Here is a 121,896-nt window from a genome sequence, read left to right as displayed (position 1 = left end):
ACATTCATAGCAAAAGGTCTGCTAACCCAAACCCACTCCAACTCAGCCAGGACAGCTGACATTGACACCAACATAAGAATCTCAAGTTTATGCTTTTTTCCTAATAAGCTGCTGTATTTGTAATAAGTGTTGTTAGCATATTTTAACATTTAACCTGAGGAGTTAACAATCTCTCCCTTGTGTGTAAAAGTGAACAAGCAACATCGGCTGCAAAGTTTGACTTCTTTAAAAAAAAACAATCACTAGAAAAGGTTAACTCTGATTTAAAGAATTTTATTTTGTGCATTTCAGAAATGAATAATGACATTTTCTAAAATCAGTTGTTGCTGTGATAGACAGACATGTAAAGCTCGTGTTTCCATTTTACATTACAACATGCAGTGTGAGAATGATACATTAGTTTACTTGAATTCTCAAGTTAATAATCTTTGAATAAATCAAGAGCTATTAACTGCGTGAACATTGGTAACAGTTAAAATTATTTCAATTGGGAGGAAAACCAATTCTTAATATAACATAGATCAAGAAGCACCAACTGGAACACAATGGATGCACAGTTCTTGCTGAGTTATTTAGTTTATTTCTATTTTACCAATTATAAGTTTGCATTACTACAAGTCCTTGAGTGTAAAATATAAATGCTATTTATACAGCTCAGGATCAGTCAATATAAGTCAGCTATTTTTAGGGGATAATGAATTGATCTATATGGATATCAGCTCATTTTATGTTAGAGTTAACATTGCTTTCTTCCCTCTTCATTTTTAAACTGTCTGGGCTTGACAAAGTGTTGAGTAGCTTTTTGAGAAAAAAAAAAAAAAGATAAACCAATAAACCACCACCCCCCAAGAAAGTTAATAACCTTAAATCTTACTTTTGTTGCTACTTAACAGCAAAGTCAACCAATACATATTTTTTTCCTATTTTAAATATTTGTCTCTAAAACTATGCTCAACTAATCAGTGCAGAAGCAACATTATAAATGGGCATGTTTAGAAGTTTCATAACATATGTATTTTTGTGTACACAGTGGTGATTTATCTTTAAAAATTTACTATTAAATTAGGAAAAAACCCTAGCAGTGACAAATATGCAGACTCTATCAGCAGTGCAGGTTGCAAAACTGGAAAGCAATCCGTACATAGCATGGGAAGGTTTTGATGAAAAATTTCTCATGTTTTTTTTCCCAACACTTAAAGAGTGTTATTGCCAATTAATGTAATTTTGACACCTGGTGAAAATCCTCAACAGTTATAGCTCTTAAGCTTCACTTCCAATTTTAAAACATTTTCATGAAGTAAGAACAAATTTCTTTCTGCCATTTTGTTCCTGCTTTCTAAGCCACAGGAGCCATAAAACATACCTTGAAATAATACACAAGAAATAGGTATCCAGGAAAACAGTAAAGCTAGTGAAACAGTAGGACAGAAACCTCAATATAATTATCAAGAATTTTGGAAAGTTCAGTGCAGTATGAAAAATACTTTCTATGCCTCTTGCACATTAAAAAAATAATCTGTAGCTGACATTTCAGTAACATTTTTGATCAAATGACATTTCTTATGCATTGTGTTGAGAAAATAAAAAATTCCCAACGCATGTACTCAGGCAGCTCGAAAGTTCAGGTTTAATACAGACATTACCTATTCCTAACTTCTAAGGACTGAACACTTGAGCAAGGGAGTTAAAATCCTTATTAACCTTTCAAACAAATAGTATATGAGTACAGCCACTTCTTACAAGTCATCTCTTGAACCGGTTAACTTGCCCTTACGGTATCTACCTGAAATACATCTCCCTGAACAAGACAGCATGTGCACTGTACTTTAGACAGAATACAGAAACTTTAAAATACAGACATGATAAAATCTTGATCTGTGTTTTAGTGCATTATAATTACATCCCGTATTTATTTTTTTCAGCATATGTTGTCTAACATTCAGAAATAGTGCTTTTGCTTTTCTGCCTTGTGGTGTGGGAAGTGTTGCCAACCTCACTCTGCCTGTTTATTGCACTAAGATGAAAAAATTGTACGAAGAGTTTGAGAATTACCAACTGCTCTCCTCTCAGTTTGTGTACCCTGAACTTAATAAGGACATGCAGGCATCCAAATATGAAAAAACACATTTTGCATCACGTTCACTGGATTGTTCAGAAAGGACACCACACAGCCTGCTTATTGTTATTGGTGCAATTTCACGAGGCCCAGAAGCCTCATATTCTCCTCTCTGATAGTAGGCTACTATGTCTTTCCATTGTGTTAAGTGTTTCCCCCTGATAGTAGAGCTAGGATTTTCCCAAGAAAGAAGGCTCAGGTGACCCTATCTCTTCAATAAATTAATTTAATAAGCAGTCAAGCACTTTGGCCTTCCCTAACATATAGGCTGTGCATTGTATGCACAATTCTTTTGATTTACCCATGGTGAAAACCAGATATTAATGAAAAAACAGGTTTGCTATATGGCTCATGGTATTTAAATAAATCTAAAGACAGATTAACATAGGATGTTACCTCATTATTGCTTGAGTTAACTCTCAAAGTAAAGTTTTCAAAATTTTATATATAACTTCAAAAGTTGATTTATTCAGTATTCATACACTTTATTTCTATGGTTGCTTAGTGGAGTGTTCAATTGAACACATACAGAAACATCCCCATTATACAGTTTAATGGAGAGATAACATATTATGCCTTCATTAATGCATGGTGCTAGAGCACAAAGCATACCAAACTTAGAAAGCTAGAGGTTAGTCTACTCCCCCTTAAGCATGCATTTGCAAAAACATCCATTTACTCTTTAAGAGACGGAGAAAAAAAAACATAAGAGCTGTGCTACTTATTTTTAGCTCAGGAAGGAGAAAATTTACTTTGTTACATTAAGATTTTGTTTTGAAAAGGCTAAAAAACCAAAGCTACTTAAAATTAAGTTTGTGCATATTTTTAAAATTGCTCCTTACTAAAAGTTGCTGCATCAAGTGTGCACTGCAGTTTTATTTTATTGTCACGCCCTGATTTTCAAAACACCTAAGCCCCACACAGTTATAGGGCACAGAAGCTGCTGGCATTCAGCATCTCTGAAAGTCAGGACACAACTTAAGTGATTGTGCAAAACAGTTAATTTCCCTTGCAGTGTAAGCCAAGTGTTCATTTATGCCCAATAGTAAGACCACAGAAGTTTCACCAAATCAATCAAAATAAACTTTTACAAGTCATAAAGGATTTCAAGGATAACACCAATTGACCAGGCCTGAGTTTCACAGCTAAAAGGACAATACTGCCCATTCTCATTGGTTAGTTCTGGAAGTCCTTTCCAGGATGATCTGATAAAGAAAACAGAAACGAGTACTGTTAGATTACAGATTGAAAAAAAAGGTGAACATTTCATTTTAAAGCCCTTTGGAAGATAAACTCAGGAGGAAACTGAAAAGCTTTGCTAAAGGTCTGCTCTTCTACAAGCATAGCATACCATTTAATAATCGAGATCTAATATTTTTTTCACCTACAGTTGTTAATTGTAGTGGAAGTGTCTCTTCTTCAAAGCAGACTCTCTGCTACTAATAAAAACTGAACTTACACAACTGGTGTGCTGCTCCTGTTTCTCATTCTGCTAGTTTTGCATTTGGAGGACGAGATAACAATGGTATTCAAACTATTGTTATTTTATTATTGTTGTTGTTGATTATGGTGCTAAAAAGTGACAAGGGCTGGAAGACAGCATGATTATATAAACCCTCTTTTCCTCCTTAGGAACAACCCCCCCCAACAAACTAGCACACTTACAAAAATACAAATAAACCAAATTGCTACAATAATTATTCTGTACAGAAACAAAGTATCAAACAAGAGTCTTAAAAAAAAATTACATTACTTTAATAATACAAAAAAAGCAAAGACTGCTACCAAACTGCGAATTATTTCTGATACTACCAAACAAGAGACTCGGTCAAGACACTACATAAGGCAAAATATTGCTTCACAAATCCTTTTTTCTTCCTTGTATGGTCAGACAAACTCTTTTGTCATGAGTCCTGAATTACTCTTTTGGGTACAAATAAATACATGTTTCATGTGCTGCAGAACAGATTATATGGAAGAGATATCAAGGGCAAGGTGTTTTGTTTAGATTAGTTTGTCTAAAATCCTTATTAATTAAAATAAACAGCAAAAGAGGAAAAACAGCGTGTGAGTTTGATTTGAGGGAAAACTCAAAATACAAGTTCCTCTGTCTCCTTAGAAAATCAAGGTTATTAGTATGACAGCTTCAGAATCCTAATTTTCTCACTTAGAATACAATAAATCTAACAATATTTTGCATCATTTTATCTGCTGCAATTTTAATCTTTCACTACTTACCCTTTAACTATTACATTTTACAAAGTTTGTTTTTAAATACTTTGATTTTTAAAAAAAATAACTCACGGACATTTTTTTTCTGAAACTGACTTCTTGTATGAAATAAGATGCTAATTTTTGCGTATGATTTATTTCACCCAGTCTTCGCATGGGTAAGTATTAGGAATTCTGCAATCTGTGAAAGGCACTAGATCTCACCTGCATTTGAAATCTGACTTGAGACCTGCAATTACACATAGAGCAGTCAACTTCCTATCTAGAAAAGAGATCCTGTTTATACAGTAGGTCTGTACTCTTACGTGCATTTGGATGGTGGATACCACTAGCTTGGTATTTTGAATACTTTGTATTTGTGTTTGTTGTTACCTTACCTTTCAAGATGAACATAGTGGCGAGAAAGAACATTCTTAATCATAACTACAGTTTTTGCATACATCTCTGGACCAATCAACCTAGAGAAATACAGTTTGGCACGAAGAAAATATCCAATTGGCCACAGCCATTCCTAACAAAGAACGAAAGAGATGATTATCAAAGCAGTTGGTTTGAGAAGATGACTACACTTTCTCTAAAATTGAAGGAAGTAGTTCTTACAGGTCCTTGGTGATAATTAAACCCTCTGGCTACATGGTAGTTGTCATTGTCAAGAGCATTATCATAGACTCCACAGTACACCATATCACTGCAAGAAAAAAAAAGTATTATGCAAACAAAGTCTTAATTAAAAATTATATACAGAAAATGAAAACAAATTAACCACAAAAGTTGTCATTTACATTTATTAATAGTTAAGTTAGGGAGGTCTCCAATAGGTTCTGTACTTTACATGACAGTGAAATTCCAAATAAAGTCTAAATTTGTAGGAAAACGGTCAACATCTTGAAAGGACTTAAGTGTCATAATTTTACCCTTTTACTCAAACTGTAGTGCTGTACACTGTATCAAACACTATGTGCCAAGATACAAGTTCAACATCGTTGGTGTGATACCAAATTTGACTTGCTTACTGTGAGGCATCCAAAACCCAGCCATTGCCTATATAAAGAAATCAATTACATGGACTTCTAGAATGGCAAAACAATTGTTCTGGAATTACTTCCTGCAGCCTTATTTCATTGGTATAAATGAAGATTTCACACCATCACCACCACCCCTGGCCTACATCAAATAATTCCTACTGTTCTGTTTATTGTCTTTAGGAATTACTGCTTGATCTTATCTCTATTGTACTTACTCTGGGTCTAAGGTTTTCATGCCTAATGGCCCAAGAAGCTTTTCCTCTGCTATCTGCAGAGCCTTCCAAGCTCTCTCAGGTGTAAACAACTCAGGGGCCTAATAAAATAATAAAGATTTAATGAATAATGCCTGTGCATATACATACATAAGGCTGTGTATACAAATGCAGAGGACAACAAAAAGCCTGAGTTTTGCATTACTGAATCAACCTCTGGAACCTGAGAGTGAGAGTAAGCAAGAAAACAGAAAGTATCCAGCGCTTTTTTCAATTTTGATTTTATTTTATTTACCCTCGACAAATATTATTACTGAAGCTCTTTACAATCCAAAGAAGACAAAAAATCCTTCATTTTTAGCCAATTTGAGGGGTAAAGCAGCCTCCCAGACCTAGCCATAAAAGATACTCTGAATACAGTGAACACAGCAATTGGCAAGTCCTGTCTTGATATATTTTTAGGAGATAGTTCAAGATGGACCAATATTAAAAGCATGGAAAAAAAGCTGCTTTCAAAAAGTTATTCCAAGCAATGTATGTTCCTGATAGAATGCCATGCAGATGGACCTTAAAATTCTCTTTATAACTGAACTAAGCCTGCATTTAAGTGCAAAGTCCTCCTCCCACTCCACCACACTTACCACAACCATTGCTATTGGAAAATTTGGCCTGAGTTGGTAATCACACCATGGACTCGAAGCTCCATAGCTGTCCTTATAAATTCCACGTTTGTGTACAAGATCTGGGTGTTTTTCATTAGGATCTGATGGATTCTCAGAGACAAAGAACAGCTTTTCAAAGTGTCCTTGAATCTTCCTGTCCCACTCATCATATGTGATAATCTCCTCCTTTCCTGCAAGACATTATACACGGTTTTCATTTTCTGCAATCAGCCACAGTGACAACAGCAGAAGTATGCTTCTTGAATTCCTGACACTTAATATAACAGGGGCAGACCAAGAGCACCTCTCACAGTTTGTGATTCCCTACATTTAGGCCAATTGTACAGATCACAGGAGCAACAGCTCACTGAAATTTCTAGTGAGACTAACGCAACATCAGTCTCCACAGGGTACATATGCACTTAGGCTGGCTAAGCTTAAAGTAACTTTGTGGTTAGAGGATTAGTCCCTCTACAAGATAAGGGACTCCTATGATATTTATGTAAATATTCCCAGCAGGGGATTTTCTGTGTTATGAATAGTGGGGAAGGGACAGAAAGAGAAAATTAAGTGTCTTGCATCATTTTACTTTGCATTCTTGTAATGAATGATGCAATCATCATAATACACAGTAACCTTATCACTTATACGCACTTTGAGAAAAGGTATTGAGGCTCTGAAGTTCCTTTGTAATCCACAGAATAAACTATTTGAAATATTGAGAAGACAATATAAGCTTCTAATAACTTTTTATACTAACAAAATGATTTTGATCATACAAGATACTTTCTCAAGTTTTTGCCCTTTTATCCCTAAACCTTCTTCTGAGGTTATATGGTCACTATTTCATTGTTTTAGTTATTTTTATACCCCTGTAATACAATTATGAGATGTGCCTGTTTTTACCATGTCTTTTTACAGTGACTCCACGAAATGGAAATATGTTTTTCGCAGATAAATCCATCAACCAGCGAACAGTTGACTTGCACAGACCAACAATTTCCACAGCAGAGCCATCTCTAAAATAATAATGATAAAAAAACCCTTGTTATTTACTTTAAGAAGGCTATTAAAATTCAATGAGTAACTGAAAAATTTAAATTCATAAGTCTCTTATTTAGACAATTTATTTTTTTTCTTATTTTTCTACTATTCCTCTATTTCTCAGTCAGGGAATGAACTGGATTGTAAACTGAGTAGCAAATATCTTTTTCTGTCCAACAGCCTTATTTAAAGTGGCATTATCATACCCAGATAATTAGGACAAATGGAAGGTAATTTTACACCAGTGATTAAGAACATGAAAAAAGGATCAACCCCAAATGTGGTCCTCTGATGTTAAAACTGTGTTCAATACAAAGCTTCTCAACTACACACACACTTCTGTAACTTAGGCAATAATTCTGCCATAAGAGACTACTCAAGTAAAAAGTGAGGGATTAAAATTAGCCCTAAATGCACTTCCTGGACTTGCTTCCTTTTTTCAGGTAATATTAATGTAATCAATATATGCAAATATTTCATATTGCATCACACTCAGCTTTACTGTCTACTTGATGGAGTTTTCTCTCTCATATCACCAACTCAGCCTCTTTTGGAAATTACCTCAACTGCTCTTGGCTCCCAATTAAAATGCTCGACTTGTCAAGCAAGATAACATTTTCCTCAACTCTTACCCATGGATGGCAATTAATTTGAAACTGGTACTGTACTAAATTCAAACAAGGATGTCTGCAGCAGTTTGCTAGCACATAATAAAGAGCCTATTTCAAAATGCTTAATCTCAACTCTAAAAATGTAGATGCTGTAAATATTTTTGAATTCAAACTTAGAAGTACTCAACACAATTATCAATATATAACTCATACGAGAAGTTTGAATAACAAAGTACTGCTAGTACAGCAAGTATACAGTATTTCCTAAATTAAATTTTACTACCTGAATTCAGAAGTCAACTCTTGGCATGGAGCTAAGATTGTGACAGAAGCCATGGGCTTCACCTGCCCAAGAACACAGCTTTTGACTTCAAATCAGCACAAAGAAAAAAAATTCCATAATCATTTTAGTAGGTAGAAACATTTAGAACATTTGAGAGATAACCTCTCAGATGTGTCAATAGAACTCAAAGTGGTTCTGCAGAAGCATTTAAGTTAAAAAAAGAAAAAAAAAACCTGCCTTAAGCCCAGCTTTCATACCTTGGTGTAGCTGGAATTCCTGTGTTGCGAGCTTTGTCGCTCTCTCCCATTTTATCCATCCAAGTGCCACAATTGAAGCGGTTCCCTCCAAAGACAAAGCCAGTTTCATGGTCAACGCCTGCAGTTACATTAAAACCTGGCAAGAAAGAATATCAGGTGTTAAGTTCATTTTTTAGGCAAAACAAAACCCCAACTACCCACACCCCCAACCCAAACTTCTTAATAAAAAATAAGACCTTCCAACAAGAGACCTGAGGTAGGTTTCTGAAGGCATCTGTACTTTAAGTGAAATTTTACAGGTAACTTGCGCCATAACACATGACCAGTTGCTAACAATAAACTATTAATCAGGCACTTTAAAAATATTACTTATATATATAAAGTAATACTGTTTTAGTTACAATAAATATATATTTCAAAAATATGCTCAATAGAAAGAGGAAATAAAGAGGAAAAGGAAATACAAAATATACTCATCAACTTCTATTTTGCACAGCAAGTGTTCTGTGTATGTTACCTTCATCTCTCATCTTTTGGTCAATCTGAGGACCAGCATTCCTTTCTCGGAAATGTATACCTTCCATATGTCGTTGCATTGCTTCCTGTATTACTTCATAAAGTGGCTGATCCTAGATTCATTACATGTTTGGATGACGAGATGAAAAATGAGTAGAAAGCATTTCTTAAACCTTTAGTTTATATGATTTTACAAAACAACTCCCACACCATCAAATATTTTCAAGTAGCATTTTTGGCAATGGCAATACCACTGTATACAACTTTTCATATAAACATTTTTTCAAGGCAAAAAGCAACAGAAATATTCAGAAGCAGATGGAATTTTTTTTCCTCCTTGCACTTGATCTAATCAGGTGATGCAAGAAGTGCCTAAAATGTGGAATTCTTTTGCTATAATCGAATTTCACCATAAACAACAGAGAGCAACAGGTTCTTGTAGCTAGGAAAAAATAGATCCTTTCATTAAAACATAATAGTTTTGTTAAATAGTTCAATTGAAGAATTTTTTACCACAGTGCCTGCAGGCTGAGGAGAAGAGTCATCTCTTGGGTACATCCTAGAAACAGGACACCTGAGAATGTCTAATCCATTTGGAACAATTTTACAGTACTCCTGGATACACTGAAGCCACCACCACACAGCATCACGACAGTTGTATCTGGCATGTGTCCCCCCACCGAGCAGATTGGGAATGAGGCCATGTCTTAAAGTCCCAGCAAATGCTAAAATGATGTTTCTAGAACAAAAGAAAATCACAATCTTGACTAAGTTGCCTTCAAGGCCATTGTTAGATCAAGTATCAAGTACAAAGCATACAGGGTTACGATACTAGCAAGAAGACAAACAGCATTTTAAAGACAGATTCCAAAAGTTTGCTGTTGAAAGCTACAAATTACTCAATTTAGCATGAACTTCTTTTACAATAAAAAACCCCCCTAACAAATTCCTCAACATGAATACATTTAAATCAGTTCGTACAAAACACGCATCATCTATTTGTATGGAAAAAATAATTTGCTTTTTAATAGGTAGTGATATAGATCCTAAATCCAAATCCCACTGAGGTCACAGGGAAGGTTTTTATTGACCTTGTATATGATTACCCTGGTATCCACTCTGATGGGTGGGGTGGAATGGGGACGAAGGGCAGGAGTAGATGGGAAATTCCTATTAAAATACAGAGAGGTGACAGCAACTGAGGTTATGAGAAGTTTCATTTGAGAACTGTTGCGCATACCCTGCAGAAAACATGGATTCCAGCTAGCTTTAAAAGGCAAAATAAACATCCTAGTTGACTGCAGATCTCTCTGCATGAGAAAGCTAACAGCTGGCCAAATGTACAGCAGCATAAATACATGCTGATCTACACCAACTAATTTTTATGTTTCTATTACGTGCCAAACTCCATTCAAACTAATATTAATCAAAATACCAATTTCATCTGGCTTATGTATGGCTCATTTGTCAGGTTAAATATTTATAGCTACCAGATTGCAACAATGCACGATTAGCTGATTTCTAGTATCAACAGACAAATACTAGCAGTTACCAAAAAATCATGACCAACCTGCATTCATGTCTTTCTGTTTAGAACAGTACTCTCTTTTGCTACTTCAAGTTTTTATATAAACAATTCTAAAATTATTGCTCAGCAACAATGATGTAAGTACTAGTGAAACAATCACTTTGCTCAAGGACAAATAGTAGCACTGCTGGGGTTAAAACGACCTTATCTCTACAGAACATCAACTTTGTATCAGTGCTAAGAAGGTAAAAGACTATTTGAATAGTATTTTTAATCCCACTTACAGGGAGCTCCCAAAGACATCTAGTGCCATTAAAGTTTTATACTGCACATCAACTGTTTCAAACACCTTGTGCATCAGCTCACGTGTTGAGAGCATTGTTTTTTTTTCTAACTGCTTACAAAGCCAACAAGAACCAAGGCTAGGCCAGTCTTACCTTGCTTCTAGATAGCGCCCAGTAACTAACAGTAGACCTCTTAGTGCAATGAAAGTATCCCTTCCCCATGAACGAAAAATTCCAGAAGCAAAGTGAGGTAAACCTGAAAAGAAACGTAATTATTCATCTAATTAATTGATATAGCAGAAATCTCTAAGCACACAGGTATAAAATAACCAGAAGTAAAAAAAAAAAATAAAAAATCCTCCTTCATAGCTTTTTCCTAGATTAAGATATTTCAAATAAACAATCTCCTAGACCAAGTTCTTGACAGAATTAAACGCACCCTATCCTAGAATAATGTGTTCTAGAATTTCAAGATCACACAAAAGCATTTCTCATACCATTAATAGAGCATTTTACTTTTTATTAAATCACCTGGCAATTTAACCAAAAGTTAATGAAAAGAAACAGAAAGAAAACTAACCAAAAAAAAATCAGAACTATGATGGGAACATTTTGTCAGAAAGAGTTTATGCATGAGAGCTGTGGCATCTCAGCAGCATAAAGGGGATAAGACTGTTCTCAGACACCCTGAAAGACATCCTGCTTCTCTTTTCCAGAAGCTTAGAGATCTACATTTTACTACTGACATTATAACATGTAGCTTTAGGAATGATTCTAACTGATAAGGCATAATAATTACAACAGTAACATCTATACTTGTCTTGTCTTGCCATTTCTTTCCTTTTATGATCTATTAAACAGAAATTCCACATGGTAAAGTTTCAAACCAGAAGTCTCTTGTGCGTGCTTGGTCACTTTAACAAAGTATTTGCTAATTCTCAAATATGGCCTCCACATCTCTGCAAATTTATAGCACATGGCAGCAGCACTTGAGAATGATAATCTGTGTACAATTTAAAAATCACAGGCACAACTACCAGTGAGTATGTGAAAGGAATACTTTAAACCAAACCCTTCAGTATAATTAATCTTTATGACCAGTTATAGGGAACACTGTGCCTCTATGCTTCTAGGTAACACTAAAGCAGGCAGATGGAATGTTATTAAAATCCAGAAACTAAAAGCAATAAAGCTACACAAGAGTGATGGCAAAAAGAAGAAAAGCACTCCACTGAGAGAGATGCCCTGCATCTGTGGATGCTTAAAAGTTTCCATGGCTTCAGAAAAGGAATGAGCCAACTCAGAACCAAAATAAACTCATTCTAAGCCACAGAAGATAATACTTTGGACATAGGCAAATGCCCACAGGAAGACTGCCAGATGCTGGCAGAACATTTGGAGGTATAAACACTACTTGCTGACTGCTTTTATGCTCTTTCCTTTTGGAGACAGAACCATTAGCAGATGAGAAGAACTCCTTATCTAAAACTTTCTGAGAAGGTGTAAACTATAAATTCACTCTTGTTTCTCCATTACAATTCCCTTTTTAAATTCACATTTACAAAAGACAGACTAAAACCCCCTATGGTAAGCATACTCATCTCAGTCTTCTGGAAAGGAAAACAACATTTTTTAGATCTCTGTATATGGTAACAATAAATATAGCAAGAAAAGTCTCTAAATAAAGCATTTATATATAAAGCTCTCCCTCCCAACCCCCGTGAGTACTACTAGAGAAAATTCCCATACTTTCAACATGAGCAAATCTTTACTTTAAACACAAGGCAAAGTGAGTGAAATTGCTACATTTTATACACAGTTTCTGACATATGGCTCTCAAACATGATGCAGAAGATTTTAATAGAGTTACTAAAAGAAATTTAACTGTTTTGGAAGACTTCTTTTTTTTTTTTTTAAGGGTTGTTCTCACTTACCAGCTGCCAAGGAAACACAACATTGTTCTTTCTGATTTGTAATCTCATTCAGCCTATAGGGAACATCATGTAAGGAAGGAGACAGGTCTGGCAGACAAGGGTATTTTCCTATCCCACATAACTGGATTGAACCCAAGGCAAGGTGTTTAACAAATGTTGATCCATTCTGCACAAAGCTGTAATTCAACAGAATTACATTAAAATAACTTTACATTCAACAATAGCAGGCTATAAAATGTACCCTACTGTGCAATCCCAACAGTAGTTATAAATTGAAACCCTGGACAGATGCCTGAACTCTCAGTCTTCCAAACCACCACTGTTAGAAAACGGATTTGATCATTCTCTACCAATTCTACCCTTCTACGTTAGAGGACTATGACAGTATTCAAATTACATTCTCCAGCAGATAAAATTTAAAAGGTTTTGCCTTTATAATTCTGACAAAAAGGCCAAGCATACCTCGACATCTGATGCCATCCCACATCCAGAAGCGTTGTGTATGCTCCCACTAATATGGCATCAAAGTAACATGGGATGAGGTAACGTGGAATTCTCTTTAGGTAGACAAACATGGCCTTCAACCATTTACCAACCTAGTGAAATACAATAGAATTAGAACTTGATCCATCAAAGTTCAAAAGCCAGTGCTTTCAGGATCCCTATTGTTACAGTTTTTTTACATGTATTTTACATGTATTACACGTATTTAAATGTATTTTACATGTATTACACCCCAGCTGTGCCGTGCCCTACTGCTCCCAACTTTCTTAATGTCTTTTAGCTGAAGAGCAGTGGAGAAAAATGTGTATTGCACCTATACTAAATGGGCCAAAATGTGAACTATAGGAAACTATATTTTGCTAGTAAAAATGAACTATCATGAAGTTGTTATTAAAATTAAGTAGCAAAGAGAAGTGACAACTCAAAAGGCATCACTATAATCCAAACATGGGAAGGAGTTTTGCATGGCTACAAAGACAGCACTGAAGAGAAGAAGCTTAAGACCAGGAATAAAAAGCTATCAGAGCTAACTTATGTAGAGCCACTAGTGAATACAACTGCAGTTCTGTGTCTTGGACTCAGGATTCTAGAGCTTCACATCCTTGTATCACTGCAAAACATCTGACATCTGGAAAGTATTTTTATTTCCTTCTCGTCCTGCTAAGTGACATTATGACAACTTTCTAGTACGTCACTTAAGATTTAAGCCTTGCAGATAAAGAATGCACCTGTGAAAATATCACATGATGAGACCATCCTAAAAGCGAAACTGTAAAGCTTCATTTCACATTGACTTAAGTCTTTGAAACAAAATGAGACATTACAAATTAAGAACTCAAAAGTACACAGAAAAAAGCAATAGTCTTTGAAGAGCAGTAAATGTGGCAAGTATCAGACTAACTTGTTTTCTAGAAAAGCTCTGTTTCTCAGGTCAAATTTAGCATTCGCTTCAGTACATTAGACTGTTTTATCCATTCTTCTGCTTTGTATTAGTAGACTTGACTTCAGGAATAAAATGAAGTAAGAATGTTAGAGCCTTTATTATTGTATTTGTTAGGCAAGTGACAAAAATCAGGTCTTGTGAAATAAATAAAGCAGTTTCCATGTAGGAAAATAAACTATGACAAAGAAAAGGACTGCACTGTAATGCAGCTATAAAGCAACCCTGAACCTCAGAAATTCTTGTCTTAGTGCTTGGCAGTAGTATTTAGGCACTCTCTTGAAAGTACTTTCTTAAACAAACAAAAAAACCCACAAAAACAACCCAAAACCTAGAGGAAAAAAAAAATCAGTAATTTAATTTATTTGACAAGTTAAAGAGGGAGGGACCCCTGCAAGCCTTAATGCAAGAGCTAACAATACCTTCATGCCCTATATATTTTTCATTTCCCTTTTGCAGTCTGTTCTTAAATAGGATTGAGGGGAGGGAAGAAAAACATATTAATGGTTTAATCTACTAGAGGAAATTGCCTAGGCAAGAAATATGTTATAGACAGTCAGAATTAAAAAAAAAATTACCAGTAATTGGAAATGAAATTAACTAGCAATTTAAGACCCTGAGGTTACCAAATAAGTATTTATACTCACTTCTGCACAGGCTCCAGCACGTGAAATCAGACGGTTACTGACATAATCAATCATCCAGTCTCCAGATCTTAAATTATCACAGAATGGATGACCCAAATCATTCTTCGGTCTAATGTCTGCCATCACTGACATTAACCCTGAAGATACAAACCCAACTCTGTATTAAAAGACACACCATTATCACGAACAGCAGTTACAATGTAGGAGCAAAAGGTACATAGCAACAGATGCTTTAACTGGATGGCTTCTCTCCATCTGCATAACAAGCTACAACCCAATTCTAGTTTCCTCAGCAAAAATCCTAGAAACATATGAACATCATTGCCAATAACTAGAATGATGGAATTTGTATGTTGGATAAATGACAGACACTCCTCAGTAATCTAGTAACACTGCAGGTTAGATTAATGTAACCTTTCACAGGAAGTATATTTATTTTCCTTTTACTTTAAAAGTCAAGGCACTGGTGTTAAAACACATCCTGGGCTGCAGTGTTAAGTTTCAAAGCATTGAGAGAGAGGGGTTTTGTTCTAGGATGAGATTTCCTAGGTACAACATCAATTAGTAGCAAGGTCAAGCAGAAAAAAATCTACCTTTTTTACCAAACAATGGCAGCAGCAACACAACAGCATTGTGTGATGTGATCTAGACTGAGCAGTTCTCATTTACTTTTCTTACGTGACAGAAAAAATAATGCTGAAGGTATTACCTTGGAGGCCTGCATACTTTAGGGGTGACCAGTTTGGTATATTGTAACAGCCTCCACCATCTTCCTGTTCTTCTGCCTCACATCTATACAGCACTTGATTTAGTTCAGCCAAAGTTAGTTTAGATGCAATTCTAAAAAAAGGGAGAAAAAAAAGAATAAAACCCAAAATAACATCAGTAAGGAAAGAGGGAAAGGATTTCACAAAAAATTCTCATTTCAGATTTAAATTAAAATACTAAAATATATACAGTTCTCTCAATACTTTATCTTGGAAATTAGGACCCTGATTTTTCAGGTGTTCAAGATGCTCTCAGATGTTTCAGGGTTTATTTAGAAACACAGTATTATGTTCAAAATCACACCCAAACAATCACACCCTAACACTGAGAAGCAGACCATGTTAGAAAGTCGACTTTATGCAGCAATTAGACAAACTGGGAAGTTCTTCAGTATTAGCCCCACTTAGTATTATACACGTAAGAAGATATCGCAGAGTTTTCATTGCACTCTGAGAATTCAAACCCCATCTGTATCACCACCACCAAAACTCAACAACCCTCAGTAGGTATACATAGTACTCTCTGCTCCCCTAGTAGCTCTCTCAGTTCTAAGTCAGAAACTTAAAGAATACTTACGAAGAAAATGGTGTTTTTAATATTGGTGCTGAGTGATCATCAGGAAGACTTCCAGATTTAAAATGAGAGCTGAACTGGATCAAATGATTGCGGAGTATCCCCACAGCCTCTTGTGCCTTTGGGTCCAGACTAACTCTGTAAATAAAAATGCATACCTTGTAGAAATACTGCACTTACAAGAACTATTCTCCAGTCTCCTATCACACTTTTCAAACCCACACAGCCATACGGCAACTGCAACAACATACCTGAATACTATTACACTTCCTGGTGTTAATCTTTCAAATTCTATTTCTTGAACAAATTCATTTGGCCCTTTTATAGCAGTTCCAGCTTGCTTTATGATTTTACTGTCTTTTATCTTAAAAAAGAAAACAAATTTGCAACTGAAATCCACTGTCTTTTTTTCTAATATAAAATATGACAAATTAAAAAATATTGTATCAGAACACGGGTGAAGGAGGCTAATTACCTGGATATGCTCCCTGAGTTCCATTGTGAAATTAGGCAATCCATTTATAAAATGTAGATCTTTTTTGTAAGGACTAGCACTTCTCTCAATAGTCCTTGCCTCAAGTACTACTTCGTCTATTTTTCCTAGAAAAAGTTAAACCATGTTGCAGCTCTTAGGATATTTGAAATTAAAATAAAATTCTTATTTTGAAATTATCAAACAAAAGCTAAAATGAAAAAGCCAAATATTCAATATATAAGTCACTGTTGTAAAGCAGAAGAACAGAAACATATGGCAAGTATTTTAAATACTTATAAATATTCATTACTCAGTCATTTGCTGTACTGTATTTAAAATGGCAATTTTTGTTATTTTATAATAAATTAATCATAAAATCAGATGACAAGAGAATAACCTGTCTTCTACTGGTCATCAGCTTTCTTAATTTGCCTATTGTCTTTTAGGAGACTCTGCTAGACTGATCTCCAAACTGCAGCTTCAGATGGTTTATCTTCAAAGGGTAACAATTTATTATTAATATACAAATTCTAATTTTCTGTATCCTTTAAGTAATTCACAGACATAAGGTATGCAAGTCTTGTAAATAACTTAAAATATAATGTGACTGATTTTAAAACAAGCACACAGGTGCACCCAAAGAACTAAGTATATTTAAAAAGCCAGTTTGGAAAGCTTCTCATCAGAAACATTTCCAGGTAATGTACAGAAGTCATTATACTTTGCTTCTTTTAAGTACAGTAAATACTCCACATAAGTAATAATGTATTGCATACATATACTATGTATTAATATATGTACTGCATACATATTGTCTTTCCATTAACTTATTCAACACAGAGTTCTTATCAAGATGTATTTTCAAGCTACAAAATCGCTACATATATTTGAAAGCTGAACAGCAATGAAATCAACAAATAGGATAAAATTTTAGCTTTTTTCCCCAGTATAACAAAATAAACAGTAACCCCCTCCAACTCTGTAAATTAACCATCTGACTATTAACTATTACTAGTTCACAAACAAGACCATAACCACCCCCCGCTCCTTCAAGGGGAACTTGCAGCAGGATTATACTCAATATGAATGTTTCTGAAAATCCTAAGCATTGCAAGTCTGTTATTGGTTCTTTAACCACTTTTGGGACATAGATGTTAGTACATAGAAAAGGAGCATTATATACTGAAAGTTCTCATACAGATTTCATGAGCATGTGCTTGAAGTTAAAAAGCATGAATAAGTTGAAATTTTTGTACATGATAACAGCTTTTGGAAAGAAGTCTGTTTACCTGGGATACACATTTCAGGTACTTCTTTACTGTAGAAAGAAGTTTTAGGATCCCTGAAGGCAGTTCGACACACAGCCACAACAGACTGGTGTGTGTTAGGGCAGTGTCTTGTCACCGCAACTATATCTTCATCAACTTGATCTACATACACCTAGAAAAGACATAACATTGCAACCGTGCTCCCTCAGAGCACACATACGAAGAAATCGCAGTGTTACCCTCACTTCTTGCCTGATTAAAGCCTTTAGCCCCCAGCTCCTGATGCAGCCTGTTTATGGCCAGCCTTCCTGCTAGAATTCCTGTTTGGAAATTAACTTCACCAGAGGTCAGATGTGCTGCTGAATTCCATTTTGAATAAAACCTCTCTTCAGATACTACAGAGATCTGTAAAAAAACAGATTTAAGCAAATATGAACTACTCTGGAAAACAGCCACACCTTGAGATCTGAACTGTATAATAAATTCAAATTTCATATGGAGCTGGAGAATCTGAAATAATGCTAGACAGCAAACTGCTTGGAATTTCAAACAAACAACATTAAAATATGTGTTCTAGGATGAGAATAAAAGGTATTTTTAAAGGTAGCTTAGGAGTGGAACCGGGGACACGTACCTGGTGTGGTACTAGTTCATCATAGCCTTTGGTACTTCCTGTAGCACAGCATGCCATGGAAACAATCATTGCACTAGGAAGAGCATCATATGCAGATCGGTGCTACATCAAAAATATATAGGTAATGAATAGTGAAACCAAGAAAATTCAATCCTCCCAACTGAGTATATAGAAGATGCACTCAATCTAACAAAGGAAGTGCTAGTCCCATGGTCATAATGTCCTCAATTATAATACAATTATTGGAGAAAATTTCTACAAATTAACTAAGAAAAGCAACTTAGAAGAATCATCAAAATAAGCACTCCCTGCCCATCACTTTCTCTCATTCCTGCCTGTAAACAAGCTCAGGAGAACAGGTCAATAAGCTGCTTACAGCAGCTGGATGAAAGACTCAAACCAGTTTATTTAGTAACTATATACACTTCTCCCTTGAAAGACAAAATCTTGAATGTCAGAAGGTATTGTTACAAAATTTTTTTCTCTGCATGAAAGCTTGAGCTGAACTGCTTTTGTTCTAAATATTGTTCAGGATATCCAGATTGCATCAAGCCCTCCCACAGTTTGGAAATATCACTCCCGAAAACATTAAAGGTATTTTTTTTTTTAATTGTTGTTTACATGCTCACCTGAATTGGACATTCGTTATCATGTGTAATATCCATAAACAGTGCATGAGCAATAGCTGGCATCAAAGGCCTCAAACGTGGCTGAACGAAAGATCCGACAGGCTCACCTCCAAAGCGATAGACCAGCCTCCCCTCTTCATGGCTATTGTAGGCGGTCATGGCCTCTGCAGAACAGAACACCTAAGTGTTTGCATAACAATAACTACCACACAGGACAGCACGCACAAAGATGTTAATGTGGCATGTAGAAGTTGTTATTTTGGTGTGTTCAATCATTAAAAAAAAAAAACCAAACACAAATAGCTATATTCTCCAGTGTGGAAACACAGCCTTAGAATATTCAGTTTACTATAATATATAAAGGAAGAGAAAGCTAATGGGGAAAAAGGATAAAAAAAAGCAGAGATCAAACTATTTCTCACAGGCTTTAAAAAAACTCATGCAACAAAAATCACACATGATGCAGGACTTACATAGCAGAACTGTGCTACAACTCCTTTTTCCTTCACTACATCAAGAATTAAATATTTAACCTTCTGTAAACTAACAAAGGAGGTCTTCTCTTATTTTTATGGCTAGTAGTTTATTTTCTGCCAATTATCAAAAGAGTCACAATACAGAACCTGTACTTCTGATTACACGGAGTATGAAATTTAAAGCACATAATCCAGTAGAAAACTTTTTCTTGAAAAAAGTATGTCATCTATAATCTCTCGTTGGAAAGAGACCACACACACAGCAAGCCTACCTCTTATTAAGGAGGTAATGCCCAGCCTATTCACAAAGATATTGTCCAGCTCCTCATTTCCTGTGAACAGTTCAGCCACTACATACAAATCGGCTCGCAATTTTCTAGCTGTGTCCAGCATGTACTGCAAAAAGCACAGCCAAAAAAGCCACAGAAAGGGGAAAGGTAGATACAAAAAAGGACAAGTTTCAAAGCTAGGCAGGGATTGGACAATAGGAAAATGCCATGCAGCAAAGATAAACAGAAAGGCAAAATTAAGGAACAAAACAAGTTGTTACACAGAAGAGGACACACAAACATAAGCAAAACCAAGAATTAGCATACAACACAGGAGAAGTTAACCAGAACATGAAGAAAAGGTAATTGCATAAGCAAAGAGCATGAATATGTAAGAAAAATAAAAAAGCATACCAATGTTAGTTTCACATTTAAAACTCCAAACCATACGTGACAATCCTACATAATTTTCAACTGCTTATTGTACCTCTAATCAGGCTGGTAATTCCCAGGCGGTTGACAAAAACATTGTCAATGTACTCACTGCCCGTGAAGAGTTCAGCTATCACATAAAGATTAGGTCTGACTGATCTGGCTGTTGCTAGCATCTCCTATAGATCACAATACATTTTTAATGCAAGACATCCATTGTCAGCTAGGTATACACAAACATTAACATGAATGTTAACAGAACATAAATGATCATTCAATATATGCTGCATATTAAAAATATTGATAACATGAACGTTTCAGAAAACCCTGGTTATAATTTACAGATATTACTTATGGATTGAGTAATTCTAGGGAATTTTCCGTAGACATTAAGCTCAGTACTACTTTGTTTTAAAACAAAATCTTAGCTCAAAACACAAGAGCAAAGGTTGGATAAAAGAGATACCTATTGAACAAAGAAATCTGAGCAGCACTTCAGTTTAAGCCTTTGCAGTTACTGTTCCAAAAATAGTAACACTAAACAAAAGAATGGCAGAAGTTTTGAAAAGGTAGCATTTAGGAGCTACTTAAAAGTTGTATGGGCAAATCAACTTGTTTTAGAGAGCTCTTCATAGGTTTCGGTAAGCTCTGCTACAAAGTTAAGACTAAGCACTAACAAGATGCACTACTCCAAACCTATTTAAAGCTAATTTGCTAGCCAAGTACAACTTTGGGATGTAGTCAGCTCCCTGGGAAACAAGAAGCACTAGTGTTAGCAATACGCCTGCCAGAAGAAACTTGTTGCAGGAGTTCATTACCAGCTTTTAAATTCTATGAAGTGAACCACTTGTTTAATTTAGCAATAGCAAAATATATATGGCAAAAAAAACCCCCAAAAAACCATCAGACCAATCAAGTCTTGGCAATGACTCCAGCTCAAACTGACATACTGGATACTGGCGGTCATTATAGTATGTCCACAGCTCAGTGAGGGGAAAAGCTAGCCAGGCCCATCCACATCCACAGTTTTTCAGCTAAAGTAGAGAATTAAAAGATACAATAATTGTACCTCTCTACTGTTTAAGGTAGCTGAAAGCATTTCTGAACATCATCACAGAAGAAACCTTGATTCTATGCAATGAGAAAGATTCATTCCCACTTAAACTCTGCCACGTAAGTCCTGCCCTGTTGCTGTGAGATCGGCAGGATCTATTTCACAGACAGGAAGCTGCTTTCTAACAAACATGTTAAATTTTGCGTACCTCAGCTACATGAATAGGTGTTGAGTGACAGTTGTCCAGACGAACACCATGGAAATACTTGGCAGTGATTTCAGTGTATTTTTTCATGTGTGCCCACAGGTATGGGCAGTCTTCAGGTTTATTACCATAACGCAGTTTCACACTGTCTCCCCAACAAATGAGCTCTCTTCTCAAGTACACGTTTGAACCTGTAAAGGAAATAAATTCACTCTAGTGTGCATACATAAATATATATATATAGAGAGAGAGAGAGAGAATAGAATGCACACCAAAATGAAAATGTGGCATTTTCTACTGCTGAAGAACAGAAAAACACTGTAATGAACAGTAAAAATTCTAACAAAAACCATATCAACTAAAAAAATCTATATACACTAGACTGAGGTAAAATTTCACACTCTTCTTCTAAATGGGAACATTTAGCTTTTATAGTGATACTGTAACAATTCTTCAGATTTAAATAAAATTTCTTTTTAATTCTTCAAAGTAGTATAAAAACCCGTACTTCAGAAAAAGAAAAAGACATCAAACAAATGAACAAAATTAGTAGTTTTGTTTTTCACACTGGTCAAATTCAAAAAAGAATCTCACTGTGTTACCATAATCTGTCACAGCCACAATTAACAATTTTATCTTCTATTAACAGCAGACTGTGATGAATTTCTAAAGCTAATAAGTAAAAAAAAGGAACCGTAAATTACCACAAATTCCCAAAACATTCACGTAAGCACAGCCAACCCTTTTCTTCACTAATAGCAGCACAGCCAGACAGAGAGAAAAACTGTGTTTCTTTGGATGTAGACTGTGATTTTTTCAAAGGATCATTTAGAGAACTGGCTGCATTTGTTTTGCAATTCCTTTATGGTGCCTTTGTGTACCACATTTCCACATTGTGTTCTCAGTTGAAATAATGTGTGGCATAAAACAAAGACAAACACAAATATAAAGCACTCACAACCCTGTAGCTGAGTTACAAGAGAAACCTCAGTAATGGAAATTAGGAATGCTAACTAAAGCAAGTGACTGAGAGGAAAAAAAACTACAAAAGTCTGCCTAGAAGAAAGGGGAATAATCTGAAGGCAACCAAACAAAAACATTCTTGAAACACGTATTATCTCAATCCTCGAGGAGAATAAAAGTAAATAAAATTTAGTGAAAGGGGTGTAGATTACTTTGCAGAAATTAAATGTTTGCTAACTGCAGGTCACTCTGGAGTATCATCAGGTTAGCTTGTAAAGCAGACTCAAACTTTCAGACAGGTTTTAACTACAATTAAACTGGCCTTTGTTTCATTTACTTTACAAAATGAATGGCTACTGCAAAAACAAGCCCTTTTTTGCATTTATTGGATATCAACAGTGTCCCCAAAGGGATTTAGAATGCAATATTTCAATGCATGATGATTTCATGCCCTATTTTACCTTCACAAGTAATCTGCATACTTAATTTGGATTAACTGGGTCATCTCTTGACTGCCTGACTGCCACTCAGCGGACTTTTCAAGGATCCAGTTTTTGCTCACTAATGCAGTAAAACACTATTCACCTTTTCATTGCATTAGTTTTTCTGCCACACTGTCATTGTCTCATGGAAATGCCAACAAGCACTGGTGTTGGAACAAAGTACAAAGTAAGCAACAAAGACAATGACAAAAGTGGGGAGGCAGGACATCCCCATTCCAGTGGCAGAAAGCTGGTAATTTCCCTCTCAAATCTTGCAAAACTGTACCTCAAATTCCAGTTCTTACAGTTCATCTGTATGCTGAATGGGAAATTAAAGTGCTATAAGCTTAATATCTGCTATTCTGCAGCTTCATAGGAATACATCTGGAAAAAAGACACATTAAATAAAATCCTTATTGCTTTGGCTAGAGTATCAAATGGTTCATAAGAATTCAAATTTCTTTTACAAACCTGGTTCTGCAAAGTTTCTAAGAGGATCATCTCCCATAACCCAGCCATTATGAGCCATGAAATAACAAGCTTTATCTGGCTGATGTATCATAGTTTCTTCTTCCTCCACAGTCAGCTCTTTGAAAGGATATGTAAAATACCTATGGAATAGACAGGCAATTAAAAGAGAAATCAAAGAGACGAGCATCAAACACATACGGTAACCTAAGCTGCAAGTCATTGTCTTTGAAATGGAAGTATCTGCTATGAACTGGTTTGTACATAATACAGATAAAAAAAAAGAAACTTGCATAAATGATGGAGAGTTTTCTATTTTGAAGGAAGCTTTGAAGGAGCAAGAACAGATGTTCCCACTATCTTGGTGTCAGCTGGTAATGTAAGAGTAAAGCTGTAGCTCTTTAGATATGAGTGGCATCAAGTACATAAAACATGAAAGGTGTAAACTTTCCTAGCTCCACTTACAACAGCAATTTGCACTATGTAAGGTTTTGATGTGCTCTGAGTATTGTCTCATGCTTTCCGATCACATTTATTTCTGAAATAGTTATTGCTGTTGCTTAAAAAAACCCCTGTCAATTTACTGAGTAGCATTTGTCCATGTCAAAGAAACATATTTCCACATATAAATGCATACTTTTATTGAACTTTGAACTTGATTTCCCTCTATAGATTCTAATAGTTTCCAAACAAACAAGAAAACATGTATATACCTGGTAACCAAGGGATGTTTTCTAGTAATAGGTCCCAGCTTAGGACCATTACAAGCAATTCGTTCATAAACCACAGTCCCCACAAGGCAATTGACAGCCTGGAAATAATCAAATTATGCATTATTGAAATGCCTGCATTTATTTGCAATTTTAAACAATTCAGTATTAAAACAATAATTTCAACACCTGTTCTTGATGGTGACTAGTTTGTCTGTATTGCTCAGCATTCAGTTCCTCAATCCTCTTGCGAAACCAGTTACAACATTCTTCTATTGCAGCTGGTCCATTGCTTATCAGGAGGACATTAAAAGCAGAGAAAAATTAGAAAAAAAATTAAAACCATGCAGCATTAATTACTAAAAGGAATCAAAAACTAATTTTTCCTCATGTATAAAAAGAATGTCTTTTTTTGGCTTTGTAAGTTTAGCTTCACATAGATTTTAACTTGTAATCAGTATTGCGGTACCTGTGTGGTATAAAGGTTGCCAGTGCTATGTTCATATCTACAGTACAGCCAAGTCGTCTATAATCAGGGTCCTGAAGTATTTGAAGATGTTGATTTGGATCAGATTTAGTGCCCATTTTGCCTGAGAACAAAATAGAAATGAGTACTCAAAGTAAAAACAGGAATTACATTTAACAGACACACAACTTTTATAATTCTAGCATAACCAAGATGCAGGTGGATGAAGGTATTAAAGGTCTTTAAAGATTTTCCTAGCTCTCAAAGCATTCTTGTATGCCTAAATCAGCACAGCGTATGCCTCACATAGCAAAAAATAGCATTATCTTGTTTTCTGTTTAACTGTTAAGCTTACCTAAGTCTCTTGAACTATAAACATATAATTCACATACTTCAGCAACATAATCTTCCTTTACCTTGAGTTAGAAGAGTTTTAAATTGCTGCACAGCTTTGTTAACATCCACTTGGAAAAACTCCCATAGTCTCAGTTTTGGATATATATCTTCATAAATTATTTTACGTAAACACTGTAGAAAGAAAAATTGCATTAGTTACTAAAGTTGTTCATTAATATAATTAAGAAAAGTTAAAAGAAAGGGGGAATAAGGGCTTATTTCACTAAATCTATCTGCAAAGCATACACCATTTTTTTGTGTATTTACACAACCCTAGAAATAGTAAAGGTTTATTCAGCTATTTATGCAGTTCATTAGCTTATACTTAGTCCTCATTCACTTACATTCAAGTGCTGATCATTTTCAATCAAGGGAGGGACCCCTTTGGCAATACACTTTCCATCAGCCACCATACCAGTCAAATGCCACAGAGCTCTGTCCAGGACCCAAGCTGGCTTCAGGTGAGGAGAATTTACAAGGTTATAGCCACATTCCGGATGCATCCTGAGCCATTCACTGTTAGTAGCTTAGTGAAGAAAGGGAGGGGGGTAAAAAACCAAACAAAAATGTAAATACATAAGCTGAACCCTTCGTTGTATTTTGTAAACATCCTAACACCAAGAAGCTGAGGTACTATAGCACATAGAGTTCATTCACATTTAAACTAAAGTTTCTCATGTCAATAGAAAATCATATTTTGTGCAGAAATGTTATTACTGATTGACTATTATTACTCATTTTTTGGTCAAAAATACAACTGCAGAGACTGCAGAAAAACTTTTTGTTAGTTATATAAAGATATGCAATAGTATCACCAATTCTAAAACACACAAAAAAATTAAATTTTGGTGCAAGAAATACAACAAATACTGAATGTAAGATACTGATATTCTTGTGTATTGAAACCCAAACATACATCCAAAACTTTATAATATAAAGTTGTTTATTTTTTAATGTTCTTCATCCTGTCAAGATGCCACACACAGCCAAAGAAAAGTGTGCACATCCAAAAATTAATTAATGCAAAATATAGTTAAATGGGCATTGAAGAAAGGATTAGCTGTGATACTTGTGTCCACAGAAAGAAGCTGAGTTGTAGGAAGCAACATCACAGAGTCTTATGCAGCAAGATGAGTGCACTGTCTGGTGCATGCCAATGGAGCACTCATTCAGGCCAAACACTACACTCTGTGTCTATTTGCCAAGCTTCCCCTGCAGCATCAATAAGCACCAGAAGATATGCTGAACATTAAAAATTAACTTAGAGAAGGTAAGCAGCATTCACGAGAACACAGGTGTAGTATTCCAATATAGACAGCACACATGCAACAGTACAGATAAATACATACATAGCACAGAATATTTCTTTCTATTTTTGCAACTCTTTTGCTACACTGTTTAAATGAAAATAAATTTCATATATTCTTCTGAATGAATATTTCCAACTGAAAATAAAAAGAAAACCTCACAAAATGCCTAAGAACAAAAACCAGGTTTTCAGAAAAGCTGATAAAAACAGAACCAGTACTTCACACATGGGAAAATATATAACAAATTACTATATTGAAAACATGAAGAGTCACTAATGAGTCCAGAATTACAGCGGAAGAAATAACACTTAAAATCCCAAGTTTTCTTAGTTCAAAGAGGTTAGAACAAAAATGTCAAAGCGAAAAGAGAAGTACTACCTCAGTCTATAGTGTGAACAGCTCTTCTGAGCACAGTTTTATATTGTATCTCAAGAGATGGCAAAATTCCATCATTATAAGGTCAAACCATTTGTGGAAATTAAAATCCTTGTGGTTCAAATACAACCTACTACTAAATCCACCATGTTTTAAAGTTATGTAAAGCAATATCAAGTTTAGCCTGTTAAAGGCAGTTCCAGGCCAAACAGAATATTCCCTCCTACTCTTTTTTTCTTTATCCTTTACTACTTCTGAAAAAAACTTTCTTCTCCAAAAAGCAAAACCAGCTTGTTCTATTATTCTAACAAGAACTATAATTTACTATAAAGGAATTTTATAAATAAATACAAATAATTCTAAAAAGACAACACATAATTTAAACCTAAAGAGTTCGCATTAAAAAAAAAAAAAAAAAAAAAGTCAACAGGCCTTCCATTAATTCTGGTACAGAACAGAAGGATGCTTCCTGATCAAAAGGCAAGTTCCAGTGATTTGCAATGTAATGTAAGAGAAATCTAACTGCAGAAGAAAAATTATCCAAAACATCACTAGTGGTTACATTTGCTACAGCTACGGAAAAATTAACATAGTAAAGAGTATGTGTATAGAATAAAGTAGAGGAATATGGAAATACCAAGATGAGGAATTACAGAAAACTTTCTAAAATTCATTACATTCTTCTTATAAAAATCTGAAATTATTTTCTTAACTAACTCATTTTTTACATAAATTAAACACAAACTTCATTTGAAGGTAAGATTTACTCAAGTGTTATATTGAAATTGTACAACAGTAGCCTCTTGTGAAAGAAAAGTAATACATAATTTACTTCACTTTATTTTACTACTTTATATGATTTATTACAGCCATGGAAAGCTCAGAAAAGAAAAAAAAACCTCCAACTGTCTTTTTTCTGTCTCCTGGTGAAAAGTAAATGTAAACATATTTCTAATTTGAATATATCCAGTTACCAGAGAGGGTTTGGCAGTTTATCCGTGATACTCCTGCAAAGATGCCAAAGGCTCAGGGACATTTTACATCAGGACAGGACTTCACTTTTCAAGCTGAGCCACAGATGCTGCCTTTCATTAGAGCCTCACAAAGACATCCAGAGCTGATTCTCACGGTTCCCTGCTGTACCCACAGTGTGGGCTTCATACCAAACACTTCAGCTTAATGCCTGATCCTGCAGGTGATGCTGCTTGGCCCCCACAGGGGCAGAGGGGAAGCAATGCCATTTTTACACAATGGTCTCCACTAGAAAGCAGAAACTACCAACAGATAGAATCACTGTAAGCTGAAGGGTCATGACAGGCAACAAAATCATTAAGGATACCTTGCTAATGATCTAAGAATCACAATCATCTGAATATTTCTATCCTCTTAGAAGACACTTTTGAACATCTTTCCATCATAGTACAAATCTTGAGTCATCCATCCCAATGAAGATTACTTGAACTCTGAATGTAACCCAAAAAATTCCTTCTACAATGTAGCCAAATAACATGACATTTTCCTTCTCAAATATATTCTGGTATATAACTACTGTAGTTAAGATCTTTCTGTCCATCAAAAAAACATTCTCCTTAGTAGCATGCAAATATACACTGTTCATAAATGAGAGGATCTCAAGCATTGCTAAGAGAAATGGAACATCTAGTTGAAAAGGTGTAAGAAATTTTTAATCCAGAACTGGGAAGATGTTCAAAAGCCTGATTCCCTCAGACAGAGAGCAAACAACTATAATTAGTAACTTCTCAACCAACAGACAGGGAAAGCACTCTGCTCCAGACTGATTGGACAGGAATGTTTGGCAAAAGTCAACACCAAAGAACTAAAGCAAATAAAGCTTGAAATTCACAAATTATTTTTTTAGGCATTTTTGAGCCTCAAAAGACATTAATCTACATAACCCCTTGCTGAGTCTCTGGTATGAGAAAGGTAATGATGATCTTTAGGATTACAGTTTGCAGTAGCAACTGCATTATAAACAAAGAAAACTCATTATCCAAATAATCAACAAAATTACAAATTATTAAGCACTACACTTTAAATTTCATCAGATCACATAGAAGAAAATCCACTGTCCCTCAAGCAATTAAGAAAAGTAACAGCTTTGATGTAGGAACATATCTATGCTTAAAAAACAGAGAGCTTTGTATTTGGGGCAGGCTTTTTTCCCCCACAGCCTGAGCTGTAACATTTTCCCCATTACTTAATCCTACCTTCTTGTCCCAACTCTGTTTCTAGTCTGCATGTTAGACCCAAATTACAACAGTTACTTTTAAGCAGCTACAAGCATGTTAACAAGAAAGTACTCAGTTTATGCTCATCAAACAATTCATAATACAGATTCTGTTCAAATATATGGGAACTGCACACCACAGATAATGAAGATAGGCATACTATATAAATACAGATACACAACTTATTACTTCTTTTCAAGAAGGGCCCTCCCCACTCTTTCAGTGGCAATACTAAGTTCTTTTATACCTGTTACAGAGACATATCAGTTAAAATTGCAAGGAGTTGTCCTGGATTTGAGAGACCCAAAGACAGACACTACATTGTTTAAAACAGCTAGTGAAAATGGATTTTAAATGGAGAAGTTAAGGGAAATAACAAAATATAATTGTAGGACCAATCTGGTTATTAACACACAAAAATCATACCAGTATGATTGTAGACTACATCTGTGATGCAAAGCATATTCCATTCATTTTTCAGTTTCTCCACAAGTGCTCCTATATCACTCCAAGTGCACTTTTTATTATGATTTGAAAATTCAGGGTTTACTTCCAACTGGTCAGCCAATGAATAACATGATCTAGATAGTCCAAGCATCTGTAGTGGCGTAAAATGAATCATGTTGTAACCTATGAAATAAAAACCCATTTATTTAATGAGAAAAAAACCCCAGTCAAAGTTAATTGAAAGAAGCATAATAAGCTGCACTTCTGTACTTAGAGCGACTGTTTGGAATAACCAATGTAAATTCATCTGAATTGTCCCCTTGAAATTCTACATAATACAAGCTTCAAAAATCACCCTGTCAGTTCTACAAACTTCCAAGTCTATCTGAAATGCAAACAATAAAATAAGTGGTTTGCAGCATTAGGAAATCCCTGATTTTTGCACCTCCGCCAATATTTTAATCAATCCACTGACTTAATCCGTTAATAAAATTGAATATAGTAGAAAATATATCATTGACAAAGAATCTATTAATTGTTACACTGAAGCTCTTCCAGGGAACTTTGTGTTTTGATTGTAAAACAAAAACTTCTATCCTTAAATATGTCTATTAGCATTACCTGTTTCTTTTGCCACTTTAAGCCTATCTTCCCATTCATGAAACGGTCCCAGACACTTAGCGAGGTATGTCTGGAGCGTCACACAATCCAAAGGCAGCACATGATTATCAGCTCCAACATGCAAAATGGGATCCACAACTATGTAACCACCACCACTTTTTTCATTTCTGGGAAAAAATAATGTTCATTGGTATAATTAACAACCATTATACCAGTCTGTTTCAGAGAGAGAATTCAAATAGCATAGGTTTTCAGAAACACAGTAGCCCAGTACAGTGGCTGGAGGGTGAGGGGGGACAGGACTGCATGACACATAAAGGAAATACTAAACACTGAAATGTTCATCTCTTATGCATCATCTCTCTACTGGACTTAAAGAATACAAATGGGATACAGAGCTTAAGACTCAGGAAAAGTGAGATACCTTTGCTATATTCTGAGACAGAGTACTGGTTCCTCCTTTTGGCATATGGAAGCACAGAAAGCACGACTGCCCATCTATTATATGCAGATCTACATTTTGAGCCTCATTCTCAGGAAGGTGCCTGAGCTAAGTCTTAAGCCCGGAAGAATTTAACCACCCATCTTCCAGAAACACAAAATACCGGACTACAATTATTACAGACAGTGGCATTCTCTTCTGCAGTTGCCCCATTAAAACAAAAGATGAAGGATCCAAGTAAAGAATGGCAGAACCTCTGTGTGAGATAGAAAACAACTCTCAAAGTCAGTGAAGAAAGTACAAAATAATCATTGAGATACACAGAATGCTGACGAATTTGACAACTTGTAAAAATAGATTGCTTTTCCAACATTCACAGAAAGTTGATCAGCTTGGCTCTGTATATTCTCCAGAATATCTCTGCATCAGAAAGTACTATTTAACCACCAGTTACTGTCTTTCATTGGTGGATTCTAATTGGTCCCTTGGCTGCAATTTGAAAAATGCATGGAAGAAAAGGGGTTTTTCAGGTTAAGATGTAGACCAAGGCAGCAAACTGTATTTGGCTGCAGGCATCAAATTTCACTTACCCAAGACTAAAATAGTACTGGTATGACCCAGAAATTTGGAGATCCAACTTGCAGTATTTGTCAGAGTCATCTTCTTTTCCTGTAGGATTGTGCCACGACAGTGTCCTGAACTTGTGGCGATCAAATACTTCTCCAGAAGCTGGATAATTTGTATACACAGTAACGGGCTTGCCCTGAAGAGTTGGGCCCAATCGGAATTGTAGCTCAAAACCTCAAGAAAAAAAGAAAAAGACAAAAGGTAAAAATCACTTGATCAGGAGGACTAGATATTTCTAGTCTCTTGCTGCAATTCCTAGTTTGCTCTATTAATAACTATATTAACAACACCATCATATTTGCTAAGAATTTCAGCAAAATTACAAATTTCTACAGCACAGAATCATAGAACATCCTGAGCTGGAAGGCAACTCACAAGGACCACTCAAGTCCAACTCCGGGCACTGCACGGAATTCCCCAGGAATCACACCATGTGCCTGAGAGCATTGTCCAAATGCTTCTTGAACTCTGCCAGGCTTGGTGCTGTCACCACTTCCCTAGGGAGCCTGTCGCAGTACCCAACCACCTCGGGGGTGAAGAACCTTTTCCTAACATCTAACCAAAACCTCCCCTGGCACAGGCCCATGCCATTCCATTGGGTCCTGTCACTGGTCACCAGAGAGCAGAGACCAGCATCAGCCCCTCACAAGGAAGCTGCAGACTGCAATGAGGTCTCCTCTCAGTCTCCTCTCCTCCAGGCTGAACAGGCCTAGCAACCTCAGCCACGCTAGAGACAGTTTCCATGCCTCAGACAGTTTCCCCTCAAGGCCCTTCACCATCTTCACTGCTCTTCTTCAGACATTCTTCAATAGGTTCAAACCTTATATTGCAGCACTCAAAACTGCATCATCTCTCCCTCCCTTCCTAACATTGTTCTTGGCACACTTCACATATTTCCTTTTTCTTTTACTTACATGGCACTATTCATCTTCTTTCCAATTTGTTTGTCTTTGCTACATAAAGTTTTAAAAATAAAATAAAGCAAAAACCATGATCAGACTACACACAATTTTATGCAGATTTTGGGTTACATAGTCTTTAAGTACTTAGGTTTACCAAGTCTTTATAGTAGGCTGACCCATGAAAACATCTGAAAAAAATTAGGAACACATTTAAAACCAGAAAATATTTCAAATACCTTCATTCATCACCGAGGATTCACTAAACAGGTAAATTCCTTATGTTTTAACTGAAGAATTATGTATACTTGGGTGTGATCTACAATATACAAATTATTAAACTTTCAGAGAGCTCAACAAACCAAAGGGAATCTTGTATGTGTGTTTCAGGTCTCACACAGACATAGAAAGAGGCTTAAGTTTAAGCTTAAGATACTTGAGATAGTGAGAAAAAATTAAGTTAAAAAATTAGAACATAAAAGCATACATACTTTGCTGAGTTAGACATAAAAAATTCTCTTTAGTCAGGAGGTTTTAGAAAGGTTGCCACTTGCAGGTATGAGGCTCACCATCACAAGTGGCTAAGTACAGGGTTCATTCAAGTGAATGAAAGAGATGTAAGTTCTTACACAGAACATGCCAGTCACGTAGTTAAGTGCAGGAAATCACCTACTAGCCCTAGCAGCCTACAAAACTGGGAATAAAAGAATCCTGAGTACTTGTAAAAAAGGGGGAAATTACTAGTACACAGATAATGAATCAGAAAGTGTAAAAAACTCTGGACACCAAGTTACAATATCTTAAGCTGAAAAAAAAATACTTGTTTATTAAATAGAATCACAGGGACTCTAATACCAGAGTTCAATGTCTGAATACATTTAAACATAAGTGTTATCCAGCTTTGTGTTTCTCTTATTAATCAAATCACCACTGCACCAAAACCCACCAGGCAAAGCAGTTGTTTTCAGATCTGAATGCCTGTCAGGTAAAATGAAGCTCATTTGAATGTAACAGATATAGGTATAAAACCACTTTCAGAAGGTTAAGTACACTCTCTTCAGGACTGGCCTGACATTTTGTTACAGGGATTACTAAAATTAGAGCACAGGGATATATGCCACTGATATCTTATTTCCTCTAAGAGTTACACTGACATCAGAAATGCTGTGCTCAAAATTAGCTATGCCCTCTCAGAGACTGCTACCAGCAGGGGCACTTCGAATGTTTGACAGCCATGCACTTCTGCTTCCCTCCTTTAAGAAAATTTACACAACTTGATGGATAAGTCAAAAATGGAAGTTAGCATAAACTCTGCACTTCTTCACTATTGACATTTCCTTACATTAGGCTGGTCAGAAGATTTTGGAATCAATCTAGTTGAAAAGAATTTTTGCTCTCAAGAACCAAAATCTTGCTCCTTTATGTTCCTAGATTAGTAACACACTGCAAAAAAGTCCACAAAGACTCTAAAAATTGTTGCATTGTTAAAAATGTTTTTTAAAGACAAGGGCTTTAGTTTTACAGTCTAAATTTGCTAAGCAGCACAATAGTAGACCAATTAGTGGATGGTTTTTGGTTTTGGACTTTTTTTTACAAATAGACTTAAAGCACTCAGGAAGAAATAACATCAAGTTCTTTTAAGTATGCAGCATGATACATAGCTCTGAAAATATAACAAATCTGATAACAAGATTTAGGAGTTGCTAAAGAGCTTATATTCTGAAACACTACCTCAAACCTGCAGACTTTGCAAAATGCAAGTATTACCGATAGACTTCAAAACTGTAATATTAAAACACGGGCTGCTGCATAACAAGATAAACACTGGAGACCTTGACTTATGAGGACTTTTTCAGGTCACTGAAGTACAGGCTATAAAAGGAGAAGGAAAAGTCCTGTCTAAAAAATGCTTTGTGCTTCAGTCCCATGAAGACTGACAGCTCTTGGCCAATCTGCTCTTCCTTTCTCAAGAGTTTAACGAGTCAGATTAAATTGTGTGCAGAGCCCATAGAGCTCTGCAGTGGAAACAAATCAAAACAAACCAAAAAAACCCAACCCACAACCAAACCTAAACCAAGAACACCCCCTCCCACACCCCCAATACCCCTCCACTTCAGGATGAGCTCTTCTTTCTACTACCATGTAAAGACGATGACGAGGTCCCGGCCATTTCCTTTCCATCCAGCCCCGGGACCCCGACCTACCCTGCTCCAGCCTGAAGAGGGTCTTGTCCAGCTTCTCCATCTCGCCGAGGTGCAGCAGCCGCGTCTCCTTACCGCCCGGCATGGCTGAGGCCGCCCGTCCGGCGCTCCCGCCGCGCCGGGACTCTCAGTGCGTGGAGGGAGAGGCGAGTCCTGCCGTAAAGGGAACACACAAAACCCCCGGCTCAGCGGAGACCCCCGGCAGCACACGGCCGCTCAGGAGCGCCTCAAGCCGCCGGCCGCGCTTACATGTTCCCCGGTCCCGGGGGAGCGCGGAGACTCGGCACCGCAGGGCAGGGCGGAGGGGAGGCGGTACGGGACGAGCTGTCAGGCAGAGCCCTGCCCTGCCCCGGTCGGGGACCGCCGCCGGCAGCACCCCGGAGCAGCTCCCGTCCCACAGCGCGGCCCGGCCCGCAGCCAGGGCTACAGGGGTGCCCCCGGGATGGGGAAGCCTGACACCTGTCACTCTTCGCGCCCGCCCCGGCGCTACCGGAGTGCCCGCCAGGCCCCTCACGGCCGCCCCGCCGCCCTCCGCGGGGAGCGCTGCCCACCGCAGCCGTTCCACCATACTCACGAGCGGGCCCGCAGAGCGGCGGAGGCGCCGCTCCCCGCGGAGGGCGACGGCTGCCGAGGCCGAGCGAAGCCGGGACTGGGGCTGCCCGCAGCGGCCGCCCCGGTCCGGTTCGGCGGTCAGTGACGCACTTGCCCGCAGCCGCGGCGGCACCGCTCCTTTCCTGCCCTTTTCTTGCCTTTTTTTTTTTTTAAACAAAGTTTATTGGTTCCGCGGCGGCCGCGCTCGGAGACGGGCGGCGCCGGCGCAGCTCCCGCGAGAGCCCAGGACCCGCCCCGACGGCGCTGCGGGGCGGCCGGGCCGGGGCTACCCCGCCCCTCCGCTCTCGCTCTCTCCCCGTCAGGTCCCGCCCCTCCGCACTCCGCCCCAGCCGGCCTCGCCCCTCCGGCCTTGGTCCCCGCCCTGCCCGGCCCCGTTCTTCCGCTCCCGGCCCCGCCCCTCCAAAGTCACCCCGCCCCTCAGCTCCCGGTCCCGCCTCTCCGCGGGCGGTCCCGCGAAGCGCGCTCTGAAGGGAGAGGATACTTCAGGAGTACTTTAGGGGTACCCCAGGGTTCCCTCAGGGTTACCTCAGGGCTCTCCCAGAGATACCTCAGGGCTACCTCAGGGGCTCCCCTCGTGCCCCGCGCTGTTGCGGCAGCGAGCGGGCTGATCTCTCCGCGAGCCTGGGCCCTGCAGCCCGGCAGGGCTGTCGGACGGCGCGGTGTGGTGCTCCTGTCTGCTGTCTCAGCCTTTACAGCCGCAGCCCCAGCAGCGCCTTTAAGCTCGGCTGGTGCGCACAGGCAGGAGAGGTGTCCCTGCGGGGCCCGGCCACCTGGGTCCGGAGCTCTGTGCGGTTTACCGAGCACTCTGCTGAGGGCTAGGTGGCTTTAAAGGTTGTCTGGAGTATCCCGGCTGATGCCTCTGGGCCCAGCCGCTCCTTGCGGTGAGTGGAACGCCGCTCCGCCGAGTTCCCTCAGCGTTCCCGCCCCGCTGCCTCAGGGCCGGCACCCAGCGCCGGCCGGCCGGCTCCATCCTGATAGGCTGCGCTGCTGAAAAAACATGATGTCAGCCAGAGTTTAAGTGCTATATATAGTGTGTGGAGAAGACTACAAACTTCGTGGATCTGTCTTTGACTAAGAGGTAGCACGGTTTTAAAAAAAAAATCCCAAACACCAGAACAACACACCCCCGCCGCCTTGTTTTGCAGCATACTGACATCCGAAGTGCTGACACCATTCAGCCCTTACCGTTCCTTTGTATTGCAGAACACCTGGGACAATTGCTCCAGGCCTCTCACGACCGAAGTCATTAACTGCTCCCCAGTGTAAAGGTCAGCCTTGCAGCTTCGGAAGGTCAGTCTATTTTTATTGCCTAGAAATACGTTTTTAAAAAGGTGCTGCTCAATTTACAGTCACTGTGGTATACTGAGTTTGTTTTTTTCTTCTTCTCGAAGGTGGTATATTTTGTGGAATTGGAAGGAGTCTGCAAAACAATTTAAGCTTAACTATTTACTTCCAGCCATCCCATGCATATCCTTATAAATGTATTTTACTGCAGGGTGTTTATCCAATTACAGTGCATTTAGGGAAAGTCCAAATGTCTTGATATTCATGAAAACACTTCCACTCATTTCAAACTGAAGTTTTTTTCTAATTTGGTAGCTTTTCTCCTTTATTTTCTCTTTCACTTGCTCCTCCTGAAAACGTCAAGAAATCTGTTTGTTCCTCATTACAGTTAATGTTTTCTGGTATTGTTGAGAAAGGTTTTCATGTTGGTGTAGGTGAATATGTCAACTTGTATGCCCTTGTTATATATTAGGTTTCCTAGACAGAATGGGGCAAAAAGGAAAAGCACCCCTGTGAGTGCTGTTCCCTTAAGATTCACCTCATCAAGGCTCGTTCAGATATTCAGATGTGATACTTACAATCTGAGTTATTTCACATGGCTATTTCCTGCCCAGTAGAATTCTCCCATTGTCCTTGTCTTTTCCAGCCCCCTTATTCTTTAGTCAGCTTGCTGGCCTGGGTTCCTATACAGGACAGACTTGCACCTCGCAGATCCCTGGCTCTCCTGGCATGCTGGCTGTTTCCTCTGAATTGGATGTGTCCCAGAGGAGAGGATGATACAACATAGGAATGGGAAATACAGGAAGCTTCAACAGTTATGGAAGTCATAGGAACAAAACCAGCTGAGGTAACTGAAAGAGATGTGGACCATCTTTTTTCTAGGGTCCTCTGCAAGCTTCGGTAGCTTGAAGTGACTGCAGTTGGTCTGCCACAGAGCCTTGCACAAGTGTCTTTCCCAGGCTTGCTGTTGTCCTGTCACATACTGAAAATGGGCTGGGATTTAAATTTTCATGAGCTGCTTACATAGAGAGGAGCTCTAAAAGAGGGACAGCAAATAATGCCTATGTAGCCATGGCCTTTGCATAGTTATCCTAAAGTGCATGTTGAATACTTTGTGCAAAGCAAGATAGGAACCAGAAGGCATTATTGAAGACAATTTCTCTCCTGTTACTAAGTTTTAAAATGTGGCTCTTCTGATTTCCTTATTCACTCTACCCTTAGTAGGTTTGCTCTGGCCCATTTCCTCTATATTATGCATTAAGACAGATTTTGAAATGGAACCAGGTTTATGAAAAAGAATTTTTTTAGTGTCTTGGACATAAAATCATTATGAAACCAAGACTGAGCCAGTTATTTTGACATCATTTGTGACTGTAGCTAAACCAGATGTCAACAGTGTAAATAAAGGATTTGATTTGCTACACAGCAAAAAATTTTCCGAGGTACTGTGAAATCACTTAATAATTGGTATAATTTATATATTTATAATCACTTAGTATAATTTCATTGGCTTTTGATTCAATATTAAAAAAATACTCTTTCAAAGATAATGAATGTTGTGGATCTCTTGATGAAGTGTAATCAGGAACAGAGCAGACTGCTCTAATCCTTTCTCCATCGCCATCATCTCTTACGCTGGCCCATCCCTTACAGACTTTGGGTCTGTGTTCATTTAGCACATGTAAATTGAGCAGTTTTTCTCTCTATGGAAGCCAGCAAAACATGAATGCACAAGTGCTACCTTTGAGCATTGCATTTTGTCTAGAACACAGTCAACACCAACTGAGCATTTGCTACACTGGCATCTAAGGGGTGATTTTCACAGTACCATTTTATCTTGTTTGCAGTTTCTCTGTGTGTGATTATGATATACCCCAGCAGGAAATGATCAATAGTTCCTTCAAAATAAGAGTTCGTACTGGATCAATATTAATCATCAGGAAATAATTTTGCAGCGGTTTCAAATCTACTCATACTGGAATTCTTCAGTCCTTTTACATATACCTTCCTAGTGGTCCCCTTTTCTTTCCTCTTGTTTTGCAACACAGTGTTACAGATCACGTATCTTAGTAGTGGTGTCAATACACTTTGGGGAGCTTTTCACTAGGTGTCACATCTCACTAATATCATAGTGCTTATGCCTGTTTTAAAGGCTAAAAAGTACTCTAAGTACTTTCAAAGGGTAAAAACACAGTGTGGGAACTTGGAGTACTTACATGGTGGCAGTAGTTTTTTATTTTTAGTAACAGAAAAATAGTTCCCAATAACAACAGTAAAAGCCAACTAGCACAGAGCTTAGCTGAACATCTAACTAAAATAAAATCAGATTCCTTTGGCCTGCACACAGGAAATATGAGACTTTATAAAATTTAAAGTGAGCACATTTTTTCTCAATGCTCTACACTCATGCCCTGTAAATTCATGAATTAGCACTGTGTTATTGTTCCAACAATAAGAAGCTTAAGAGGTGTTGAGTCTTCTGTCTAGCTTTTGTTTTCTAATGGGGATTTCTCAACCAGAAATACAAACTTGAAAGAAAGTTCCTTTTCTTTAAAAGTATATCTCTGCAGTTTGGTTAAACTTCAGTCTTTTCTGTTAGATCTTTGCTATGCAGTAACTGAAAATAAGTGCTTTCTTAGACAGTTACATGCTCAGCAGAAATTTGGATATTTGCTTGGACATTAGAGTCTAGTATTGAGTGAAAACATTCATGAGAACATTGATGTAATCACCTATAGCTTTTTTAAAAAAGTCCCTTCTAAATGGCTAAACAGATTGCAATAACCTGGTGGGCAGTGAATAAATGATAGGCTGGAATAAAAATGTCTGTTTAAGTCAGAAATCATATGAGATGGAGAGGCTAGGACATGAACCTATTTCGTTTGTCCTTACTGGCCTTTCATGTAAGGAAGTGTTTGACTTTTCAAAGATTAACATTTTGGGTTTGTTTTCAATTCCAGTTTGGCCATTCTTTTACTGTGTGGCCTCAAACAATCAATGCTCTAACATCCATGGAAAGTTAATTTTTAATCGAGTTTAATTTTTAATAGAAAATTGTAAAATTCATGAAAATATCTTTGAAGAGGACCATATAAAATGTCATTAAAGGTAGCTTTTCACATAAGTGTTTAAGATACATTTGACTGCTTTAGCTAACAGCATCCCATTAGTTTTATATTAATAATCTGCAAACGTGGGACTTGGCAAACAAAATGATCTGAATTATATTCTTGTACCATTTAACTGAGTTAAGTGTAAAATTGATTCACGTATACAGGGCCAATTTTTTGTTGTAGAAGGAGAACTTATCATAGCAGTGTGCTGAACCACTTCTGTCTTCCTGTGAATTGTTCAATACAATACTAGTGAGATATGCTGAGATTTAAGACTTCAGTGGATCTATTCCTAAATGAACTGTAGCAATGTCTTATCAAGCACATCTATTTCCTCCTCAAAAATAAATATTCAGAGTGTCTCTTGCACACTCCATCTCCTTTATGATGTTCCTTCCTAATATATCAAACTATACTGAGGATATCATTAATGTTTTCCTGGTCCATTAAAATAATAATACTTAAATCTTATTTAGATAGGTCTTTGAGTTCAAATGGTAACCAACTGATTTTTCTTTTCTGTTCTATATATTAGACATCTGAATTTTAAGCAAAGAAATAATTACATTAAGTTTCAGCACAGGCAGAATTCAAGCCAGGGTAATTTGAACAGGCTAACATGGGGTAAAATACTGCAGAAGGAAAAGATTTCACCAAATGTATGACTACCACAAGAATTTGTTTTAAAAGATATTAAACATGAGCAGGAAGAACAAGGAAGATGATATAAGAGTGGTTTGCACCAGAGTGCTAAAAAGCTGGAATTCAGACTGGCGAATCTTTTGCTATACAGCAGTCAGACCACAAAAACATTTACAGTTGAATCATCTCCAAATGCTGCTACCAGAAAATAAAAGTCCTTAGTGTTTGTCTCATTGATATCATCAGGTATTTTTGTCATCCACAAAATTAAGTTTAGGATTACTGATGAGAAGTAGTTTGCCCATTACTGGGGAGTAGTTCCTATGTGAACACCCAGACCTAGGAATTACTGTTCTATTTTGGGACAGACTGCTGCTGCTGTCCAGTTTTTATGAGTATCCTACCTCTGCATGAAGCACTGAGCCTCCATTTCAGCTGGAGGGAAGTGTCTCGTGCAATAGAACAGCTTTGCTACTTGGCTTCTGAGAAAGTTTGGAACCTCCTTGGAGGTACTGGCTTCCAAAGTGACCATGTACTAACCTGACTGTGCAGGAGGCAGCTTTCCATAGCCTGTCTGGACTGGGTCCCTTTACACCTTGCTTGATATTCCCCTTTGCTCATCAGTTGAGGATTGCTGATTATGGGCCTTGAAAACTGGTACAAAACAATCTTCTCTCCCTTACTCTTCTCACAGCTCACAATGTTGGATATGCCTTTTACCAGCCCTGTTGTGGTCTGACCTGTTTATTAGGTTTTGAAAGTCTGTGCAAACCTTTAGGTGAGACTTGCTAAAGCAAGAGCTAAGATCCCTGCAGCCCTTCCCATGGAGAGTAGTGAAATGATTGATGGTTCCCCCACAGGGGCTCTGGACACGTACTACCTGGAATGTTGCTACAACTGGCAGTGCTGAGCATCATCCCTCCAGCAGGACTGCTTATGCTTTAACCCAAAGCAACTGCAAGACCCACAGACATGCTGGGTCTGAGCAAAAAATGCATTTAAAGCCTGAAGGAGTCAAATTAGGAGCTGCTGAGTAAAGGTGAAGAAATGGAAATGGGTTGTCTGAGAAAGGATTTCTGAGATGAGATGAAAAAGGGTAGGAAAATTAGTTCCTAATCCAAGTGAAAGGGCAGAGGAAAAAACCTGGGGGAGGGGGAAGGAGGAATTGAGATTTGTACAAGATTTCAATTAATCTTAGCTTGACATTATGAATTCTGTAATCAGGTCTAAAGTGCCTTACACTGAAGCACTTACAGGTCAATGCCTTTGCCAGCAAGCTCTTTGCTCCCTGTAAAGCAGAACAATAAAAATGCATCATATCTTGCTGATATAATGCAATTAATAATTTAAAAAAGCATCACAGCAATGGTCAGAAAATACATAAAACTCAATAAAGTTAATCGTGCAGTACTTTAATCAGATAAAACTTGATAGCGTGCATCAGACAAAGCACTGACCGACATCACTTGAACGGGGTGAAATGATTTTACTGAAGTCCTTTTTTCAATTTAGGTGTGTTGGGCATTGCATAAGTGGAGACTCTCAGAAAAGTGACAGGTTGTGTGTCATTCTCTCCTTACACTCATAGAGACCTGTCTCAAATTGATATAAGGGAACCAATCTTAATATTCAATTTCAGATAAGCAAGGAAGTACTTTTTAAAAAAAATCTATCTCAGTCATAGTGGATACATATTTTGGCAGAAAGCTATGGGGCAGGAACTTCAGCTATTGTGTCAGAATAAAGATACAAAACCAAAGCAGGTTTCTGTGCAGTCAACCGGCAAATCTTATTGGACTGATTGGCTACTGCCACCAGGTGGCTTGTTACAGTCATTGACTGAAAGCTGTAAAATGCCTTTTACCTCCAGGGAAACAAGTATTTTTATATAAATACGGTTCCAAGTCTAAATTTTATGTGTGACATAAAAAAAATTCCAAAATGAATGTGATTAGTAAAGAACAAAAAATGCATGCAGTAGAAGGAAATTTCTGAACATAAGGGGAATACTTTAATCTAATTTGTAAATTAACAGTAAGTTGGTAAACCGGGTAAGTATGAAACAGTGCCAAAACTCAAGGGAAACTGAATTATTAATTATGGAGTAAAAAATCTCATCCTACATTGTTACTTTATTGTAATTTATTTCCTTTTAGATGGTCAGGATTGTTTCAATGATTCAACATTCTCCTCTCTTTGGGAGGAAAAAACCCCACCATGTAAAAATTGATTTGGAAGGAAGGATTCTTCATATCTAAGATAACAATATTGTTATTAATTCTCTAATAAATCTTTAACTAAGACAATTATGCTGAAAAGCTTAAAAAATGCTGAAAGCTTGAAAAATCTTGAAATGCATGGTTTCGTATGTGTAGTTTACTCAAGAGAGAGGTGAGTAAATATTGGTGCCAGGACTGTTCTCTTCAGAGAAAGCTTAGTATCTAGCATGTATTCAGCCAAATCCAATGCACTTTGTCAAACACATTTCAGTATCTCCAAATAGGTAACACTACTAATGAAAAATTCTTTGATCCCGTTATCCATCTGGTTAAAACAGTCTGGTAGGGATGCAGCTTTTTTTCACATCACTCGATTTGAGCTCCAGTGATGTTTTATGATGATAACTTGCCAGTAACATAGAGCTCAGTGCACCATATGAAACTTGAGCAAGGTCTGACCTAAAATGCCAGAGTTTTGCTGAATAATTAGCTTAATAGCTAAGAGGAAAGTTGATTAGAAGGAATTATATAGTAGCATGGGTTGTCTTCAATGGTTTTTTGTTTTCCATATAGCTTTGGGCTTAAAAAATAGAATAGCTATCAGTATAAACCTTGGACTGCACAATAGTTAATTTCCAAAATTATATATATTTACTTAAGTGCTTTCTCGGTTCTTAAGCAAGAGAAATTCCCCTTTATATACTTGCAATGAAGTCTCGTCTATGAAATTCCTGTTGCTTTCAAAATTATAAGCTTTCACTTACTTCCTTAAGTGCCTATAATAAACCATGCAAAAAACCTCATCAGCTTCTTTTCATGTTAGATCTTGTTTCATTTGTTTGCCACTTGACGTCCACATCCTCTGACACAGGTCAATAGTAGGTTACACAGCTTTATCTCTTCAGGCTTGCAGGAAGATTCAAACCCACCCCCAGCCCTCTATGTCTCTATCTCATTTGGTTAAGGTAGAAGATCTGCTTTGAAATAAATACAGAATTGTTATGAACACACTAACAACACTTGCAGTACACTTCACAAAAAAGATGCAGCTGTGGACTTTTTATAGTTCATATACCCTAATGCATGCTGTTTACTTTATACTGGATATGACACTTAACAAATTAGCAAGCAGTACCCTTTCATAGAAACATTTTCATTAAGGCTGCAGAACTACTGTTTTTCCTCTTTTTTTAAGGAGACTGGTGTGTTTGAAAAGAGCCCTTCCAGACAGATTGATGACTGCCTGGGCAGTAGTATGGGGACTTGTACCCAGTAGTTACAGAGTTGGTTTTTCTTCTCCCTGGTTCTCTTGGTGTTATCTTGGTTTTCTTTCTTTGCAGCTCTTTAGCAATAGCTAACATCTTTTGAAATAAGAGAAGCTATACAATGATAAGCAAAACAGTATTCCCTCCCTTACCCTCTTTACTTTTCCCAGAAAAATGGCTTTTTCTTCCTTAACTCTGATTACCATTTCCAACAGAATCATAGCTTGCATTTTCATTCCTCCTCGTGAGTCTTAATGAGGAAATTTCTTCCATATATACTTATATATATTATTATGTTTCAGACATATATAACCCATTCTGTCAATGAGCCAAGACCTTAAAATAATATCTTAAAATATTTGTATATTAATTCCACTATACTCTGTGAAAGTTATGAACCTAAATATTGTCAAGAATATTGCTCCCTCTAGTCACCAGTTTTCTTACTGTAAATATGTTTATATTATCATTTGTCTTACTAATAATGTATCTGTATTACTTAAAAACACACAGGTGCATAATAAAGCATGTATGTACTTTAGGCCTGTAATTTTATCAAACTCTTTCATATATGGGAACTTTATGAATGTAGTTGTAGACAGAATTATTTTTTTTCCTCCAGCAAGGGGGAAATAGCTATATTTCACTTTCACTTCAAGCTGTTGCTTATGCATTATATTTCTTCAGTTATTGAACACTGAGTGAGATCTCAGCTTCCCAGTAACTCCCATGAGCAAGATAATACAAGTAACAGTCAAATAATTTTTCTGATTAGGCAAAGTAATCCCTTACTGTTTTTCATGTTAAAGATATTTTTTAGTATGTTACTACACGGTACCTCTAAAGGTTAATCCTGCTTTTATAGAAACTGAGAAAAGAGTGAACACTAACAGAGAATATCCTAGTCTGTCACATTTTAGTACATAGTTATTATTTTTTAGAAAATATTACCAAATTAATAGTACTAAGATCTCTAGAACTGCTCAGAACTACTAGTAAGCAACTGAATTGCTATAGCTCTCCAGTAAAGGTGTTTTTTAACACAAACACAATATTTCTGTGCTGTGGGAGGGCAAAATTCCTGTTGGATTTCTAAGTAATTGTCTTTTTGCGCCACTTTGTGAGCAATTGAGAACTTAGATTTAAACAATACACAAGTCAGAGAAGCCTGTGTAAGCAATTGCAGTTTCTGCCAGCAAAGCCCCAGTTACAGCCAGTATTTATTTGCTTTCTTGATAAGAAAGGCCTGATTTTGCAAGCCGGTATATGCGACCACCATTGGGCCCACGAATAGCACCGCTAAGGAGCTCGGTAAGCTTTGACAAGGCCAATCGCTCAGTAAAACTCTGGCTGTTAACCCAGGACGGCCATCCAGACCTCCGCCGTTGGGAGGCTGAAAAGAAATTAGATGCCCTGTCACCTTCCAGGTATAGGGGTATCACCCCACACCCCCGGTTGTGGGGGTTTCCGGCGGGCAGCACCTGGGGCGGGCACACGGAGCGTTCGCAGCTCCCCGGGCGCGGCCCGGCCCGGCCCTGCCCTGCCCTGCCCCGCCCCGCCCCGCCCCGCCCCGCCCCGCCCGGCCCGGCCCGGCCCTCTGCGCCCCGCGGGCACGGCGTGCGGCCGCCCCCGCAGCCAGAAAAGCGCTGCGGTCGCGGCGGAGGCTGCAGCAGATGAGAGGGTTGCCTGGCTCGGCTGCGCTTTTCCCCTAGCTCTTTCCCGTTGCAGCGGTGCTGGAGAGGAGGGTGAGGCTCCCTGGGGCAAGGGCGTGCGGGGCTGAGGAGCTGCTGTAGCCTTTGTAGTCGTGCTTTGGTTAAAACTGATGCCAGTGAGTGCTCAAAGTGGGTACCCCAAGCTTTCTGGAATGTGTATTTGCTTAATAGAATATCTGAAGCAAAGTAAAATCCGGCGGCGTTTTTAGGGCACCGTGTAGATGCTGCCTTTCATGCAAGATTTCTGAATTGCTTTAGAGAAAACTCTTAAACCTGTAAGCCTTAATGAGTCAAGGTAAGCTATGATTTATTTTATCTGGAAGCCATGCCACCCACATTTCTCTGGTATCTTTTTTGCTTATTGTTATGAGAATATTAGTTTCTTATTTTGTTTCTTTGTTAACGTGTACAGGAGATGGCTCTATGATAACTGTGACAGTAAATGTGCTCATGCTATAGTTGAAGTTACTTGTTGGGATAATAAACCGCGTCTTTTTAGGTCAGTCTCCAACTCTGGCTCTTCATAGAGATAAAAGTTTGCAAGGTTGGGGCCATGAAGATTCTATGCAGAGCAGCTGCCCAAGTAAAATCATTAAAGCAAACAAATGAACAGGGCAAAATCCTTGCCTCCTGTTCATTCTTAGTGAGATATATGGAAAAAAGAGAAAGTTACCACATTTTAAAAAATCATTCTTCTTCTTCTGGAAGAAAGCATCTCTTTGATATAGAGTAAATGTATAATAAGCTTTAAAATCATGCTGCAAATTTATGTCAACTAATACTTGGAGGAAGAAGGTATCAAAAGTTGGTTGTAGGTTCCCCCTGCCTGCCTGCCCTTAACTGCACCAAAAGATAATTAAGTAATTACTTAGTATGAAACTCTTTGAGGTCTGGGGAAGTGTCTGAAAAAGCAAAGGAAGCTGCATGGTCAGTGTTTCATTACAGCTTCATGCATTTCAGCTGAAGTGTGGGGAAGCTGTATAAAATATGTGCCTGAAGTAAAGATGCTTTTATAAACCTTACTTTTTTTTGTGTGTGTACTGTTTCTTTTTTCAGACAAGCTTCCTGGATACAGTAAAGGTTAATACAGTTAGATGCAAACCAAATAGAAGATATTACAAAGTCATATAAATTGTTTTACTACAAGTAGAGAGCCAATAGCAGTTTTACTCAGGCTTCGTCACTGTAACAGAAGGACTGGCTGTACAGTAAGTACCTACACTCAAACTGGTCCAAAAAAGAATGTTGAAGCACACATGGTGTTGAAATTCTCTTTCCTAGAAAGAACACAATGCTGAGGTGTGTTTATATTTTAAAAGTAATGAATTACTATGGATATGTTTTCTGTCCTTGCTCAGTCCAGCTGTCATGATATGACCACCTTTAACTAAGCAGAAGACCTTAGTTCACCCCAAGCTCTTCTTATGGATTGAGAGGGAGGGTGACTCTTGGACAGCAACACTGTCTTCTTTCCCTTTGTAGGGGCTTATTTCTAAGGGAATGTGTCATAAACCCCTTATATTAATATAGCTTCAGGTGGTTCTTTCCTTTTTTGTTTGCCCTCTTGTCTGATAGTGCTCAGGAGAAATTTCTGTCAATGATAGTTTTGTACCTTTGAGCTGGCAGTGGGTTTGCCTTGACTGTTGTCTCATCTCTTCTTCCTCTCTGAAGTTAGTTTTAGATTTCACACTAGGCAGCTAATGAAGTTAAACAGCTGAAAGAAGATAAGTTCTATGAAGAGATCCTGAGTTGGAGTGTGAGCATTGTGCTCATGAGCTATTAGGCTGCCAGGGCTACCTGCAGGTACTGTAGGAGTTGTTTTCAGCGCAGGAAGAAGTAACTTACCGCTCTCCGTTTATCCAAATCTTTTTCAGATTTTGGGTTGGTTTTTTTTTTGGTTTTTTTTTTCTTTTAATTCTATTAATCTCTACTTAATCTTTTTCTTCTGTCAGCATTTGAGTTAGTTGAATCTGATAAGAATATTTCTTGTTTCCTTTACATCCCTACCACATCCTCTGCTGCTTAAAGCAGAATACTACCCTTTTTATTGTCTCTGTGATATGCAGCCTTATCTCTTCTTGTTTTGAAATTTTCTCTGGTACATATAATTGTACTGAACCTTAGCCTTTAGCTTTCTACAGGCGTCTTTAACTTATGTATAAAAAATCAATTAGATGTAAACTTTTTACAGTTTGGACAAGTGTTTGAACTAGAAGGAAATACTTGAACTAGAAGTTAAAGATACAATCATAATGTTATCTTGGATATTTGGGAGGAGTTGAGTGTTGAGACTAGAATTTTTTAGTTCTTGTAACCTAACTGTTCAACACACTCTTACCTCTGATTTTCTTCTATTTAGTGGTGTAAAGTTTCTGAGGAGCCTGTATGTTGAAGTACAAATATACTTTGCCTTGGAAATTGTGGATTTCCATGTATGAGAACTTTGTCATAGTTCATGTTGATGACTCGTGTTGTGTAAGATAATGATGTGCCTTGTCTTCATTTGGCTGCTTTTTAGGTATCAAGAGTTCAGTCTGAAATGGCTCTGTGTGTTTCTTATCTTCATGTCCATCCATGCTGTCAGGGAACTTCATAACCTGATACATCTTATCACTTGCTGCAAAATGGGCATGGCTCTTCCAGAAGGCAGACCAACTTGCCTGGTCTATGTTCCACCAGAGCTGATAACTCACTTCTTGTGCCTAAGGACTGAAAGAAAGTTTATCTCTGTTCTCCTGGCCTTTTGGATGTGGAAACACTTTTGTTGGCTAAGGTGTTCTGTAAACCACAGTACAGCTGTAAGCCCTGCATGCTACTGGAGCAGCAAAACAATTGCTACAGCTTTTATGAAAACAGTATTGTGGTGGTGGAAAACATTGTATGATGAAAGCTGAAGTTAGGGATTCATATAACTGTTTAGGATCTGGGGTCCTACTATCCCTTTTCTTTCATGCATGCTGTTTCCTTGACAGGAGTGTGACAAGCTAAATCCATTGTTTGACTAATTGTCTAGAGGTCCAATATCCAAAAGGAAGAGTTCAAATGAGAAGTCTTGTGCTTGTCTGCAACAAACATACCTATTTCTTTGTCTAAATCTTCAGACCAAGTTCTAACACTTGCATGTATAAAATTTATTTCTGGCATTTGGAAACTTTAGTTTCCCTGGAGAAAGAACTTGTTACTGGGGAATTATTTGTCATATGTGAGGAAATAGACACGGGTTGTGGAAACAAAAGGCAGTCTGTAATGATGCAAAATTTGAAGCTGTGATTAATAAAAACTACCTTGATACTAGCTGTACTGTTCTTCAGTACTGTCAATCTTTATATATCTGTGAAGCATGTTTTAAGACCTGTCTGTCCTGGGCAGGTGTTTAGGGAGCTTGATTTTTTTTTGGGAGAGAGAGAACAGGAGAAGGATTGGCAAAAGACTATTATAAAAGGAAAGTGCTGTCAAAATGCATGGAGGGAAATAATACTTCCAGTAGATGGTCCGTTGACAACTTGTAGATGGCCTGAAATATGATATCTGAGCATTCTAACAATGTCTGGCAGTTACCAGAAGCAGAAGTTATTCAGAAGCTGGGAGTGGTGTCTTTTCATGAATGCTTTTTTTGAACATGGTTTTGTATTCTACCATTCAACTGATTTCTAAAGAGGAGTAGTGACCTATAATGTAAATATTTATTGTGTTAAATTGCCTGTAAATTTTATTTTATACAGATGGAACTGCCTGGTTTTGCTGTTGCTGTTTGGATGTCTGTTTGCCTCTGTTATGCATCTGTGGCTGGCTATCCAAATGGAAGAGTAAGAGAAGCCTGTACTAGCATGGTACCCTGTCATGGTAGCTCTCCTCAGCTGTCACCTGAGCACACCATTACAGTGAACGGGACTGAATTTAAACCAGGAGACAACATAGAAGGTATTGTGTCAGTTGCAGCTGAATAGTTTAATTTATTGTTACTTTGTATTATAGTATGTCTTTCCTCAGTTTTCTATACTGGATTTATCTAAGCAGTTGAATCTTGTTTAAGTAATCCATTAACCATCATTCAGTACTTGTAAAATGAGCATCTGGTAGTCATTGTTGAAATACTTCCTTCTTCTGGAGTAGAGTTAAACTTCCTGATTCTTCTTCTTTCTTTAGTTCATCTGTCTGGACCAGATTTTGAAGGATTTTTCATACAAGCCCGGGATGCAGAACACCTGGATAGCCCTGCAGTTGGTTCTTTTGTGTTAGCTGACCGGAGACGGTCTCAGCTGCTGACATGTGGTCGTACCAAGGTAGAGTCCAGTGCCTTACAATTATTCAGTGGGCACTGAGGGGCTTGTTCTGTCTCTTCATCCTCTTGTTGTCAAAAAGCTGAGCATTTCCTTATGAATAAACCCTCACTACTTCTGTATAAATGCTGCAGGGACCCCTAGCTCATTGCTGGAGTCTTCTGGATTGAAAGTCATTCCCTTTAGTCTTGAAGTTTGTTAGTATGAGTAAGTTGCTGTGCTACACCTCACCTGAGCTGATCGTGACTGGGGAAAAGCCAGTTGCACTGGGGTAGTGCAGTGTAACAGTGCAGTGCCTCTGTAGGATTTAGTTGCAGCCTCTGCTGTGTTAAGTAACAAAATATGCATCCACTGTGTAACTTGTGATATATGTGTGTTTTCAGAATTCAGCTGTCAGTCACACAAGTAAAGCAAAAAAGCAAGACATAAAAGTTTATTGGATTGCTCCTGAAGATGCTCCAAACCGTGTACAATTTCTGTAAGTAAACCTAGTACAGATTCTAATTTATTGAAATGCAGACAAGGTAAACCTGTACCATTGTCTGTGTCAAATATTGTCCAGCAACTGAAAAGCCTTTGGGTCCAATGACCTGAAAAGTCAACACCCCTCACTTGCTTCAGAGTCTGTGTTAATGCAGACACTTTTTTAGGAAGAGCTTGAAGGTGATTTTTTTTCTTTCCTTTTTTTCCTCCCAGGGAGAGTATAAGGGGATTTGGAGATTGGTTTCTTTAGTCTTTCTAGCTACCTTCTCACTTCTCATACCCGCAGTGTACACTGTTAAGAATCTTTCTCTTTGCTGTACCTAACTGAATGATATGTATGCCCTCCTGTTACACTACTAGCTTTTTCTGAACTGCAGGATAAAAGCAAAGCAACTCTTCTCTGAAGTTCTAATCTATGCCATAGGCATGAATATTTCTTATATTCACTGCAGCGTGTGGTATTATGTTTTAAAATTCTTTTTCTAAGATTCAAGATACTTTCCTACTTCAACCCCTAAAATGGTAGAAGCCTCCATAGTGATGAGGGTTTTACAAATAATTTCTGTGAACTATAGATTATTTTCCTTTTTAAAGTAGCAGCCAGCTATAAATATATACAATAATGACTCCGTGTGTGTTGTGTTTTTTAAGAGCCACCGTTGTGAAGAAATACAGGATTTTCTGGGTAAAAATTCCGGGTCCCATTGTTTCTCAGCCTGATGTGGTGTCCCCAACACCATCTTTGCATGCAACATCAGAGGCTATGTCAACTTCACACTCAGTTTCCTACATATCAAAGCCAGTAAGTAATGACAAAGCTACATCAGGCTATCTTTAATGCTTGTGATCAATGGAATTTAATGAGATGACATTGATACAGCCTATTAACAGAAAAGGAGAGATGATGGATGAGTAACTTTGATATCTGAGGCTTAGAACATGACAGCTACCTTTAGGTGAGTTGCCTGAACTTTGCAGGGTCAAATGTTCTCATGCTGCACTCAGGTGAGAAGATAACCAGAATGTTTACAAATTAACAATCAGAAAATATTATGCATACTTCTCATGAGAGATGGGAAAAGACTTATTCTGGTCTTGACTAATAACTTCCTATTTAGCTGCTGCAGGCTCAGAAGCTTTCCTTTCTGAGTTCATCTCTGTTGCTGACTTTTGTTACTGAGTCTTAAATGGATCAAGCAAGCATTGCTGTTTGATCCAGGATAACTGTGGCTTATAATCAATGTGTTTTCTCAATTTGTATCAGTGGAGTTTCTACTTTAAAAAGCAAGCATAAAGTTGTAGTACCATTATCTTTTTTCTCATCTTACAGCTGATGCTACCTCTCTAAATATTAGACCAGACAAATTTTTTTTTCCCTGAAGTTCTTGCTGACTTTTTAAAGTTGTTATATTGTAATGTCTTTAAAGTGAAAATTCAACTCAAATTTATCTTGGAATTCACCATCATTTTACTTAGTAGTCCTAGGGCAATTGTAGACTTGGATTAAGAGATTGGTGCGTAGACACAGATGATGTTGTTCCTTGTATGCTTTTTTTCTACCATGGGTAAAGAGGAGGAAGAGAATGGAAAGTCTCATTGCTCACAATTTGTTTGTTTGCTTAATTGTTTAGTTTAGTGCATCTGGTTGTGGAATTGTGAAGTTCTGCATTAGGAACCCTACAAACTGTGATCCTGGGAGTGCTTCATGTTTCTTTCTATCCTTCCAACAAGAGGAGAGCTCAGTTTTTATTGAAATGAGTGGTCCAAGTGAAGGATATTTAGCATTTGCATTTTCCCAGGACCAGTGGATGGTGAGTGTTTTATTTTCCATGGTTGCTTTTGTGATGTTAGTAAAGTTTGAATGGAAATGCATATGGAAAATAGAAATACTGTCAGATGTCACACAAAGTGTGACTCTCCCATAGTGCTAAAACACAGGTTGTTTCTTATAGGTGACTATTCACTTTTAGCTCAGGACTGAATAACTGCAGTAGAATTTCCCTACGGATATCTCTTATGGCAGAATTAAGCCTGTCTGACTGAGATTCCTGGTTAAATCAATCTCTACCTATCTAAAAAATCTTACCTCTCTGAAACTGAGTAGTTCAGAAAACCATTTGCATTTGATCCTTGAATGTTACTCCTATACAACCAGTCTTAAAAATGTTGAAAGATACTTCTTTCTGATGTATTTTAAAGTGAAGGGATGATGCTGTTGACAAATACATAATACATAAACTGCTTGTTGCACAAAGGAGATGCTGTTTACATTTATCTCCCTAGTGCAGGAATACTTGGTTCTCAACAACACTTTTTCTACAGCTGTGCAGGAAAAAATCTTGTAACTGAAGTGGATTTTTAAATAGCTCCAACATCCATCTCTGTCTTGTCTAGTCAATTTGATACATTTTAAATAATTAAAGAAACTTCTGGTAATATGGTTGTTATTTTGGTAGGGGAGTGTGAATCATAATGCATGTTTCTATGTGTCATCTCTTTGACCTAATGTGGTTCCTCAGCAATAATACTAATGTGCTTGAAAAATGGGGAATAACAGCTTGATAACTAAAAAAACCTCTCAGGTTTTGTGGCCTATATTAAATCAAAGATCTTTTGGAGACTGCTAGGAATGTTTTTTATTGGGCTATAGACATTTTTCTTTTCAATTCTGCAGGGTGGTGATGATGCTTATCTGTGTGTTAATGTGGATCACCGCGTTCATGTGAGCACTGCCCATCTGAAGGAGCGAAGTTATCCTCTCTTGGATTCAGAGGTATGTTTTAAAACAGCTCAGACACTTTCACAGATGTGGCTTTGAAGTAAGGTATGCTGCTGCTCTGTGCTTTGTTTTGCACAGCAGGTGTAAATACTGAGGTGGATCCATAATTCTCTAAGGTAAGATTGGTTGGGCTCTTTCTTCCTAGTAAGTGTTAACTTTGGATGTCTAAATTTAATTTGTAAGGAGAGTCACATGATGGAAGCTTAGTCTTTTTAGAAACTTTGTCCTTATTATTAGCCTATCCCTTAGCTAGAACTGTAGCTGCAACTGGTATTTCCTGGCCTAAACACTGATATGGGCTGTAAAAATTAGTGATAAGTTCAAACCCTAAGGTGCTGTGTTGACTTACTGACATACCTCTTGCATGCCAATTTAGAAGGGATCCCCCATCCCTGGGTAATTTACATTTTTTCTTTATGTATCAGTGACATGCTTGTCTTTTGCAGGGTTACTTTTAAGCCAATTACTCAGCCAATCTGAAAACACTGGGTATTAAGTATCTCCTGTTTTACAGAATGCCCTTGAAGATGTGTCGTGGAGGCTTGCGGATGGTGTTCTTCAGTGTTCTTTCAGAAGGAGGATTCATCTCCCTGCTTATAAAGGGAGATTTAATCTGGATACCAGTTACTACATCTTTTTGGCAGATGGGGAAGCTAGTGAAGGTAAACTTGACTTACATATGGTTGCTTTTCTTCTAACAGCTCCAAAAGATTTAGTAACCCTTCTGTAAGATATTGCTTAGATGAGAATTGGTGTCTGAACTAAAGTTTCCAAGCTTGAGGCCTTTAATTCAATCACCTTTACTGCTTCTCTGGATCATGTGTTTGCTTGTGGAAGCTATTGCAAATTTACTCATATATGTGTTGTATTTCCTGTAGCTGGGTGAGCTGCATTTTGTGCATTAAGGGTGCAGGATAGCTTAGGTGATATTAGGTTCTTACCATATTGTGTGTTTGCTTGTATAATTATGTGCAGTGGTCACAACAGGGCTTGAACTCATGAATGAGGAATGGGCACACTTACAAGTGCAGTAGCTTTCATTAGCAAGAAATAAATCCCTTTGTCACTGCTCAGGTGGACTCATATACAAACATCGTCGTCAGCCCCTGGTCACCAATGGACTGTACAACGTCACAGGCCTTCCTCAGGATATCGGAGGTTCCCGGGCCCCACGGCTTATCAAGGCTCATGGTAAGCTGCAGCTTCTAGTTTTGTCTCCCAGTTCTAGAGATGCTGAGACTGGAGGGTTGTATTGCAGGATTATTTCCTCTTGTCTTTCTGGCATTTGCATTGTATATTCTGTTGGCTTGCAAGATCTGATACTCTGGTGGCAGAGCGAAGTTCCTGATGTTTTGTTTCAAGAACAGTGTCGGAAGATTCTTTTTGCCCAGGAAAATGAGCCCACCCTTGCCTCTTCCTGTAAATTTAAAACTGGGACTTGTTTATCTCTTTCTCTCTATTTCAAGTTGTTGTAGTTGCATTTTTGGTTTAGTTCTATTTGAAATGAGAAACCACTCAACTGGCAGTCTGGAGCCATTGATGGGAATTTTTTTCTCCCACACTACTGGGCTGCAGTACAGGTCCATGATTGAACTGCCACTCATCCTTTGTCACACAGATTGTTGCATTGTCATCTTTCATCCTCTGATGTCCAAGTTGGTGATAGAATGATTTCTCTCACCAGTGTGTACAAAGTGTATTAGCATGTGTGAAATGTGCAGTAGCCAGAGCTGCTCTGTTGTGTTGTGTAGGAAAAGTATGATTATCTTTTGCATGGATGTTTCTGTTCTCTAGTAAAATAAAGGCTCTAAGGCTGTAGCCTGAACCAGGTGATATGTTTTTAATTGTTGGTAAATTCTAACCATGAGCATATGGACTAAACAATTACATAGTCTTGGAAGTTGTATTCATGTGCACTTAAGTTACCTATCATTTATCTTGTTGGGTTGGTTTTTTTTCTATTTTCAGGAGCGCTAATGTTTGTTGCTTGGATTAGCACAGTTAGTATTGGTGTTATCGTTGCACGATTCTTCAAACCTGTCTGGTCTCACTCATTCCTATTTGGAAAGGAGTTGTGGTTTCAGGTGGGCAAAATCTCCACATATCTCCAGCTGTATTTTCTAGCATTATTGCAAGCAGAATTACAAACCTGCTAGATCCAAGAAATAGACTAAACATGGAATGATTTACGTCTTTCTTTAATCTGATAAAGTGGAACAAATAAAAGTTAGAAGTTCACCTACTTTACTCGTAAATGTAAAGCCTAAAGTGGTGATTAAGGTTATCTTTTAACTGTAGGTCTACTTAATGTCTTTTAATGATGTATTAATTGTAGAGCTTCTAAAAGCAAACTTAACTTTTCTAGGTGCATCGAATGCTTATGTTGACCACAGTCATGCTTACAAGCATTTCTTTTGTGTTGCCTTTTGTATACCGAGGCGGTTGGAGCCAAGTAAGTGTGTACTTGTTGTCTTGGTTGTTAACTGAAAGGTAAAGGTGGGACTGAATGAATGAGGAAGTCCACTGCCAGCTATTATGACTATTTCTAACCAATTTTCTGTGAAAACTGTTCTTAAGTAGGCTGATTTCAAATTCTGGCAACCCAGAAGAGGAATTTTGTCTCCTTTAAACTACAGCTGAAGAATTTTGGTGTTTTCCTTTCTTCCTCCTTCTCCCAAATAACTTCTTTGCTCACAGTTTCTTTATGTACTATTTTGGTCTTACTGTTTCCTTAAAGGATATGATCTTGGGAGGGCAGTAAGGATGTGATGGCTGACAGAATGGTAAACCTGCTGGGAATGAGGGTTTTTGTGAACTTAGACATAACAGTGAGTGATAAGCTTAGTCTAGAGCAGTAGCTAGATAGAGGTTGTATACCTGTTGCTGTCACCTGTGTTCTGTTTGATGCAAGGTCACATCAAAAGTTGGAAAGTCTAAAGAGTACCTGAATTCAAGGTGGAAGAATATGGTCACAGGTGTGATCTAGGGAAATTGAATAAAACATTCTTGGGTGAAAGAGAATACTAGTGCTGGGATGAGTTAGAAAATAGGCCTATCCTGGAGACACAGGATTGAGGCTGGAGAGCTTGGACTATGGTTTCTACAGTCATGTCAGTCTGCCCTTCAGCTGGTAGAATTTCTCAATATAGCAAAAATGTGGGACAAGCCCTGCGTGGACATACGAGTGTGTCTGCTACCAAGGCAAACAGTCTTCATCTGGCTGCAGGATAGCTTGTTGTGTCCTTTTGCCTCTGCCAGTGCCGCTCCATTTTAACTTACTAATACAAGAACAAATACAATTTGCAACTTTTTGGTGTCTTTTCTCTCTGTTTATTTAAATATGCTATTTAAGAAAAATGTCCTCTGTTTAGCAAGCAGGTTTTCATCCTTATCTTGGTTGTGCAGTGATGGCTTTGACAATCTTTCAGCCACTTATGGCAGGTTTCAGACCGTCTCGTCACGCGCCAAGGTACTACTGATTCATTAAATTACAGCCACAGGAATTAAATGTGACTCTTTCTTTAAATATGCTTTTTACAATGGAAAGTTTATACAGTTTGAAAGTAGAAGATGTTCTTTGATTTCTGACCCCTTCTCCCAGTGGTGTAATCAATAAAATGTGTTTCATTGTTTTATAGGAGGCAACTGTTTAACTGGTTTCACTGGAGTACTGGTACAACAGCTAGAATACTAGCTGGTGAGTAGAAGTAACTAACTCCCATTTGTCTTTGCCCTTTGTCTTGGCTATTGTTCATTTAAAACATGTATGTACATCCAGTCCAGGCATGTCTGAAGGTCCTTTTTTGGCCATCTTTTCTTGTGAGTTTTAAGGGGCCATTGGATACAAATTAGAGAAAAAGTGACTTTAAAACCAAAGGAATTACTGACAAATCTGAAATTCCTCTGTAATGAAAACCTGTCCTTACCTTTGTAATTTTTGTCTTGGAAGATATGAGAGCAGTGTTCTTACAGTAGCATAGTTCAATGTTATTGAATGGGAGACAGGAATTTCACTTACGGTTCCAGAAGCTGGGTTTAATTCTAATAATAGAAGGAAGCTTCCACAGCAACCTTAAGCACTAATATTGTGACTGGTGACTACCAAAAAAGCCCAAAACAACCCCCTATCCCTCCCACAAAAAACCCTCGACAACTTTCAGCTGTGTGAACTCCTTTGACATGGTTCTTCAAGCAGTTTTAGGTAATTCATGGGAAATCTATTTAAAAAGCATTGAGAGACTTTTAAAAGCACACTGGCACAACATTCTTATTGGGGTTTTTATCTTGTTTTTACTGAATAGTTGTGACTATGTTCTTGGGAATGGATCTGCCAGCACTTGACCTGCCAGACCCATGGGACACCTATGCAATGATTGGCTTTGTAGCTTGGCATGTTGGTACTGATGTTCTTCTGGAAATACACAGCTACTGTCTTGTTCGTAAAGGTACAAACCAGCAAAACTCCTGCTGTGTGCTTGCTTGCTGAGAATGAAACCAGTGTGGATGGAATTTCAGGAGGTATTCTTTGGCTTCTAACTTGGAAGTTGAAAGGGAGTAGCTCTTTAACAGTGTCTTCCACAGACAAATGAATGTGAAAGAAAACCAGTTTTTAAGACAAAAGTGTTCTAGAAAAGTGGGGTTTGTGCCATTTCAAATAGTAGCTTCTCATTTCTCAAATCACAGTTCATAGGGGGCTAAAATGTACAGACTGAAATATGTAAATATTTTCTGAGACTCCATTACTTTTTGCCATAATTTTGATCCCAGGCAGGTATGCTGAGTCCAGATTAATTAATGCAGATTTAATTGTTATTTTAATGTTGAAAAATTTCTGTTATTGCAGGAGCAAGCTTAAATGCTTGTCGTTTTGATTGACTGGGGAAGGAATATGAAATCCTGACTCCAATATGTCTAGGGAAGAGATGGGCAGTAACTTCATTAGAAATTGTTGTCTTCACTGGCTGGTGTCACAGAGAGGAGGTGACTGCACATGTGAATGACCTGGGTCTAAGGCTGAGATGAGACAGCTGCAGAACTGAAGAAGTGTGATTAATTAAGAGTCTGTGTAAGGTGGCATGTGGAGAAGGAGTAGTTATAGAAGATGAATTTAAATTTAACTGCAGTAATTACTTCCTAGAAATAGGGAAAATTAACCTGAAATGTTTGGACAATAAGTGTTCTCCTGTTGGCTAATGAAAATATTTCTTATGAAATCCAGTTATCATAAAATATAAAAGGAAAAGGTCTTAGCTCAGTGTTTTGATTATTCAGTCTAGCAAAAGATAAAATGGTTTTTTACTTCAGTGTTCAGAATTTAAGTTTTGTAGGTCTGCGCCAGTATAATTTTCATTTGTTCTGTGAGCGTGATAGTAAGAGGTCAGGAAATGTCAAATGAAACTCCCAAGTCCTTTTCAGATTTGATGCTGTGTAAGACTTAGTCACAGGATCAAGACTTCTGCAGTATAAAAATGAAACTCCCCTTCTTCTTAAGGGCAGACTTGACTTTTGTTTTTCTTCCCATGAACAGTTGAAGTGATAGAGGATGACAGAGTACAGATACTGCAGTCACTCACATCTGCAGAAGCAGAGGTGAGTCACAATTTGGTAACTAACTACTGTGAAATGGGATGATTCTTTGTTTAAACCAATAAAGAGACTGACTGTTTAATGACTTTTCTTCCCCTTTTCTTGCAGGGTCGTCTGTTTAAACAGATTGTGTTAACCATCTATGTCTGTGGAAATATAGTATTCCTTGTTGCTTTCCTGATAGCAATCAACCAAGTATGAAATAAGTATTTGAGAATTTTGTGACAAAATACTCTGCAGTTGAAAAATCTGCAAGGAATACTTTTTATTACAGCTTTTTTTCTCAACTTGTTCCTGAAGATGTAATTGAAGAACAGCACATGTATGTCATGCTCAGTGTTAGGGAGATCTGGAATTCAAATCTAGAGAGAAATCCTGCAGTCCTACAAAAGCTGTCTTCTGATGGGACTTTTTAATGGGAACCTTTGCCTGAGTAAGGAATGAAATCTCTATTTTTTTTAAAACATGCTCGATAACTTGATTGAAGCTTATAGCTGAAAAGAAGACTGAGAAGATGTGCGAAAAATGTTATTTGGGTAGTCATTTCCCTAAACCTTTTGTGAATATTATTGGGGGAACTGGCAAGCTATGACTGGTCTGGATTAATCTGTCCCCTTTGTGTTCTAGTATGTGATGTGGCGACTTCCTGCTCTTGACAGTTTTGTGCATAAAGAAACCCCCAACCAAACCTCGAAACTTAGTGAAAGATTGTCACAAATGCAGGTTGATGCATGAACTAAATAGATAAAAGTAAAATGCAAAAAGCACTATCTGCTTGAGGAGCAGTGTATTTACACAAGCACAGGAGTTTAAGAACTTCAGTCCTTTAGTAAAACCACCATTTGTCTTACTCAAAATACTGCTTTGTCTTCTAAATCATAAAGAGAAAACATGTTTACAATATAAATGCATTAAAACCTACAGTATCTTATCTAAAACTCAAACCAGGAAAAACCTAGCTCTGTTTATGGATTCCTGTTTTACTGTCTTTGGTTGCTTGAGCTTCTGAATTACCTAACTGTGTGAATAAGATGGATTTATGGCTACTGATACTTTAATGGAAGTGAAAATACTTGCTCTGGAATGTTGCAGTTGTATTTGTGCTATGATCAAAACGTAAATTGGGAGCTAGGTTGACTTCAGGAAAAGCATCTTCTGTTAAGTGAAAGTCCTTTGAGCTGGCATATCTAGAAGACAACTATAAGAATTCTATAACAAGTCTATTCTGAAAGGATACTGGAGGGCAATTTTTTAGTCGACAAAAGGTTTCTCCAAATATATGAACTAGGTACAGAGACTAAAGAGAGACTATATTGTTTCACATTTTTGGTTCATGGTTTGCCTGAGTATGGAAGGATACTCTTGAAATGGCATTTTGGAAATGAAACCTTAATATTCTTTGAAGTTGTATTTTGTGGCTCTGAACAGCTTGCTCCCACACATCTTCATTTTTCTTACTGAGAAGTATAGATTTTTATTTGTAGCAATTCAAGATAATTTTTTCAGCTAGGCATACTAAACTAGCTGGGAATTAAGATGTTGGGAGGATTGAACAGAATAGTGAGTAGTGAGGCCTGACTTGGTATAGACTTTAACAGCAACATCTCTACAAGTGTGGCCAGCTCTAAAATACTTGTAGCTGTGGATCAGGTGACCAAAGCTGTCTGGTTCTGTCTCTACCTTCCCAAGTCAATAGTGCAGCCTGTTGCATGGACAGGTAATACTCAGGAAGCTACATGTTTTTTTGTAGGCAGTGATCTTATTGGCTGCTCTGATATCTGAGTTAGCCATAAGGGCATTTATGGAGCTGGGATTAATCCCTTTGTCAGCAGCAGCTGACTGCTAGTGAGTCCAAGTTGAATCATCTCCCTTAGGAAAGTCATGTGCAGACTGGGAAAGGGGGACTACAAAGAAATGAGTCACAACCCAGGCTGAAGAACAAGGAACATGGGGCCAACTGGGTGGGTATGAGGTTTTTTAAGAGATCTCAAAAAGCCTGGGAATCTCAGGCTCATCTAGTGCTGACGTTTTGTGGAACTCTTTCATCTACTGTGAATTTATAGAAGAACAATCATTCAACCTAGGCATGATTGTTGACTTTTTAAGTTCAGGTTAATGCCAGATTCTTTCTATAATAGCTGGACTGAGGGTTGTTCCATTTACATGTGACAATGAACGTGGGTTTTAAAACATGAATGTAAATATCTCAATAAAAGTTCTTGTCCCTTTTAGTAATGCGGAAATGCTGTCAAAAGGAAAGTAGAAAAATCTTGCCTAGGAGCAAAATGTATTGTCTGGTTTTTGTAGATGTTGTTTTATAAATTACAGCTATGTAAATCCTTCCTGGAGAAACTATTATTGAAATTGAATGTTAAAATAGTTTCACTTTTTAAGGCAGTTTCTTTTCCTCAAGAAGAAAAAAAGTTTCCTTGTTCCATATCTAATACAACTTTTAAATTGGCAAAATTGTCAGTTGTTCTGGATAAATTTTTTCTTCCCACTGCTTGCAGTATTGTCTTGTTTCTTACGGGAACCCTTATGTACAATATTGTAACTTAATTGATTGAAAGACTTGCTTATTTTACATCATTTCTGTTCACACTACCACTCCTGCCCTTTTCCTGCATAACTAGTAAGAAGAGGTAACATGTCATCGTATTCCAATGTCTTCCCAAGTTTTTTTGTACTCCTTTGAAAAAAATCTGCAGAAGGGTTTGATATTGGCAGGAAAACAGATGACAGGTAGAAATTTGTGAATAGTCTCACAAGTAGTTTACTGTTTTGATTATTAGATGCAGCTTCCAAATACTCGTCATCTGCTCTTGGTTTAGCTACAAATTACGTTCTTTGCCTGTGCTTTAAACAAAAATGACTTGGTGCAAATGTAATGGAGTTCACAGCTACTTTGTTTTGCTTTAAGTAGTTTTTAGTTAGTTGATATTTCAGGCTGCAGCACGAACCAGGGGAAGATGTATTTAATTTCTTCTTCTTACACTGAGTGCTGCACTGTTTTTTCTGTTTTGTCAAAAATCCCAAGATAGGGAGATGTCCAGTTCCGTGTAATATTGTCCATGGGTGTCCTTTACCCAGGGAAGGCTGAGGAGAGCTTGCCTGCTTTGTCTTCCATCAGTTCCTAACACTACGTGGCGCCCTTGTTCCTGTAACAGCGCTTCTGCTTTGCTGGCTTGCTGGAACCTGTCTGTGAGAGGTTGACATGGAAAGGTTTTCCAAAATAGGAAGTGTTCCTAAATGAACTAATTGGAAAAAAATTTCGGAAACTCAGTCTTTAAATTCAAGCCATCTCATACAGATGGACATTCTGGAATGGGTGTTTGCTTGCTATCTGATATTAAGCTTTTGTTTGAGCGGATATGGATGGTTTTCTTTTGTCATGTGGGTACGTTCTTGTCCAGACAACAGAAGATGAACAGCAGTCGCCAAGGAAAAACTACAGTGTTCTGCATTTCTATGCAGAAGTTAATATCTCAGTGGTTTTGGTGCAGGCTGAAGTAAGAAGAGTCCAAGTGAATGGAAGGGTGGTTAACAGGATAATCTGCTAGTAGGTCTGAGAAATTCTTTGCTCACATAAATCTGATTCTGACTTAAGGGGGAAACTGTTGCACATACCTGAGTAAGTGGCACAGCCGAACTGGCACAGGACAAATTCTCCAGAACATGCTTGGAGCCACCTGTTTTAGTTCCTACCTGACCTAGTTCAACCACTGTCTAGCTTCTGCTGGTCTTCCTTGTGCTGTGCAAAAGGGACTTCACATAATGTAAACCACAAAACTGCCTCACTCTGAACCAGCTGTTTATGACAATCATCCCACACAAAGGGTACTGCACTTAGGAAGGACTGCAGCTTCAGCTTTGCTTCAGGGAGACTTTTGTCTCATGGGGCCTTAGAAATCACTTGGCTTTAATGATAAATTAGAGTTTTGCATGGCATCTCTACTGACATTTGAAAATATAATTTGCTACCTTGTATTTCTGTTCTTGTTGATACAGGATGCAGGAAAGCTCTGGGGCTGTAGCATTCAGATGATGAATGCTCCTACTTTCTAGAAGCACAAAACTTTCTAGCCTTTCCTTTAAACTCCTTTGACTAGTATTGTGATGATAGTTTCTCCCTTTTCTATATTATTTAAGTTTATTAGTACGGGTTGTTGGGAGAGCAGAGTAGGAGTGTCCATAGCTGTCTGCTTCTGTTACAAAAGTTTTTTGTGACTACTTCCTACCACTCACCTGCTCTCATTTTTTGGTTTATCCTTAAGAGTTGAGGCTGAAGCCTTCTGCTTTCACAAACAGCAAATAACAGAAGAAGCATAAGGAAATAACCCACCATAAAAAACAACAAATAAGAGGATAGACATAGAGGAAGTGTACTATAATAAAATTTATTTGTTCTTATTTACTATTCCACTTTCCAGGTAACCATATCTGACAAGTCTGAAAATTTGAGATTACCCACATCAGACTGGGAGCCACCAAATGTTTAGAGGCTACAAATCAGTCAATTACTACCATCGTGCCTCAGTATGAGGTAGTAACTTCAGTTTCCTGCTTTGAAAAGAATACCAGCAAAAAATTATAGAGATTTTTGTTTTGTTTTGTTTTGTGGGTTTTTTTGGGTTTTTTTGGGTTTTTTTACTGGTGCATAATTAGAGTCAGCTATACCAGAATAACAACATGAGCTTTATCTGTTTAGTGTTACAAATGAGGCTAAGACCTAGTGAATTAAAGCTGTTGTACTGATTTGAGTATAGTGGTGTATGAGGCACTTTTTCCCCCCAAGAACTATGTACTGGAAAATCTGACTTGGATGTGATTTCTCTAGGTGTGATTGACCCTGCTTTTAGGCTTTTACCTCCTCTACCATGTGGAAAGAATTAACCTGTTTTTTGGTGAGGGCCTTGAAACTTGCTGGAGAACTGTGCCCAGCAGTGGCTGCAGCTGTAACAGATCTTTGTATTCAGCTGCAGGACAAGTTACTGGTAACTCAGCATTTCTGGTGGGAGGCTTGCCTGATTTTAGCTCCCCAGCCCATTGAAACCTAAACAGTATGGCTGTTGGGGTCTTTTTCTGCTGTTGAGGGCTTGCTTGTTCGTTTTGGTTGGTTTTTTGTTTGGTTGGTTTTTTTGACAGACAGAAACCTTTCTGGCAACCAGTTGCTTGGAAAAGCAGGGTTTTTTCTGCAGCTTGGGAGGTGCAACCATGCTCAGGAGGTCAGGCTGTTCATATTATTATGCACAGGATTGATATGTGAGGTTGTGGGTGGGCAGCATGTTTGTGGGATGGTGAAGAGAACAGGGTGTGAGGATGGCTGCACTGTCGTATGTAGCGTAGAAGGGTGAATGGACTGTGGAGATCTAGAAGGGTGCTAAATATTTCAATATGCTGGCTTAATTATATTTTTGTTTGTTCTGCTATCACTTAAAAAGGAATGCTTTACATTTCATCCAAGGTAGTATAATTAGAAAGCACTTTTTATATTTACATTTCTTCCTGCTCCTCTCTCACATTTTGCTTTTTATTAACCAATGCTTTTACAAAAAGAATGCTGGAACAGCATTTTCAGTCAAAATCAGATAGATTGGCACATTTTAATATGAAACAATGTCCCCTGAAGTTCCATGGAGATAGTAAGTGTTTATCTGCTCTGTGTATACAGCAACAGCATATTTCTGATTGTGAGAACAGGTATGCATATATCTTCATACTTGTATATACACTGCATTTATGGCCTTAGGTAACTTCCCACTACTTTTAACAAAATCCAGGATGTGGTATGTGTGCATATGGCAGTTGGTCAAATCTGAAAGTCTGTTAAAGTCCATTGCATTATGCAGAGGGCAAAATAGCCCATGAAACAGAGTAGCAAAACAAGCATTATGATCCAGAAAAAGTATGTGGAAGAAAGTCTTCTTAGCTTTATCTGCTTTGAGATTTTACTTCCATGTCATTACAGCTGTTAAAGGACCTTTTTCCCCAGCTTTGCCATTCTCATCCTCAGAGCTGCAAAAATAAACAAAGCCATTGCATTTTAAGTCTTTCTTTCTAATTCTGAAGCAAAATCTCCTTATTTAGAAAAATGAAGAATACACATACCTCCGGTGGTTAATCCAGCAGAATAAGCATTGTTTTAGTGTTTTAGAAAGAAATCAGTAAGAAGGTGTTAGTTCTGGTAATTTTGCAATAAAGTGAGTATATTTAGAAATTACTCCATAATTGCTATTTAAAAATTAGCACAGCTACCTTCTGTTTTGTCTCTGTTACCTTCACTAACACATTACACAGAGTTGGTTTTGCCCTTGACTGGATGCTGACAGATTAAAAGGACACATGAATAATTAAACAAACTCTTTGTTTAAACTAAACTCCTCAGTGGGAGCTGTAACTGTTTGGAAACCTTTTCCTTTTCTGTGATGCTCAGAGCAAACTTTCCTTTCTTCCCGGTGTTGTGAGTCAGAGTGGGAGTTACTCATGTTCCTGATTTCATCTGTTGCAGTACCAGCACCTGTATAAACATCAGTATGGCTATTGTCTGTAACTGGGTATAATGGGGTAAGTTTGAAAGGGACAGTAAAAGGCCAGTGATTTAATGTTAAGGTTATTTTTAGAACAGCAATATAATGCAGTTGTTTGATATGTAAAAGCATGCCCCCAGCACATTGTTGAATAATCTCCATTACTCTGACCTGCTAGTTTGAAGAGTTACCAAAAATAGTGTGTCTCATTCCTGCACCCTGCATATGTCCCTGTGCTGAGACACGAGGGGTCAAAGCAGCTGTTTACTTGATTTACACGTGTCAGCAAGTGTCCAACTCGAGTTATGTTTTGAATGCTGAAGTTGATGCAAATTGTAGAAGCATCTGAGTGTAACTTTATATCATAGAGCCACTGATGTTAACCTTAGCTCTTACAAAGACACTGTGTACTTTTTACAGGCTGAGGAATTCTGAAGGATTCAGGCTCTGGTCATGGTTTGAGAACAGTCAGTTTGATGCCTCATTTCTAGCCCATAGTCTGTTTTTGTCTTGCTCTATACATTACAGGAACAGATGGTGTGCATGACTCTTCATTAAAAAGGATTTTTGTATTTTACTTTCTTCAACGCAAATGGAGCTGTCTCCATTGTGTTTTTTGAAGGTTGCAAAGCTTCCAGTGGTAGGGAAAAAATAGCTCATCTAGACTAGCTAGCTGCCAAAAGCCTTGGACCTTCGTGTCCCATGAGAGCCTGTTCCACACTGTCAGTATGTTTTGCTGCTTATTCAGCTTTAGTTTTGTATTTCCTTATTCATTTCACTATGTCTAGCCTTTGTTCCCTCCCAAGGACTTTGCATTTCCCTAATGAGTACTGCATCTTCAAAACATTTGCACTTGAATTGAATTGCCTGAAATTTGAAAAAGAAAATAAGCCCTAATAATGCAAATGTGGGTATACCAATTATAGTGTTGTCATCCTTTTCTCTGTATCTCTGCCCTCTGGTTTTCTGAGGGCACATACTTTGAGATATTGGTGAAGAAAGGAGCTTGTGGGGGAAGGAAAATTGCTACTATATGGAAAGAGGTATGTCCTACATCTTTGTAAAATTGTGGGCAGGAAAAGCTCCTAATTTAATCTGATCTGTCTTTATATAGATTGGCACATGGAACAATGCCTCTGCTTCCTTGTCCTTGGCCATTGCTAACTGATTCAGTAGCTTGTTCTTAAGGTTCATCTCTTTCCTAAAGAAAAATTGTTACATAAGGGGCCATCATGCTGGTCTGTCCTGTGCTTCTTTGTTTACCATTGTCTTTCAGAGTCCCCAGTGCTTGTTTAATGTTTAAGTGCTGCAAGTGCTTCAAAAAACTTTAGTTTCCAAGATGATTCCTTTTTCTGTTTTACTATTTGTTGTTTTAGTAATGAATGATGAGCTACTGAAAATAATTGTTCTCCACTCTTCTCTAGTGGTGTTTAGGGTGAACCTGCTAGGGTGGGCATCAATGACTGCTTTGAAAACAATATATAAGAAGCAGTTCTGTATAATTACATTGTTCTAGATTGAGAGGCTTTCCTGGTTTTGTTTCTCTTTTAGAAGTCTCAGTAGGATTATAGGGCTGCTTGGGAAAGATTGAGTCACTTCCTGGCTTTTTCCACTGATCAAAAATTTCCCAGGGAGTGGCAATAAATAAGTGGAGGGCTAAAGAAGAGTATGGCTTAGCTCCAAATTCTACTAGGCATGAAGATACTCACTTGGAGGCAGTGCTGACTGGGGGAATTTTTGAGGCACTTGTCAAACTGCTTTTAATTTAGCTGGGATCCATTTTTCCCAATTGGCCATTTTCTTATTGGTGGAATAGTAATAAGTGTCCCTTCTCCATTATCCTGTACTTCTGTGATGGGGGAATTAAGGGACCATCCCCAAAATATAATGGGCTGGAGCAGCTTTTTGAGTGGTTTATCTTACCTGTACTAACTATTTCTGCTTCCAGTTGCTGATATAAAAGCTCTTGGCAGCAGCCCTTGGTGCTGGAGAACACAGGGAAGTACAGAGATGGCAGGATGGGTGCTTGAGGAAAGCAAAGGCAATGGAAAAGTGTAGTGGCTTTATTGATCAGAAAGGATGGGCAGCTCTGCTGGAATGTTCCTGGTTTTTGTATGCATGACTCCATGATGTTGATGCTCTTAAAAGCTGGAGAGCCTTGCTTGCTGAACAGCTCTTCCCAATCACTGCCTACTGATGCAAAAATACTTGAAAGTTCCTACATGATCCAGTGTAGTGTAAATAATTCCTGGGCTGTCAGTTCAGCTTTAGCCAGGGTCTAAACTTATATTTTTGCTGCAAATTCTCTGGAGGAGAGAATGTGGCATCAGGACCCCTTATCCTCCTGTAATTCAACCAGAGTGTCCTTTCCTTCAAGTGGAATGTGGCTAGTCTGCAATCTGCTGCTCTGTGAGTATACTTAAATGGAGTTGAATTGTATGCATTAAAGTGCAGCGTAATCATAGAGTTTTCTATGTTCCTGAAAGATTCTGCTATTACTTTCCAACTTTTATTATAAAACTTTACAGTAATAAATAGATACTATATGTATTAATTGAATATAAAAATTATTCAAAAATAGCTCTGTGGACTACTGAACTAACAGTGTGTAGTGATGAAAACTGTTTCATTATCTTTCAGAAGCTGTAAAAATGTTAAAACTTGCATAAACACTATCAGGACAGTGTTGGCAATGTTGATGCCTTAAAAATACAAAGTAAAGCTGATTATTAAGTAGTCTTTCTTATTTAAGGAGTAACTTGGATAATCTAGGAAGCAGTTGGAATTCAGACAGGCAGAAGAACATGCCAGTGGGGGAGGAGGTATTGTTAAGTAGCAATGCTGTTAGTTACCTGCAAGAAATGAAAACTAATTCTGCTAATTTTGGTAGCATTAATGGAACTTCAAAGAGAACCACATTAAATCTTTCAAGGTTATAGAAATGGCATTTTGTAATAGTTTATTTTCCGAATTTTGATATGGTAACTAGTGCATTGCTGAAGACAAAATATTTCAACAGATCCAAAATGTAGATTGGTATTTGTTAACAAAGAAGAGCAAAAAAGTATTATTAATAGCATATTAGTCTGAAACAATTCAAACAATGTAAGTGATACAGTTGCCAGCAGATAAGAGCAATATCAATTTGCTACATGAGCAAGCAGCAGTGACATGATTTTCCTTTTCTGTTACCTGTTAATGAGGGATCTTCTGTACCATCTCCAGACATCTGGCTGTGAAGATGAGCTTGGTGTGTTGGTGAGCTTAAGCGTTCCTCTTGTTCTTGCAGGGAGATGGAATTTTTGTGGGGTACCTTGTTCAGGCTTGCACCCAGACTGCTCACAGGGTTTGTTTGTTGGGCTTCTGTGGTTTTCCTGTTTGGTGGTTGATAAACTTGACTATAATGGCCTATGGGATGATATGCTGGTTTCTCAGATTTGCTGTCGTCTTCCTCATCATCATCAATGATAACCAGTTCTGCACGGATAACCCCATCGTATGGGGACAGCTTCTGGTTTGCTTCTGCATCATCATCGTCAACACGCTGGTAACCCATGAAAACCATCGTCACAGGTTCAGATTCATCCACGTAACAAGGCACAGCCTGGACAATGTTGTACCGAACATCTTCCTCATCCTGATGTGCGGGGGATGCTGCATTAGCGTGACCGGGATTTAAAAACCTTGTCTCACTATGTTTTTCCATTGTGTTCTGGTAAGGTTTTAATTCCTCATGTGCAGCATTTCTTTCTTCATTATGAATCATCCTGTTCTCAGGATTAGTGTGCACTTTCTTCTCTGTATGAGAAATTACTGGAGAGGGAGACTTTGGTTGTATTACCTTTGGAAGATCAAAGCCGTTCTCTTTATTTTGCTGCATATAGGGCTCTGTTTTGGAGGAGAACCCTGTCTGATGATTGCTAAATCCATTCATCTCTCTTTTGTCAGTGCCTTCCGGTTTTGGTCCTGGGACTAATCGGTCTTTCTGAGGAGTAACTGGCCTGCAGAATTTGTTTGCAAAGACAGGTTCATGGTACTCTGTGGGAGATTGAGAATTTTTTTCAGTTGCCTGCCGTAGCAGGTCTTCCACTTCAACAGGAGCAAGTTCATCCATCCCATTTTGTGTTGTGGTCCCATTTGAGGACACTGCATAGACTGACTTCCTGCCATCATCATAGACTTTAATTCCTGTCTCTTTAAACTCCTTTGAGGGAAGAGGTATTGTTGATAACACTGTGTTTTCTCCAGTCTTCATGTCTTTTTCAACCTTAATTTCCATGGCAAACAATGCTGTTGAAAGAAACAAGTGCTTGAACTGGTAATGCAGTAGCTGCAAGAAATATAGGACTTCTGACAGTGATAGAGAACAACTGTCCGAATTAATTATTAAATATGTGAAATTATAACACACACAACCCGTATATTAGATTCTCATTCTGGATGTCCCCCTTTATCCTGTGGAAAAAAGTATTTTCATTCTGTGAGGAAGAATCAGCTGTTGAGACAGTTTTCATTACATGATAGACTGAGAAATCCATATTTAACCTTGGCCCCTGGCGTTATGCTGGGCAATAGCAGCTGAAGAGCTCCATGTGCTGCAATGCCAGAGAGTCTTGGGCACTCTGAAGGGTTAGGAGGCTTTGTAGTAGTTGGGAAATAGCCTGACTACTGCTGGCTACCCAACAGCTGTAAGTGCAGATAGAAAATGTGAAATGAATGATATGAAGGGAGTCTGAACTTAGTTATGACAGGCAGAAGAATGAAGTGCTGGAAAGAAGTGTCAGTGGTGAAAAGAGTTATTCTCAGTGGCACATACTTTACACCACGGTCTCACCTCTCAGTTTTGATGACCTAACTGGCAACACAGCTTAAATGAGAACAAATGTCTCATATCAGTAATGTCTATTCTTTGCTTAAAGTGTATTAGCTTCAACATATAGGAAGCTCTTGTACATATTGACACCTTCTGGAGTTACTAATAAGCAGTACCTTTTCTCTTTTCTTCATCATCCATGTCAGCATGTGCTGTACTTCTCAGTGCAGAAGGTCTGAAATACTTGGGAAGGTCAGGGATGCTGGCATATATGTAGTCTGCTGCCTCTGAGTAAAGAAGATCCACAGATCCACAAAGCATTAGTATGTTTTAACTTACTTCTACAAGAACCTTTTAAAAAATATTCTTTTGACTAAACGTACCTTTTTCAAATCCAGCTTTTTCAGTCTTCACAGACTAGGTGGGAAAGAGAACCATTAACAATGAATGTGATAGTTACTTTTAAGATGTTAACTAGACAGTGCTTTGGTTTCTCTGATAGTTTTAGCCTTTTGTGTGCACAGCTTCATACAGAGAAGGGAGTAAAAGTGAAATGTGCTCAGTTGGAGCATGGCAAGTGCAAAAGTGAAGTTTCTGTGGTCTTTTGCCACTATGATTCCAAGTCACACAGGGAAGGACAAAAATATTATGAGGTGTTAAACAGTGACCTAGCCTCCCACTGTGGCCCAACCTGGTTGGCATCAAAGGTTTTTTTTTTTACAGGTCCTACTTTGGCTTTCCAATTTTACTGATCTCCCCGTGTAGCTTCAGAGAATGTGTGAATGTATGTAAGAACAGCTGGAGAACTGAAGTTTAGTTTCATTACTGTGTTTTTTGAGATGGTTTAAGATGATTAAAAAATATTAAAATTACCTTTTGACAAAGAATAATGGCTGATAACATTAAGATGCATCATAATCTCTGTCAGGGACTTGGTGGAGAGCATGATGCAGTTTAGCTGGGCACGTCACCTGAAGGAGCATGAATAGACCAGCCTCTGTACCTGCTCTGTACCTGGTGCGTCTGTCTCTGGCTGAGATGCAAAGCTGCTGGGTGGCAGTGGCAGTGCTGTTTTTAGAGATGGGCTGTAGATGAGTAAAGATAGGAATCGCTCCCCCACCCCCATAAATAAGCAAATGGAGACATATGGGCACTTAAACAATGTAGCATCTTGACCCCTCTCGTGTTTGAACTGTTGTCACTTCAGACAAAAGCTCATGACCACTCATGGGATCTAGCTAGTTCCCTTTTCCCTGGATATGATGATGATTGAGTAATAAATTCTACTTCTGGAATAATAAAGCACTAACCTTTATTATGTCTTCTGTTGTTTTCTCAACGGACTTCAGTTTCTTTAAAATTGCTTCTTCCTTAGCTGAGACTTCCATCTCTTGTCTTTCCAGAGCCTCAATTTCCTTCTCCAGTCTGCAATCACAGTTGCATTTGATTTAATACCAGGGAGAGAGCAACACTGTGGAGTTGATGCATTGGGAATATGGACATTAGTAGGGATGGTTCTACTTACCTTAACAAATTTTGGTCTTATATGAGATCAACTTATGGTTTCACACACATTGGGAAAAAAGTGTGAAGTAGTATTTTCATTTAAAAATAAAAAAACCCAAACCCAACAACAAATAAAGCCTTCCACATTTCAACATGAACTATTTTGCCAGTTAGGACTTGGCTGATGGGTAACTTTTATTTTAAAACCCTTTATTGTTGTGTGAAAGGAATATTGAGGCTCAGAAGTAAAAATTTCTTTTGGGCTATTGACACTTGCTATAGGTTTGTATGTTGCAGCTCCCTTCCCTGCCCTTCTTATGTGTTAAGTCTCTGTTGTATGGTTTCTTGCATGTTGAAGTTGAGAACAATGATCAAGGTATCTTTTTTCCTGATCAGAGTTTTTATTTTCTTAGTGTATGACAAACACTTCTAGACAGAAAAGTCTAAGATAAAAAATTGAATTTCTGTGTCAGAGAGGGAGAAAGCACACTGCTAAAGTAAAGTATGTTGATCAATTCTTTTCTCTGAGTAAGGTAGTGACTTAAGCAGGTGTTCTGTTTCCTATTTTTTATTCTTTCTAATCAAGACTACTCTTTTCTTCATAAGTGCATATTTATTGCATTTTAAATGGAATTTGCCTTACCAGCTGAGTAGTTGGGAAGTCAATTCTCCGTGTAGATCTAGAATCCAACTCCAGATTTAACTCTGAAGTGGGTCTTGAACTGAATGCCTTAAGCTGTAGGTTAATGCTGTGTAACTTTAGTCTCACGGTTCTTTTTAAAAGAACTTTTTTAAGAGAAAAAAAAAAAAAGGAAATTCCAAAAGCTTCCATATTTGAGTGAAATATGCCTTCTATTTTTTTTTTTTTTAATCCATGCTGGAAATCAAGGACTGTAGACCTAAGGCAGCTGCAACTGATACCACCTTTTGCTGGGAGCAGTCAGAATAGTTACAGCTAGATGATCTGAGGCCAAGCTACAGACAGGGTTATAGAAGTCTTGGCCTATAACCTCAAGGGAAAGAAGTGTTGGATTTTTGTATTTTGACTTCTTTACTGTGTGCTAGGATTCACAATATTACACAAAATCACCATGAATTTAATTAAAGTCTGCCATCCCTTTAAAGTAATCAGTCTAGAAAAGCTGGATGCAGGTTGACAGATTAGCATTATTGATTTCCTTCTGTGTGGCTGAGGAATCTGAATTACCATTATGGCTCTTGCCCTATTGAAGCTGAGATATGTAGAGCTACACTGACAGGGTGCTCCGTGGACTTTTATCTGTTGGTGACAACGTCTCTTTTTTGATATACAAAGGTATCACAGACCTCAGAACAGATATGGGAAAAAAAGCCCTTCAGGATGAAATCAAGAACTAAAAAAATATATAAAAGCTGCTCACACTTTGGACCCGAACTCGGCAAGATGGCCTTAGAACCCTGATCAAAGGTACTGATTACAGTGCTAAAATTGAAAAAAATTTTACAAGGGGGATGAATATTTTTGGACAGCTATAAAAGAAAGTAAAATGACCATGTGCCATATTTTTGCACCTCTTATGATGTGTCTACATGATCAGTTTAGCAATGTTTGATTTACAGGGCAGGTCAAAAGTCAGACAGGCTTTTGTTAGCTTTGGTGATAACTGTGGTGTAGCAAAAGCACTGTGCAAGAACTGTATGATGCATATTTTATATTTATTAGTGGACTTTATTCCTAGCTTTCTGTAGCACTGCTGGCTGGTTTGAAACTGGCCTGGGTGTGTATAAACAAGATGTAATGCTATTTAGAATGCAATGGGGATGTTTTTCTAGATGCTAAACAGCTATTAGGGAGTGGTAGGAATTTTAATTTATAGCAAAAGACATGTGAATAAACTTTCCTAAATTCTTATCTCAGGCTTTGCTCATGGTCAACAGGACTTTGAATCTAATCTTTCCTCTCACTGCTTAAGAGAAGGGCTGAACTTCCAGTGGTCTGATGGGTAAATGCTTGCTCAGCACCATTTCCTTGTTGCTCCTTAGCCCATTCTAGCCCTAGGTGCTGTTCTTTTCTGGGACTCACAGTGTCTTATGGGCCCCTCTTGCATGCCTTCAAAATGACAGCCTCCTGGGATGTTTTCAGGGCTTGCTGTCTGCCTCCTACCACTGCAACCATGAATCCTACAGAGGTGTGTAAGGTGTTCTGCGGAAAAAAGTGTTTTTGAGCAAGAAGTCAGCATAATTATAGGACAAACTAGCACGAGGCTGCTACCTCTCAGCCAAGAGAATTATTGTCTGTGTCAGAGATGGAGTGAGGAGGGAAGAGGATGGAGCTCACCAGAGAAAGTTAATCTTAGTGACAGCTTTGCCAAAAGCGTGTGTGTAGGAGGGCGGTGGAAGCAAAGTAGAGAGGGAGATGCTGTTGAATTAAAATAGATGAAGAAGCCTTGAAAAAGGATGAAGAAACTTTCCAGAATCTAAAGGAAGTGGAACATTTAATCTTTTCTGTGGGTGTTAAGGGGTAGTACAATTCAGTATGCCTGGACCCAGGGAAGGAGCTGACTGTGTTCACAGCTCTGGTATTTGAGAAGGGCTGACTGGAGCTAATAAGCACCTGGAACCATGTCCATGGTAAATAAGAGTCTTTCATGAGACTGTCCCTGCAGTTAAATGTTAGTCCTGTGTGACAGGGAAGCACTAAGTGATGAGATTTGTAGAAACAAATGTGTAGAGATTTTGTAGAAAGGTAAAAAAAGACCTTTGCTATAGCAGGTTTCTGGGACTAAATTGAGTACAAAACACATGGAAAACTGAGGATAAGTGTTACTAATGGCGCTAGGGAACCTGTACTGTTCTGAAGTGATGTTATGGTGAAAGTCAGGTATTAAAGGCTGTGCCAGGGCCTAGTGAAACTGGACAACTTTCAAAATTTGTTATTTTAAAGTTCTGATTCAACAGTTGCTATCTTAGAGCAAGCCCCATATGTTGTGGCTTACACCTGCCAAATACAGCATGGAAAGGATATCTGGAATTAGAGAAACAAATACTCTGCAATATAGTTATTGTGCAGATTGTAACAATTTACAGTATGGAAAATTTCATTCTGTATTCTCTAACTCTGACTGACTAGAAAACACAACAAGAATTGCTTTACTCTGCATGCGTTTAGCGCTTGTTGATATTTTCATCTTTTACAGAATAAGGTAGGACTTGTAAGATGGGACCATTTTACCCCAGACACCAGGGCAGGGGTACTTCCCTACCTGAAAATGTCTTGTTCTAGCTCATGAGTCCGTTGTTGGTCCTCCTGATTCTGCTTTTGCATTTCTTCTTCTTCCTTTGGAGTCATAGAACTAAAGCCATCCAAGAGCCATTTTTCTCGCAAGGCCTTTTTCTGATGGGGAAAAATAGACAAGTGAATGCTAGAGTTAGGCTATTTAACCATTTGCCGTATTTATCTTGATGTCAAAGATGTGATCCATAGCATTGTGATCTATCCAGCATAAGGCAACCTGACCACAGTGAGTGCCACTAGAAGAGAAAAACTAAATTTTTGTGTTTTGAGATTGACTTTAAAGCAAAGTGTTTAGGAACAGTGCCCCATTTTATTAGTTCATCAAAAAAAAAATGTAGAGTATGTCAGCTGCTATCCATAACAGATTAATTTGGGTAAATGGATCCAGTGGTTTGTGTGTCTTCAGCAAAGCAAACCAGTTGTATGACCATACACCAAACAGGCTTATGTGAAAGGCTCCAGCCAGAAGCCCAACAGTTTTATTTCAATAGCCCTAATTTCTGGGGTCCTGGCATTGCATGGCTTCTGGAAGGAGGTATAAAAATGGGAAGTTGCTGTAAATAAGATTGTATAGGAGTAAGAGATCTCTAGGAGGTTAGTGATGCAATGGTACCCCTGGAAGTTAAAAGGATCTTAATCTTGTGTACTTATGAACTCCCATTTCAGCTGGTGAAGATGTGTGGGGGAAGAGGGGCAGTGGAAAGGTGGAGCATGGGCAGCTGGTGCCTGGTTAGTGTTTCAGCAGAACTGCTGTGTATTTAGAGCTGCTGTTGCGGGGGCAATCCAGAGCTTAGGTATTTAGGTCCTGACCTGGTTAGTGCCTGTGGAGCTCTTTCTGTGCAGTGGTGACTTACAAATGGGTGTATTGTGTGTGCACAGGTAAGTGTATCTCTCTCAACTGTTTTCAAATTCTAAAAAATACCATTGTATGCATTGATTGCTTCCTACAGCTGCTTTACAATAGGAAAGGTGGTACCTGAAAGTCATCAGAGCTCTCAAAAATACTCTCGGTAAAATAAAAAATATTCTTGGACATAAGTTCATATTTGCAAGCTGAAACTTGTGAACCATGCCAAATTGCACTCTTTTTACTCCTTTCAGTCTGACTCAGGGGTATAAAAGCAGTTGCTGCCTTGGGGAAGGAGTTGGGACTCTAGAAATACTCTTTGAACAGGCAAAAAAGGAGCACACATATGAAGTCTTTAATTAACCATGAATGTCCTAGTTATAATTTAGATTCCTTGAGCTGTCTAATTTCCATATGAAGTTTTTGGTTTTCTCCCTCCATACAGTTTTGTTAATTGCAGAATGTGGATGCAAATTACATTGAATTTTGACTACTCCTGCTTGAGGCAGTGTGCCCAGCACTGCTGCATTAACCTCAGTGCTGCTTGCAGGGGCTGTTGGAATCCCTGCCTGCATCCTGTGTTGAGTCGCTTCAACTGTTGCTTCCTGCACTTTTCTATTTATTGTGCATTTTCCATGAGGTTATTACTGAGGCCCAGCTGCCAGAGGAATATATATGGAGCACCTTATTGCAGTCAAAAGTAATTTTCCACTTGACATATAATGTCATAGAAAGTATGTCTAAAACAGGCTTGCTGAGAAGTCTGGGCACTCTGTGGTGCTTTTAATTTTTTTACTTGTGGGATGTAAGAGCAATGTTTACAGTTGCTTTTGCCTGCAGGACAGTATTCTGTCTCTTGGATCCTAGGAAATCTTGGTAAACACAGGTTGCTCAAACCTGATGTCCTGAGCCTTGACTCTGTCTGTAGAATCACTTCGCAGCACTTCTGGTAGTTGTGTTTTAAGCTCTAATGAAATAAATACAGATTTTAATAGGATATTTTTACATTATCTGGCAGATGCAGGTAGCCTGGTGTTGGCACAAACACCAGATCTTATTGACCACAAAATACTGTATTCTCAAGCTGGAGGGCATATAGTTATTAATTCCCTTTCTATCAAGCTGTTTAGATTTTAATGATAAGTAGGGCCTCTAGAAAAATGAGGTTTTAATCTTGGCTGGAACAGTGTTAGTCTAGCACTTATGTCTCCAAAAATAAATGGATAATTCCTTGTAATATTTAAAGTGGGGCTGGCACTGTAGACCTCAGAAATCAATATCATATACTGAAATCAACAAAAGCTTCTGTCTTATAGGGTTAGGCCCAAGAAAACAAAATCCCTAAATACAAGCATAACACAATAGTGTTATTTTTGCATGTTTCTAAAGCAGTTTGCTGCTACTCCCAACTAAATGCCATTCAGTCTTTTTCATTTAATTAGCCATTTTTGAAAGAATAACACATTATGTAGTTTGGAAACAACCTTTGAATAAAAGATGGTTTCAGATCTGCTCCATCCAGGCAGCAGCACGAGCCAGTGCAGGAGCAGCTGTTTTGGGCCTGACAGGTTTTTCTCTGCTGTCTGACATTTCCTTCTGTAACAAAGTATCTCTAGCTCAGAACCGGGTTGTGCATGTGTTTTCACTGACATGAAAACGCTTTCATTGTGCATTAGGCTCCGTGTGTTAAGGGATACTTGTCCACCATGATGTGATAAAACCCTGGGAAAGGCCGGAGTGCTGGAAAGTAATCACTTTGTTTTGTGGCTTATGGTCACATCAAAAGCACCGTGACAATATCCTACAGATTGTGTGAATAATTTGCAGTGTGTGCTCCAGGTATAACTCCACTACCATCTGTAACAAGGCTGGACTAGCCTTGAGAGATTCATCCTTCACTGGAAAGCAAAGGTGTTTTGAGTTCGTGGGTCTCGCTCTCCCAGGAGTATGGCAGTTTACCTTACAACATTTTGGGGAAGGCATAAATAATTTTCACATTTTTTCACCAAAAAAAAAAAAAAAAAAAGAAAAAGAAAAAAAGTGATTCAACACTGTTAACTACTAGAAGGAGGAGATGTGTGACAAGCACCTACTAGGTAGCACTAATGAAGTTCAGACATGTCAGAAGCTTGAAAATTAATAAAATAAATTGTGAAAGCTCTTAAAAAGTACATGCAAATCAGTACTAAGTGCACTTGCAATTCTGTCTGGTCCTTTCCCTGGTTGCTTCAGTGAGAAGGATTAGCTGTTGGTGCATCTAGAAGTACTGGATAAAATTTCTTCTGTACCCCCACTAGCAGCCCCCAATACCCTTTGCAGTTCTGTGAAGCCCTGTCCACACAGGTGTATTTGTTTGCATGCCCTCCATTTTAGAGAACGCACATGTCAGAAATAAATGTTCCTTCTCCACTTCTACCAAATAACTAAGATGCCTCGTGTATTTCTTGTAAGAAGTTTACTTGGGGGCAGCAAACAAAGTAATTGGGAAGCCAGAGTAGGGATTCCTGTTTGCAAAAAGGAAGCTAAAACTTCCTTTTTTAGGCAACAAACAAAAAACATACCAAAGAAAAGTTCCAATAAAAAAATCCAAAACCAAAAACCACACACCAAACCAACAACCTTTTGCTAAGGGTTATAAATTGCAAGGACAAAATGAGGAACAGGATAGTTCTATCCATCTGACAAGAACATCTCTGGCACTGAGATTTACTAACCTGCAATAGTTTCCTAGGGGACTGGCGTGAGTTGTGTTACTAGATCATGGAGCACTGGATTTCACCATGCACACAACTGGTATGTGTATAAATGGGTGGAATCAGCCTGAATTGCTAGGGAAATGACCCCTGAATAAAATTTACTGCAGTGTGTAAATGTTTTAGAAGTCTAAACCTGTTTTAAAGCAGTTCATGCACTGGATCCTTTTGTTGTTTGACTCCATTGAAATACCAGAATTAGTCTGAAGCAAGAATGTTTATTAAGGGACAAAACTTCTGGGATATAAAGCAAAAGCTGTGCATGTACTAATGTGTTTGATATTAGGTGTCTGTCTTATTCCTGAGCTGGAAAAAGTAGTCTACATTTTGTGTGCTCCACATAACTAATGATATGTATGTATTTATACAGCATACATGTGTATTTAAGTAAATATTTAAGTGTATGCTTGATTCTTCTTTTCCAAATGAATAATTTCCTCAACAGATCCTTGTTTAGTTTTGTATATGCAATAGGATTGGTTTAATTTAAAAGCTTTTCTGTATGATCTCTGTATGATTTCTCATACAGCAGGCAGAGAAATCACATCCTCTGTTCTCTTCCAAAGTAAAACCATTTCAGTAGTATTTTTCCAGGAGTGTTTTAGCCTCTCTGGAAACTCCATAAATTTTTTCAGACTAAGTGCAATGTTGGTTTTTGCTTTCTTAACTTTTAAAACTCCTACTGGACCTATTAATTTCAGCTATGAACATGTACTAAGTCTGTAAGGAAACTGCCGTAGGGCTCTGCCTGCACACAGCAGTCGTGAGGATTAGCTGGTTGTCTACAACAGATCAGTTTATCCCTCTGTAAAGAAGGGCAAAAAAGTCATCTGGATTTATAGACATGGAAACTTGAAATAAAACTTTCAGTACTCGATGTAGCCGTGTACCATGATGGAGGAGTCACATGTTTGCTACTCAAAGGTTACAGGACTTGGAAAAGATATTCCCCTCCCTTTTAGACAAGATGTTCCACAAATGGCCAAGCCTGTCCTTGGAGTAACTAGCTTCCAATAAAACCTGGGCATAGCTGTGTGTTGGCCTGCCTGTCCCAGTGAACAAGTTTATCATGGCTTTTCATTTTTTTTGGCTTGACACAAAAGAAAAGGGTGGATGAAACTCAGGATCTGGTGTCTGTTTGGAAAAGAAGTCTGTTTTAAATACGCTTCTCTCACATTTGCTGGAGGAGACGCGCTACGCTCCTGGTATTACATTCAATATACCTTTCTTGAGACTGTTTATCTGCTCACATAATGAAAAGAGTATGTAAAATTCTAAGGCTTGCATATTTCTAGAAGCATAGATTTTTTTTCTCATCTCTCTAAATGACACGGACTGTCAAAGTGCTATAAACATTTAAGAATAGTGGTGTTGGGTAGAAATCACTGCAATTTCTGTTCTCTACAGAGATGGATCTTTAGGTTTCCTATACCTTTGGGCTTTGTAATTCTGAGTTTACAAGGCCATATTTGAGAACAATATTTGTAGCAGTTATACTTTTTTTGGGAATATACAAAGAAACTGCATTATTTTACTAAAGAATAATTAAACAAGCTGACAAAAGCTACAGCCAAATAAATATGGTGTTTTTATTCTAGGAAAAAATGCAATTAGACCTCATCATTGTGCTGTACCCTGTACCAAGTGGGGTTGCTGTTGTGGATTAGGGAGTGAACACACCCAGTCTGAAATGTGAAGCTTAATTTTCATCTGTGAGTTTTCCTGGTTATGATCTCATTTTATGCTATGTAAGTGCTCAAGTAACATTAGCTCCCCAGTGTAATTTTTTTCAAAGAGTGATGCTTATTAAAGTCAAATGGAGTCCTGGCAGGACTCCACAAAGCTGTGAAAATTTGACAGTTAAAGCATGACTTAAATGCACGAAGATTTGCATTCCAAAATCCCCAACCTTTATTCATGCTGTATGACTTGAGGATATCTTTAGTTACATAAATCTAACACTTTACTTACTTTTAAATGTTGGTGTTTCATTTTTTCCTCCTCTACTTTTAGACGTTTCCGTGTAATTTCTTCCTGTAGTTTTCTTTTGTCCTACAAATTAAGAACAAGAAAACTTTGTTTAGAGAAATTACTTGTTAATAAAATTATTATATACGTGTTGTTCAGTAGGGTGAAATCAATCCATGCAAATAAAGCCTTATTGTAAAGCTTATGTGGTGCTTAGGCAGTGCATAATCCTTTGCAGCAATAACTTGATCCTACACAGGGATGGTTTCCCCCGCTCTTTCTCCAAAGTACACTTAAATGTGTTAATGAGCACAGAGGAGGGAGGATGTAAAATAGAAATTATTTACTCTTGGGAAGGGTAGGGGGCAAAAACAGGAAGAAAGTACAGTTGAGCAAAATTGTACATGCAGAGTGAGACTAAAAATGGGTCCTGACCAAAATTCCTAGGGCAGCCCACGCATCGTTTAGGAGAGGAAAGAGTCTGCATGGTCTGCACTGAGCAGCTGTGATACATCACTAGATGAAACGGGCTGTCAGTGAATCCAGCACTGAGTTTATGGGTCCTGTGGCTAATAGCTGGAATAAACAGGAATAAACAAATCTTAGAAATTTATTTTGTTAGTCAAATAATGGTAAAGATGAGAAAAGAGGAATGTCATATACTTCATATATGTTGTTTTCTCAATTTAAAAAGAAAATTTTTGCTTGTGCTCAGGCTGTTTTTGTGGCTGATGATCTTTAGAAGGGTAAACCTTGTGTAGTGCTGGTCTCCCCTAGTGCCACCTTAATCCTTTTTATTACAGATTAGAGAGAAAAAAGGAAATGGGTGAACAACATCTGAATGCTGGCAATGCTTCAGCCTCTCCTGATTTTGGATAGCACTGTCACATGGAGTAACCTTGTGGCTCCTCTGTGTGAGGCCAAACACTGATTTAGTACCTTGTGTCCTCAGCAGCCAGGGGGAAAGAAACCATGCCAAAGGAAAGTAACTTTAATAAAGTGTATTAATAGGCTATTGTCTTGGTCAGCCTTAATGCTATAAAATTCTGTTGTTTGGCATGGCACCTTGCCATGTGCCAATCAAGAAACATTTGTACTTGTTTCATGATACATTTTGGGATAGTAAATGGAATCTTCTGTTGTCCTGTGCAGAAATGTTTGTTGACTGAAGGCCAATCCTTCTTTCCTTTCAATTAGAACAGCCTGGCTCTGTTTAAAAAGTGGTAGCTGTTTTCAGACAAGTATGGTTTAGGAAGGGATTAACTTCTTCACAGAGGAAGAGCCTCGCCCTTTCAGCCCACCTGTGGAACCAGCTATGTGTAAGGACTGGAGAAAGTCAGTAAGGAAGTGCTGGATGTAAGGCTGGGAGTTGTTCTCCACCATTTCCCTAGGATCTGGGATTTGGAAACAGGAAAAGCAGTGGTGTGCTTGGCTGAATCACTTCACTGTTACTGGAAATGAGAAATTAGCAGTGGGGCCACAGGCTCTGAGGATGCTTTTCTGAAGGATAGGATAGGAAGTGGAAGAAAGCCACCAAGCTTTTTGGGGACCGAGGGCAGGATACAGGCTGGCCAGCCGCTACTGATACTGTGCTGGGATTTCGTAGGTGAACATCAACACTGATCTCTTGCAGTCTGCAAAGAATAGCAGTTATTTATAAACCTTTCACAATTTTTCCTTGATGGTGTTAGTCTGCCTTTTTAATACTCCAAACAGAACAGGTGGGGCTCTTCAAAACACATGCTATTTTTATCTCTGCAGTGGCTTTGTGTTTTGCCAATGCTCTTTAATACAATTAACAAAGTTGCAGATTTAGGATCACTACTATATTTAATTTTTCTGCAATGACCCTTGTGTGAGCCTTTATCCAAAAGCTGCTATGCTGGATTTTTCATAGCCAGACCTGATTTTGAAGACTGAGTATCTTGTCTCTGATAGTCACACTTTTCCTTACTTAGGAAATATTCCTGATCTCATGGTACAAACCGCCTTTAAATAACCCATCATTAGATGGGCAGTGTGACAAGACCTTGTATTACAAGGTCTGTATATGTATACAATCTGTATACAGATTATTACAATTCTTAAGGAAAACTCTTTTCTGTCTTTACTAAAGTTCTGGATAAGATCTTTAGCTAGAGAATGAACTTTGACTTGCTTTATACTATTAAAAACTATTTTAAGTCAATTTGACTCTTCTTTTTGTACCAGTGGTGATGTAATAAGAGTTTGGGCAGTCTGAAATGAGTATGTGTACATAAACTACTGTGCAGAAAAAAACCTAAGTATAAAGGCATAAATTAGTGTATTTTAAACTAACTGTATAATAAGGAACCTATTCAGTAAAGAAACTTTTGCCTATTTTGTTGGTTGTTTTTTTTTTTCAGAGATCCATATTTCTTTTATGTCCAGTGTTTTTTCTCTAAAAGTTTTCTTCTTGTATCCTCTGGTGTTCTAGCATGCTTTAATTTCACTGGTAGGTATTAGATAAATATAAATTATAAATATCTGTTACACAGTTATCTAGATTAAATCAGCTGAAATAGATTGTCTTTTATGCGTCTAGTCTATATAACTATATAGTTTAGTTTAATTCCAGAAGCTAAATTCCAGTTTAATTCCAGAGGCACAAGGAATTTTTTTGAACCTTATGTGTCAAAATAACATTAAAAACCTGTTAGAACACTTTCTACCATGCATTCTGCTATGCTTTGTCTGCACATCATGTCTTGCTTTATGAAGCTTTGACTGTACATCTTCTGGAATAAATGTTTATTCCTGGATAGCTAAGGGAGCCATGATTCTATTAAACCTCGTGCTCTGCCTCTGCAGATGATCATGTTGCTGGCAGGAGTCCTTGAAGTCCAGAAGTCCTCTCTTACTATGCTCTTGTTAATGTGAGCAGGATTTGCTTTTTATGACAGAGCATCTTCAGCCATTCCTTTCTGCTCTGCATCAATGCAAGGTAAGACTGGGTATTAATTTTCATTCCTCCTGAAACACGTGAGACTCTTTCCTGACTTTTGTGTGCAGAAGTTAATCGTGTTTTAGACTGGATCTGTCTGAAAGAAAGGCAATGGCATCCACAGAGCAGTGTCTTGTGAAATATCTTTGCTGCCAAGTCCATTAGTTTGTGTCATTGTTCTACAGTGGTGCCAAAGATGGTGGTCTTGTTCCCCTGGCAAATGCCACAAACTGTCAAATTCCATGGAGCAGCTAATGTTTTAACTAATGTATTTTTATTTTCTTGTAATTTTAGAGACATTAAAACCCATTAAGCATCAAAGGTATTAAAGCTTTCATATCTTAAGATATGAAAGTCTTTCTAACAAAATGAAGGCATTTTATTTTTTGCTTTTATATTCTAGATACACCAGCAGCAGGTGGTAGCTACATAACAAAGGAAAAAGTTTCCTTTTCAGAGCCGTGGGAGCATCAAAACATTTCATAACAACAACATCATGAACAAAAACAATAATCATGTTTTCCTTTTTGGTTGCTATAGGGAGAAAAGATTTGCAAAAGACTTTGAAAACTCCTACTGGTTGTGTTGCTGTCAAGGAGACAGGTATTTAACAACAGAAACCCATCAGTTTCAGTGCAGGTGCAGTTGTTGACTGCTTGAGTGCCCCTTGCTATCCTGTTAGATCCTGTACAGCAAACATCTGGAAGGTAGCACTTGAAATTCCCAGGTACTTTACTTGAGCCAAACCCCCTTAGAGCCATGGAGGAGCTTGCTGTTGTAGCTGCAGGGTGTTGTTTCCCTGGACAACTCTTACTGCGGGTTGTTAGGGCTGATAACTTCACCTTACTCAGGCTACTTCGTCTCTGCAGTCAGAACACTCCAGTGTTTTAACTGAATGCTCTGGATGGATGAAAGCAGAGAGCATATTGCTCCTTTACACAACAAGTGTAATAAAGGAAGTCATAGGCAGAACCTAAATATGATTTCCATTTCTTCTAATGCAAGACACTGGAAGCTGCCCCAGTTTCTTTAAAGAGAACTGCTTCAGTATTCATTTGGAAGCAAAGCTGCAGCTGGAGGACGCCAGCCTCAGTATGTTCATAGGAGTCCTCATCAGCCAAGAGTGCTGCCCCATTCCTGCCCCTGGATCCCAGGGAGTATAAAACATTGTGAGGCCTGGACTTCTCTGGAGTGCCAAAATTCGTTATCTTTTGAGCCCATACGCTAGAGACAAAGTCCAGGTTATGACCCTGGTTCAGGCAACATTGCAGTTAAACAAACAAATGTACTCTAAACCCTCTAAAACATTTCAAATTACCTTATGTGGGCTTGTGTCAGGTCTCAAGTAAATACAGTAAATGGTCTTGTTGGCTCTTATCAAGTGCCAGAATTAAAACTCAACTGAATTAAAACCCAACCTGTTAGATTCCCATAGCTTTCCAGTTATGCCTTCTTACATTTATTTTGATTCCAATAAGGTATTTTTTAATTCTGCCCATGATTTATTCTGCTAGTTGTGTTTCACAACGAATCTGTCATGTTAGGAGTGTGTCAAATACCTTTGTTTGCATTATTTATTATTAACTAAGAGAGTGAGTGATCCTTCAGGAGGTTTCCTTTCATCTCAGAGGAACAAATGTTTCAGTTTAAGTCTTTTGTAACTGAATAAGTTCAGTTGGAGATCAAATCAGAGAAGGATTTGGCTTCAGCCAATTTTTATAACATCAGGTTGTATTACTTTAAAAATAGTTTAGTTGTTCCTTTTACACACTAGAAATCATCACTCAAATTTCCTTTTAGAAGAGAAACTGAAAATGTTTTCTAATGTCTCTAGCATAAACTTCACTGAGTCTGTCCTCTGAAAACTGACAGGTAGGAATTTGCTTAATGCAAGCTTGTCCTTTTTTGCTTTTCAGACAGCAATACTTATGACAGATCATTAATAATTCAGACCTTGAATTTAATTCCGCAGTACAAATGAAAAATCTCTAATCTCACATTGTGAAATGTATAAATTGATTTGTTCTGGAATTCTCTAGCTGCCTTCTGACCTTCAGGCAAACATTCTGTAATGTGTGTTTTAGACTGGCCAGTGGTGATTTGCACACATACTTTCACTGCTTTGAATTTAATTTTAAGGTGTAATACAACCAATACAACCCTTAATAAAGTCAGCACAGTCAACTTAGCTGTCTTAAAGCAGTATCTTATAAACTAAAATTATTAAGTAATAATTTCAAGCAGACGAAGTCTTTTCCTTTTCTGTCCTGAGCTAAATCATTATTCAGCAAACACAGAGCAGCTCATTACTAATATTACTGCTACGCCTTTTTTTTTTTTTTTAGATAGTGAATTTTAACCATGAGCACTTACTGTTATGGCCTGGAATCTTTCTTTCAGCAATTCAGCTTCCTCCATTCTACAAATCAAAAACAGACAAGCAGTGAAGGCAAACGGAATGAGACCATAAGCAAAAAAACTCCTGGTGGGGTTACAAAAAACAAAAAAAAAAAAAAAAGGCAAAAAAAAAAAAGCTTAGGTGATTTGATGATTTGATCCAATTCCAGAGCAGAAAGACGCAGAATTTTTGACTTGTCAGAAGAGTCCCTGAACAGATGAGCAGATCAGTCCAGACAGACACATGTAATGAGGGTGTGGAAAAGAGGCAGACAGGGAGAGTGCTGGCATGAGTTGACTGACAAGTTGGAACAGTGGAGCACAAGCTCTTTTCCTTCAGGAGCTGCCAACTCTTTGTTTTAATGTGCTCGGTTAGCGTGCCACTGCTTCTTTAACTGTTAAATGCCCAAAACAGACTCTTACAGGACCACAGTTGAAGTAAACTTTTATTATGCTCCTATTTATCTTTCATTTCTTTTTCTATGCTTCTGGTGATAAACAGATATTTCAAACTTATTAGATTTATTTAAACTAAGGAAGTTTATTATTTAAATTAATTATCTTATTTCACCAGTGTGTTTTAACCTGTTGTAATATTAGCATTCTAGATGTCATGGGGTTTTTTTTGAGATGGCTGTTTCAATTTAGTTTTGTAGATGAAATTTTTAGAAAAGCTGTATTTATAGCTGGAAGAGTTTTAGAACTGATAACCTGAAGTAAGATAAACTTTAAGCAGTCAGGTCTTTCATTAAATGCAAGTGTTAATCTCTGCAATTACTGGTCAGCTATCTGGGACTCAGGGGAAGCTTTGTCTAAGTAAGGATTTCAGGATCATTACTGCAGTGTTACCGAGATGAATCTAAAATGCTGGTGGCTCTCAGGCTGGATTTTTATTCAGTTGACTTGCTGTACATTTCTGCTGAAAACAGCATTCTGTGCCTTAAGGGATGGTGAACATTTTGACCTTTCCATTTACCTGAATGAGAGTCAGCCGTCCAAAATCAATCTAGGAAACTTGCAGAACAAGTGGAACTGCCTTAGTAAAATCCTGTTGTGGAAAGAATTCTAAGCAAATCAAGCAGCATAAAGGTGTAACGTGAATCTGGAATCCCTTCGTTACCTTCAGTATCACGTAACTTAAGTCTTTGTAAGGACACCAGCAGAAGAGTCAGTCAGCATGTTTGGGTTTTTCCTGCTAATTCACTGACATGACTCAACTCAGCAAGATTTGGTGACAGGGTTTATTTTACATGTTGGTACAGTGACCTGAAACTGAATGGAAAATCAAGCTCATTATTAGCAAATTATAAGATGCTACAGAATTGAACACCTGATGGTGAAATTGCAGCCTTATAATTCAATATAAACCAATATTTAATTTCAATTTCCTTCTTTCTAGTATGTCATAACTCCTCTGTATACATGAGCAAATTTCCCCCCTCTGCATTGGGGATTAAGGACTCATTAATGTTTTCTCTATACTCTGATCCACCCTGAGGTTTTGTTCAAACTTGCAAAGACCCCATTTTTAATCTCCAGTGAAGAGTTAATTTCTATTTTTAAAATATTAATATATGCTTTGTTTGTTCAGCATCTGAAATTTTAAAAATACAATATTAAACTCTATGCAAAGTTCAAAGGGAAGTATATTGAGGTGTATCAAGAGACAGATTACATGGGAGTTTAAATAAGTTTGGTTTATGGATAAGAGAATAAATTCAACCACCCTGTGAAAATAAATATATTGTTGCTGCAGAAGCCAATTGAGAGAGTCTTTCTGTTTAAGCTTTCATAAGTTAGTATAGCCTGCCTTACCAAACATTGAAAAAAACCAAACCCAGCTTATTTTACCTTTGTCCTCTGTGAAGTTCATCTTAAATTTTAAGTGTGTAGGTGGACTTCAGATTGTTTAAAAAAATATTTAAAGCAGCAATGGATTACATCAGAAGTAAGGATGTCTGTTTTGGGCCAGAATATGTACTGTGAAATAAATGGGATCTACACGCAATGGGTGGAGGAATTAGATCTGTATTTCAAGATCAAATTAAAATCAATGGGCTTGCATTGCTTAGAATTTTTATGATCTAAAATATTCTCCTAAATTTATGCTTGAAAATTTTGTAAGTGTTTTTAAAATCCCTAATTGTGGATGTTGTAAGTTACAGACTGGAAAACTATTTAACATGTGTTTCCCTAATCTAAACCAGTAAGCTGAGGTAACCTGAAGAAGGTTTCTAGAATGTTGCATCTGTTTTTATATGACCATTATTAAGAAAGTATATAAAACCCACTTTAAATATTTTAAATTGTTTGAATCATATATATCCCCTTGTTAGGCAGGATTTGTTGTTCAGTCAATAGGTTGTTTTCCAGTTCTCTTAATCCTATTCTAAATGGGATTTATGTGCAAGAGAAGAAATGGACCAGCTGTCATTTTGTCTGCCCAGTAAGCCTGCCTTACTAGTAGGAGTATCCATGGAGTAAAGGTTAGAGCAGTGAATCTGAACAGCTGTGTTTTCAGCCCACGGGGTTCTTGGAACAAGGTTTCTCAGAACCTGTCTGGCAAGGACATATCCAGAGGAAACTATCTACCTCTTCTGCAACTTTAAGAAAATGTTTATTTTTCTTTTGGTAGAATAGATTCCTTGAGTGATGCAGAAAATGTTTGTGTATCATATAATGAGTCATACAGGTTGGATTTTTTTGGCTTCACTTATTTCTTTGTTCGTTTCCCTTTTGCACTGTGTACCTCATTTAGGAATAATAATGCAAATTTACAGTACAAGGGGAGAGAGTTCCATTATGAAGCCTTACAGAAAAGGGGGTGCTAATTTAGAAGAATGCAATATCATGAACCAAAATCTAGAAGGACCATAGAAGCACTTTCACAGCTAAAAATGCAAGTTCTGTTGATCATTTCTGGAGCAATGTCTGAGTCCTAGAATGGTCTTCAGAACTGTACTGGCTTTCCCTGGCCATACTCTTCATACAGTATCAGCCTCAGTTCTACTCTTGCTCATTGTACTGAGATTTCTTTTGAAACACATAACTAGCCTAAGGTACAGTGAGATAGAGATTATTGTGCTAGCAAACAATTGCCTCTAAGAAACATGGCATTAAAGGTAAGGAGAAAGAAGCTTTCACTTTTTCAAAAAGTGAGTTTGAAGTGAATGGAGTTGATTAGATTGTTATCAGCTGAAAACATAGCCTACACTTTCTGGAAAGAGTGGTTACTGAGTTAATGAATTCACATTTTGTTCATCTTAACTAGTTTGATAATTTCCCTTTGTGATGAGCTGCCTTTGGTAAATGTGTTTGAAACATTAAAATGGTGTTTTGGACTCAGCACCAAAAGGAATTCTATATTGTTACAATGAGCAAATGTACTGCCCCTATGCATTTGTCTACATGTAGCCTTGACTCTGACAGCAGGAATAGGGACGAGATAAATTTCATTGAAGGTCTCCCAATAGAAATGTTTACTGCAGCCATCCTGTCAATTGGCCCAAAAGTCTGTTATCAGGGGTGCCTCAGCTGATTGAGAGACAGTCCCTTCTCCAGCTAGAAACACAGCTTTGCATTTTACAGGTGGAAAAAAAAAACAACAAGAAATAGAAATTTGAAAATCTAAATAAGGCTCACATCCCTCCATCAAATTATACATTTGAAATTATTAAAAATCTATAAATTTTAGGATCTTAGAGAAAGTTTATAACAAAACATCTGCCAGCTCTCAGGAGGGATTAAATTTTGCTTTGAAGGCAAATTTTAGAGAAGTAATGCCCTACTAGGCAGGTCTTTTAACGTCTTGGGTCCTCTCACTGAAGCAAAACAATATCCAAATATCTCAGATTTATACAGTTTTATGAAGCTAAATTCTACCTCATTTACTTGTTCGAGTAGATACACACCCTAAATCTCTGGGAGGAAAAGCCTTGGACTATTATGTTTCAGTTGGTACAACTCCCTTCCTGTTGCTATTCATAACTATAAATATATTACTTCTTTAACCTCAAACTAAAAACTCAGCTATTTGTCATTATCATCAGGTTTCTTTAACACATCAATTTTTAAAATTTTTTGGTACATCTGCTGCTCAGGCATCTTTCAATGCAATGGAGAGGTTTTAGAATGCAGCACAGGCTTATGTGTCCCTTCTGTGGTAGGGGTCTATCTTATGTTGATAAGACACAGTTAAACCCAGTTAAAATGCTATTGTGCTAAATATGGACCATCGTGCCCCTATTTTCTAAAATTAAAGAGTGAACTTTGTTGAAGTATACTGATTGTTTTTAATCAGTTAACAACGTTTTGTGTAGTGTTTCTCATATTCCCAGACTTAGTCTTGTGTATTTTATGAGCCTATGGATGTGGGAGGCTTTCCAAAACACCTTTAACACTCTGTTGTGTCTCATCTAAAAATCCCACTTCAGCGAATAGTTTAGTGTAATTACTGTGGTGATATCAAACATGAGACTCTTAATAGAATGTGTTCAGGTGCCCACATAAGTGGTACGACTGTGTTTGTTTTGTGGTGGTTTGGGGAGTTTTTTTCAGGTTGTTTGTTTGTTTGTTTTGTTTTTTAAATGTAAACTGAAACAAATCCACAGAATGTGAACTACTCGGGATGGGTGCCTTACCCATGTTGTGGAACGCGTTGCTCGCAACCTAGCATTTTGCAACTGCTGCAGATATGCACCTCTAAGAATAGGGCAGAGTTTTAAATCCTACCCAGCCAACTGTGTGGGGAATTTTTAGCAGGGCTTTAAGAACCATCTTTAGTTATTGCATAGTTTGGTTATGTTTTATTAAGTGAAAACAAACCACCCCATAACCAGGGCCAAATCCTGCAAAAAAGTAACAAAATCAGTACCCAAACAGGTATTGTGCTGTCCCCATAGTAAGGAAACTCCATCTCACATGCTTCTGATTCTTATTTTATGAGCAGAGCACAATGAGGACAGTTGTGATGTTTGGATCTAAGAGACTTCAGTAAGATGGCAGAACAAAATTAGGGCCTTGCAGACATATTTTTGTGAACACTTAGTGCCAGGTGTACCCATGCCACAGTACCACCCGAGTGCTGCTGGTGAAAGCCTTAAAAGTACAATTTGTTCTAGAAGATGAGTTGAAGTAGGAATTCCTTATGAGAAAAGCTCTTTCTGCAGCTGGAGCTGGGGAGGGTGTGGTGTAGAGAGGCAGGGACAGGACTGGAGGTGGTGAAGCCATAGAAGCCCGTGAGGGTGACGTCAGTTGGCTGCTTTCTCCTGAGGCATGGGCAGAGCTCTCACGCTGCTCCTTTGAGAAGCTGCCTGACGAGTCTGTGCCTGTAGCACTGGAGCTCAGACATTCTGCAAGATGAGATGAACCTTATCTGATAGCTCCCAGCAGAGCAAAGAGGAGTTACTGCTTTCTCCTCCCACACTTCCAGCCACATTTTCCTGTCGCTTCCCTTCGTCTGATTAATCTGTGAAGCAATTATATTTGCTAATCTGTTCGGAAAGTAGTTAACAAGAAAACTTGAAAACAAACCTAAATCCCCAAATCCGTGAATATCCACTATGTCAGTGAGCTGAATAGGCTCAATAGGAGATGTCAGGAGCAGTATTACTAGGGAGTAAGAAGAACTCTAATTCTGATCAGGAGACAAGCAGCAAGAGAAGAAAGATGTAGGAAATGTGACTTCTGGCAGGAGAGAGATGAAGTCAGCCACCTTGCACGCCTCAGGCTTACCTTACTGAGTGGTCCAGGGACCATGAGAGACCTCATGTTGACACGTATGATAAGCATGTATGCTTAGCTATTTATCTGAAGCTTGAAACTGCTGTGAAAACACGATGACTTCAGACTCTGGCAATCCTTCCTGTGCTTCCAGATATTAAGTATCCTCCGCTGTGGGTGGGCAAAAAATATCCCACATACAATTTGTTTTGCGTAAGCCTTTCCAAGTATTAATGGAAAAAAAAACCATGATAAGATTATGCAAAACTTTATTGTTAGCAGAGGTGATAAGACTGCTTATGTCAGATGATGAGTGTTACAAATACAGGCCTAGTTTCTTCAGTGAAGGCCCGTTGTTTTTTGCTGAGGAGTTTATTATTTGGAAGCAGCAACTGAGGAAAAACTCTCAGCTTGTCAGTCACTGAGACTGTTAATGTCAGCTGTCCCCTGCTCGTTCCCAGTGCCAGGGAGGTCACCTCAATAACACGGGGCCCTGGCAGCTGCCGCCGGCTGCGCCGAGTGCCAGGCGGAGCAGCGCGAGCAGCTGAACCCGAGGAGTCATCCGGATGCCTGTGACACTATGTCACCAACTCTTCTTTTTTAACAGATTCAAATATTTCACTGCTGCTTCACACAGCACTGTCTATTTACTTAACCCTTTACTTTAGAGTGGTGATTATTAACTAGGAGCAAAAAATGTGGTATAATACGGTTTCCTTATTTTTCCTGGAAGTTTTGTTTTAATTGTTAGGATTTCAGACCTGTTTCATAGCTACATTTTCTAATCAGAAAGATATTATTGTCCTTTTTTTTCACCTGAATCTGAAGTGGATCCTCTTAGTGATATTCTACTCTTTGCTTGGTATTTGCTCCTGGTGAAATTTTGCTAAGAAATTTGAACTGATATACTGGCTCTGTGGACCTGAAGGAAGACATCCTGCTTCTGTCTCTGTGTACCATATTCCCACAGGTAATGTGGCTGTCTGCTCCTTGAATCTGCTCACTAAGCTGGCTGAGAACTAACCAGGCTAAAAGGTGGTTATTGCTATGCTGATGAGTCAGATCATTGCCCAGGGAAGCCTGATGAGTGCCAGATTGTGGTGAAGAGAGAGGATAGAAGGTGAAACTGTGGCTACTGGAAAATGCAAAGGAGGAGAAAAGAGCAGTGGAAGAGGAGGGACAAGTGGGAAGAAAGGGAAAGTGGTAAACTCTTAGATAGAATAAGCTGTCAAATGTAAATGTACCTTTACAGACCATGGAACACAATGTGTGGAAGTTTTCTTTTTTTCCTTTTCTTCCCCCCTGGAGGCTGAATAGGCCTTTGAAACACTTTCATGAGATCAAAGGTCTTATTACATTCTTCATTCAAGTCTTTGCATTCATGAATGCAAATAATAATCTGCTTGTATGAAAGAATATTTTGGGCACTATAAAAGTTCTTTTCTAGTCATGTCTTCTGAAGATGTGAATGGGCTCTTTACCCAGTGACTTAAGGAGAGCCAAGTTAATCTGCATGTGATGACAGTGCTTCATTAGATATAATTTCTGAAAAGTGTCTTTGCAAATTTCTCTGGCAAGTAGGACTTGTAGTTGGTTTGGAGATCCATTATGGTCTTTATAGATTTCTCACTGTCCAAATGCACTTGGAAACTGATGGCCTGCAAAGGCTGGAGTTCAATACTATTTTAATAACCTACTCAACAAAATTGTTAAACATTTAGAAATGCCATTGTGTATAGCTTGTGGGTGAAATGATATTTGAAAAGGGTTTGATGCATTGTGTTAATGTGGAAAAGGGGCTTGTCAGGTAATTTCTCATTTCACTGGCCATTAAAATAGCCTGCTGCCAAATGGATCTAGCTGTATTGTCAGACATACAGCTGATGCAGTTACAAGACATTAAGAAGCTTGTTCTTGGGGTTTGAATTAGAAATTTAATCCACATTTCAGAGCTGTGTGAGTGTCTTGTACTGGCACTTATGGGGTTTTCCAGAGCTGATCTCACACTGCAGCTGTGTGCTACCATATGCAAATTAGCAGTTAGAATTGGCAATGTTGGTAGTGGAATGGGTCTCTTTGGTGGCTCTCTCTAGGGGCTTCAAAGTAACTCTTCCTCCAAATCCTTATTCCTTTGACTGCAACCTTCTTTCTTTGTTGCCTTACTATTATGATATCTTCAGCCGAACTGACTGCAGTACCTCAGGTCCTGCAATACCTCTGGGTTGTACTTTCTCCAAACTGATAACACCTGCTTTCCAAAAAAACCTTGTGAGAGCCTCAACGCCTTCCACCTCCTCCTGCTTCAGCTAGACATTAACCTAATCCTCAGTCTTTCTCCTATCCTATATTAATCCCATAAACCCTGAGCAAATCTGCCTACCTCTGTCAGTATTTGATGAAGAAGGTCCAGGGGACAGCTCCCAGTGTGCACCATCTGCACTAACAGGCTGCAAAAAACTGACCACAGCTTGAATCTCCCCATTTAATTGTCCCTAACAAGCAGTTACAAAATCCACAGAGCAGCTCTAAGTGCTCATAAGGTGTTCTGAATTTTTTTTTTCATACTGGTCCTTTTGGTTTTGTTGTATGCAATGCTTGTAGTATAGAACTGTCTTTGAGTTAGTGAAATGTAAGTGCCAGTTGTGAAAACAACATGAATAATGCAAGAAGTGGTGTAGGGGTCAGACTTTGAAGGATCATGAGCATGACTCAAGCAAGTGGGATTCTGTCCTGGTTACATGGAGATTTCTATCAGAAGAACATCCTGACTGTTGATTCTTCTTGTTTCTCTTGCAAAAAAATTACTTTAAATTCTCTAATTAACTTTTTTTCAATGTACTTATTCACTTGTGATTTTCTAATTCTTGGAGGTAAAAGCTACCTGTAGTAGAGCTTGTCAAAAACATTTTATATAAAAGGCTAGAAGCTAACGCAAACCCTCCTGTGCTAAAACAACATCTTGGAATTCTTTTTCTGTTCCATTTCCCCCTCTCCCTTTTTAATGCTATTTGCATCCTGTCAATGAATTCTAAAAAAAAAAAAAAAAAAAAGATCCTACAGACTTTTTTCCTATATTATCATTTTAGTTGTATTTGCTAAATCTAGTTTTGACTGTAATTTCTGTAATTTCCTTATTTTTCCTGAACATCTGATTTGTTAGCCAACAAACTTTTGCCTGATTTGCAGGAACACTCCTAGCTACTGAGAACAATGTCTAATCTCTCTAATTTTCAGTTTATTATCTGGATACTCTCAGTTTCAGAAACAAAGGTGGGATAGGAATTAGTTTAATGCTTTGGTTTGTGCAACTTTGATTATTTAATTATTTTGTCACTTAATCATTCAAAATAATTGGATCCTCCTGGGCAATATCAAGGTTTGCAATAATTTATGGACAAGTTGCTCTCTCCTTCCATGTGTATGTGGGATGATTAATAAAGTTTCAGATCTGTCATGCATTCTGCAATGATAGGCTAAATTAGTAGTTTGCCTGGGTTAATTTCAGCACTTCAGAACTTTATAGAGAGTCTCTGATGGCTTCTGCCTCCAATCTGCTTAATGACAAGAGTTAGATTTGCTAAAAAAAGGCTTTTGGATGTTTTTCTTTCAAACCCTGGTTCACAAGGCTCATATCAAAAACAAAGCCTTATGTAGGACTAGTTGAAGATTTCTATTTTCCTTCACACTTCTGCCATCATGAAGGCTCTTCCCTAGCAGTGTTTCATATTTTTTCACTGACAATAATGTCTGAACATGGCAAATGGACATTTGCTGTGACCCTCTGCAATACAGAGATAACAAACTGCTCTATATGTGTTTTGTAGCTGTAGGAAAGTGAGCCTTATTTATTTTTGTTAAGGCTCACACGTGTAAGAATGTTATCAAAAGCAAGGCTGTGTGTTTAGGAAGGATGAAATTCCTCAGATTAAGGCATGCCCTGACACCTCAAGATTCTGAGAAGAGTTTAGGAGTCATACTGAATCATCAGATGAATATTAACTCTGATAGCAAACCTGTAGCTAGAATGGCTGATGTTCTAAAGAGTTTGAGAGTTCCTCTGAGTTAAGGGTGAGTGCAACAGTTGTGGGGAATAGATTGTCCACTTTTGCTGGAAATATTTCAAGAGGGTTGCTGAAATCTGACTGGAATGTTATGAGAAGAATAATACAAGAATTTAATAGAAAGTATATTCTACAAAACGAGTATAACTCATTAAATAGAAAGTTAATTGGCTTTTCAGGAAAACACGGTTTCTTACTGATGGAAATTTGACAGCAAAAGGCAAAATGATAACAAAATTCAGTGATTGGATGTTGAAAGGTAAAATTACTGCATGGGAGAAGAGATTTTTAAGAGGGGCAATAACTCCAGGGCAGTGACCAAAGCACAGTGATGAAACCTATCACAAAACCTAAGAACATTCTTAGCATGCTCAGGAGAGTGACTAGTTAGATGATACAAAAATGGCTTAATCAAGGGCAACTTAAAAAGATTTCCTATTGATATTTTTTCAATTTCCTTTTGATTTTCACATTTCCTGAAGAAATTACACATTTTCACAGTTCAGAATTTGCTATTTGTCCTGGGTAGATGGTTATTTTGGCTGTCAGTATATATTATTATCTACAGTCCTACTGTGCCAGTTACAGAATGTATTTGCAAGACACGTGGCAGTTGCTGCTGGATCCACTTGCTTGCAACCTTCCATTTGGAACTTTGTACATTTTAATCAGTAACCTTTTATAACCCAGAACCAGTGATTTTCAAATAGAGACTGAATTTGCCATTCTTTCTGGTGTCATGAATCAAGAAATGTGAGTATAAAGATGCTGTCTTTTCATGAGCCAAGGATAATTGTGAATGAATCTGTGTAAGTCAGGAAAATCAGCCCTGCTTGTCTGTGTATTTCCTGCTTCCCACCTGACAGATGGGCAGGATGGTACTTTCCTAGCTCAGAGAAGTGTGCCATTGTTAAATATGGACTGTTCCTTGCACAGCCATTTAGATGATGTTTGAATTTGGAGTGTACCTAAAATGATGGATGGTCATTTGGTAAAATAAATGTTGGGAAAAAAAATCACTTTAAATAGCCTTTTGATTTATAGATTTCCATGCAAAATTACAATTGCAACCAGCCATAGTAATAATGGAATACTGCCTAAACTGTGCTAACAAAATTCAGGCCAGCCCAGCCCAGAAGAGAATGGAGGCATCTGCTTGATTTTTGTTGAAAACCCTGGAACTCATAAGCGAGTGCTCACCATGAAGTATAAGCTGCTTCTCTTTCAAAGGATGTCTCTGTTCTAATTTGTTTCTGTTGCAATAGGCTTCTGTGCCTTATTGGTCTCCAGAACTTTACCTTTTAACAAATTATTTCGGATGGCATGGACCCAGCAGCAGGCTAATGCACTGTAGTCTTCATTAGCAAATGTGCTTTGCCCTTGAACAGTCTCCTATGCTAATCATTTTACGCCATCACCATCCTTTTCCAGGAGTAGCTGCCCTTGCTAAATGCAGCCTGGCCCTGTCGATTTGCCAGGGGGAGGTCCTGTCATGTGATTAAGTCCCTCTCAAAAAAGGTGTCTGTGTGTGGCTTGACTGACTTCTCCATTCATTGCATGCTGACACTGAGTGTAGCAGGCTGACTATCTTCACAGAGGGCTATAGTTCAGCTGATCTTAGAGGTATTTTCCAACCCTTAATGACTCTATGATCTCATCTGCTGCCCTTTCTAAATGAGCAACCAGACTGATGTCATGCATTAACAGATGACAGTGCTGGGTTTGGTGATGAGGCCTGCATATTACTAAAATATGTATCTAGGAGTGTAAAATCCATAAATATTCTTCTTAGATGTGTATCTCTATAAATTAACTGCTCCTTCACTCAGAGATTTGGCCACTGACAGAGTGCATTCTGTGCAGTCTTTTACCATCAGTGTTGCATACTCTGGTCCAGTCACCCTGGGGGCTTTACAAACATTTGGGCAATGATGCCAGTGGTGAGCTTATAAACTAAGAATCTGTGATGCCTTGTATGTGATACCTTTTCTGATAATGTTAGAGACCTTATCAATACCAGGCAAAGTGTGCTGTTAGAAAACATTTAATGTACTTTAAATAGCACGATTCAATGTTTACTGTGACCAAAGCTCATGTAAAACAAGCTGGAATTACTTAGCCTTCTACTCCCCTAACTTTAGCTCTAACTAGATAACTCGTTTTCTAACTCAGCTGTCTATATTTTTTCATGGCAATAGCCTAGCTTAGGGTATTTATGATTTTTTTTTCCTAACAATACCTTCTAGTTTGTGATAGATGCAGAACATTTCACTGCCTGAGAGGTTACAAAATTTAATGGGAAGGGTAGAGCATAGTGTGTCATGGTCCCAAAACCACAAAATATGAGAGTAAACTGATGTTTCTAATGAATGGTCATAAGTACTAGGACTCTTCTCTGGGCAGTCGTACTAACACTGAGCAAGATGAGGGGAGAATTAACCTCAGAAAGTGTATTTTAGACCAGAAAAAGAAAAAATTAGGAAAGCATACAGGAAGCCTGCTACTTGCTTTTGATTTGGTTTCATTTAATTTGTGGTACTATTTCATGCCAATGACTAACTTACAGATGTACCTTTACACCTCTGGAAGCATTCAAATAGATCACGCTTGAACTTCTGGAAGATATTTAATTGTAATTGGAACCTGAACAACACAAAAACCAGAGAAGATATCAAGAGGTTCAGAGATCATGATGAATGCTATGGAAAAGTTAACTGATAGATGAGAAAGTAAATTGCTGAAGAAGCAGTTTTGTGATCTATAGTTTGGCCTTTTGTCTGGCCTTCATCAGGTATATAATAACAAAGCTTGAAAGCTCTTTGATCAGCAGTTCAGCTCCCACACTGGGAATGAGGCAGGGCTTGCTCAGCTGATACCTCATTCTGACAAAGAAATTGAGTTACAGGAGGGACATAGAGCAGGAGCTGGTGGGGCATCAGTGAAAACAGTAGTAGAGTAAACTTCTATCAGCCACTGTTTGCAGGAGAAGTAAGAGCATGGACAGGTTAACCAACAGCACATCCAGTATTACTTGTTCAGCTGCAGTGAAGGAAGCACTTTGAGAAAAGGAAACGCAGAAACTGGTGCTCCTCCCGGGATGAACCTGCTGGGACTTGTAGAACTTGGCTGTCTGTGCTGGGTGGGGAGAGCCTCAGCATGTTCTCTCAGACCTGGCATCTTCCCTGCCTATGAAAGAGGGCTGTGTTGTGTTCTGACAGGTAAATATGGGATGACACAGTGGCTGTGTGGAAACAACACAGTGACACAATCATCAGACCACATGAAACTCATCGAGAGCAGAAAGACACTGTTAGAGATGGCGTCTAATGTAAGAGTGTGATGTGATAAGGGTTCCTTCTGAGGGTACCAGCTGCCCCTTTGCTTTCTATACTGGATTGAACTAATGTTGCCAAGGAAGTGTCTTCAGGTGCTGTACACCATTACTCTGTGGGCCATGTGGGTACTAGTGCACACTTCATAGGGACTGATTGTGATCCTTCCAGCCTGCAGCATGGAGAAATTGTTATTAACAACTGAATGTGTCTAGGACTTAAATATATGGAACCTGGAACTTATGAAACCTCAATTTATAGAGCCTGATCCTCTGTGTCTGTTCACCAGTTTCCATCTAGTTGAAGTCCCCTTAAACTCATGTGAAACCTTCAATTTTTCTGTCAACAATGCACAGAATCAGGTCTGTTTGTGAGCAGCTTTGGGGACTGTCAAGCAGCATGATGTTCCAAAGAGCTTTAGTCCTCTGAGGTACAGCATAAAATTTGCTCCTGGGGTTTGGGCCAGGAGGGAGTAGTTTAATTATTTGTAGAGATCAAATTTATTAAAGAAGGTTCTGGCTGTGCAATGTAATTTCTTATAGCATCCTCTGGGATATTGCAAGCTTGGGCTGTTGGAGGGGCCAGCCAAAGGGCTTAGCACCTCATCTGCACTGAGGTAATTAGCTAAAGGAACATCACTCTTGCAGTGTTCAAAATTGCCTGGAAAGCTAGAAGTAATTTTCAGTGGCATGCTTAAGGTAGTTTTTGGCTCATTCATAGACTCCTGGGGGTAGTTTTCTAAAACAATATTCCTTGTGAGTGTCTTTGTAAAGACCCTTACAAATACAATCTTTACTCTCCTAGCATTGACTTTGTAAGGAGCATTGTCACTGTCTTTTATTTTGAGAATTGTTCTAGAGTTATGCTGGGAGTAATAACCTGGATTGAGCCTTGTAAGCCCCTGAAAAGATCTGAGTAGATAGGAGTTAATCTCTTCTTTATGCAATTCTTACTTCAAGAAGGCAATTTCTGTGTACTTTGTGAACATCTTGAAAATAAAGTGTTTATTTAGAAAAAAATGTTCTTGAACTTCAAGCAAAAACACCACTTAGGGAATGGACTCTCTCCATCTTCATGCTCAGTTTTGCATGGATCTCAAGGTAAATACCAAAACAGCAGTCATCCATTACTAGTTTAGGCATCTCTGAATTCTAATTCTTACATAGAGTAACATGTTGATGGAGTTTAGTTATGTTTCACTATGCAAAACAATGCCTTGAAATATGAGGATTAATTAGAAAAAAGTCTCATCTTGTTGTAAGGAATTTGCTGACTCTTTTTGGACTCAATTGAGCAATCTCAGGGCATGGTAATCTCTTTGATGCAGGAGCTGAGGATGTAAAGAGCACCTAGAAATGAAGCATTTGTTGTTCAAAACATATAATTATAAAATCTGTCTGGACAGATTGAAGTTCATGCTTGTTGCCTGACAGCTAAGTATTAAGTCTATAGAGGACTATTTGGGCAGGGGGCAAATACACAAAGCAAACTGCATTGATGTGCTTCAGTATATTGAATTACCCTGCAGTGCAATTGGGAGTTTCTGCCAAAAAGCTCTTTTGAGAACATAAATCTTTGATTTCTAGCAGCAGCAGCATTGACAAATGACAGTCAAGACACGCATCATCCTGGGTATTATGTAGTCAGCTGGGAGCTCTATCCTTGCTGTATGAGGGAGAAAGGAAATAAGATTACCCTGGCATTTCCTGAACCTTTTGGGTTTTGTTTATGGCTAGTCAGCCATCACCAAAACAAACAGGGCCAAATTAATTCTTTGGGTACCTTTGAAGTCAGAGGAGTTCTAACTGTACTGAGTCCCAAGCTTCTTAGTATAGAGACTGTGCTGAGTCTCGCAGCAGAATCCCCTTTTCAGAGCCTTTCTCTAGTGGTTGCAGTGTTTAGCATGGCTTTTCATTATTCATGATGAGTCACGCTGCTGCCGGTTCAAAAGCTGCATTTGCAAAGACGTGGTTTTGCCTTTTCTCAGTTTTCAGTGAAACATGAAAAAAATCTCATGAAACAATTAAGAATCATGTAGGCCCATGAGGATGCTGTGGGAAGATGAGGAGATGGGTCAGCTAGGGTAAAAGGCATTTCTGTGACAATGTTTTGTTTCTACCATTGCATTTAAAGGTCTCTTGATTCCCAAAAGACTTCATAGGGTTCCTTTTACTATTTGATTCCTGTGTCTTTACCTCAACCTCTCTGCTGTGTGTAAAAAGTCATGGTAGGCTTAGTGTCTTTACAGTCTTTCACCTAGATTGCAGTCAAGGTTTACTAGCAGGGAAAAATATTTGTTCTCCTTTCCCCTAACTTAGGGGACTTATTTTATTTATATCTAAAGCTGATACAAAAAGTAGTGGAAGTTGTTTGAATGAACATTTGTGTGATCCCATTAGGAAGAGTAATACCCATATTCAGATTTTTTTCCACTAGCTGCCTTGTGATGGCTTTCTTCTTGGGAAATTGTTTTTTCTGTACCTGATAATCCCCATGGTAGTTTTCTCCAATGCCCCAACTTTAGCATCATGTTGTAATGATTTCAACAGCACTGACTCACATATCTTGCAACCTAGAGCAAGTTGAAAATACTTGGCATTCCAGTTTATGTAGCAGACAAATACTTGCCTTCAAGTACTTGCTTCTGGGAGGCCGTCACAGTGAAACTAACTGATGGGCAAGCCTAGGCTTGGAGACAAATGTTTGTTGATTTTCCTACTTTATTCTCTCATGTAACATCTGCTGTATTTTTCAGTTTATGGTTTGCTCAGCTAGCACTGCCAACATTGGCTGTTCCCAGACTAATGGAAACTTTCTTCTGAATGAAGCGAGTTGTCAAGTAATCTATTTGAAAATGGAAAACATCTATAATCTTTCCATACAAAGATCTTACCATAAATATAAAAAACAAAGCACTGTTTGTGCCCAGACCTCAAATACATCTTTGAAATATTTGTGAGCTGGAAAAATATTTGGTAATGTGAAGGAAGATGACTGCTCTAAACATCTCATTATGAAATGCAAAGGGGTTTTATTTTATTTTGCTTTTGAGCTCTTTATTCCCACAGGATGGCCTTTTAAAAAAGGAAATGTGGCCAACAGGAAAAGAAAACATTTAAGTATGAGCGCAACTGTAGCTTGAATTGTTGGCTTGGTCTTATCACATTCTAGATAGAAGAATTGAAGGTGAATGGATTCACACCCAAATTCCATTGTAGTCATCAGCAGAAACTTTAGAACTGGGCTCAAGGGCCACTTGTCCACCTCCATGCTGTTAAAGTGCAAGGATCTCTGAGCCTTTGTCCTGATGTACTTTTAGCTGGTTGATCCTCTTCTGTAACTGGGAGTGGGTCAGGTATTATGGGTGCAACCACAGTGACAGAGATGTCTGTAACCTACTTAAGAGAAGTCTTGTGTAATTTTTCTGACAGGGATTCAGGATCCTACAAAACTGGCCTTTTTTGTTCTCAAGGCAACATTTTCAGGCCTCCCAAAAAAGCACAACTAGTGTTTATTCCTTTTCTGCAATTTGCAGCCAGAGTTGCACAGAATTTCATTCAGGGTAGAAAATGCTGCTATCTTGAGTTATTTCTCAGATTCACTGACTGTATGAAATAACTGTATAGTTAAGGCAGTTTTACACATTTAAAAATAGAATACACAAATGAAGCTATAAGTAAATGGACATGTAAAAAATATTCTAACTCTCTGTAACAACCTTTAGACAGACCAGATTTCATTGTTAAATATTAAGATATTGTGATCTCCCTGCCTTAAAATCAGATTGGGAAATGGGAATGGATTATTCACTGAATGGTAATTCCATTTACGTATATATATTACAGAGGGAGCCATGCTTTTCTGTAGCTTTTATGTGGCATTTGCCAGAAGAGTACAAGTAAAAATACCAGCAAAAAGTCCTGTTTCCTAAAAGTTTATTTGCATATTTAGATAAACCATGTGATTGTTAGATATGGTTGCTTTGTGGGAATAATGTGTGACAAGTCCCCCATCACTTGATGTCTGGACCCCAGCAGATATTTTGAGAAAGAACCTCCAGTAGCTTCTATGTGTTTGTTTTCATTAGAACATTCACTGACAGGCCTGTCAAGTGTTTGCTGTGTCAATGGTCTCTCCAAGGTCTTTCTTGCCTGTGTTAATTGCCCAAAATTATTTTGGTATGCTGATTTCGGGGCCTATGTTGTTGACTGAAAGTACGTACAGCGTTATAAAGTAAACCTGGAAAAAATTCACCTCCTCTTCCCTAATTTTATTTGTTCACAGGTCTGTGTTGGCTGTTTCAATCAATGCCTGGCTCATCCAAAGTAGAAAATTACATATGAATTGGAGAATTAGGCTATCAGCCTAGCACCACTGAGTTAGTTTATACCTCAATGAATCCATAATGAAATATTTTAACTTGTTTGCACTGCTTGACACACTTTAAATATTAGACTAATATTATGACCATCTACTAGGCATGAGTCCTTCCCAAGCTGGGAATATTCCTTATCAAATGTGGGTAATCTTTCCATTGAAATCTCTCTAAGGCAACAGCTGGAGTGGGAGTCTCCCTAGCTAATGGCTAATAGTTAAGTGCTGTTCACTGGCAGCTTCCCTTTCATCCTCACTGCCTGCCAGCAGCCAGGAAACCTGGCTTTTGGATCCTCCTTAGTAATCAGTATGGACAAAGGTACTACAAGGTGTGCAGGAATTAAAAGGAGTAGGAGAAGTGTGTTGGCTTTAGCATCAGCAGAGGAATACTTTCTAAAATTCTAATAAGGGAAGGTTTGGTGCTACATGTATAAAATTATGGGTAGGAAAAACCCTATAGCCACTCCTTTGTAGTGTTGGCTAGGAGTGACATGCATGTATGGAAATGCATAATACTGGAGAATCTGACACTGTATTTCCATTGCAGATTGTGAAATCCCACTGGAATTTCAAAACTTGAAGTGTCTTTAAATAAATAGCAGCATCTCTCTTAAGTTGTGATCATGTTCAGTGAGTACCAATTTACTCTGATTCAAATGCTTTCATAAAGTTACTCTGTTTTGTCACAAAAAATACCACCTGGAAACAGCTGGAAAGGTGCTGAGCTATGATTACCACTGCTGAGTCCAGCTCTGTAGCACTGCTGGAAATTGTGTGCACTGGCAGACCACAGTGGAACAGGCTGTTACTGCTGTCACTCTGAGTCAGTCCAGACTTCCCCTCAACACCCAGCCTTCCTCTCCTCCCCTTTTACCTTCAGACTTTCATTGCAAGACTATTATGCCTTTTCTTTCCTGCTTCCAAGGTCTCAAATTAGTGAGCTCATCCAGGCTCCTGTTGCTCTGTGTGCACACAAACCTTGCTATCAGTTGCAGAGCTGGTTGTGACTGATTTGTACAAGCCCCAGGCTGAAGGTGACACAGACAGTGCCAGGCAATCACAAGGCTGCTGTTTGCCCTCTGCCTTTTGCTCTGCAGAGCCATGTTCTGTCACTTCTGACACAGTCCCACCAGGAATTTTTTAAAAATATTTTTTCTGATGCAAACTAGAAAAAGAATGGCACTGCTGAAAATCTGGGAAACATTTGGCTTTGTCTAGGTCATGGATTTCTGAGAGGAATTTACCATGATATTTAGCCAACAGAAGCACACAAATACTGAGACAAGTTTATATGTCCTTTCCTCAGGAAAAAAAAAAGGCTATGGAAATCAATGGCCATTTGTTGGACTAAAGTTGCCAGAATTTGATTTCAGCATTCTCTGTGCCTGATGTTGAATGTACTGTTATTTTTGTAATAAGTGATATTTTTAAAACCATAGTTAATAAAAGTCTTCACTACATTACCCTGCATCTACTTAACACCTCTCTCAGGAACTTAGTGGAGGAGTTCTTTGTTGGGATACGTATCCTTAGATTAAACTAATTTCATGCCAATATTTTTTAGAAGTTTGTGGAAAATGTCATTCCACCAATTCCATGTGCAAGCTTCACCATAAAAGTAGGGTAGATTTCAGAGTTCAGCAAGTGCCCTAGAATTCATACCACATTGATCAGCTTTGATTGTCCTCTCTCTTCTTTGTGTCCTTTCACACAGTGTGTTTGGGTGCCTGGTGTAAGCATCAATATTTCTGTTGTGATGTGCATGGAGGGTTGATTGACAGTGGAACTGAGATTCTACATTCCTAGGTAATCTGCACAAGAATGCTTTAATTTGATTTGTAACTTTACACATGAAAGGAAAAAACCACATACTTTATCTTATGTGTATGATTTAAATGAAAGAATGTACACCAACTGCTATAGTGAAATTGTGGGAGAAACTTGGTAATTTCTCAACCAGTTCCTAATTCATCTGCTTGTTTTCCTAAAACAGACAAATATCTTTACCAAAACAGATCCAAAACAATGAATGTCCAAGGCTATAATTTACCACAAGCAGGCAAAAATCACTGGTTAATTTTCTTCTCTGAGACTTAAATCTGAAAAAAAATATTCTACATATCACTGTTAAAGCAGGGTGTGACAGAAAGGTAAATGGTCAGGGGAAATGTCTCCGTGCAAAAAAAAAGGCTCTGTCTGTGCAGGCATCTATAGACAGGTTGGGGGCTGGGGAGGGGCAAAATACAACAGGGACAATTGAGATTGTCCTTTTATTTCAATCTGAGGATATAATTTAGAGAGGCAAAAAGGAGAAGATTAAATTACTTTTGTTCAGCAACTTAAAGAGAAGGTTAAGGTGCTAGAGTATTTGAAAGGTGAAATAACCAATTCTGAGAGTGAGAAAAGCTGAGCAGGAATTGTAATTTACAGAGGTTAGGGACTGAGAAGTTAGGTCAGACAAAATCTTCATGAGAATGTGACTTCTGATAATGGAATCATCACATGAGACGGGAGGAAACTCAGTGTGGGGGTGTTTAAAGCAGTCCATTGCTGGATACAGCTCTGAGGTCTGACGAATATGTGCAGAGCAAAGCAGAAGTAGTATTTGCTTATACATTTGTTATACATAAATATATTTGTTACTTGGTGATGGCTCTCCTCACAGTGCTTTTTGATGCCTTTCCTGATCATACAGAATGTTTAAACAATGAGCACTGGCTAACTAGACTTGCATATGAAAATAAATTATTCTAGTTTTGACAGTGAAAAAGTCTGGTTTAAATTAAGGCCAAAGCACAGAATCTGTGTATTTATGTAAATTGGAATTATTGCTATGCATTGCTGCTTTGCTGATGGCCAAATCAGCACAGTGACCACTGTATTTTTCTGTATTCAAAGTCACTCCCTAACACTAGTTCATGTCACAGAAGCAGGTTTAGAACAATTAGATTAAATCCACCTACATTTCAATAACACCATCTTCTTTCTTCTCCGTCTTCTCTTTCTATCCTCTCTCACTATTTTCCCCTTGTCTCTCAAGAATTGCTGCAGTCACAGGCACACGTATATTTGAAGATTTGTGTAGCTCTACCTTTGAAATAGGTACTCATCCATTGTGAGCTGGCAAAAATGCATTGAAGTTATAGTACATTCATACAAATTGTTCTCAGTCCTTTCCTCCCACATCTGAAAGCACAGGAACTTATACTCCAGATCCACATCGTCACTGTAGATGTATAAACGAGGAGGTTTTTTTTTTTTGTAAATAAGAAAAGCAGAATGAAGAGCAGGATGAAAATACTATGTAAAGACAGATTTTGATAGACACATTTCTTAAGAAAAGAGATTTTTAAGAAATAGTGACCTTACCTTTTTTGTTGTTGATGTTCAGAAACCAAAGTGTGAGACTGCATTTTGATGTCACATTTATCACCACCACTTTGCAATTGACAACAGGGTAGAGGACTGGAAGCAGCAAAGTCTGAGATTATAAATCCTTTTGATGCTATGTTATTGTGCTTTCTTCATGCACACGTCTATCCAGATGAAGTATTTTTTGGGGCTAAGATAAACAGATGGAAACAGATATTTTATAAAAATCCATGGTGGGCTAAGGAGTACTTGCTTAACGCTTTCCTCTGATAAATCAGTTGTCATTGAAGGGACCTACTTGTCTTGTATGTCAGTTAAAATCTAGTAAATTTTTAACCTGCTAACTAAGAGACCTGGGGCTGTGTGATTTATAAGTGGGTGTAGCCCTCCCTTTGGCATTTATTGTGGCCCTTTGTTCTGGATATATCCTAACTAAATTAGTGGGTGAGGTAAAGGCTGTGATTTAGTGTAATTTCTGAACAGATAAAACTGTTGGGTAGATGCTAAAGGTTGTTTTTAAAAAAAATTATAAATTTTCATATGATGAACTGTTTTAAATGAAATTGTTTCTTGACAATACTCAGGAAAAGATACAGAAAATGTATTATAAAATGGAGCTTCTGTGATCAGGGAATTTTCTTAGAGATTCAATGAGAATGGTATCTTGGATATATAATTAATACATGTTTTGTTTCATGCAAAATTGCTTTGAAAGCAATAATTTCATGGCACCTGTTGGATTTTCCTGTGTCAATTTTCACAACACCTCGGTTTATCTGTTTAGTTGTGTGGGAAGAATGAGAGGGAAAACGGCTCTGTTTTTTGGCAGGATGCCCTCTGAGCCATATCTCAGATTCTGCAGGATTCAACATACACTTTCATAACAGTGAATCAGTGAATATCTCCACCAAATCTTCAAGAGACTTAGTCAAAGGAATATTCATTTTGAACTGTTTAAGCTGTATATGAGACAAATTGAATAATCTGGAAAAGCTGCTTCCCTAAACAGATATGTCAGGGCCAAAGAGCCAAGGAAGCAGGGAGATAGTGGACAGGTCAGAAATGTGAGGGGCCACAGCCCCTTTGTAGTGGAGGTTTCAGGGACTGGTAAATCTCAGAACTGTAACAGAAAGGTGTGGTCTTTTTCATTCTTTCCATTTTGGCAATGTGGCATCTCTTTGCTTTGTGGAAATATTCAAAGGCCTACTGTGATATTGTTATATGTTTTGTAGTATGGGTAAAAGTAGGTTGGCACGGGCTTTGGTTAGCACAGAACACCAGCTGTGTGGCAAGCTGTGACCAAGGCTGTATGACTTAGCTGACCCCAGCTGTGTTCTGCAGCAGAGTGCCCCAATTCCCAGAGCTTCTCCTGCTGGCTGAGGCTACCAGCTCGAAGTAAGGTCTGCTCCTCGCTGATAGGGAGTTCTGCTAACTTCTGAGACTCGCTAGTCACACAGTTTGGCCTCCTACCAGCAGAGACTGAAGGCTGGTGAACTCTGTCATGGTACCACCTCTTCGCTTTCCTCCTTGAATTATTCCCATCTTTTGGGTAGGTAAACAAAAAAAAAGTGACAAATGCGGTTTTTTAGGTGTCCTTTCTTCACTTGGCCAGGTAGGACTCCTACAGATCCTTTTATTCTCCACTCTCTGTTGCCTTATTTTTTCTCCAGAAAAAGATAAGAAAAATACATTAAATACTAGTAAGGAAATAATTTTAAAGGATGTTAAGAGTCTAATCTTTAACGGCACTGAGTATCAACTCCTTTAGTCGAGATTTGCATCTTTAGATTACATAGGAACCCAAATGCTGTAATTGTGGAGACATTTCCTTTGGAAGGAGCTCTATGCATGGGTCTGGTTGTCAGTGTGTGTGTGTGTGTTTGTCTGTGTGTGCGCGGTGCGGGCAGTGATGCAGTCTGTGTGTCTGTGTGTCAGTGTGTGTGTGTGTGTGTGTCTGTGTGTGCGCGGTGCGGGCAGTGATGCAGTCTGTGTGTCTGTGTGTGTGTGTGTGTGTGTCTGTGTGTGCGCGGTGCGGGCAGTGATGCAGTCTGTGTGTCTGTGTGTCTGTCTGTGTGTGTGTGTCTGTGTGTGCGCGGTGCGGGCAGTGATGCAGTCTGTGTGTCTGTGTGTCTGTGTGTGTGTGTGTGTCTGTGTGTGTGTGGTGCGGGCAGTGATGCAGTCTGTGTGTCTGTGTGTCTGTGTGTGTGTCTGTGTGTGCGCGGTGCGGGCAGTGATGCAGTCTGTGTGTCTGTGTGTCTGTGTGTGTGCGGTGCGGGCAGTGATGCAGTCTGTGTGTCTGTGTGTATGTGTGTGTGTGTCTGTGTCTGTGTGTGCGCGGTGCGGGCAGTGATGCAGTCTGTGTGTCTGTGTGTCTGTGTGTCTGTGTGTGTGCGGTGCGGGCAGTGATGCTGCAGCCGCTGCCGAGCTCCCCGGGCTCTGGCGCGGCCAGCTCTCCCTCTGGCGGCCGCTGCATCTCATTTGTGAATATTTCTCTCTGGAATTGTCTTTTAGATGATCTCTAAAAATACACACGTGGAGTTGTTTTGGGTTTTTTTTTTTTTTGGTTTTTTTGTTTTTTGTTTTTTTTTGGTTTTTTTTTTGTCTACAAGCCTATCAGCACATTTTAAAAGGATGAGAAGTTAAAGAATGTTATCATGATATGATTTTTATGCATCCCTTATATATGCATTTTTAATAAGGACATACTGTGTGCCATATTCAAGTATTACAAAAGTTTAATTCTGGTCTACTGTGAATGGTTTGGTCAATTTTGAGTAAAAAAAAATGCCTGAATGATTATATTAAAACCAGGATGACAAGGTAATGAACTTTCACACGTATAGAAAAAAGACTGGAGCGAAGATGAACCATCCAGACTTTGGTAAGAAAATTTACTTCCATGAGATAATTTTTTTTTGTTTATTCATGAAAGCATTATCTGCATCTATGTGGTGCATAAGGCAGGATCATGCAGTCAGTGCTCTACTATCAAATCTATGCACACATGTACATTAAAGACCATTCACAACTTTGGCTTTATGTCACACTGAGACCTTTGTCTTGATATAGTAGTGTCTGTAGCTTAAAATTAATATTATTTGCTGGACTACAGGATTTTTTTTTGTCTGAAGAGGTGATTTTTGTTCCCAGAACTGCTACACAGTATTATAGATGTCATGATACTTTCTTGATTACTTTCTTTTGACTCTTGCTACTATTGAATTTTAATCCAAAACTACTTCAAAGCAAAAGAGCAACTTTTCCTCCTCTGTTATGGTATCATCTTTTTCACTGTTGTTCAGTTTAACCAGAACAGAAAACAACTGACCCCTTCAGGACAGCTAATGATTTATGCTTTTTTTTTTTTTTTTTTTTTTTTGTTCTATTGACCAGGTCTGAGAGGCAGAAGCACAGAAGCAAAGCATGTGAAGTCTCAACTTTTCTATGTAGTTCTCATGTAGTGCCACCTAAATGAGTCAAGAGCTGTATGTATTTAGACTTCCTTAAAATTGGGTAAAAAATTGAGATATTGAAATTCAAGTTCACAGCTTGTCTTGAAGTCTCTACAGATTTGCAAATACTACCCATGCTCACTAAGAACTGAGCAACTGCAGGGGATAAAAATTGTTTCATTTGGCACCAGATCACCATTGACATTAATAACTTTGAAATTCCTTAATTAAGAAAGAAATTCTTAAGTGTGTTGTAAACATTCCAGATAAATATACACATTTGCTATTGTCTTCTAGCCCCTGACAGGGTGCTAAGAATAGATTGTTTGTGAGTTTTGTTACTATATTTAATTTCTGTTTGAATAAAAAGAATTTTATTTCCACTGAGGCATGTCAAAATACCTTTAATTAATTTTGTGTGATTAGATTAAAAAAAAAAATAAAGCTGAGAATGTCAAAGGTCTTAAGCCTGTAAAAAAATCCTGATTGTTCTTCTGTCACCTGAATGCCACTGGAGAAACATCCAAGACACCAGAGGAGACATTGCTTGGTGCTTAGCTCTGTGGCTTATGCTGCATAAATGCTCTCATTTGATTGAAATGTAAAAGCAATTTTTACACTTAAAGGGAGTAAAATTACCTTAAATTGCTTCCTTCCATTATCTTTGATTTTAAAAAAAATGCCTGCCTATCTGTTTGGCTTTTACATAGCATCATTTTACTATGGAAGATGCATCCTGATTCTACTTTCAGTGGTGCATCTCTGAGCATAGTACAAAATAATTTTTTCCCCTCTGTATATTGTGCTGTTAGGATCTCATGCAGAAGAATTTATAGTGTGTCTAGATTAGTTTAGTTCAGATCAGGAATGTGCCTCTGAAGCTAATCTGCTTGTCCCTGGCAAATGAGCTTTGATTCATACCATGGAGCAGTCTTGGAGTGCTTTATTGGATCTCTTTCAGATTAAACTGAAAGGATGATGTTTTCCAAGATCGTTTCCAATGCTCACTGGCTGCATTCAATCCCTAGTGAAACAGATTTGTTCTTTTTTAGATAAACCTTAATGAAATATTCATGGTAGCATGTCAGGTCATCAGCAGCAACTGTCTCATTGCCCAGCTCTGTTTCCAGTGAACCCCAGTCCTTGCTGACGTGTATGTGGCCTCTGGCTGCTTATGGTTCCTTTTAGCAGAGGTGGTCTCTGACTCTTTGGCCTTGGAAGTACTTGTGGAAATGTCTCTTATCAATCAGTCTTTTGTGGGGCCACACACCCAATTGCAGTTCCCTATGTTAGAAGGCAAGAAGAAAGGAAATCAATTCTTAGCCAGAGCCCAGTGCGAGATTTTACTGTATGCATGTCAGATTTTTCACTGCTGAGGTTCTGCTCTGCTTCAACTGGACAAGCTGGAATCAGCTGTGTTTGGGTTCAAATTATCCCCAGAATCAGAGCATTCCCCAGCTACTTTCTGGAGCTCAGCTTCAGGTTTGCCCCATCTAAATGAGTAGGGGAGAGGAAAGAGACACAAAGGGAGATTTGTTAGTGACAAAACAGACCATCCTCTCTTTGTGTCATAAATAACTGGTTCTGGAGTCTTCTGGGATAGATTTCCACTTCCATATTCTTTCTTGCCTTTCCAAAAACCTTCTCCAAAAAAGAAGTTATAGAGGCTGAACTTAAGATACCATGTTTCTTCATGAAGTATGTTTTTGATAAAGCTTGACTCTAGTGAGACTTAAAGAAAAGTATATTTCAGTAATGACCTAATGCAGCCCCAATGGAATGCTTCTGGACTGACAGGGACTTAGTGTCAGGGCAGTGTAGCAAATTTCTGGATTTTAATGAGATAAACAAAATACTGTCCTTTATATGATACTGTTAATAGGACGAACTTGGCTAAATTAGAACAGAAGCTGTTTGCAGACTGAGATAGAGGTTATGCTCTGGAAAACACTAAGCTCCACACAAGTGATGTAGTAAAGATTTTAGGTATAAATCATAGCCACACATTAGGAAATTGAATTGTTGATGCTTCCTCAAGTCTGGTTTTGGTGTGGGTATTCTGTGTTTCTTTGTTGGTGGGTGGTTTTGTTTGGGCCTGTCTACCCTGTGTGTTGTCTGTGTCCCCCTCCTCTTTTTTCCTGCTCTGTAGCAGTTCTCTGAAGATTGCAATGAACTCTGGAATAGAAAGTGCATTAAAATTCAAATCTGAATAGACTGAGATCAAATATCCTCATTTAATGGGAGTACCTGGTGCCTACAGGACAGTTCTGAGAAGTTTTGATTTGATCCTGGTTTTCTAAATTTTATAATGATTCAGCACTTGTTTTAAACTATGTTTGAAGCTAGCACTGATTAATATATCTGAGGTCAATGTATCTCTAGAAATATCTAAGAAAAGGAAGTGATAAGAAAATGATCCTCTTTAAGATTTTAGGTAATTATTCTGTAGAATTAGGATAACCTCTGGTAAAAGTACTCTCCAGTTACAACTTCAGTCCAAGCAAGTGGCTTGAACTGAGCTCACTGAATACTTGACACGCTTCAGATATGAAACATGCTAGTAACTTTTGTTTCTCATTGGAGCTCTTAAGCAAGAAATAAGTTTCGCAGAGATGCTATTGTAGCAGTGTGTCATTAACTCCTCTTTGCAGTCAAATGAAGCCTTGAAGAAATTGGAATAAAATGAGTTGTCTTAATGAAACAACATTTTTAAAATTGTATTATTTACCAACCTAATAGTTGCTTCAAAATTTTGCTTTGTTAACTGAAAAGCATTAAAAGCTCAAAATCACTGTGAAGGATGCCATAAACAAAAATATTAATGAGGTGTGCTGACCTCCAAGTATATGTTCTCATGTATAAATATCAGGGCTCTTTAACTGACAGCTATTAAATACTGTGGTTATAATGGCTGAGTTAGCAGCCTCAGCTGCTGGCTGGCATTCAATATCGCCAATATTTTTCTCACTTAGCAATAAAAATGGGGGGGCGAGGGAAGGAGGGAGCCTTGATCCAGTTTTTACTAGTGGGAAGGTGCTTAAGATGCAAATGAAAAACTCTCCTATCCCCTCTTTCAATATGTATAGCAAGTGTATTCAGCCTGTCCTTGTCTTCCTCTGTAAAAAGATATTGGTTGTTTGAGACTGAGCTGTGCAGATTTCTGTGCTTCTCAGTGGTTGTGCTACAATATAAAGATCATAGATCTCATTCCCCTGTAAGGACACCTCTTTCCTTCTGCAGCAGAAACTCATTAATTTTAATATACACCAGTGAAGCGCTGAGTGGGCTTTGAGGTCTCCTTCATAGCAGCATGTTCTGTTGCTTCTGCACCACTGAGTTCATTATTGTTTTATTAATAAAGCAAGGAGGAATGCAGTGTGTACAGTCCTAATGCTGTCTTGCTCAGATATCACAGGGCATCCGCACTCTTCAGAAACATGGAGAGCCTGCTTGAAAATTGAAATGAAACATTCTTTGTTTTGTTTAATCCCCGAGTGAGGAACATGGGGCACATATTTCTGTGTGTTTGCTTCTTTATTTCCTTCTTACTCTACAGTTACATAGGTCAAGGATATGAAAACTGGTGGTGTAAGAAATAAATACAATGTTAAATGGGGCCAATATCAGGCTTGTCTGCATTTCTTCTACCAGCAACTGTGCAAAAGGTGTTTCCTCAAGCCTCTAGTATTTAACTGTGCTGACATGAGTACTTTTAGAAGTGCATATTTACTTTCTGTGCTACTTCATTAGGATTGATACTTCTTTTAAACCTTGGGAACCCACTTCTACTTCCGCTAGCTCCCAAGTGGGTCTGAAAGTCTCAGTCCAGTTCAGCCAGGATGCGTAAGGAGACATTCATCCAGTATTCAGAGCAGTGAAGATTTTTAAGGGAGGCATGTAATGGTGCTAAAGACCTGTGTGTATTGCTTGAGGTCCAATTCAGATTTGAATTCAGAATGGAGGTTTCATACAGCTGTCCAGCCACTTTGTCCCACTTCTGTTCTGTCATTGCAAAAATAAAAAGCAAATACAAAATCTGTAAGTTTCAGCACACTGTCATTTGAAGTTAGTACTCCGGCAAAATAAGTGGTCACTTCTGCAAATCCAAATATTAGGCATGCTTCTACTTTGTCCATTAAAGAAGTGTCTATTTAATGTCAGTTTTCATTCTGTAGATTTTCTCAGGACTTAGATGTGAAAATTAAAATGAAGCAGAAATTTTTATTGTTTCTAAGACCAAGTTTCCCATCTTCTTTTCTCTTTTCAGGTTCATCTCTCCCTAGACTCCCTATGTAAATATGCCTTTTTTTTTTCTGGTTTGCCCCAAGACTTCTTCATTCTAATTTATAGGCCTCAAAGTCTCCTTTGTATGCCATAATTATCATACCTGAAAAATGTGCAACAAGCTCCAGCAGAGCCTTATTTAACTTGCCTCTCTTGTTTCAGGAAAAAGAACGAAGGAAAACATATTGGAATGTCTTCCCATGCTGCTGTCTCCCTATGGTGATTGATTCGTGTCCTGTCAAGAGCTGCTTGCCTTGATTGATGTGTGCTGTGGTAGAGGGATGTGCAGTGCTTGCTTGTTTGCAGTTCCATGTACAACAGAAATGTTCTTTGTAGCATCTTTCTGTTTTGCTCTAGGAGCTGGGGTGTGGCTGGGCAGCAGAGAGGCAACCTTGTTACCTACAGAACCGGTTAGGTGAATCCTCTAACAGGAAGACAAGGCAGCTGAGCGTGTTTGGCTAGGCAGGCTTTTGCCTGGCATGCACAGAGACAGAGGGCTTCTGTGAATATCAGAGTAGACAAAAAGCCAAGCATTGGAAATGCTCCAGGAGAAGCCTTTCCTCAGAACCCAGAGTGGTATGCTGCAATCTAAAGATGAAGCAAAGTTTATTATATATATTGTTCTTCCCCATGTCTGTATTAGTGCCAATGCTTTCACAGTTCCCTGAGAGTTTTACCTGCCATGAGAAACCCAGAGTTTAGCCAGATTAATGTTTCTGAATCTTTCACAGTACTCTGGCTGCCAGACGTATTAGAAGGAGGTGAAGATTGTGATGTCTTGGAAGCAGTGTGGCCTTGGATCCATCTAAGCCCATTGGAAAGCTTCTGTCACTTTTTATCATTGCCCCATCAGGCAGAAGATAAGATTTGCCTTGGAGTAAGTAAACAACCTGTTTATATTTAAGTAAATTACTGGGAGAGTTGGTGACACCCTTGACTGTGGGAGGAGAGGTGTTTTCCATGACCAAATGTCTGCATTCCCTGAGTTAGGAAGGCATAGTAAAGATGCTGGTGGCTGGCAGGCTAGAAGTAACTGGCTAGCTATCAAGAAATCTCTGCTAGGTGATTGGAGAGATTTAGAATCACAGTGGTACGTTGGAGTTTGAACGGACACGTAAATTAATATCCTCCCTCCATCTTGAGTACTCAGTTAGGCAAAGGGAGCTGCATGCCCAGCCCAGAGTCTGGGTAAATGTTTGGGCAGTGGTAGCTGCAGAGAGATGCTTGCTGCTTGAGAAAAGGTAAATTCTTACTCTAACAGATCATCATGAAAAGCACTGAAGATTTTTACCCAAAGAGAAATTCAGGCTTGGAGATAACTGAGATTTAGAAAATGTCAGATTTTATGAAAAGAGCCAGATGATGGCAGCATAGAATGCAACAGAAAACTGGGGAAATTCCTGGGTTAAGTAGCATGAGACCTGCCCTTGAAAACTGAGTCAGGGATCAACCTTTTCATCTAATCCTCCACTTCAACAATGGCTTTTGAAATACAGGTTTATAGTTCTGGAAAGAAGAAAAGAAAACAGTGATTTTTTTTCTATGTGACTGTGTTGATCTTTCAAAAGCTAAGCAATAAATCAGCTCAGAAATCTTTTCTATGTGGCATGACAGATAAACAGTTCTGCTTCACCCTTTCAGACCCTGAAGTCTTGTATTTTATCCTTAGCTGCATAAATTCTTCGAGCAAGTCCTACCCTTCACTTTCTTAATTTCTTGTCATCAAGACTTATTCTATACCTACTGAAGCCTCCAAAGGAGAATTCAGAATATACCACTTGATATAATAGGAAACATAAATCATGTGCATATTATTTTTTCAAGAAAAAAAGCTTAAAAACATATCTGAATCAAAGATGGGCATCTAAGTGGCTAATGTCTTTTTCTGTTGTGTGACAGAAAAGTGCTGTCTCTATGGCAAAATATCAGCCTGCTAATTCCTGGAGCACTGTTTAGTGGTATTGGCAAAGGTCAAGTTGATCACTGGGCAGGGGCTGGTTTCTCCAGATCAACTGGTCATGGAAGAAGGGAGTTGGGTTTTTAGCTCTTCAAAATTGCTTCTGCAGAAGTATCCGTGCAGTCCTGGGGAAGCAAGCATGTGGCAGGGCACTTCCAGGACATGCACTGTTAGGAGATTGGAAGTGAAGACAGTGAAGCAGCACGAAGTCACAGCACATTCACAGCTGCTGTGAATATGACTCACACCCATGTTGATACAATTTAGAAGTGAGATTGCACCTCTGTTTGTTGGTAATTCTCAATTTTGGAAGAATTCTCACAAGCTAAACTGCTCCAGTGATTTTTTTTAATGTTTATTGAAAATGTTTGCATCACAAGCTTATAGAAATAGTTTCCTGGATAACCAGAAGATAAATGGATGTAATGCACTTAAACATTGGCTGCTTTTTTGACAACAGAGACCACTGAATTAATGCTTGTTACATCTGCAGACTCCTCAGTCTCCTTGGGATTTAATTAGAAATTTCAAGGACATGAGTACTTAACAGTGCTGAACATTTACAGAAAGAAGAGTTGCTGCAAAGAGGAATGGAGACTGTAGCAGCTTCTGGGTGAAATGGGAGTGCAATAGGTTAGAAGTTCATCTGATTACTGGAATGGCAAACTCTCACTGCTGCTGTGACAAGCTCTGGCTCTACAGATCTCAGTTACTGTACCTTTGACCCTTGGTTCTAAGCAGAACTGGCTCTTTTACTTGCACTTACCTCTGCCATCTAGAAAGGAGGTAGCTTCCTATGGAAAGAGAGGATTGTCAAGCCCTGTTTGACAGGGCTACTTTGAAAAGCACAAAGAACAATAATGTTTATCCTTGTATTTGTGAAAACACCATCCTCGGGCCTGCACTCATTGTGAGTTTCTACCCCAGCACTTGCAAAAGACAAAATTCTTGCTTATTCTGGTTCTATTAGTTGTGATAGTAAATAAGAACATTTGAGCTAGGGAAAAAAATAAGAAAAAAGTGGGTATTTCCTTTTGAAGCCTACCCAGGACAGCTCCATGTTATGGCAAGAGGGCAGGCTTCCTAAGGAAGTTGACTCTCATTTCTGTTCCTGTGATATCTTACAAATAACAGGAGTCTGATGGATTGCTCTGGTTGGTAAAAGCAAATTCAAGTAGCACCAGTAAGGAATTTCTAGAATTCCCATAAACAGAGAAGTGACACACTTCTAGCCTATGGGGAATAAAACAGGAAGGAGAAAACAATGAAGGAAAAAAAAAGAAGAAATAAGGTACCTGCTGCTACTTACTGTCCAAGGCACACTAAAATCCTTGCCAAGAGAGACAAATTGCTTAATACCCATACAGTGCTTTGAAGATCTAAAGTACAGTTAGTGTTATTATTACTACTTTTACTACAGCTAAGAACTGAGATTGCTCTTCTAAATGGATATACTGAGTTTGATCTTCAAAACACTGTATTAAAAAAAGGCCTGCATGAAATTTTTCTGAAAAGGAATGAATGATACGGTACATTTATCAACACAGTAATACAGCATTTGCAATTAGACCCTCAGCTTTATGTGGGCTTGGAAAAAGGAATTTCTGAGTCAGCATGTGGTGCCATTAAACATATTTAAGGGTAGTTTAATGATAGCCTTTTCACATCCTTTTAGTGCACATGACTATACAAATAAAAAAAGGAAAATTGCTCCTGGGGATAGGAGCGCGTACTGTGTTCATGTTATTCCACACCTCTGACTGTAAGTAGTGCTATCAGGAGGGTGAACAAAGCATGACCATGAAAATGGGCATCATAATTGTGGAGCAATACTTCTAGTGCCCATTTTTCAGGAATGCTAAGTGGTTGCATGTCAGGGGTAAGCACCCAGAACTTCCACACATGGGTGTGTTGTTCCTCCTCAGAGATCTGCAATTCTTATAATGAAATCTTTGGTCTTTCCTAACCTATAATTTTCAAGTACTGGTGTGTCTGCAGTAGTTTCTCTCTGCTGTTATTCCTTTGAAGTGAACAGGAATATCTGGACAATGGATCTTGGCACAGTCAATTTTAAGAGATAGAACAGCTTCAAGAAAACTCTTTACTCCTAATTAGCAGGTAGTTTAACACACGGGAGTTTTGCAGCTGTCCTATGGCTATGCTGAAAATCATTGCACTCATGGCTACAAAACGCTGCAATGCTGGAATCAGGAAAAGACCTGCTGGTCACTTGCTATAGAATCAGTAACATTGTCCTTGTCTTTTCTGGGACAGGAAGGACCACTATGGCTGGGTTATGAGGATAAACGTGATATGAAGACTGCTGGGACTTTGTCTGACCAGGCCTGGATTACTGTGGATGGGCAGAAGTTCTTAGAAAATCAAAAGATAGGACTTGGAAGCTGAACATTCTGGATTCTTTGAAAATTCTTGTTCCAAAAGTCTCTTTACATAAAACTATGTTTCTGATTTCTTTTTAAGTGCAGTGAATGATTTTGTCGTAAGTTGTTCTGGGAGCTCTATAAATATACAATATAAATTATGTTGTATATCTACTGAATATTAATTTGATTTGTTGAGCAGCATTTAGAATTACCCTCTTACAGCAGATAAACATAATATGAATATATCTACAGCACATTAGAGAGATTTGGGGCTGAAACAAGGTTCAACCTGGAAGTAAGGTGGAAGAAGGTAACATTTTCAAATAATAAACCTCACTAAGGAATTTTACATAGTTTCATTTGAAAATTATGACTGTTTTCTTGGCTGACCCTGATGCATATTGCAATCTATCACATTTTCTATCTCCTGCTGTTCATCTTTCCCAACATGGATAGAAAGAAAATTATATTGCCTTTGAAACAATTATTTTTTTTCTTGATTATTCTTGCTTCAGTAGTGATATTGATGACAGTATTGGAAAATGTCCAGAGCCTCCCACACTCCCACCTATAGCAAATACAAAAATTAGTATAACTTTTCTTGGCCACATTACCTACTGGGACACTGAGATTAAGGTGAGGTATACACATTTACTGTGCCTATATACAGTGAATATCTGCAAAACTGAAATGAAGTTATCCACTTTGTATTCTGTTCTGTTTTTAATGTCTATATTTGAAGATAATTTTATTAGAGTTGCACTTAACAAAGGGAATAAACTACTTTTCATAAATTAGTACTTCACATATAGGGTGAAACTGTGCAGATTGCAACTGATTTGTAAATGGAACTTGTCCACCTGTGCTCCTCTCATGATTTCAGTTTGCTGTGACTATTTTTCACAACTAATTAGAAACAGTTTTATAGCATTACTGTGTGCTATTATGTATGTCCAGGTTTTACCCCAGAGGTATTTGTATTTCAGTTCTGAGTGAAATTCTTCCTGTACAGTAGGTGATTTGCAAGGTCCTTTGTAATATTTGTTGATAGAAGGTGCTATGTAAATTATTTTCACTACCATATGGCCTCTTCATGTTTCCAGTTCAAATCCATGGGGAAAAATCTCTCAGCAACATCAACAGAAGCACATCTGGTCCACACACACAGTCTGTGACAGAGTATTCTTTTGGTTTGATTAGTCTTTCTATGCAAGTTCAAATGTATTGGACATAAGAAGAAGAAACAAAGCTTCTCAAAAATGAAAAGCACTCTACAATGTGTTTGAGGTCTGCCAAACACTGTTCTCAGTAGAGACTAACATTACAGATTTTAAAGGGATGTGATGAGAGGGAAAACCACCTGTAAGGGAAGAGCTTACAAACCATCTGGACTTCAGGTCAGTAGTTTGCTGCAGAAATGCTCCAGACATTGCATTTTAAAAGAAAACATTATATATTTTACTAAGTTCTCCTTTTCCCCTGCTGCTGACCACTGGTGCACGGATACAAAAGCAAGTGATGATTGTTGGTACAGTTATGTTGTGTGATGCTTTCAGTTGAGGGAAACAAGTACTTACCCATGGGATATGCTGATTATCACGCCTGCAATGCAGACAGAGCTTTCTTCTATTGCATACAGAAAAGCATGCCAAACTTGTGTCAGTGATTCTTTCCATTGAGCCTCCTGCATTCTGAAAACATTTTCAAGATAAAAATGACAATGCCAGTGAGAATGAACCTTGACAGCAGTATAATGAAATGTGTGGGAGGCTACACTCAATCTGCAGACTTTGAAAGAAAATTTTATTCCACCTCCAGTCCTGCAAGATGTGGTATTGGACCAAGGACTTTCAGTACAAGTAGCAGCAGCGCACAGTTGAATCCACACACAGTGAGAATAATCCCTTCTGGTGCATGCAATATTAATACTCCAGGGTTTTCTCCATCTGTTGTCATATATGCTTAAAGTGTACCTCTTTGGGGCAGGATGTGACTTTATTGTTTCATGTATTTACTTGTGCCTAGCACAGTCAGGCACTCTTAGGGGGATATAATCACTACTGTAGTACAAATAATTTTTTTTTCTCTTGAAGAACTCACAAGAACGAAGGAATGGTATTACCCCGAGGCTGGAGAGTTGGATTTGATGGACCTTTCCAATTTAGCATATTCTGTGATTCAGTATAAACTACTTCCTAAAAATAGGTGTGGTTTTTTGTAACTGAATGCAAATATAAAAGTTATCTCATTACTTTGCTTTAATAAAGGTCCAGATTTTCATGCAATATAACTTGTATAAATCTACAAAAAAATGTAAAAGAGCAGCAGAAGAGACTTTCTTTCAGTACTGGTGGGAAGATAAAACCAATAATTATGGTAAATGTGGTGAAGGTAGGAAAAGAAAACTGGGCTTCCTGACAGCTCTTGGCTCTGAGAGGATATGCCACACATGATTTATAAAGCATGATTTCTCCTATAAAACCCAGGCAAAAACTCCTTAACCAGTTCTTTAACCCTGAGTACTAAGAAGCTGTAACTCAACAGCCATGTTAAGAGCATTCCTATTAGTAATCCTGCGGCAGTAAAGAGGCAGCTCTCATGATTATATTGCTGTGGGTTTATAGTGCTTCATGTGAATTTTTTGTAAGTTATAGTTATTAATGACTAAAAGGAATCAGGAGAAGGGTAATGAACTTTAAATGGCTTCAAGTAAAAAATGGATGCTTGTCAATTTTGAAGAAATTCTATGAGTCCTAAATATAAAATTAGATGATTTAATGGCCCTTTATAGACCATATGTGTTAATTATATTAAAAATCTAGCAAGATTAAAAAGTAGTTGCACAAAAGGATGGTTTTGTGTCTATACAGCAACTTCTAGAAGAAAATTTTATCCAAGGCTGCTTCTTTTTTTCCCTCTTGGTGTACTGTGTACCCTCAACAATTAATTCAAGATGTTACTTTTTAGTTTATGAATAGGTCACAGATAAGAAATAGATTAGACTCCTGTTTGCATAATCACTTATCCTTTATTGTCCTGCTAGCCTGCACTTTCTCAAGTGAGTGGTGAGCATTTTTCCAGCAGTGTGTGCTTGAAAAGCAGAGGTAAGCAATGTCCAGCTGGTTTGCTGCTCTGTTGAAGTATGTTTGTGTTTGGCTGATCTGAGGGGAGAATTACATTGCTCATTGGGGATGCTAAAATGTTTGCTTGTGTCTTTTGGGTGATGAAAATGCATTTCAAATATATTCAATTAAAATGTTCCCTCCTGGGATAAAAGTGCTTTTGCAGAGAGAGACTGCTAAAAGGAGATAGGAAATTGGAAAATGGACATTTCTTCCAGGAAAACATTCAAGTGATTTTTTTGTCTTTTAACGTTTTTGTTTTCATCCTGAATTAAGATAAAAAGCAAGACTTCATAGTTTCTCTTAGGGTAAAAACTCTGTTTTAGGAGAACCAGATTGGAATTTTTGGTGCTTCTTTAGCTGCTAACAGGCAATACAGCTGTCACCAGGGAATGGTTTTATTTCTCAAATTCCATTAATTTATTTCATGCAAGTGCTTTTGAGCTGCTGGTATATTTCTTTCATAGTAATTTTGACCAGCTTAAATAGCTGGGGTGGGATGTAAATTACGAATGTGAGTGAAAGATTGCAATGACTCATTTCAGTACGGAGAAGTCAATTTCAACTTGCTTGAACTG

The 121,896-nt window shown here is 38.3% G+C and overlaps 3 protein-coding genes and 1 long non-coding RNA gene across 15 annotated transcripts; 2 read left to right on the top strand and 2 right to left on the bottom strand.

Moving 5' to 3' along the window:
* Nucleotides 1–252: 252 nt before the first annotated feature.
* AGL (amylo-alpha-1, 6-glucosidase, 4-alpha-glucanotransferase) lies at nucleotides 253–35,114 on the bottom strand. Of its 3 annotated transcripts, none has more exons than XM_038144309.1 (34): nucleotides 34,809–35,108; nucleotides 34,238–34,387; nucleotides 31,098–31,308; nucleotides 30,066–30,232; nucleotides 29,424–29,627; nucleotides 25,408–25,589; nucleotides 25,084–25,195; nucleotides 24,671–24,791; nucleotides 24,391–24,493; nucleotides 24,205–24,302; nucleotides 23,495–23,634; nucleotides 21,582–21,769; nucleotides 20,375–20,498; nucleotides 19,143–19,306; nucleotides 18,514–18,615; nucleotides 18,132–18,284; nucleotides 17,901–18,051; nucleotides 16,612–16,736; nucleotides 16,388–16,500; nucleotides 16,140–16,274; nucleotides 15,505–15,635; nucleotides 14,796–14,932; nucleotides 13,167–13,300; nucleotides 12,705–12,880; nucleotides 10,924–11,026; nucleotides 9,472–9,697; nucleotides 8,960–9,071; nucleotides 8,443–8,578; nucleotides 7,154–7,266; nucleotides 6,227–6,438; nucleotides 5,589–5,686; nucleotides 4,949–5,036; nucleotides 4,726–4,859; nucleotides 253–3,321 (listed from the first exon to the last, which is right to left on the bottom strand). In XM_038144309.1, exons 2-34 carry the CDS (start codon nucleotides 34,317–34,319, stop codon nucleotides 3,204–3,206), a joined length of 4,593 nt encoding a protein of 1,530 aa, XP_038000237.1. In that variant the 5' UTR covers nucleotides 34,320–34,387; nucleotides 34,809–35,108; the 3' UTR covers nucleotides 253–3,203. The 3 variants fall into 3 exon arrangements, with proteins under 3 accessions (XP_038000237.1, XP_038000239.1, XP_038000238.1); XM_038144311.1 differs by lacking the exon at nucleotides 20,375–20,498 and adding an exon at nucleotides 19,891–20,014 and having other exon boundaries at nucleotides 3,204–3,321; nucleotides 34,809–35,114; XM_038144310.1 differs by lacking the exon at nucleotides 34,809–35,108 and adding an exon at nucleotides 34,484–34,751 and having other exon boundaries at nucleotides 3,204–3,321.
* Nucleotides 35,115–35,811: 697 nt separating this feature from the next.
* FRRS1 (ferric chelate reductase 1) lies at nucleotides 35,812–60,708 on the top strand. Of its 7 annotated transcripts, none has more exons than XM_038144539.1 (18): nucleotides 35,812–35,924; nucleotides 36,050–36,136; nucleotides 46,138–46,289; nucleotides 48,804–49,002; nucleotides 49,228–49,364; nucleotides 49,745–49,839; nucleotides 50,496–50,646; nucleotides 51,476–51,655; nucleotides 52,519–52,617; nucleotides 53,138–53,285; nucleotides 53,698–53,814; nucleotides 54,592–54,707; nucleotides 54,989–55,075; nucleotides 55,995–56,092; nucleotides 56,262–56,320; nucleotides 56,925–57,068; nucleotides 58,151–58,212; nucleotides 58,318–60,708. In XM_038144539.1, the coding sequence occupies exons 4-18, from the start codon at nucleotides 48,804–48,806 to the stop codon at nucleotides 58,408–58,410; spliced, it is 1,785 nt and encodes a 594-aa protein (XP_038000467.1). In that variant the 5' UTR covers nucleotides 35,812–35,924; nucleotides 36,050–36,136; nucleotides 46,138–46,289; the 3' UTR covers nucleotides 58,411–60,708. The 7 variants fall into 7 exon arrangements, with proteins under 7 accessions (XP_038000467.1, XP_038000464.1, XP_038000470.1 ...); XM_038144536.1 differs by lacking the exon at nucleotides 46,138–46,289 and adding an exon at nucleotides 36,777–36,977; XM_038144537.1 differs by adding an exon at nucleotides 36,777–36,977 and having other exon boundaries at nucleotides 35,825–36,136.
* Nucleotides 60,709–62,585: 1,877 nt separating this feature from the next.
* Nucleotides 62,586–85,405, bottom strand: PALMD (palmdelphin). Of its 2 annotated transcripts, XM_038144545.1 has the most exons (9): nucleotides 85,236–85,371; nucleotides 80,333–80,473; nucleotides 79,901–79,981; nucleotides 74,298–74,428; nucleotides 70,860–70,974; nucleotides 69,933–69,966; nucleotides 69,726–69,836; nucleotides 67,929–69,026; nucleotides 62,586–64,224 (listed from the first exon to the last, which is right to left on the bottom strand). In XM_038144545.1, exons 3-9 carry the CDS (start codon nucleotides 79,919–79,921, stop codon nucleotides 64,181–64,183), a joined length of 1,554 nt encoding a protein of 517 aa, XP_038000473.1. In that variant the 5' UTR covers nucleotides 79,922–79,981; nucleotides 80,333–80,473; nucleotides 85,236–85,371; the 3' UTR covers nucleotides 62,586–64,180. The 2 variants fall into 2 exon arrangements, with proteins under 2 accessions (XP_038000473.1, XP_038000472.1); XM_038144544.1 differs by lacking the exon at nucleotides 80,333–80,473 and having other exon boundaries at nucleotides 85,236–85,405.
* Nucleotides 80,480–121,470, top strand: LOC119703986. Of its 3 annotated transcripts, XR_005257811.1 has the most exons (5): nucleotides 80,480–82,862; nucleotides 114,018–114,118; nucleotides 114,213–114,431; nucleotides 114,587–114,732; nucleotides 118,087–121,470. It is a non-coding gene; the product is annotated as an uncharacterized LOC119703986 (long non-coding RNA). The 3 variants fall into 3 exon arrangements; XR_005257809.1 differs by having other exon boundaries at nucleotides 114,018–114,431; XR_005257810.1 differs by lacking the exon at nucleotides 80,480–82,862 and adding an exon at nucleotides 94,112–95,794 and having other exon boundaries at nucleotides 114,018–114,431.
* The last annotated feature ends 426 nt before the right edge of the window (nucleotides 121,471–121,896 follow it).

This window comes from Motacilla alba, chromosome 8 (assembly GCF_015832195.1).
Source record: "Motacilla alba alba isolate MOTALB_02 chromosome 8, Motacilla_alba_V1.0_pri, whole genome shotgun sequence".
In the NCBI taxonomy this organism is placed as follows: Eukaryota; Metazoa; Chordata; class Aves; order Passeriformes; family Motacillidae; genus Motacilla; species Motacilla alba.
Note: the sequence above shows the minus strand (reverse complement) of the source record. Positions and strands in the feature narration are given on the sequence as shown.

Coding starts and splice junctions, on each gene's coding strand:
- AGL (XM_038144311.1), bottom strand. CDS start 34,319: ATGCCGGGCGGTAAGGAGACGCGGCTGCTGCACCTCGGCGAGATGGAG. Junction 21,770..23,494: donor TAGAAACTTTGCAGAACCAG/GTTTGTAAAAGA, acceptor TTTCCTTTACAG/GTTCAAACGTGTACTTGAGA. Junction 7,267..8,442: donor GGAATTCCAGCTACACCAAG/GTATGAAAGCTG, acceptor TTATTATTTTAG/AGATGGCTCTGCTGTGGAAA.
- FRRS1 (XM_038144536.1), top strand. CDS start 36,948: ATGGAAGTCATAGGAACAAAACCAGCTGAG. Junction 50,647..51,475: donor TTTCCTACATATCAAAGCCA/GTAAGTAATGAC, acceptor TTAATTGTTTAG/TTTAGTGCATCTGGTTGTGG. Junction 51,656..52,518: donor TTTCCCAGGACCAGTGGATG/GTGAGTGTTTTA, acceptor TCAATTCTGCAG/GGTGGTGATGATGCTTATCT.
- PALMD (XM_038144544.1), bottom strand. CDS start 85,280: ATGGAGGAAGCTGAATTGCTGAAAGAAAGATTCCAGGCCATAACA. Junction 79,982..85,235: donor AAAGATTCCAGGCCATAACA/GTAAGTGCTCAT, acceptor CTTAATTTGTAG/GACAAAAGAAAACTACAGGA. Junction 69,837..69,932: donor AAAAGCTGGATTTGAAAAAG/GTACGTTTAGTC, acceptor TTCTTTACTCAG/AGGCAGCAGACTACATATAT.